Source organism: Oryza sativa, chromosome 2 (genome assembly GCF_034140825.1).
Source record: "Oryza sativa Japonica Group chromosome 2, ASM3414082v1".
NCBI lineage: Eukaryota > Viridiplantae > Streptophyta > Magnoliopsida > Poales > Poaceae > Oryza > Oryza sativa.
This window is the reverse complement of record NC_089036.1, coordinates 23667160-23806338: the sequence shown is the minus strand read 5'-3', so window position 1 is coordinate 23806338 and position 139179 is coordinate 23667160. Positions and strand designations below refer to the sequence as shown.

General features: G+C 47.3%; 11 protein-coding genes, 2 long non-coding RNA genes and 1 pseudogene across 27 annotated transcripts in view; 5 read left to right on the top strand and 9 right to left on the bottom strand.

The window, feature by feature from the left end:
• The window catches only part of LOC9271042 (uncharacterized), a 6596-nt gene extending 2309 nt beyond the window's left edge, over positions 1–4287 (bottom strand). The window contains exons 1-10 of the mRNA XM_015769691.3: positions 4035–4287; positions 3917–3945; positions 3158–3260; positions 2740–2911; positions 2154–2342; positions 1833–1993; positions 1014–1284; positions 413–627; positions 224–322; positions 1–144 (exon numbers count right to left, since the gene is read on the bottom strand). The exon at positions 1–144 is cut by the window's left edge and continues 365 nt beyond it. Coding sequence (XP_015625177.1) covers positions 1–144; positions 224–322; positions 413–627; positions 1014–1284; positions 1833–1993; positions 2154–2342; positions 2740–2911; positions 3158–3260; positions 3917–3945; positions 4035–4242 — 1591 coding nt within the window. The 5' untranslated portion in view covers positions 4243–4287. The remainder of the gene's footprint in view (positions 145–223; positions 323–412; positions 628–1013; positions 1285–1832; positions 1994–2153; positions 2343–2739; positions 2912–3157; positions 3261–3916; positions 3946–4034) is intronic.
• Positions 4288–36567: 32280 nt separating this feature from the next.
• LOC4329878 (uncharacterized) lies at positions 36568–37851 on the top strand. Its single transcript, XM_015769690.3, has one exon. It carries the CDS (start codon positions 36596–36598, stop codon positions 37727–37729), a length of 1134 nt encoding a protein of 377 aa, XP_015625176.1. The 5' UTR covers positions 36568–36595; the 3' UTR covers positions 37730–37851.
• Positions 37852–38347: 496 nt separating this feature from the next.
• LOC4329877 (probable protein phosphatase 2C 16) lies at positions 38348–45008 on the bottom strand. Of its 5 annotated transcripts, XM_066307182.1 has the most exons (13): positions 44969–45008; positions 44431–44531; positions 43993–44096; positions 41911–42037; positions 41753–41822; positions 41136–41241; positions 40942–41053; positions 40324–40446; positions 40038–40221; positions 39862–39938; positions 39712–39764; positions 39484–39538; positions 38348–39189 (listed from the first exon to the last, which is right to left on the bottom strand). In XM_066307182.1, the coding sequence occupies exons 4-13, from the start codon at positions 42019–42021 to the stop codon at positions 38515–38517; spliced, it is 1566 nt and encodes a 521-aa protein (XP_066163279.1). In that variant the 5' UTR covers positions 42022–42037; positions 43993–44096; positions 44431–44531; positions 44969–45008; the 3' UTR covers positions 38348–38514. The 5 variants fall into 5 exon arrangements, with proteins under 5 accessions (XP_066163279.1, XP_066163278.1, XP_066163280.1 ...); XM_066307181.1 differs by lacking the exons at positions 44431–44531; positions 44969–45008 and having other exon boundaries at positions 43993–44102; XM_066307183.1 differs by lacking the exons at positions 43993–44096; positions 44431–44531; positions 44969–45008 and adding an exon at positions 43900–43917.
• Positions 44159–51305, bottom strand: LOC4329876 (uncharacterized). Of its 2 annotated transcripts, XM_015769688.3 has the most exons (13): positions 51040–51305; positions 50904–50932; positions 49619–49721; positions 49197–49366; positions 48609–48799; positions 48301–48461; positions 47498–47753; positions 46881–47110; positions 46692–46790; positions 46103–46611; positions 45261–46018; positions 44969–45167; positions 44159–44531 (listed from the first exon to the last, which is right to left on the bottom strand). In XM_015769688.3, the coding sequence occupies exons 1-13, from the start codon at positions 51233–51235 to the stop codon at positions 44376–44378; spliced, it is 3057 nt and encodes a 1018-aa protein (XP_015625174.1). In that variant the 5' UTR covers positions 51236–51305; the 3' UTR covers positions 44159–44375. The 2 variants fall into 2 exon arrangements, with proteins under 2 accessions (XP_015625174.1, XP_015625173.1); XM_015769687.3 differs by lacking the exons at positions 44159–44531; positions 44969–45167; positions 45261–46018; ... (6 more) ...; positions 49197–49366; positions 49619–49721 and adding an exon at positions 50466–50777.
• Positions 51306–51903: 598 nt separating this feature from the next.
• LOC4329875 (trans-Golgi network-localized SYP41-interacting protein 1) lies at positions 51904–59067 on the bottom strand. The gene is made up of 8 exons (XM_015770327.3): positions 58773–59067; positions 58468–58668; positions 55250–58366; positions 53868–54711; positions 53101–53753; positions 52704–52848; positions 52545–52626; positions 51904–52323 (listed from the first exon to the last, which is right to left on the bottom strand). Exons 1-8 carry the CDS (start codon positions 58923–58925, stop codon positions 52221–52223), a joined length of 5298 nt encoding a protein of 1765 aa, XP_015625813.1. The 5' UTR covers positions 58926–59067; the 3' UTR covers positions 51904–52220.
• A 2465-nt stretch (positions 59068–61532) lies between these two features.
• Positions 61533–68742, top strand: LOC4329874 (B3 domain-containing protein Os02g0598200-like). Of its 2 annotated transcripts, none has more exons than NM_001401896.1 (7): positions 61533–61772; positions 62421–63660; positions 64538–66002; positions 66158–66274; positions 66370–66512; positions 68025–68352; positions 68450–68742. In NM_001401896.1, the coding sequence occupies exons 2-6, from the start codon at positions 62491–62493 to the stop codon at positions 68274–68276; spliced, it is 3147 nt and encodes a 1048-aa protein (NP_001388825.1). In that variant the 5' UTR covers positions 61533–61772; positions 62421–62490; the 3' UTR covers positions 68277–68352; positions 68450–68742. The 2 variants fall into 2 exon arrangements, with proteins under 2 accessions (NP_001388825.1, NP_001388826.1); NM_001401897.1 differs by having other exon boundaries at positions 61533–61776; positions 68450–68739.
• A 715-nt stretch (positions 68743–69457) lies between these two features.
• LOC136355076 (uncharacterized) lies at positions 69458–72358 on the top strand (annotated as a pseudogene).
• Positions 72359–76515: 4157 nt separating this feature from the next.
• LOC112937975 (uncharacterized) lies at positions 76516–77310 on the bottom strand. The gene is made up of 2 exons (XR_003241006.2): positions 77063–77310; positions 76516–76969 (listed from the first exon to the last, which is right to left on the bottom strand). It is a non-coding gene; the product is annotated as an uncharacterized lncRNA (long non-coding RNA).
• Positions 77311–79187: 1877 nt separating this feature from the next.
• LOC4329873 (very-long-chain 3-oxoacyl-CoA reductase 1) lies at positions 79188–82185 on the top strand. Its single transcript, XM_015770801.3, has 3 exons — positions 79188–79917; positions 80909–80978; positions 81691–82185. Exons 1-3 carry the CDS (start codon positions 79268–79270, stop codon positions 81946–81948), a joined length of 978 nt encoding a protein of 325 aa, XP_015626287.1. The 5' UTR covers positions 79188–79267; the 3' UTR covers positions 81949–82185.
• Positions 82186–82428: 243 nt separating this feature from the next.
• On the bottom strand, positions 82429–86647 carry LOC4329872 (uncharacterized membrane protein At3g27390). The gene is made up of 11 exons (XM_015770800.3): positions 86179–86647; positions 85932–86067; positions 85232–85340; positions 84936–85128; positions 84679–84815; positions 84055–84343; positions 83850–83956; positions 83629–83773; positions 83206–83404; positions 82883–83126; positions 82429–82803 (listed from the first exon to the last, which is right to left on the bottom strand). Exons 2-11 carry the CDS (start codon positions 86023–86025, stop codon positions 82563–82565), a joined length of 1758 nt encoding a protein of 585 aa, XP_015626286.1. The 5' UTR covers positions 86026–86067; positions 86179–86647; the 3' UTR covers positions 82429–82562.
• Positions 86648–90919: 4272 nt separating this feature from the next.
• Positions 90920–91740, bottom strand: LOC136355147 (uncharacterized). Its single transcript, XR_010739293.1, has 2 exons — positions 91636–91740; positions 90920–91466 (listed from the first exon to the last, which is right to left on the bottom strand). It is a non-coding gene; the product is annotated as an uncharacterized lncRNA (long non-coding RNA).
• Positions 91741–92981: 1241 nt separating this feature from the next.
• LOC4329871 (BAG family molecular chaperone regulator 1) lies at positions 92982–95060 on the bottom strand. Its single transcript, XM_015768785.3, has 2 exons — positions 94726–95060; positions 92982–93663 (listed from the first exon to the last, which is right to left on the bottom strand). Exons 1-2 carry the CDS (start codon positions 94997–94999, stop codon positions 93431–93433), a joined length of 507 nt encoding a protein of 168 aa, XP_015624271.1. The 5' UTR covers positions 95000–95060; the 3' UTR covers positions 92982–93430.
• An 8734-nt stretch (positions 95061–103794) lies between these two features.
• LOC107278342 (disease resistance protein RPP13) lies at positions 103795–114085 on the bottom strand. 7 transcript variants are annotated; one of them, XR_010739526.1, is made up of 5 exons: positions 113741–114085; positions 112016–113159; positions 109210–111034; positions 109026–109079; positions 103795–104238 (listed from the first exon to the last, which is right to left on the bottom strand). XR_010739526.1 is itself a non-coding variant. In XM_066307807.1 (4 exons), exons 1-4 carry the CDS (start codon positions 113764–113766, stop codon positions 104077–104079), a joined length of 3375 nt encoding a protein of 1124 aa, XP_066163904.1. In that variant the 5' UTR covers positions 113767–114085; the 3' UTR covers positions 103795–104076. The 7 variants fall into 7 exon arrangements, 5 of the variants coding, with proteins under 5 accessions (XP_066163904.1, XP_066163902.1, XP_066163905.1 ...); XM_066307807.1 differs by having other exon boundaries at positions 109026–111034; positions 112016–113193; XM_066307805.1 differs by having other exon boundaries at positions 109026–111034.
• Positions 114086–137365: 23280 nt separating this feature from the next.
• Positions 137366–139179, top strand: part of LOC4329868 (ultraviolet-B receptor UVR8) — a 3313-nt gene continuing 1499 nt past the window's right edge. Inside the window, exons 1-3 of one of the 3 annotated variants that reach the window (XM_066307705.1) lie at positions 137366–137474; positions 138479–138735; positions 138824–139161. In XM_066307705.1, coding sequence (XP_066163802.1) covers positions 137444–137474; positions 138479–138735; positions 138824–139161 — 626 coding nt within the window. In that variant the 5' untranslated portion in view covers positions 137366–137443. Of the gene's footprint in view, positions 137475–138226; positions 138736–138823; positions 139162–139179 lie in introns of all 3 variants that reach the window. The other 2 variants (XM_015771761.3, XM_015771763.3) reach the window with 2 other exon arrangements.

Below are 139179 nucleotides of genomic sequence, written 5' to 3'. Positions count from 1 at the left end.
ATAAAACCCCAAAGTCCCACTCAACATTCTCACAACAGTTATCATCAAGGTATAGAGGATTGTTTGGATCAACAACTTTAGAAAATGTCAATGCAATAGCACTGGCCATCTTCCGGATTAAATCAATTGGACTCTCTAACCTACCTACAGCAAAAGAGCATTCAGTATTACCATAATAATAATATGATAAGCTAATGCAGGGGGGGTGGGGGGGGATACTCACAGCTTACACCTTCAAGAATATTGTTCAATACATCTTTAGTTGTTTCTAATTCTCTTTTTGACATCTTCTCCAAACACAACCCAATTGCTGCAGTGATGTCTGAGTGTTGTTTAAGGGGAACAAGTCAAATGATAATTTGCAAATAAAAAGTGTGTAATGTAATACAGTTTTGAGTGCCTCAAAGGATACAAGCTTGTTGCTCCACTGAGTATGCCTGGACAAACTCTTTCTTGGACCAAACACTGACTAAAGTTTGCAGTGTACCAAGGAAGCTCGATGTCCTTTGCTTCTGTGTTTCTATGCCTGAATTTGGTGGCAATTCAAAGACAGCATAGTGAAGAATCCATCTCAGACAACATAGAGGGAATGTTTTCCAACGCAAAAATTTGTCAACAAACATTGCCCTGAAGAAAGCACAGAGAATTAAAGGATGAAAGAAAAGAAAAGAAAAGACACGTTGAAGATTATTTGATCAATCGCTGCATGCCAATTATACGCTGAATAGACACCCATAATATAAGCCCATGCTGAAAGTTAAGTAAACATACATGGCACCCTGTTTGTCGTTCATAGGAATGAAGTAACAAAGACATACAGGGTATCTGAAGACTATCATTCACCTTACCTAAAACATCCACTAACTGAAAAAAATAAACCTCAGAAGTACTTTTTCCTTCACAGATAAATGTAGCATGCCAGACACAGATGAACCAATGTGGATAAACTAAAAAACAAGCACGTCAAGTGTTGCATAGTATTAAAATGCGCACATGTACTATCTCATTCTCACCTCAAAACAGTTTTGTGCATGAAGCTCTGATTAAACAAAGTCCACAGAATCCAGTATGCCTCCTCATCGCTTGTATGTTGTGATGCAAGTTGGCGCAACATCTCTTCCGCCAACCTTTCAACAGAATGCTGGTCTCTAATAGCCTCAACCACATTAAACCAAAATTGGGAAACATGCTTGATCTTGTCAGGACTTATGGTTTTATGATCAGATTCCATACATCTCTTTAAGTGACTACGGATCCTAGGAATCAGCTCAGCAACTAAAATGCCTGAAAAGAGCAAGATATATTATCAGAAATACAACAAATAGTAGGGAAAAGGATGGCTACATAGATTACAAACAAGAAGTTGTTAATGACTAGAACAGTGTGCTAGGATGATCAGCCATGACATGAGGCACTGCTATCCTGGGTGACATCTCAAGCATTGCAGACCCCAAGTCTACTGTGATTGCCAAAAGTGAACACTGGATAAAAACCCAAAAACAGGCTACCTTAAATGTTTAAAATTTCAGCTGAAGGGACTATTAGTGGACCATCAGAGAAAACCAAATGTGTACCACTGTGTTGTATTAGTTTGCATAAGGATTAAAGATTATATGAGGACAAAAAAGGATCTGCTCCATCACCCTAGTAGCAGACCATCGCAAACATAAATGTTGAGTTGAATACACTATAATCCTACCAGACACAAATGCATTGCTAAACCATTACTGCACCAACTAGAACTGCCCCCATTAGTAAATAGAAATGTCTAAACAGATAAACTAACAGCACACTGCACACGTCAAGCTACATCCTGAAGGATGAATACTCACCAGTAGATCCACGACGGCTAACACGAGATATCACTTCACCCACGAAGAGGAACACAGAATTGGAGGCATCTAGTCCATTAGCATCTTCGCCAGCAGCCAACTCCATAGCCGCTTGTTCAGTTGCAACAAGAAGCTGATCGACAACACACTTGAAGAATGACCTTGGTTTCCATCAAGGACTTACAGTTTGGAGGAACAAACATAGTGCAAATAAATACATATTAGCTGAGAAAAAGCTAACAGAATAAAAGGAAAGGAAAAAAATAACAAAGATGTTTGTGTTTGTGTGTGTCGTGTTTGGGGCGGTGGGGGTGAGGATACGATGATGTCAGTGCAGGTGAAGCTCCCATTCTTGTTTTATCTGGAACAGATGCAAGTAGTTGAGCAACCCTTGAAATGAAAGCTGCTCTGCCTGGGTTCAAGTTGTCATCATCGTGCTTGCTGCTTACAGTAAACTCTGCAATAATCTGGCTGACCCCCTTATTCTCGACCAAACATAGAATTAACAGCCTGAAATGGGGGGAAATAATGACACACCAAGCTCAAAACATAGTTATCGGGTGAGAAAAAAGGAAGATACCAGATAGGAACAGACCCATGAATTTTCAGATGAAGTGTGCATGCTAGATTGTTTGATTTCCTAATGACTCGAGCATAAAATAGACTTAAGAATACAAAGCAGACGATTGGACAAATACATGATATTAGTACAGACCCATGTAGTCGAAGTGTTGAAACTTGAAATTTTGTCCTACAAGGTTTGGGTGTAATATTTGAAGTTTTGAACTCACAGGGAATTGTCAAAAAGAAGGATGTGCTATAGACTTATAGTAAAAGCAAACAAAGTTGGACCAATAAAAGATTCAGGTGTAAACTTAATAGAATTGATAGATTGTTCATGAATAACCTTTCAATATTTGAACACATAATGTTATGATCTTCCTTAGAGCCTCCTTTGTGAGACAAAGCAGGAACAAGAGCTTGAATGACTTCAGTTGGAGGTCCTTTGACAAAAAACGAATCATATATTTCCTTCCTTGCAGAGGCACGGATCTGACGTAACCACTTCAAGGCAACATCTGGACAACCAAAGTGTGAGAATGGGATTATAACTGAAGGAACTTTGCAACTGACCTAACTGTGATGAACAATCAAGAAGTTTTGAGTGTATAGTAATCAAATTGTAGAGATCGATAAACAATACAAATGAAGTATGACTTGTATGACTGGCAGATAACATTATAAGCAAACAGGAGAGTTGTACATGTAAAGAATATCAATGGTACAAAGTATATATGCAGTGATAGATTCAAGAGTAAACTTACGGCCAAGCAAAATCTTAGATATAGTAGGAAATGCTGGACCATGGTAAAAAGCATGCCTCCAAGATCCCCGTTCATCATTGCTGAGGCTTACGCCATTAATTATCTGAAAGTACAGAAAATAATTCTCCCTGTTACATCATGGCCTAAAAGGATGGAACTCCAATTGGCTATTTGGCTGAATCATATTGAAGGAAGCATGTGTCTTTGAATATCCATACTAATTTATCTCTCAAGCATGAAACATGATCTTCTGTATTCTGAATGCATTATCAAATGACACAGGTTTTACAAAATGTGTGCTGCTACAGCTCACCTAGCAAGGTCCTGCAATTCGATTACCCATTGTGTGACCAAAGTTATAGGTTTATCAACTGGAAAATTCTGTGGATGCTTATCAATCCAGTTTCGGAGTAATTCCTTCCAGAGATCAATTTCCTCAAATATATGCACCACAATTATGACATTACAGCGGCTGAAACATTGTCCACATAACCAATAGTTCACTATGATATCTTAATGCTCCATTTCTATTTTTTGTGGCAGAATTACTGCTCCATTTCGGCATACAGTCCTTTGTGATTGCAGGTCAAAACAAAAACTCAAGACTTCCCCATTTTTTTTATCACAGACCCCTTCCATGATTATTAGAAATCACACATCATTGTTTATGCCAGAACCAAAAATAGCAAATGATAAAACTACTAGTAATTTTTCTCAGATGGACGAAATAAAAGGCCTAAAATTAGCACAGAGCTTCACCTGGCTCCTGAAGGGTTCGTCCACGGTACCTACAAGAGAGGCCATCAGACACCCCAAGTGACGGCGAATGAGATAAATGGGAATAGGGAGCATGTCGGATTAGGATTCGGAGCCTCACCGGCTACGGCAGCGGAGTCGACGGGGAAGACGAGGGCGGCGACGGCGTGGATCGCGCGGACGACCTCGCCGGCGCTCGACGCGGCGGCGACCGCGTCGGCCGCCTCCGCCACCTTGTCCAGTGCTAGGTCTTCGAGGCGCGCGCCACCATGGCCGCCGCCCTGGGAGCCCGCAGCCCTCGCCGCGGAGCTGCTTGGGTTGCTCGCCATGGGAGGGTGAAGGGAAACACACGACGAACCTAAGAGAGAGCGCTTGAGAAGGGGAGGTTTTGGAGCAAGAGTAATTAGGGGGTTTTGTTTGGAGGAGAAATAACAGTTTTACCCGGCTTGACTGCCGTTGGCTAAGATAAAATTTTGGGGTATGTTTGAGAATATCAAAATTTGCAAATGAACTTTTGTTAGAGAAGATGTGTTTGAGATACCAAAAAAATAATTGAAGGAATTAAGAATGTCGAATGTCAATTGTACTTTTATTCATGATACCAGTAGTATATTACTCCTATTATTTCTAAGTTTTTTTATAAGGATAGAATTGGAGCTGCTAAGAGCAAGTTTAATAGTATAGCCAACTACTAGCTCTAAATCATCTATAGTCAATCTACTCCTTCCTTCCCAAATTGATTTTATACACCAAAACCAAGGATAATTTAAATCACATCAATCAATACAACATACACACATTCTCCCACCATGCATCGATTAAAACCTCATGCCACTTACACCATAGCATGCACACATTCTTCCATGCTGTATTAACTGTATTCTGCTGAAATCCGTGTCCATGCAGTTATATGATGATCAATTTAAGAATTTTTAGATTCTTTTACATGATGATCAATTTGGGAAGGATTGAGTAATAGTAATTCATACAATAGTTAACTAGAAACATATACCACACTATTAATATCTGGTCCCACATGTCATACTCACATTGCCTCTTGGAGTCCGTACTACAGCTGACTATAAATCTGTAGCCCACTGCACTTCTCTATCCTCTTTTATCTTTTTAAAATATGTCTATAGCTGGCTTAGAGCAGGTACAATAGCATACCATTAGTTAGCTATAAACATATTTTTATGAGATAAAAAATGAAAAAGAATAGCAGCGGGCTACAGATCTGTAGCCAGCTGCAGCACGGACTCCAAAACACAGTGTGTGTATGACTGGGGCCATATATTAATAGTATAGTAAGCAACTATTGTATGAATGAGCTATTAGATTGGCTATGGATGAATTGGAGCTAGTAGTGGACTATACTATTAAACTTACTCTTATAGTATGCTATTGTACCTGCTATAAAACTAACTTGCTTCTTTTCCTCGATACAGCAATTAACTAACTTTTCTCAGTAGTCGAATTATGCATCAAAAGCGGAAGGAGCGAGTATAACCAACTGCCAAATACGAAGCATGAGTGCATGATTCTCTATAAGATTCGAAAACAAGCTCGAACTTTCGAACGCTTTCATTACAACCAAGAAACATTTCGATTTCATATTATTGACATCATGTGACGGAGCGTGGGGCTCCTCACCGGGAGACCGCGCAGGTCCCCCTTTGCCGGTTCGGCCGGGGGCCCTGGGTGAGGTTCTAAGCTCCTAGTCTGTGGAATGTTCGCGAAAGTGGAAACACACAAGACACGGGTGATGTATACAGGTTCGGGCCGCTGAGAAGCGTAATACCCTACTCCTGTGTTCTGGTAGATCTGTGTACGAAGAAGCTACAAAGAGCTGGAGAACCAGAGAGCTCAAACTCTAGAAACCCCTTTCCTCCTTTTTGCCTCTCGTGGGATCTTCTCCTGGATCCTCCGGGAGTCTCCAATCTCTCCTCCCCTGGTCCTCTGGTCCGGATCCCCTCCCTAAGTGGGCAAGGTCCTCCTTTTATATCTCAAGGGGATACCACATGCACCACTTCTACCTATTTCTCTTTTTGGTGGGGACCCATCCTCTTTTCACTAAAACTTGGCTCGCCTTTCCTTCATAAATGGGCGGAGATTTGTAATGGTTGCCGTCCGAATGACCTTCTGATGGGACGGCCCATACCTACCTCCACTTTCGCCGGAAGCAGGTGCGACGTGGGAACATGGCTGTCTGCCGACGACATGACCAGTGTCAGACCGGTCACAAATCGGTCATTCTTGTCCACCACGCGTCAGTTTATCAATCTGCATGTTCACCCTTCTTCATACAATGTCTTGCTTGTAACGGTTGGGATGAAGCCTAGCATATATCTGACCGGGACCAACGTGTCATCTCCAGGAGCTAGCACGCTGGCTCCGGCTAGGGACAAGTGCCTGGAGGCTCTTATCCTGACGGGATGGGGCGAGGCGTGTGTCAGACCGCCTGTTGCCACCTAACCCACGATCTGACCGGTCTGTGACCGGTCACAGACCGGATAAACGAGCGCGCTGCACTGCGTTACATGCGGCGTGACGCGCTCGTTCAAACCGCAATAAATGCGGTTAGGTGAGCCCCGCCGTGCTCACCTAACCTATACACGCGGCGCAAAACCCACAAGGGGTCGGGGCGCCTCGGCCCTCGGGGCCGAAACGGGAGCGGTCCGATCCCTCGGGGAGACAAAGAGAGGGGCGGCCTCATCACCTTCGGGCCCGACCCCCCCGAGGGGGTCAGGCCACGTGGGTGATTGCTCCTGCCCAAACCTCTAGTCATGATACTCCCGGTCCCATGTCACCGACAGTAGCCCCCGGCGTTATGCCAGGGCGATCACCCTCCTCGAGGGAAGCGGTCGGGCGTGACGCCACTTACTTAGGCCTGGTGACAAGTGGGGCTGGTCTCTACAGTTGGGCAGAAACCCAACGGTCGCAAATCACGCACATCGGCAATGGTAACTCGACTGTCAATAATGAGCGGCCTCTTCAAGACTGCCACATTACTCGAGTAGCACACGAATCGGGACGAGCCGGTTCGTTTTGCCTGGAGATATGGTGATGGCACTTCGGTCGGCGAGTGCAATTAACGCGCGCACGATATGTTCCATCTCGACTGCCACAGCCGCATATTCACCTCATGCGCCGCAAGCGGGCGAATGGGATTAGTGGAAGCGTGGGCGCGAGAAACGAGGGAGCGAGATAGTGGGCGCGAGAAGCGAGGAGCCGGGCACAGCGTTGGCAAGGGTATAAAGACACCGAGGAAGAGATTTGCTTCCTTCCTCTCGCCATTATTCCCCTTGTCTTCGCCGCTTGCGCCCTAACTCCTTGTTTCCTGTGCCCTACCCTCGCCACACGCGCTCGCTCTCAAACATCTCTTCTTCCGGCGTCATGGCACGGGGCTCTGCTCCACTCGATGGTAGCGTGCTGCCGCTTTCCCGCATCGTGAGCGAGAGGCAGGCCGGGCTGCCGCGCCGCTTCCTGCCGGAATCTGCCACCGGCCAGGAGATAGTTACGCTGGGCGAGGGACGCCCGGCGCCACGCTACCCGGGGCGGACCGTTTTCTTCCTCCCTTTCGCAATGGCAGGGCTGGTTCCGCTATTTTCTTCTTTCTTCATGGATGTTCTGGAGTTTTACGATCTCCAGATGGCGCACCTCACCCCCAACGCGGTAATGACATTGGCCATCTTCGCGCACTTGTGCGAGATGTTCATCGGGGTGCGCCCATCCCTTCGGTTGTTCCGGTGGTTCTTCACCGTACAGCCGGTGTCGCCGCCGTCGGTGGTTGGTGGCTGCTACTTCCAGCCGCGGGGGCCGGTGCTGAACCGCTACATTCCTTGCGTCCTCCACAAGAAGTGGGATGACTGGAAGAGCGACTGGTTCTACACCCCCCTCGCCGACGAAGCGCGCCTCCGACTTCCGAACCAGCCCCCGGCGCAGGCCTCCAGCTGGCGGGCGCCGGTAGATCTGGGAGATGGCTACGACGCCGTCCTCGACCGCCTGGCGGGCCTGCGATCCCAGGGGCTCACAGGGGCCATGGTGTACGGCGACTACCTTCGTCGCCGGATCGCACCACTCCAGCGGCGCGCCCGGGGTGCCTGGGAGTACACCGGGTCCGAGGACTGTATGAGGACCCACCGGGGGGTCAAATGGGACTGGGTCCCTGAAGACTTCAAGGTAATGATCCAACGGGTGCTGAATCTCAGCTCCGCGGAGGCATCGCTCATCCCCCAAGGAGTCCTCCCCCTCTGCAGCGATCCAGATCGCGCCACCATCCTGACCATCATGAAGGCGGTCGGGGCCTCAGAGGAGCAGGCTCCTCGAGGCCATGATGGCGCGGGCGGGAGCTGCAGGGGAGAACAATCTACCCCAGGAGGGGGTCGTGCTTCCGGGCTCCGTGACGGGGGCTCGGGGGGCTGCCGCCCTGCCGACGCCCGAGGGAAGAGGAAGCAAGAGGGTTCCTCCTCCCCATCTCCTCCCCGAGGGGGCGGGGCGGCGCGTGTCAGCAGCAGGCGCCCGGAGGGGGCCGCGCCGACGCCGCAGCCCGAGGGGGAGCGGAAGAAGAAACGGCTTCGCAAGATGGGGGGACAGAACCATCCCGGGGAAACCTTATTTCCCCTCCAAGGTAGTCGTTTAACCGACCCCCTCGCAGGTTCGTCCCACGCCCATTGTGGCTGTATTCATTCTCCCAACGCGAGTTTTCACTCACCCATCTTGTTTGTCTTCTGGTCTTTCTTCTGTTTCAGCGAGATCTCGTCGCGTCCCTCCCGCCATTCCAAGTCCGGCCAGTCTGAGGCCGAGGATACGGCGACCGCGGAGGCCCGGAGGCGAGAATCTGACCGGCGAGAAGCCACGGATCGCCTACGGGAAGCCGAGGAGGCCGCCCGGGAGGCCGTCCGGGCTCGCCAGGCTGAAGAAGCCGCTCGGGAGGAAGCCAGACTTCGCCAAGCCGAGGCGGCGACAACTTCCGAGGCAGCTCGCGACGAGGCCGCGGGCACATCGCTTGGGCCCACTCCCTCGGGCAACACTCAGGACAAGCCAGGTCCGGGGGACGTCCCCGAGCCCGGCACGTCCATCGGCGGGCCGGGCCGCGCGGCATCCTCACCGAGGCGGCTCTCCCCCACGCCTTCCGTTGCCCCACTGAGCGCAGAGCCCCTTTTGCAGGCCTTGGCCGTCGCAAACACCACGGTGTTGGACGGGTTAAGTGCCCAGATGGAGGCCCTGCAAGCAGAGCGGGCGGAGCTCGACGCCGCATGGGCGCGCGTCGAAGAGGGGCGACACTCGGTGGAGGCCATGGTGGAGGTGAGCCGCAAGGCACACCGCCGGCATGCCTCAGAGCTCGAAGCCCGTCGGAAGGTGCTGGAGGAGATCGCCAGGGAGGTGGAGGAGGAGCGGGGGGCTGCCCTCATCGCCACTACCGTGATGAACGAGGCGCAGGACGACCTCCGCCTTCAATACGGGAGCTGGGAGGCGGAGCTAGGGAAGAAGCTCGACGCCGCCCGGGGGGTCCTTGACGCTGCCGCTGCCCGAGAACGGCGGGCGGCGGAGACCGAGGTGGCATCCCGGCGGCGCGAAGAAGCCCTTGAGGCCCGTGCCATGGCGCTGGAAGAGCGTGCCTGCGTCGTGGAGAGGGACCTGGCGGACCGCGAGGCCGCCGTTGCCATTCGGGAGGTCACACTGGCGGCGCACGAAGCCGCCTGTGCCGAAGAAGAATCCGCACTCCGCCTCCGCGAGGATGCGCTCACCGAGCGGGAGCGAGCCCTCGAGGAGGCCGAGGCCGCAGCGCAAAGGCTGGCGGAGAGCGCGTCCCTCCGCGAAGCTGCGCAAGAGGAACAAGCGCGTCGCAATCTGGAAGGTGCCCGCGCCGAGAGGGCCGCACTGAACCAACGGGCCGCTGAACTCGAGGCGCAGGCAAGGGAGCTGGATGCAAGGGCGCGTAGCGGTGGGGCGGCCACGGGCGACAGCGACTTAGCCGCCCGCCTCGCAGCTGCCGAACACACCATCGCGGATCTGCAGGGCGCGCTGAATTCGTCCACCGGGGAGGTCGAGGCCCTTCGTCTGGCAGGCGAGATAGGGCCCAGCATGCTTCGCGACGCCGTGTCCCGTTTAGACCGCGCCGGGCGGCAGGCGGGTCTCTGGGGCGGGCGGACTGCGAAGTACGCCGCCAACCAGGGGGGCCTCGCTCAGCGCCTCTCGGAGATGGCCGGGACTCTCCAACGGCTCCCCGAGGAGCTCGAGAGGACGATTAAGTCATCCTCGAGGGACCTTGCCCGAGGAGCGGTGGAGCTCGTACTGGCGAGTTACCAGGCCAGGGACCCCGACTTCTCCCCATGGATGGCGCTGGACGAGTTCCCTCCCGGGACTGAGGACGGCGCGCGCGCGCGGTTCCAGGACGCCGCCAACCATATCGTTCACAGCTTCGAGGGTTCGGCCCCTCGGCTCGCGTTCGCCCTCAGCTCCGACGAGGAGGGCGATGACGGCGGTGTGGGCGACAGTGGCGACGAGGCTGGCGACCCGGGTGCATCGGAGTGAGCCTCCAGGTCCCCGCCAATCTTTAAATAGTTTTTTCTTCTTTTCTTTCTTCCGAAGCCTTCGGGCCTCCTTTTTGTATAGATTAACTTACTCTGCAATCAAAATAAAGAAATTTCTGTGTCAATTTCATTTTACTGTGTGTATGAGAACGAGGATGATCTGTGCCATGGTCCTTTTGTGTCTTAGCTCGAACAAGGGCTCGTGCCCAGGTCCCAGTCCTCAAATGGCTCGGGTCGGGGCTAGTGCCTGGGGAGATCCACGTGTCGAGACTGGCCAGGCCGGGAGCGTGGTGACCGAGGGTTATGGGTGACCCGGTTGTGGGTTTTTGCCGATTCCCCCCCGGAGTTCACCACGCCCCGGGGCACGGCTCGGTTCTGGGCCCCTTTTGGCGATTTTAGCCGACTCGAGCCCCCGAGGGCAGGATCGAGCACGAGTGACCTATTTCAAGTCAAGATTCTTCAAAAGGAAACAACAGCACAGACACAGCCTTTAGGAAATCGAAAATGCTTTTATTGAAATACAGATAGAAGAGAAATAAGAATATGCATGTGTGGTAGCCCCCGGCCAACCCTGCACGCCCGAGGGGGGTACGGGGTTGGCCCGAGCCCGAAACCTGACACCCGAACCCTATTAGGGGTAGAAGCGACGAAGGTGTTCGATGTTCCACGGGTTAGGCAGCTCTGTGCCGTCGCCCGCGGCTAGCCGAACGGAGCCCGGCCGGGGGACGCCGATCACTCGATACGGACCCTCCCACATTGGTGAGAGCTTGCTCAATCCAGCACGCGTTTGGACGCGGCGTAGGACGAGGTCGTTGACGCAGAGTGATCGGGCCCGGATGCGGCGCTGATGGTAGCGCCGCAGGCTCTGCTGGTAGCGCGCGGCTCGGAGGGCCGCGCGCCGCCTTCGCTCCTCCAAGTAGTCGAGGTCATCTCTGCGAAGCTGATCTTGATCAGCCTCGCAGTACATGGTGGCCCGAGGGGACCTCAGGGTGAGCTCGGATGGGAGAACCGCTTCCGCGCCGTAGACGAGGAAGAAAGGCGTTTCCCCGGTTGCTCGGCTTGGTGTGGTTCGGTTCGCCCAGAGCACCGCTGGCAACTCCTCGATCCACGAATCGCCGTGCTTCTTGAGGATGTTGAAGGTCTTGGTTTTAAGGCCTCTGAGGATTTCCGCATTGGCGCGCTCCACTTGGCCATTGCTTCTGGGGTGGGCGGGGGAGGCGAAGCAGAGCTTGATGCCCATGTCTTCGCAGTGATCGCCGAAAAGTTCACTAGTGAATTGGGTGCCATTATCCGTAATAATACGGTTAGGCACCCCAAACCGGGCTGTAATGCCCTTAATGAACTTAAGTGCGGAGTGCTTATCGATCTTGACGACCGGATAAGCCTCGGGCCACTTAGTGAACTTGTCGATCGCGACATACAGATACTCAAACCCGCCCGGGGCCTGCCTAAACGGTTGTCACGACCGGAAATAACCCAACGGGCGTTCCTGACGTGCGTGCATTAATCCTTGTCCCAGGAGGCAAGGTACACCAAAAGCTGATACAATTCAGAGTTTAACAAGCGGAAGCGTAAATAGAATTATTACACGGGCAGCGAAGGCCCAGCACACAAAGACAAACGAAAAACAGCGGAAGACTAGGGCGACGACCACAGGCGCTTGACAGCAGGCACGAGCTAGACACCAAAGCCTTCATCTTCAAGGAACTCCTCTTCTGGACTTGGGAAAAATTGAGCAAGACTGAGTACATCCACCGTACTCAACAAGACACACCCACAAATGCAGAATAAATGCAAGGGAGTACAAGGGAATTATAATATAAAGGGTTAGGGTTGCAGTAAACAGCATTTAAAGACATTTAGTTGCTCAAGGCTATTTTGTAAACGCGATCCTAGCACTAAACAATATTATTAATCAAGGCCGTGAACCCACACGAACCTGCCTTAACCCAAGGCCTACGATGATTCAGACCGAACTGGCAACCCGACCCTGGGTCCCAGCTCGTCCCAAGCCAACCCAGGCCAACCATTCCACATTTTAGTTGTTAAGCGGGTTTTAAGAATTAAAACACTAACTTGGGTACATTGCTCGGCTTGCCCATAACCGAGGGCGCGGCTATTCGAATAGATTAAACTCTGATCAGAGGTGTACATCTTTACCCACAAGACACGTCTTTCTCACGTGTAACCACGTGCCACATACCACCACGGTATACAGACGGAAGACGTGACATAGTTTCCAACCCATCCTAGCCATAGACAAGAGTACCGACCCAATCCCGCCTACGGCCGGAACCTCCGGGACAGGCAGGCAGGACTGAGCCCCTAGCAGCAGGGCACCAACCCTCTGCCATGACATCTCGACTACCGGGCCGCAGCTCGTGTAGCCTTCATTTGCCCTGGAGAATGTCCATCGACCCCCGACTTCATCCATCTCCAATCCGTGTACTTTTGTTTATAACTAGACTGAGCCACAAACTAAGCCTTACCCACTAGACATGTGGAAGTACGGTAGTGCTTTGCAACAGAGGCCCGAAGACCGGTCCTTATATGGCCGAGGTGCTACTATCAAAACCATGCACCCCGAGCCCAGCCTAAAACCATTTTGGGGGCTTTTGAATAGAGGGAGCGGTGTGAATCCAATTCCACAATAAACCAACAATTCCAAAGTGCCCAGGTGATATGAATATTCCCAAAGTCTAAAGTTGTAAAACCACCTAATGTTACCTAATTAAATTGCGAAGCATCTACCTAAAATCATACTAGTGATACCACGAGTAGAGTGTCCACTAGTTGGGGTTTTGTTTAATCTAGGGTGAACAAGGTAATAATAACAATAGCAATAATAATAAGGTCATAACAAAGGTAAATAGGCATGGCTAAATAAAACAGTGATAACGCGGGAATTTAAATAAAGCGATAATGCAATAATTTAAATCAACATAAGTTTATAAACTGGGATTCAATATGATCAAGATGATGTGTCTTGCCTTGCTCGCTTTCCCAAACACCGTCTTCAACTTCCACGAAGAGCGGATCTTCCGAAGCTGCAGCGTCTACACGACCAACGGAAAAGAAAAGGCTCAAACACTAATAAATTCCACATAACAGCAGAAACAAAGCACAAAAATGGGTTCTTCACTTCTTAAGGAAAAATTAGAGACTTGAACGGTCCAATTCCGAGTTCAAATGGCCAAGTTATGGCCATTTGAAGTTTATATGCTCTTTAAATGGATATTTGCGAATTTCTTCATTTAAATTTTAATTTAAAAATCGAATTATTGCGTCAGCCGAGAGAGAGGGCGCGCGGACCGGGTCCACGGGAGTGGGGCCCACGCGTCAGCCTCTCGGTCCACGGTGGACCGGGAGCACGCGGCTGGCGGCGGTCGGCGCCGTGGGTCCCACGCGTCAGCCGCACCCGCGGGCGCGGGCGGCTGACGGCCGGGCCCCACCTGGCAGCCGCGGGAGGCGGCCGAAGGCGGCCTCGCCGGCACGGCCGACGGGAGGCGGCGCACCCGCTCCCCGATGGTCACCGCCGGCGACCACCGGCGCGGCGGAGCGGCGCCCGAGAGAGCGGAGAGAAGAGGGAAAGCGAACGGCGGTCCTCGGCTCACCCCGGGACGACGAGGGCGGCGGAAACGACGACCGAAGCGGCGAGAGGCGGCGGCGCGGTTCGGGATGACGAGGGCGACGGTGCTCCGGCGGTCGGCGGGCGAAACGGAGGAGCGGACGGGGTCGACGACGACGCGGCGAAGCCGATGGAGGTGGCGCCGAGTCGGGAGGAAGTCCGGAGCGACGACGGCGGCGAACCGAAGGTTGGCGGCGACGGCGGAGAGAGAGGAGGACGGCGCTAGCACGAATCCGACGGCGAGAGCGAGCGGCGAGCGGCGGAAACGGAGGAGAGAGGCACGGGGAGCAAATATATAGCGCCGAGAGGGGGAGAGCGCGGCCGGAGAGGGAGGAAACGGCCGCGGAGATCTCGGCTCCATTGAAGACACCGGCGACGATTGCGGGATTCAAATCGGACGAATCCGAGGGAGAGAGAGAGGGAAAAGAGGGGGAAACGGGAGAGGGAATCACGGGGAGTGATTTCCCCCTCTTTAATGCGCGCGGGGACGGCGGGATGCGGCGGAATCCGCGGCGGCGGCGGCGCTAGGGCACGGGCGGGCGGCGGCGCGGCGCGAGGAGGAAGATGACAGGCGGGACCCACCCGTCAGCGAGGGTGGCGGGCGGGCCCACCCGTCAGCGGCGCGCGCGCGGGGAGGAGCCGATGGGCCGCGGGGAGAGGAGAGAGGGGGGGGAGTTGGGCCGAGCCGGCCCAAGAAGGGAAAAGGGGAGGAAAAGGACTTCTTTTAGGGTTTTCTTTTTATAAACCTTTTCAACTTTGTTTATTTCTTCTCAATTATTATTTGTGCTCTGAAAATTCCACTAAAATTTATTTACACATTTTAGGCTTTTAGGAAATATATAAAAATCCTCCAAGCCTCATTTGACTTTTATCTTTGCACATTTTAATTGTTGGAGGCTTTCACATGAATTTTAATTATTCTCGGCACAATTTTGAGGATGAATTTTAGAGTCGTTTTGGGACGCGACAAACCTACCCCCCTTAAACGGAATCTCGACCCCGAGATTCGGAAGAACTGGCGAAGAGATCGGGATGGGCTGCCTTCAGCTCGTCTTCACGCTCCCAAGTAGCTTCTTCTTCGGCGTGGTTGCTCCACTGGACCTTGCAAAAACGGATTACCCGGTTCCTGGTCCTGCGCTCCATGGTGTCCAGGATTTTCACTGGCCTCTCCACGTAGGTCAAATCTTCGCGAACTTCAATTTGCTCTGAGTCGGCCTGCTCGGATGGCACTCGAAGACATTTCTTGAGTTGTGACACATGGAACACATCATGCACGTTGCCCAAGGAGGCGGGCAGCTCCAACTGGTAAGCGACTTCTCCGCGCCGAGCAATGATACGGAAAGGACCCACATACCGAGGTGCGAGCTTCCCTTTTGTCTGGAACCTATGTACTCCTCGCAATGGCGTGACCCGAAGGTACACAAAATCATCCACTGCGAATTCCAGGTCACGGCGACGGTTATCTGCATAACTTTTCTGCCGGGACTGGGCCACCTTTAGATTATCCCGAATGGTTCTAACTTTAGCTTCAGCTTCTCTCAGGATATCAGTCCCGAACACTTGGCTTTCTCCAACTTGGTCCCACAATAGCGGTGTCCGGCATTTGCGCCCGTACAACGCTTCATAAGGTGCCATTTGTATGCTGGCTTGATAACTGTTATTGTAGGAGAACTCGGCATAGGGGAGACTCTTATCCCAGGTCTTCCCGAAATCTAGGACACATGCGCGAAGCATATCTTCTAGGATCTGATTTAGACGCTCGGTCTATCCATCTGTCTGCGGGTGGTACGCGGTGCTGAAATTTAATCGGGTACCAAGCTCTTCTTGGAGCTTCTTCCAAAAGTGAGAGGTGAATTGGCTTCCCCTATCAGATACGATTTTCTTGGGAATACCATGGAGACTCACGATCCTAGCGAAGTAGAGCTCCGCTAGTTTGTTCCCTCCATAGGTGGTCTTCACAGGAATGAATCGAGCCACCTTGGTTAACCGATCCACAACTACCCATATAGAATCATATCCGCCTTGGGTTTTTGGAAGTCCGGTGATGAAATCCATCCCAATTTCATCCCATTTCCATTCTGGCACTTGGAGAGGTTGGAGGAGTCCGGCCGGTCGCTGGTGCTCTGCCTTGACACGCTGGCACACATCACACAGAGCCACGAACTCTGCAATTTCCCGCTTCATGCTAACCCACCAGTATTTCTCCTTCAAGTCTAAGTACATCTTGGTACTGCCAGGGTGGATTGAATAAGGACTTTCGTGAGCTTCCTGAAGTATCAGCTGTTTAAGTTCTCTGCTATCTGGAACGCATACCCGATTTCCGTTCCATAGGGTTCCGTGTTCATCCTCTGTGAAACCAGCGGCTTTACCCTGTTTCATATTCTTGAGGAGTCCATGCATGTCCGGATCATTCTTCTGAGCCTCACGGATTTGATCGAGCAAGGTAGGCTTGGCTTCCAACGCAGCCAAGAATCCACGACCAACTATGCTTAGGTTCAGGGCTTCCATTTGTTGACTAAGTTCGGGTGGAATGCCACGGACGTTAAGAGTGTTGCAATGACTCTTTCGACTTAGAGCGTCGGCAACCACGTTGGCCTTACCAGGATGATAGTGAATTCCCACATCATAATCCTTGATGAGTTCTAACCATCTCCTTTGCCGAAGATTCAGATCCGACTGGGTGAAGATGTATTTCAAGCTCTTATGATCGGTATATATTTCACAGCGATTCCCAATGAGATAGTGCCGCCAGATTTTTAGAGCATGAACCACAGCGGCTAACTCCAAATCATGGGTAGGGTAATTGCCTTCATGAGGCCGAAGCTGGCGAGAGGCATAGGCTACCACATGACCGTCCTGCATGAGCACGCACCCCAATCCTTGGCGCGAAGCGTCACAATACACCATGAAGTCCTTGCGAGTATCCGGCAAGATTAACACCGGCGAGGAAACCAGCTTTTCCTTGAGAGTTTGAAACGCCTTCTCGCATTGCGGGCTCCACACAAATTTCTCTTCTTTCTTCAACAACTGTGTCATGGGTCGAGCGATTTTGGAGAAGTTCTCGATGAACCTCCGGTAGTATCCTGCCAAACCTAAGAAACTGCGAATTTGAGTGACTGTCTTGGGTTGCTTCCAATCGGTGACGGCGGTCACTGTTTCGGGATCCACAGCAACTCCTTTAGCAGATATCACGTGCCCTAAGAATTTGACTTCGGACAACCAGAACTCACACTTGCTAAGCTTGGCATACAATTGATGTTCCCGCAACTTTCCCAACACCAGACGGAGATGGTGCTGATGGTCTTCTTCTGATTGTGAGTATATCAGAATGTCATCAATGAAAACCACAACAAACTTATCCAAGTATTCCATGAACACTTTGTTCATTAAGTTCATGAAGAAGGCAGGAGCATTGGTCAAGCCGAACGACATCACCGTGAATTCATACAGCCCGTATCGCGTGGTGAATGCAGTCTTCGGAATATCTTCCTCACGGATACGTAATTGGTGATATCCGGAACGAAGATCAATCTTGGAGAATACAGTGGCACCTTTAAGTTGATCGAACAGGTCATCGATCCGGGGAAGAGGGTACTTGTTTTTGATGGTGACTTCATTGAGAGCTCTGTAGTCGACGCACATCCTCTTCGTCTTGTCTTTCTTCTCTACAAAAATCACAGGAGCACCCCATGGGGAAGTACTCGGACGTATATACCCCTTTTCTTTCAACTCTTCCAACTGTTTCTTGACTTCGGCCAGTTCATTCGCTGCCATACGATAGGGTCGCTTGTACAGAGGAGTGGTTCCTGGAGCAAGATCTATCCGGAACTCAATCTCTCGCTTGGGCGGCATACCAGGTAGTTCTTCCGGAAACACGTCTCCGAACTCCCTGACTATGGGGATTTCTGACAGTCCTATCTGATGAAGTTCTGAACTTCTGACAGAGGCTGGGGGTGCAAAGAAAACAACCGGTTGTTCCGGCCCTCGGTACAGAGTGACAGTGCGTCTCGCGCAAACCACTACTCCTTGGAATTGAGCCAACCAATTCATCCCAAGGATCACATCCAACTTCTTGGTGTCTAGCAGAATCAGATCCGAGGGAAAAGGAATCCCCTGAATTTCTATAGGGACGGCAGGGCTATAATACTTTGCTGTCATAACCCCTCCAGGGGTGGTGATGAGCAGAGGGTTCCTAAGCCTTTCTACCCCCAACTGATTTCTCCCCACGAATGGCACAGATATAAACGAGTGGGAAGCTCCAGAGTCGAACAAAATGGTAGCAGGGATGGAATGAACGAGGAACGTACCAACGATGACGTCTGGAGTTGTCAGCACGTCCTCGGCCGTCACGTGATTCACACGACCCCGAATGACGTCCTTGCCACCGTTGTTGGAGCGGGGAGGCGCTTGGCCTTGCTGACGCCTTGGCTTCGGGCATTTATCCGCAAAGTGCCCGGGCTCAAAGCAGTTGAAGCACAGACGCTGCTGACCTTGAGCGTCCCTGTGGCCTTGACCAGGCTGCACGGCTGGCGTAGGAGGACGGGGCGCACGAGTCCCTTGTTGATTCTGCTGCTGCTGCGGCTGTGGGACGCGCACCACGAATTGAGGTCGAGGCGCGGAGCGAGGTTGCTGCTGCTGTTGTTGCTGCTGCGAGGAGGATCCCCCTGGATAGGGATTGGTGTAGCGGACCCTTTGGTTAGCACCCTGTTGATTGCGGAAATTCGCCAAGCGGCGCTTGTGCGACTCCAGTTCCTTGTGCTTGGCTTCCAAGCGGATGCTCTTGTCCACCAGACGTTGGAAATCCGGATAGTCCCCAGAGACTAGACGGACGGACAGCTCGGGGTCCATTCCTGCCAGGAACTTCTCTTGCTTCTCCTCATCTTCCCGCACATCCTCCGGAGCGTAACGGGCCAGGTTGTTGAACTCATGCAAATACTCCATCACGGAGCGGTTGCCTTGCTTCAACTCTCGGAATTCCCTTTTCTTGAGGGCCACGACTCCGGCGAGCACATGGGTTCTCCGGAAAGCGGCGGTGAAGCGAGCCCATGTAATAGGCTGTCCCTCTGGCTGCGTAGCTTGGAAGTGGTCCCACCATAGAGATGCGGGTCCCTGCAGCTGGTGGGCGGCGAAGATGACTTTCTCTTCATCACTGCACTGCACAGTGTCCAGCTTCTTCCCCACGGCATGCAACCAATCCAACGCATCCACGGGGTTGTTGGAGCTAGAGAAGGTAGGTGGGCGGATGCGGAGGAACTCGGCGAGTTTAGAGTGTTGGGGAGGTGGAGGTGGAGCATTCTGTTGTGGCGGATTTTGGAGGTGGTGGAGGAAAGTAGTCATCATGTTGGCTTGCTGGGCGAGGATTTGGGTGAGAATGGCGTTGGTGTCTGGTGGTGGTGGCGGAGGCGGAGGAGGAGGTGGAGGTGGGTTGCCCTGGTGGTTGTGGTTGCTGCCTTCAGGTTGATTGCCATCACCGGTAACAGCATTTCTCCTGGTCGTCACCATCTGAAAACCCCACACAGAACCAGCAAACAGAGAGAGAGAAGCTAACAATTAAAACTAACCACCCACGACTACCATAATTCTTAAATTTATTACTGCTATTAAATTGGTTCATTAAAGTTCAAGTTGCTTAGGCAAATAAAATAAGACAGGCTCCGACACAGTTATGCCACACACCGGCATAACCATGCCCCACACGACTCAACAAGAAGACAAACGAGGAAGAACACACGCGCAAGCCTACTAACTGCTCGTCTACTGCTGCGACGGGCCAGGGCGGAAGGTGAGCAACAGCGCATCCTCCGTGCTACCAACGCCGGAGGCTTCCCCCTCCTGGGGAACCACGGGCGCGGGCTCGGCACGAGGGGTCTCGACGAAGCAGGTCCACGCCAGGGACTGACGAACAAGCTCAGGCCTGGAGGTGCTCTTGCGGGCGGTGATCTTCTGGCTGCGGCAGACGCGGCGACGCTTGGGGCGGCAGACCTCTCCCTGGGCGATCTTGAGCTGATGCAGCTGCGCCTCCACCGCGTCGAGGTCCTTCTTGAGCTGCAGGTTCTCCTGCCGCAGCTCCAGGATCTTCATGTTGTTCTCGACCATACCGCGGCGCACCATCTGATGGAAGTCGATACGAGCCGCGTCGTACGCCTCCACCATGCGTGCCAGGTGCACGATGGTAGCGTCATCCTCCGAGCTAGCATCCCGGAAGGTGGCGAAGTCGCGGGCTCCTCCGCGACGAGGGTGGTAGCGGTAGGGCGAGTGCTGCAACTCGTCCGGGTAGCGCTGGTGAAGGGTGCCGATGGCGAGGAGGGCGGCGTTCTGGCAAGCGGCGGGGAAGGAATCTCCACCCGCGGTGACTGCCAGCGAAGTCCGCTCGGGAGAGCCAGAGAGGATCACTGCAGTGACCTCCCAACCAGCGTGGGGCTCTGCATCCTCACCCTCCTGCTCCGGGAGCGGCCTGGCCTGGTAATCCACTCCATGTGGATACCCCAAGACCACGCACATGCCCCGCAGCTCCAAGACGAAGCCAGTCATGTGCAAACCACGACGGGTGACGCTGCCGGCCATCTACAAACAAAAACAAAAAGAAAACAACATTTAAAAGATCAGATTTTGGCGATAAATGAAGCAGCAAGGCAGAGAGAGACTAGACAATTTTCACAAATAACCAAAGATTTTTATTTTTGAAAATATAGCTAAGGCTTGGGATCTACGGCTCGTCCTAGGGTCAAGGGTGGCTCTGATACCAACTTGTCACGACCGGAAATAACCCAACGGGCGTTCCTGACGTGCGTGCATTAATCCTTGTCCCAGGAGGCAAGGTACACCAAAAGCTGATACAATTCAGAGTTTAACAAGCGGAAGCGTAAATAGAATTATTACACGGGCAGCGAAGGCCCAGCACACAAAGACAAACGAAAAACAGCGGAAGACTAGGGCGACGACCACAGGCGCTTGACAGCAGGCACGAGCTAGACACCAAAGCCTTCATCTTCAAGGAACTCCTCTTCTGGACTTGGGAAAAATTGAGCAAGACTGAGTACATCCACCGTACTCAACAAGACACACCCACAAATGCAGAATAAATGCAAGGGAGTACAAGGGAATTATAATATAAAGGGTTAGGGTTGCAGTAAACAGCATTTAAAGACATTTAGTTGCTCAAGGCTATTTTGTAAACGCGATCCTAGCACTAAACAATATTATTAATCAAGGCCGTGAACCCACACGAACCTGCCTTAACCCAAGGCCTACGATGATTCAGACCGAACTGGCAACCCGACCCTGGGTCCCAGCTCGTCCCAAGCCAACCCAGGCCAACCATTCCACATTTTAGTTGTTAAGCGGGTTTTAAGAATTAAAACACTAACTTGGGTACATTGCTCGGCTTGCCCATAACCGAGGGCGCGGCTATTCGAATAGATTAAACTCTGATCAGAGGTGTACATCTTTACCCACAAGACACGTCTTTCTCACGTGTAACCACGTGCCACATACCACCACGGTATACAGACGGAAGACGTGACATAGTTTCCAACCCATCCTAGCCATAGACAAGAGTACCGACCCAATCCCGCCTACGGCCGGAACCTCCGGGACAGGCAGGCAGGACTGAGCCCCTAGCAGCAGGGCACCAACCCTCTGCCATGACATCTCGACTACCGGGCCGCAGCTCGTGTAGCCTTCATTTGCCCTGGAGAATGTCCATCGACCCCCGACTTCATCCATCTCCAATCCGTGTACTTTTGTTTATAACTAGACTGAGCCACAAACTAAGCCTTACCCACTAGACATGTGGAAGTACGGTAGTGCTTTGCAACAGAGGCCCGAAGACCGGTCCTTATATGGCCGAGGTGCTACTATCAAAACCATGCACCCCGAGCCCAGCCTAAAACCATTTTGGGGGCTTTTGAATAGAGGGAGCGGTGTGAATCCAATTCCACAATAAACCAACAATTCCAAAGTGCCCAGGTGATATGAATATTCCCAAAGTCTAAAGTTGTAAAACCACCTAATGTTACCTAATTAAATTGCGAAGCATCTACCTAAAATCATACTAGTGATACCACGAGTAGAGTGTCCACTAGTTGGGGTTTTGTTTAATCTAGGGTGAACAAGGTAATAATAACAATAGCAATAATAATAAGGTCATAACAAAGGTAAATAGGCATGGCTAAATAAAACAGTGATAACGCGGGAATTTAAATAAAGCGATAATGCAATAATTTAAATCAACATAAGTTTATAAACTGGGATTCAATATGATCAAGATGATGTGTCTTGCCTTGCTCGCTTTCCCAAACACCGTCTTCAACTTCCACGAAGAGCGGATCTTCCGAAGCTACAGCGTCTACACGACCAACGGAAAAGAAAAGGCTCAAACTGTCACGTCCTGATAAATTCATCCCAAAATAAAAATCATTTTCAAAAAGGAATAATAGAATTAATTAAAATTCGAAAAGAAATTGGCAAACCCTAAAATACGTACAAGAAAAATTCAAATGTGGCCCGGAGAATTTTTGTTAAATTCTCCTTGGTCTAAAAGGAGCCCTCAAATTTTAGTGGAATTTTCAGAGCACAAATAATAATTGAAAAGAAATAAACAAAGTTGAAAAGGTTTATAAAAAGAAAAATCCCTAAAAGTCTTTTTTCCCCCCCCCTTCCTTCTTGGGCCGGCTCGGCCCAGCCCCTCCCTCTCTCTCTCTTCCCCTCCGGCCCATCGGCTCCCCCGCGCGCGCGCGCCGCTGACAGGCGGGCCCGCCCGCCACTCTCGCTGACGGGTGGGACCCACCTGTCATCTCCCTCCTCGCGCCGCGTCCGCCGCTCGCCCGTGCCCTAGCGCCGCCGCCGCCGCGGATTCCGCCGCATCCCGCCGTCCCCGCGCGCCATAATGAGGGGGGAATCATTCCCCGCGATTCCCTCTCCCGTTTCCCCCTCTTTTCCCTCTCTCTCTCCCTCGGATTCGTCCGATTTGAATCCCGCAATCGTCGCCGGCGTCTTCAATGGAGCCGAGATCTCCGCGGCCGTTTCCTCCCTCTCCGGCCGCGCTCTCCCCCTCTCGGCGCTATATATTTGCTCCCCGTGCCTCCCTCCTCCGTTTCCGCCGTTCGCCGCTTGCTCTCGCCATCGGATTCGTGCTCGCGACGTCCACCTCTCTCTCCGCCGTCGCCGCCGACCTCCGGTTCGCCGCCGTCGTCGCTCCGGACTTCCTCCCGTCTCGGCGTCACCTCCATCGGCTTCGCCGCGTTGTCGCCGACCCCGTCCGCCCCTTCGCTTCGCCCGCCGACCGCCGGAGCTCCGTCGCCCTCGTCATCCCGAACCGCGCCGCCGCGTTCCTCCGCTCCGTTCGTCGTCTCCGCCGTCCTCGTGTCTCGGGGTGAGCCGTGGACCGTCCCTTTCGCTTCCCTCTCCTCTCCGCTCTCTCGGGCGCCGCTCCGCCGCGCCGGTGGTCGCCGGCGGTGACCATCGGGGCGCGGGCGCGCCGCCTCCCGTCGGCCGTGCCGGCGAGGCCGCCTTCGGGCGCGCCCCGCGGCTGCCAAGTGGGGCCCGGCCGTCAGCCGCCCGCGCCCGCGGGTGCGGCTGACGCGTGGGACCCACGGCGCCGGCCGCCGCCAGCCGCGTGCTCCCGGTCCACCGTGGACCGAGAGGCTGCCGTGTGGGCCCCACTCTCGTGGACCCGGTCCGCGCGCTCCTCTCCCCCGGCTGACGCAATAAATGCGTTTTTAATTAAAATTTAAATGAAGAAATTCGTAAATATCCATTTAAAGAGCATATAAACTTCAAATGGCCATATCTTGGCCATTTGAACTCGGAATTGGACCGTTCAAGTCTCTAATTTTTCCTTAAGAAGTCAAGAACCCATTTTTGTGCTTTGTTTCTGCTGTTATGTGGAGTTTATTAGAGTAAAAGCCTTTTCTTTTCCGTTGGTCGTGTAGACGCTGCAGCTTCGGAAGATCCGCTCTTCGTGGAAGTTGAAGCCGGTGTTTGGGAAAGCGAGCAAGGCAAGTCACATCATCTTTGAACATATTGAATCCAGTTTGTAAAATTATGTTGATTTAAATTATTGCATTATCGCTTTATTTAAATTCCCGCGTTATCACTGTTTTATTTAGCCATGCCTATTTACCTTTGTTATGACCATATTATTATTGTTATTGTTATTATTATTACCTTGTTCACCCTAGGCAAACAAAACCTCAACTAGTGGACTCTCTACTCATGACACCACTAGTTTAATTCTAGGTAGATGCTTCGCAATTTAATTAAGTAACATTAGGAGGTTTTCCAACTCTAGACTTTGGGAAATATTCATATCACCTGGACACTCTGGAATTGTTGGTTTATTGTGGAATTGGAATCACACCTCCCCCTCTATTCAAAAGTCCCCAAAATGGTTTTAGGCTGGGCTCGGGGTGCATGGTTTTGATGGTAGCACCTCGGCCATATAAGGACCGGTCTTCGGGCCTCTGTTGCAAAGCACTACCGTACTTCCACATGTCTAGTGGGTAAGGCTTAGTTTGTGGCTCAGTCTAGTCATAAACAAAAGTACACGGATTGGAGATGGATGAAGTCGGGGGTCGATGGACATTCTCCAGGGCAAATGAAGGCTACACGAGCTGCGGCCCGGTAGTCGAGATGTCATATGGCAGAGGGTTGGTGCCCTGCTGCTAGGGGCTCAGTCCTGCCTGCCTGTCCCGGGTGTTCCGGCCGTAGGCGGGATTGGGTCGGTACTCTTGTCTATGGCTAGGATGGGTTGGAAACTATGTCACGTCTTCCGTCTGTATACCGTGGTGGTATGTGGCACGTGGTTACACGTGAGGAAGATGTGTCTTGTGGGTAAAGATGTACACCTCTGATCAGAGTATAATCTATTCGAATAGCCGCGCCCTCGGTTATGGGCAAGCCGAGCAATGTACCCAAGTCAGTGTTTCAATTCTTAAAATTTGCTCAACAACTAAAATGTGGAATGGTTGGCCTGGGTTGGCTTGGGACGAGCTGGGACCCAGGGTCGGGTTGCCAGTTCGGTCTGAATCATCGTAGGCCTTGGGTTAAGGCAGGTTCGTGAGGGTTCACGGCCTTGTTTAATAATACTGTGTAGCTCTAGGATTGTCTTATAAAATGGCTTTGGGGCAACTAAGTGACTTTTAAATGCTGTTTACTGCAAAACTTAACCCCTATATTATTATCCCCTTGTACTCCCTTGCATTAATTATGCATCTCCGGTGTGGCTTGCTGAGTACTGTGGTTGTACTTATTCTTGCTCAATCTTTCCCCTCTTCAGTAAGAGAAGCTTTGGAGAAGATGTCTTAGGTGGAGTCCTGGCTTATACCCCAGTTGAGCGCCTGTGAAGATTGAGCCGTAGGCCCGCTAGTCCGCTGCTGTTTATTTTTGATTGTCAGGCCTTAAGTGCCTTTGTAATAATGTAAATATTATCGATATAATAAAGATGTGTCTTTTATACCATGTTTGTGTGGTGTACCCCGGCTTTTCCTGGGACGGGGATTAATACACTAGCGTTCGGGAAAAGGCAATTTTCCCGGTCGCGACACAAACACTAATAAATTCCACATAACAGCAGAAACAAAGCACAAAAATGGGTTCTTCACTTCTTAAGGAAAAATTAGAGACTTGAACGGTCCAATTCCGAGTTCAAATGGCCAAGTTATGGCCATTTGAAGTTTATATGCTCTTTAAATGGATATTTGCGAATTTCTTCATTTAAATTTTAATTTAAAAATCGAATTATTGCGTCAGCCGAGAGAGAGGGCGCGCGGACCGGGTCCACGGGAGTGGGGCCCACGCGTCAGCCTCTCGGTCCACGGTGGACCGGGAGCACGCGGCTGGCGGCGGTCGGCGCCGTGGGTCCCACAAGTCAGCCGCACCCGCGGGCGCGGGCGGCTGACGGCCGGGCCCCACCTGGCAGCCGCGGGAGGCGGCCGAAGGCGGCCTCGCCGGCACGGCCGACGGGAGGCGGCGCACCCGCTCCCCGATGGTCACCGCCGGCGACCACCGGCGCGGCGGAGCGGCGCCCGAGAGAGCGGAGAGAAGAGGGAAAGCGAACGGCGGTCCTCGGCTCACCCCGGGACGACGAGGGCGGCGGAAACGACGACCGAAGCGGCGAGAGGCGGCGGCGCGGTTCGGGATGACGAGGGCGACGGTGCTCCGGCAGTCGGCGGGCGAAACGGAGGAGCGGACGGGGTCGACGACGACGCGGCGAAGCCGATGGAGGTGGCGCCGAGTCGGGAGGAAGTCCGGAGTGACGACGGCGGCGAACCGAAGGTTGGCGGCGACGGCGGAGAGAGAGGAGGACGGCGCTAGCACGAATCCGACGGCGAGAGCGAGCGGCGAGCGGCGGAAACGGAGGAGAGAGGCACGGGGAGCAAATATATAGCGCCGAGAGGGGGAGAGCGCGGCCGGAGAGGGAGGAAACGGCCGCGGAGATCTCGGCTCCATTGAAGACACCGGCGACGATTGCGGGATTCAAATCGGACGAATCCGAGGGAGAGAGAGAGGGAAAAGAGGGGGAAACGGGAGAGGGAATCACGGGGAGTGATTTCCCCCTCTTTAATGCGCGCGGGGACGGCGGGATGCGGCGGAATCCGCGGCGGCGGCGGCGCTAGGGCACGGGCGGGCGGCGGCGCGGCGCGAGGAGGAAGATGACAGGCGGGACCCACCCGTCAGCGAGGGTGGCGGGCGGGCCCACCCGTCAGCGGCGCGCGCGCGGGGAGGAGCCGATGGGCCGCGGGGAGAGGAGAGAGGGGGGGGAGTTGGGCCGAGCCGGCCCAAGAAGGGAAAAGGGGAGGAAAAGGACTTCTTTTAGGGTTTTCTTTTTATAAACCTTTTCAACTTTGTTTATTTCTTCTCAATTATTATTTGTGCTCTGAAAATTCCACTAAAATTTATTTACACATTTTAGGCTTTTAGGAAATATACAAAAATCCTCCAAGCCTCATTTGACTTTTATCTTTGCACATTTTAATTGTTGGAGGCTTTCACATGAATTTTAATTATTCTCGGCACAATTTTGAGGATGAATTTTAGAGTCGTTTTGGGACGCGACAACGGTCCCAGGATATCGAGCCCCCAGACAGCAAATGGCCATGAAAGTGGTATGATCTGCAGGGCCTGGGCCGGTTGATGGATTTGCTTGGCGTGGAATTGACACGCTCTGCATCGCCGGACCAGGTCGACCGCATCATTGAGAGCTGTCGGCCAATAGAAACCTTGACGAAAGGCTTTGCCAACCAAGGTGCGCGAGGCGGAGTGGGCTCCGCATTCGCCTTCATGGATATCGGCAAGAAGCTCGACGCCTTGTTCCCGAGGAATGCACTTCAGGAGGATTCCGTTAGCCGCGCGCCGATAGAGGGTCCCTTCTACCAGCACGTAGCGTTTGGAGATGCGCTGGACGCGTTCACTCCCTTCGCGGTCCTCGGGTAGAGTCTTATCTGTGAGGTATGCTTGGATCTCAGCGATCCAAGCAATCAATCTAAGGGAGCTGGGAGCGCTCCCCTCGGGTCCCGAGGCCTGGACTCCGACGGGCCTCGGGGGCCGGTCAGGCGCGTCCGTCTCCCCTAAGGGGTCGGGTCGCGCCGACGGCTGGGCAAGCCTTTCTTCAAAGGCGCTCGGTGGGGTCTGGGCTCGCGAGGAAGCGAGCCGTGAGAGTTCGTCGGCAATCGTGTTATCCCGTCTGGGCACGTGCCGAAGCTCTATCCCGTCGAAATGGCGCTCCATACGCCGTACTTGGCGTACGTAAGCATCCATCTGCGGGTCAGAGCACCGGTACTCCATACAGACCTGGTTAACACCAGGAGGCGGCGGATCCCCAGTCCAGCTGCCACCCTAAGTCCCGCAAGGAGTCCCTCGTACTCTGCCATATTATTGGTCGCCCGAAAATCGAGGCGAACCAGGTATCTGAGGATTTCTCCGCTCGGCGAGGTCAACGTGACCCCCGCACCGGCGCCCTGAAGAGACAGGGAGCCGTCGAACTGCATCACCCAGCGGGCGGTGTGAGGCAGCTGCGAGGGGCCCGAGCTGGCCTCGGGGAGTGAGACGGGTTCGGGAGCCGGGGTCCACTCTGCCACAAAATCGGCGAGAGCTTGGCTCTTGATAGCGTGACGTGGTTCAAAGTGCAAATCGAACTCAGAAAGTTCAATTGCCCATTTCACCACCCGTCCTATACCCTCTCGATTATGCAAGATTTGGCCGAGGGGGTAAGACGTAACCACCGTGACCCGATGCGCCTGGAAATAATGGCGCAGTTTCCTCGAAGCCATCAGAATAGCATAAAGCATCTTCTGGGCCTGAGGGTATCGGGTCTTGGCGTCCCGGAGGGCCTCACTAACAAAGTAGACGGGCCGCTGCACCTTTCGGTGGGGCCGATCCTCTTCGCCAGGGGCCGCATCCCTGGGGCGCTCTTCGTCCAAGCGGCCTCGCGGGGCGCACTCGTCTTCTGTGCCGACGACCTCGGGGTCGGAGGACGACAGGCGCGGCCTTCCCACAGTGGCCTCGGGGCCGTCCTGGGGGTCGGGGGCTCCTGGCATCGTCGGACAAGCGGGCAAAGGGCCAACTCTGGTCGTCGGGGGCCTTAGGCCACCGTTCGGCTCGGGGGCCTCTTCTCCCTGCTCTCTCCCGGGTCGAGTCGGCACAGGGTTAACCTCGAGGTCAGAGGGCGATAGGTGCGGCCTTCCCGCAGTGGCCCCCGGGCCATCCTGGGGGTCGGGGGCACCTGGCACCGTCTGACAAGCGGGCAGAGGGCCAGCTCCGGTCGTCGGGGGCCTTGGGCCACCGTTCGGCTCGGGGGCCTCTCCTCCCTGCTCTCTCCCGGGCCAAGCCAGCACAGGGTGGGGATGCGCGGAATGAGGATTGTCCTCATCGCGCTCCACAACCAACGCCGCACTAACTACTTGCGGGGTCGCCGCTAAGTAGAGTAGCAAGGGTTCATCTGGCTCCGGGGCGATCAAAACTGGGGGAGAGCTGAGATACGCCTTCAACTGAGTGAGGGCACGTTCAGCTTCCTCCGTCCAAGTGAACGGCCCGGAGCGTTTGAGGAGCTTAAATAAGGGTAGCGCCTTCTCTCCCAGCCTCGATATGAACCGACTTAGGGCGGCCATGCAACCGGTGACGCATTGCACATCCCTAAGCTTGCTGGGGGCGCATCCGCTCTATAGCTCGTATCTTCTCGGGGTTGGCCTCGATGCCTCGGGCAGAGACCAAGAACCCGAGAAGCTTGCCCGCAGGTACACCGTACACGCACTTATCGGGGTTCAGCTTTATGCGGGCGGAGCGGAGACTCTCGAAAGTTTCCGCCAGATCTGAAAGTAAAGTTTCTTGGTCGCGCGTCTTCACAACCAAGTCATCGACATAAGCCTCAACATTACGTCCTATTTGGCTACCCAAAGAAATTCGAGTAGTACGTTGAAAAGTAGGACCTGCATTCTTTAACCCGAAGGGCATTGTCGTATAACAATAAGTTCCTATGGGGGTAATGAATGTAGTTTTTTCCTCATCCTCCCTAGCCATGCGAATCTGATGGTAACCAGAGTATGCATCTAGAAAACACAAAAGGTCGCACCCCGCTGTGGAGTCGACAATCTGATCTATGCGAGGCAGGGGGTAAGGGTCCTTAGGACATGCCTTGTTAAGGTCGGTGTAGTCGATGCACATCCGAAGTTTGCCATTCGCCTTGGGAACGACCACCGGGTTTGCCAGCCACTCCGGATGGATGACCTCGCGGATGAATCCGGCCTCCAGAAGTCGCGCCACCTCCTCGCGGATGAAGGCTTGACGTTCCGGGGCCTGCCGCCGCACTTTCTGCCGGATCGGCCTTGCGCCCGGCCGTACGGCGAGACGGTGCTCAATCACCTCCCTGGGGACCCCGGGCATATCCGCCGGTCTCCATGCGAAGACGTCAGCGTTTGCCCGCAGGAAGGAGACGAGCGCGTCTTCCTATTTGCCATCCAGAAGACCACCGATTCGTGTAGTCTTGGACGGGCCGTCACCCAGGGCAACCTCCTTGACCGGGACCTCGTCGCATGTGATCATCCGCTGCCTCGGGGCGGCGGGAACGGAGGTGCCAAGCCTCTCGTCGCCACCCTCGGGCTTGGACGCAGCGGCGAGGTGATCCGCGCGCTGCTCCATACAAGCAAGCGCGACTTTGAGGTCGCCATGGACAGAGATGGGGCCACCGGGGCCCGGCATCTTCATCTGAAGGTAAGCGTAATGGACCGCCGCCATGAACTTCACCAACGCGGGCCTCCCTAGGACCGCGTTGTAGGGCAGACTTAGGTCCGCCACATCGAAGTTTACCCGCTCCGTGCGGAAGTTGACGGATCCACCGAAGGTGACCGGTAGGTCGATATGACCTAACGGCCATGTGTGCCCCGGCGTCACACCGATAATCGGCTGGGACGGCCAGAGCACCATCCCCGGGGCCTTGATGGCGTCAAAGGCCGCGGGGGAAAGGATGTTGAGGGCTGCCCCCCCCCCCCCCCCCGTCTATGAGGACACGCCCCAACTTCACGTTGCAAACGGTGGGGGAAACCACCATCGCGATCTGTCCTCCCCGGGCAACACACGGTGGGTGGTCGGTCTGGTCGAAGGTGAGGGCAACCTCCGACCACCGCGCCCGACGCGTCGCCTCATGAGTGGGGGCCGCGGCCAGAAGCTCTCGCTTCATGGCCTTAAGGCTCCGGCGAGAAACGTGAGCACACGCTCCCCCATCGACAGTGGCAATGGTGGCCCCAGGCTCCTGAAAGCCTAGGTCATCATCGCCGCCATCGATGTCCTCGACGGGGGCCTTCTGCTTGGCCTCACTTCGCCGATTGCCGGAGGGTACCGCCGGGGACTTACCCTCTCGGCGCTCCTGCCTCCTCTCCTCCTCCCACTTTCTCGTCCGCTCAGCCAAACTTTTGACTGCGCGGCAGTCCGCGAGGTCGTGGAGGGAGGTGTTGTGGACGATGCACCACTTGCCGGTTGGGCGCTCCCTGCTGGGAGCGCCGGCCTCCTTCTTTTTGTCGCTCGCAGGCCTCCCCTTTCGGGTGGCCCGCGAAGCGCCCTCGACAGCGAGGACATGACCCTCGTCGTCGGAATGGGCCGACCTCTTCTTCCTCCTCCTGTCACGTCGCCCTGTCTGAGCAGCGGACCCGGGGGCGGCCGAAGTTGCCACACCGGAACCGGAGGGGTTCCAGGTCCAGGCCTCCTCCTTACGAGCCACTCGGTCCGCGAGCTGAAAAAGCTCCGCGGTAGTCTGGGGCTCCTTGGAGGCGATCTTTTCGAGCATGCGGTTGTGCCGCACACCCCCCTGAACGCGTAGATCACCGCGTGTGCAGGGATGCATGGTATGGTGTTGCGGACTTGACAGAACCGCTGAATGTATGAGCGAAGTGACTCATCATCCCTTCGCTGTACTGCGTGTAAGTCCGCTTCTTCACCTGGGCGCGGATATGTGCCTTGAAAGTTCATGGTAAACTGTTGGCACAAATCCTCCCAAGAGTGGACCGACGCGGGTGGCAAGTTCATTAGCCAACCCCGCGCCTGTCCCTTCAGGGCCATGGGAAAGAAATTCGCCATGACCCTGTCATCACCCCCGGCGGCCTCGATCCCGGTCGTGTAGACCTGGAGAAACTCGGCGGGGTTGACGCTCCCGTCATATTTTTCGGCGATGGTGGGCCGGAACCTTGGGGGCCAACGGACGTTCCGAAGGCTCGCTACAAAGGCTCTACAGCCGACACCACCAACCGGGGGCACGGAGGGCTGATCCCCGCGTCCGTGTTGAGGTGACACTCCGGACGAGGAGGCACCCTCCGTTGCGTGGGTAGCACGTCGACCATTACGCCGGCGCTCGATACCGATGCGGGCATCTGGCCCCCCACGCTGATCTTCCCGGGTCAGAGGTGCTGACGAGGGAGTGGCAGCCGAACGGCGAGCAACAGCCGCCGCTCGCCGCGCCCTCCGCCTTGACGACACGGAGCCGGTGGTAGCAGCGCCAGAGGTCTTGGTGGCGGAGGACCGCCCACCAACACCTAGGTGCTGCCGTGCCGTCATGACCAAGTTGGCTACGTCATCCAGCCAACGTTGGGCTGGAGACTCCGGGTCAGGGACGACGGGCGGGTGACGTAGGAGCGCGCCCGCAGCTTGGAGCGCGCCCTGGGGCGTGCTACCGTCGCCGTAGACGAGGAGGCGACGCTCCCCATCTCGGCGCCCTTCTCCATCACCCGTGGATGTCGAAGTCGCGGATCCTTCGACCCTCTCGAGCGCCTCCTCCCGCCTAGGACTTTGGCGTGGAGGGGGCGGTGGAGTACGAGCTCGACGGCGTGGGTTCGGCTCCCCGTCGTCACCGCTAACACTCGGAGAGAGCTTGTGCGCTTTTGCTTGTTTAGCCATTGGGCTGAACAGGAAAAGCTTGGCGCACACGAAAGAGTATGAGAGCTTAGAAAAACACACGCAGAACCCCCTACCTGGCGCGTCAGATGACGGAGCGTGGGGCTCCTCACCGGGAGACCGCGCAGGTCCCCCTTTGCCGGTTCGGCCGAGGGCCCTGGGTGAGGTTCTAAGCTCCTAGTCTGTGGAATGTTCGCGAAAGTGGAAACACACAAGACACGGGCAATGTATACAGGTTCGGGCCGCTGAGAAGCGTAATACCCTACTCCTGTGTTCTGGTAGATCTGTGTACGAAGAAGCTACAAAGAGCTGGAGAACCAGAGAGCTCAAACTCTAGAAACCCCTTTCCTCCTTTTTGCCTCTCGTGGGATCTTCTCCTGGATCCTCCGGGAGTCTCCAATCTCTCCTCCCCTGGTCCTCTGGTCCGGATCCCCTCCCTAAGTGGGCAAGGTCCTCCTTTTATATCTCAAGGGGATACCACATGCACCACTTCTACCTATTTCTCTTTTTGGTGGGGACCCATCCTCTTTTCACTAAAACTTGGCTCGCCTTTCCTTCATAAATGGGCGGAGATTTGTAATGGTTGCCGTCCGAATGACCTTCTGATGGGACGGCCCATACCTACCTCCACTTTCGCCGGAAGCAGGTGCGACGTGGGAACATGGCTGTCTGCCGACGACATGACCAGTGTCAGACCGGTCACAAATCGGTCATTCTTGTCCACCACGCGTCAGTTTATCAATCTGCATGTTCACCCTTCTTCATACAATGTCTTGCTTGTAACGGTTGGGATGAAGCCTAGCATATATCTGACCGGGACCAACGTGTCATCTCCAGGAGCTAGCACGCTGGCTCCGGCTAGGGACAAGTGCCTGGAGGCTCTTATCCTGACGGGATGGGGCGAGGCGTGTGTCAGACCGCCTGTTGCCACCTAACCCACGATCTGACCGGTCTGTGACCGGTCACAGACCGGATAAACGAGCGCGCTGCACTGCGTTACATGCGGCGTGACGCGCTCGTTCAAACCGCAATAAATGCGGTTAGGTGAGCCCCGCCGTGCTCACCTAACCTATACACGCGGCGCAAAACCCACAAGGGGTCGGGGCGCCTCGGCCCTCGGGGCCGAAACGGGAGCGGTCCGATCCCTCGGGGAGACAAAGAGAGGGGCGGCCTCATCACCTTCGGGCCCGACCCCCCCGAGGGGGTCAGGCCACGTGGGTGATTGCTCCTGCCCAAACCTCTAGTCATGATACTCCCGGTCCCATGTCACCGACATCATGCTTCCCGAAGAAACCATGATGAATTTATCATGGTTACAACAGAAACATCCACATCTACATAATGGTAGTACTAGTATTGTTCTATTCTGCACGTATTACATTCTGTGTGCGGAACTCAACACGTACTGCTCGAGTACAATTTCTGAGCAGAGGACAGGGAAATGAAAAGAATGCCTACCAGGTATAGTTAAGTTAAGGGTGTGTTTAGTTCACGTCAAAATTGGAAGTTTGGTTGAAATTGAAACGATATGACGGAAAAGTTGTAAGTTTGTGTGTGTAGGAACGTTTTGATGTGATGAAAAAGTTGAAAGTTTGAAGAAAAAGTTTAGAACTAAACAAGGGTTAAGAAGAAATAAAATAAAACTATGAATATATCTGCTAGTATTGTACAGTTATGCTACGAGATGTTGAATTCAAATCTCACATACTATTATTTTTTTTTACTTAGTATGCATCTTTACTACATGTTGTTTCAATTGGTACTAATTAAACATCAAAAAGTTTAGTCTCGATTACTAGTCTCGAACAGGTATTAAAGATCGTTTCTCGTGCATGAGCAATAAAAACTGATATAACAAGAGGAAGCTCCACGAGAAAAGCAAAGAAGACGGAAAGAGAATCTCATATCACCTGTGCCATGGATTGATGTCACAAAATCGCCGTTGTTCGCTCTGAATCGCCCGTTGACAACCTGATTTATCGATCAGGGCTGTCGAGAGGGATTTATATGCGAGCTCAACATTGTTTCGATTTTCCGATTACCGCGGACGGAAATTTGTCCACCGCGTGTGGATCCGGTAACGGGCTTCATCGGGGCTTGCTTCGATGGACGGTCAATAGGAGCGGGAGTATGTACTCCCTAGGAGTACCCATTTTCATATATATACTGTACTCGAAAAATTGGCTTTGAGTTGAACCTGACTCTTATTTTGTTCTTCTGGATTTTAATATTTTGTAAACTATTTTCTCAAAGATAATTTACCAAGTTGAGCTATCATTCATAGCAAGATCTCTCGCTGCAACACCCAGGGTCCTTTTAGAGAAAATTGCAATATTGGGACAACAAACATTAGGGCTTCGCTGTCTTGACACTCCGAGTGGATGACAAATGGGTCCATATGTGTCTATGAAATATGTGTCCAGTATCATTATAGCAAAGGTCAATGTTTGCAGTGTCATTATTGCAAATCTCCCGTCATTTTTACCCCGTTTCATAGAAAAATATTATATCTTATGAAATTAAATCTTATAAAATTAATAGACGAGATATAGCTACATTGGTGTACATCTTTAATGCATGCCATCCAATTTTAGATTACCATATTACTTTCGAACGAATGGAGTAAGAAATGCTCATCTGGTTGGCATCAATATTTTAGGCGACTGGTGATATGGAAGATGTTCTCCGGGGTTGATTACAGCCGTAGTTCCTCGTTCCATGTCGTAGACACACAGCGCTTTCCCATTGAACCCCGAGTAGTAGATACAGTTCCCTCTCAAGCCTGTTGTCCGTGCATCAAGTGACGCTCCAAAACAGCCTATCTGAACGAAGAACACTCTGCCACCTAGCGAATCCACCTTCACCCACGCTGATCTTTGCTCCTGCGTCGTCGCCATGCTCAGCCTGTAAACGCCAACACCAGCGACAATCCGATCACATCCAATCGGGTGAGAGAAGAGAATGGAGTGCAGCTCCCCGTTCGATTCCACAAAGATGCTGGTACGTTTCATGTACACCGCCGGCCTCCTGTCGTCGTCGTCTACGGCGGTCACGGTGAACGCCGGCTCCAGTGAGAACTCGAGGACGGCGACATGGTCGATGAGATCGGTGTAGAACTCGCCGTCCATCGCCGTGAGCTGGCGTAACGCCAGGATGACGATGCCGCGGTGCTCGTGGTGAGGCGGCCCAGGCTGGAGGTACTGGTGCTGATGCCTCTTCACCCAGTGGTTGTCGCCGGGGCGGCAATACCAGAGCACCGTGTCGGCGTGGTCGATGACGAGCACGACGCAGCTGGCCGGGTCCATGGGACCGCAGCACGAGAGGAGGCACCTCCGGCGATGGCTGCTGCCTTCGGCGGCGAGGACGGTGCCGTCGTGGTCGGGGGGCAGCCCGACACGGCGGCCGGTGAAAGGGTCCCACAGGAAAGTGCACGGCGAGCCGCGGCGCGCCATGAGCAGCCAGCCCTGCGCCGTGGTCCACCACCGGTGGCCTCTCATCATGTCGTCGACGCCGCCGTCGCCCACCCTCCTTGGCAGCAGTGCTCTCGCCGGCACGCTGTACAGGGACGTGGCGTCGCCGTGGCCGAACAGAAGCAGAGGAGCAAGCTTGGGATCCAGTACTGCTGCAGATGCATCGCCTGCCTCCTCCATGATTTTGATGGCCGACTGTCCCACAGGTAGGATACGGCCGGTCAATTGAAAACGAACGAATTTGGCGGTGCTTTATAAACGAGGAGAGGCTTTGAGCAGTGCAATTACTGGCATATAGGAAAGAGAAGCGAAGAAATCTGCACGCCTACGACCTACGATTACTAGTACCAATTAGGACATGAATTCCTACACGACATCAAAATTCAAACAAATTATAGTACTAGTACTTTGGGCCGGTAAATCAGTAAAAGGAAACAGTAATCTGGGCCGGGGATAAAGAGGGATCACCACATATGCATCTATGGAGATTGGATAGCAACCAACAAAAACCAACCGTGCCGGGTATACAAACTACAAGCAGAAGCGGAAGCCGACCTATATATGAGTCCGGAGGAAACACGTCAAGAAAGCAGAGCTCCGTAGCAGCACAAAACGCAGCGCGCCAAGCAGGCCATTGCGGTGCACGAACCCTCGAGATTCGCCAAGCAGATAGATGGAGGCCACTGCGACGGCGGCGCAGGGACTACGGGACTGGTCGTCTCTCCCGTTGGACATGCTCGTGCTCGTCCTGGATCGGCTCGGGTGGTCGACCCACCCGAGCTTCGCATTGACGTGCCGGCACTGGCGCTCCGCCGTGTCGCCCTTCTACCCGGCGTGGATCACGCCTCTCCTCCTGAGCGCCGCCGACATCGGCGTCACGAACGTCAGGTACTACAGCCCCTACTACCACAGGTGTTTCGAGATCGCCGACACGCTCCTCAAGGTGCCCAAAATTGCGGCTAGGATCTGCTGCTCCAGTGGACAACACCTCACGCTGTGTCTACCTAGATTGATCCTCCAAGCCGATCTCGTAGCCGGCACCATGTATGAGCTGCCAGAGATGCCTTTCTATTCATTCGAGTTTATTGTCTACGATGAGCACGCGCGGAGGATGTATTGCGTCAACACGACGTACGCGCTACAGCTCGCCCGTGCGACCCAACAAGACGACGGCGAGTGGGGGCCCTGGGAATTAACGGACTTTGACGTGGAAGGACCGCAACTTCTGGCGGCGCCGATCAGCAACCCGGTGCTCCATGGTGGTTTGTTGTATGTTCTTGGTGAAGACGGGAAGATGGCGGTGTATGATCCATGCAACCACGACAATAATTTTACAGTTCCCGATAAACCTAAGGGCTTTGGAATCAAACACCAAGTTGATAGCCACCTGTTTGAGTCCGACCAAGGCGCGCTCATGGCTGTCCTCGTCGGCTACAGTGGTGCGCCTATCCATGTCGTCAAGCTCAACGAAGAGACGATGGAGTGGGAGAAGATGCGGTCATTGGAAGGACATGCGTTGTTCACCGGGACATACACGACAATGTTGAGGAAGACTAAGCTTAGATTGATGCAAAACAAGGTGTTCCTCCCGAGGCTGTATGACTGGCCTGAGACTATCCATGTCGACATTGTTACACGTGATGGCGAAACAGCATTTGTACCAAAGTCATCCAGTTCGTCTAACACCAAGGAGATCACCTCGGACATAAATATTTGGTTCTACGAGTTTGGGCAGCAAGACGCAAGAGAGTTTTGGGGATCGGAGAGAGTAGATTATAGTATTTGGGTTGATTTTAGTACTAATTGACACAAATTGACGTTGTTAGCTCTTATATTTTCATATAGTGAATCATCTCACAATGAAGTTACTCTTCTTTCAGGCCAAAATCAAAATCGACGCAAATGAAATTTGATATAATATTTCTTTGTTGGTTGAAACATGGCGCTATTAATATTATGCACTCAGCCAATGCAATTTTTGCATGAATTGATATTGATATTTGTGCACAGTAATTTATGAGGATTTAAGGGAATAATAAAATTATAGGCTTGGATGATTTTCTCGGAAAATTTGAATTTTTTTGGGAGGGAAGGATTTAGGGTTTGGGTGATTCACAAGGATTTAGGCAAGTTTTGAATTTCAAAATTCGAACCTTGGGATTTGTAATGGAACTTTGGGATGAAGTTTTTGGGATATCAAGGAGAGACCCACCGAGATCTTTTGGCACACTTAAGTCCTTGAGGATACAGAAAGATCTAAAATTTTTGCAATTAGGATTTCGTTTTATACAAAATAAGTTAGAAAAATAATTCATTCGACTGTGAGTTGCTGAAGATATGGTGGTGTTATCGGAAGACTTGACCGAATAGCCATCACTGCTAAATGGTGGCATGGATCTACTTAATCCACAAATAGACTTTCCCATTAAACCAACCATATGACTGATTACTCCCTTCATTTCACCAACATCCATTATCCAATGCATGAATCGATTTAAAACCAAAACGTATCACATAGAGCTAGAAGAATGAGGAAAACTTCACCAAAAGCAAAGTAGTTAACGTACAGGTGCAAGTAGTTAACGTACAGTATCAATGATACTGGTTGGTGACGTTGGCTTTCATCATATACTTGGTTATCTTCTTCTTCGCCTTCTTGTCTTCCGACTCACACGTCTTAGCGTGAGCCAGAAGTGGGTTTCTCGCCCTGGCCGAAGAAGGTTCAAGAAGAATCTTCTTGTAGCCTTTTCCGCAGATCCAACACTTCTTTGGGTCGAATTCCTCCTGCTGACGCACGGCCACCTGATGGCCCGTTGCAGTGGCATCGAGGGCGACCTCGTCGGACTCGATGACTGCGCCGAGAGAAGGTTTGGGAGCGCCGTCGTCAGCGTCGGCATTGGCGCTGGAGTTGGGATCGACCTTGTCGTCGGCTGCGACAGTGCCAGTGGGATCGACCTCATCCGTGACGGTGTTGTTGGCGCTGGGAGTGGGGACGAGCTCGCCGCTCTCAGCCCTGGCACTGCCGCTGGTGTCAGCCGTGGCGCTGGAGTCGGCCATGACGCCCTCGTCGCTTGTGTCGCTGGCACCAGCCGGCGCAGCACTGGTGCTGGCAATGTTAGAGACGGCAGTGCCAAATCCAGCGGGATCCACCAGCTGGTACTGGAAGGCGCCGGGCTTGAACTGAACCAGGATGACGGTAGTGTTCTCGCCCGATGCCAAGCCGAACTCAACAACCTCCTCACAGATGACACGCAGCTCTGCACCCTCCTGCATAGCAATATTAATTGGTCACAGCATTATTGGTAACAGCAGTTTTAACAGCGAAAGAATCGAAGTCAAAGCAGATGGCAGTTTGTCAGCCAGGCATGCATATTCAGTGCTAAACTAACAAATGGTTTTGTGAGGTTTAGGGCTTACACAGTTTTTTTTTAAAAGAAAAGAGAAAATCAGGATATTTACATTGCTTGATTGAAGTCATTTCCTAGAACAGATAGCATGATTAACACCACTAAGATATCTTGTCCTGCCAAGAAGACAAACTGAGGGAAAGAAAAGACTCACCACCGATAAACGGTCATGTATGTAAGAAACCACGTCCGCACTGTCCACGCAAGACCTGCAGGGGGAAAATATACAGTAGTCAATGCAATTAGTATGGAACTATGAGTGAAACTATATATGAACCAAATAGGAGGAAAAAAAAAAAAGAGAATGCCAATGAGTACTGGTGACATAAAAATGATCCAATAGTTATTGACAGGTATTTTTTGCTGAAGAGTTACCACTTACCAGAGACCTTGACTTGCAATAACAAGAAACTCCATGTCATCAGTTATGTCATCCTGACATTGAAAGGGCAATTTTCCATCAGATCCCAACCCGGCAAAACTGAACTTCATATTCTACCAAACGGACCTATTTACACTTAGTTACACTTACAGCGAGGATGTCCGGATCACATACCAGCATTTGTTTTTCACGATCTAAATCTTTGTTCTTCTTGAAAGCAAAGTCACCTGAAATGTAAGTAGGTAAAACGCCAATCACAGTGTAATGTGCTTCTTTTTGTGCTATTACATGCAATCAATGAAAAACAGATCCAGACAAGACTATACCAATTGATCTTGAGATTGTTACACCTCCCCCAAAATCACCGAGGACCCATTGTTCCTTGACTACATAATTCCCCATTACTTGTTCACACCTAAGTCCAAGAGATCTCCCTCCTGCATTTTGAACTCTCTCTCTTTCAGACTCAGTTCTTGTGCATGGTTTGTGATCGAAGGATAAATCAATAGCCTATTGACAAAATGGAAACAAGCACAAATGTTAGGCACCACAATGAACGAGCTTGCAAATTAGGTATTAACCAGAAATTCAATAGGGAAACAATCACTATACCAGGCCACCCTGTCTTGAGAGTACGCAACGAGAATCACCAACATGTCCAACAATCATTTGGTTACCTCTGATGACAACCACACATGCTGTGCTCCCTTCATACGCTGGCCCAGTATATGTCGCCTGGGAAAACAACAACCAAACTGAAGTATATAACACAGAATCACAACATTGTTAGAAGGAAAAGGCTACCAAAAAATAGCTCAAGAAAGCCAACAGGTATAGAAAAACATTTCTGAAAACCAAACCAATGTATGAAAGAAATAACCATCGAAGGGATATCGCAAACAATACCTCAATTTGGATAGCATAGTATGATAAGAACCAAGGTGCAATGAGAACTTAAGAACCTGTTGGCCTCCAACTCAGTAAACCAGCCAATTGATATGTAACTAATTGAACCTTTTTTAATAGGAGCAATTAGTCGAGATTAGGGTTAAACATATCTCCTCCAACTCCAAAGTACATCACAAGAAAGAACAACAGTCTCGATATCAAACACATTCTTCCATTTCCTTTTTCATAGATACAATATGCACACTGTCCAACAAATACAATTTTGAGTAACTTCTTCACGATATGAATATTTGAGGATGCTAGGGGTTAAAAGATTACTACCTGTGGGAAAGGCTTAGCACAGACACCAGCCTTGAGAAAATACATACATCCATTATCATGAGGAATAACTAACTCTCTCCAAGCATCGGACTGTTGCAGGTTCTCATCCATGCTGCAGCAATCACACGAACAATGATATCCCACATTTCCAAGTGCAGCTATAAACAAAATTATGTAAAGTAGGCCAAAATAACCTTAAAAACACATTGTCCAGTGCATTAATCAGATCGTTGTGATAGTCTTCATGATTGCATAGCTCAATGTGAAATTGTTTTGCGCAATACAATGCTACTTCAGCTCCTGAGATAGAAAAAAACAATTCAGTATGGCGTCTCGCTCAATACGATGGATCAAGATTACTTCTATTGCATAGAAGCTTATAAATCAAAACACTGTTGTGAACATTAGTAGCAGAACAACACTTGAATAGGCATCATTAAAAAAAAACTAACCTGTTAATCTGTAATTATCCTCTAAATTATCATCACCATTTATATTACTAGTAACTCATATTCATGCAGTGTTTTATCTCTCATGAATTAAAATTTCTTTTTATGTAGTTCATGTTATCCTTGCAAGCATGCCACACGAATGTGATTACTGATTAGCTAACTTGTTCATTATCCATAACTGTAGCATCATATTTATTTGAAAATTGACAGGTAAATGTTTCAACATATACCACAAAGTTTTCAAAACATGCGCAGAGATAAACAAAGTGATACACACAGACAAACATAGCATGACATAACAGTTACGCCAACAATTTGGAGGGTTTGAAATTAAAAAAAAAATGAGAATGAAAGCAAACCTCCATGGCCATCATAAACACCAAAGAAAGACGTGGACGTGGCATCATCAAGATTTAGAATAGCTGCATGCTAGAGAATATAGAGGGCATATGTCAGTCACAGTATTTTGCAGAACTGTCCCTTTTTTTTTCATACAAAAGGCTGCAAGTTTACTCACAGCATCTTCCATTTTCTCACCCCATCCTTGCATAGACGACACAACATACTTAATTCTGTCATTCTCTTCTTCAAAAGTGAACTTCGATTCTACAGGAAGGCTGTTACCCATAGCGGAACTTGCTTTGCTGAAAATTTAACATGAATACAAATATAAAATAACATTATTAACAAAAACGGGGAAAGACACTTAAACAATAATACAGATCAATTAAATGCCAGAAAGCTAGGTTACATATGAAATAAAGTGAAGTAGAATCATCAAACTTGATATGGCACTACTTATCTAGCTCAAAGCACAGGGTGTAATTGGTGCTTTCATTCAGGGCCCTTAAATGCTTAAATGCATTTTTGAGATATATAACATGGAAGTATCAATCTTCAGTTGCAGTGCTGCATTATTTTACACCTAAATCTTATTTTATTACTGCGAACAAAATACACACAAGGTTTTCTACAAACGCGATATAAGCTTTACTGACACATATCATAACACCAAATTTCAAAGTGAGATAAGAAGAGGAAACGAGCGCATAAAGTGTACTGTACAAGAATGATCGATTTCCTTTAGATATGGCACTGCTTCGGCGAATCAAAACTTAAACAATTGCAAACAGAGAATGAAGAACAGAAGAAAAAAAGCAAGAACAACCTAACAGTACAGTACGGCACCGAACGCCATCACAGAGAAGTGAAAAACAGGTTACAGACAAAAAATGCACAATATCTCGGTAAGGGAGAAGGAAGCCAAATCAAGATTCAAGAGATGGAAGTTTCTTTGATAGGTAAAGAATCAGAAGATTTACAAGTAATTCAATGGAGCGACACATGCAGAAATCATTGAACGAAAAAATAGCATCGAGTAAACAAAGCCACAATAGGACAGAGAGTTCTTTCGAGGCAGAAAACAGAGAGACGTGTAGAGAAGAAGCATCCTGCATATTGCATCAGGAGCAGCGAAATGAACAGAAGAAGGCATCTAGCTAATACAAATTCAGAAACTGGCACTTCCGCAGCATACCAAAACAGAACAAACTGAAAAGAGAAACGAATTGATGTGGTTTAATTTCTCGAGCTTGCACTGGTAGAAATAGAGAAACGGAAGGCAAGATCAAGACCAAATAGAGAAACGGAAGGCAAGATCAAGACTAACATGTTCCGAGGAGAGGCGAACGAGATCACCATGAAGCTTCCGTGCTCTTCAACCTCCTCCAAGAAACTCACACACCCAACTTCAAAAGCATCAAGCAACAACAACACGGGAAAGGGAAGCCAAGAACAGGAGGAAAAAAATGATCACGGCCAGGTAAAATCTTAGCAAATTTCGGATTCCGAAACGCCTTAAAATTCGAGAAGAGAACGAGGCGCCGTTCTACTTGATCAATACGTAAGGAAGACGGGCAGATTGCATCAGGAACAGCAAAAAGAATAAGAAGAGGGCATTTGGTTTATACAAATTCAGAAACTGACACCTCCGCAACACACCAACTGCAAAACAGGAGCCAAAAAAAAAAACAAAGCAGAGAAGAGAAACGAATTCATGGCGTCTAACTTCTCGCGCACGCATTGGTCGCGCCAGGAACCGTCAAGATCAACGTGCTCCGATGGGAGAGAGGCGAACGGAGACCAACCATGAAGCTTCGGTGCTCGTCGACCTCCTCATCCAACTCCGAGAAAACCACGCCTCAAATGCATCAAGCAACAACATCACGGGTACGGGAAGCGAAGAACACGAAAAAAGAGGACCAGACCGCGGTAAACAGGAACCAACCAAGACGCAGGGTGCTGCTCGATTCAGCGAAGACAAGAACGAGAGAAACCGCGACACCAAACACTCCAAGCAAACAAACACCACCACCAATGGAGCAAGATCGAAGAAGAGTAGGGAGAAGAATCTCACGGCGCTTTCGGAGAAGAAGTAGGGTTTAGGGATGGAGGCGGCGGATGAAACCACAGAGGAGAGGAGGATGAAGTGGGAGAGAGATCTCACCTCTCACCTTTGCCGCTGCTCTTGAGACGCGAGAGAGAGAGAGATGCGGAAAAGTGGTTGTGCTGCGAAGCGCAAAAAGTTGTGCTTAAATACCTGGACCGGACGAATCTCCTCCGTCGGATCGTCCCTCGCGGCTGATCCAACGCTCGAGGAGTGGCCCCATCCTGTGGCTGGTGGTCCCCACGGATACCTCGCCCCTGCATGACTCGTCCAATTCTCTTTTACTCATCATCATCAACTATTAGTCAGTTCATCAATCTGGGTACAATTTTCATCAATTCTCTTTAATCTGGATCAGGACAACTTCCATACAATCTCCACACGAATCGACAAAAATTCTAGCATTTTCAAATCCCAGATTAAAAAACCCTGTAATATGACAATATCAAGCCTAATCAGAATTAGCTGACCTGGAATTTCTAATATTACATGGCAAGATAATATATGCTTATTTACAACTTAATCTAGTACATCGATCACATCATGTTGGCAAATGGTATGATGATGTTATCAAGCTTAGAAGGTAGCGACCTGCTGCTGCTGCTGCTGGCCTTGCTGTGATCCGCCGATTCCAGTGCTCGTGATGTCTGAAGGGCCATCTCAGAATGAAGCCGCAGGCAGGTCATAGCCATCTTGAAGACAAACATGCCAATGGGAGGAGTTAGATGACAGTGTGAAAAGTTACTGAGTTTCCAGCTTATACTGAATTGGTCTCTTTTAAGTAAAAACTGGTTTCCAGCTTATAAGTAAAAATATGTCCTGTTTTTCGTTACAAATTGCTGAAAAGAGCTGGGTCACTGAATTTGTATACTGAAGGAATGAGAGAAATGAGTAGGTTACAGAAAACTAAAGCATATAAGGGTAGGTTACTGAAATGATTAGGCGATGCAGACAAACTTTGATACAAAACCAGCATAACTGTACTCCTTTGTTCGTCAAAAAATGACCTATTATTATTGTGTGTGGTTTTAAGAAACAAATGTCATCCTATTATACCATAATTGCTCTCTACGTCGACGAACAAAACACGAACAAGTGATCGATAACAGATATAGACCAGAGTACTTACTGATGTGCATTCTGTATCAGGATCTGTTTCTGCAACATGAAGAGCCCATGTGCGTATCCATTCCAAACCAGTAGAAACATCCTGATTTCCTTCTATAAGAGATGATGCAACATACGACGGATGCAGCGCTATCAGTATGCAAGAAGCTGCAAACAACACAGACCTCCTGACGTATGCTTCGGGATGTTGCGAAACAGCCCTGCAGAAACAAAATCCAATGTCAAAATCGTACCACTTGGTTATAACTAAGAAAGTCTTTAACACGGAAATGCTTGTTTTAGGCTTGGCATACCTAGATCTGATCATATCAAGAAGAGCTGGGGCAACAGCTGATGCTTCTGGATGCATTGCCATGCACTTCATACAGACACCAAGCATGTATATCAATTTACCTAGGACAACAAAGTCCCGATTGAGCAAGTCAACACCATGTGATCTTTTATCATATCCTTGCATAACAGGGAGCATAAAAGCAGCAGCATATAAAGGAAATCTGTTTTTTGACCACTCTGTCTGCAAATCTTTAGCTTTTCCAAGACCCCATTTACGAGATTTTCCTGATTTAACTTGACCAGATCTAGATGGAACTTCTCTTTCATACCGGTGTGACCAATTCAGAAGTGTTCCTGATTCTGAGACTTCCCTCCAAGGACCTGCACCAGCAGGTCCCTGATCACTAGGAACTAGCCAAGAGGGAGAGGTGTCGGATATCAAGTTTCCATGCCGCAGCTCTCTCCTTACAATTTTAGTTTCCGCAAGCTCCTGTGCGGCCTCAGTCATAACATCAATAATCAAAATGCGCTGACTTACATCCACGCTTGATGAGTACAGCAACTTGGTGAGAACATCTAATGGTTCAAATGTGCAGGTTACCAGCAAGGCAACTAATGCCTTCTGTCTCTTTTCTTCAGCAGAATCTTCCTCTCCTTCCATTGCCACGTCAGAACATCGAACATGCACAAGTGCTCTAACAAGATCACCTGAGTTGTGGCGTAGTTCATCAGGTGATGCTCTCACAAGCTTTTCGGCAGAACTCAGAGCGTTTTCAACCTTGGGTAAAAAAAAAGGGAGGATGATCAGAATTTTACAATAATTTGCTCTGGAAAGTACAGGTAGCACTAGATAGAAACTTACACCGTCTGGATCATCAGGTTTTCGTAGTGCAGCAGCAAGATCTTTTAATTGGGTGAATTTCTTCTGCAAATCTGAGTCATCGTCTGACAGATCATATGGCTCCAGGGATGAATCACTGGAGGCATCAATGTTCATTATTTCCTCATCACATTCTTCCTCTCCGAAATGCCCATTCACAGCAGAACCAGACGTTTCACAAGAATCTAGTGATTTGATCTCAATGATTTTTGCCCTGTTCTCTGAAGTATCATGTTTAATAGCCTTTGCCCTTCTCTCACCAGCATGTTTCTTGTTCTCAGGCAAAGATGGTTTCAGTTTGCTTATAAGTTCTACATCCTTTGAAGGGGCTGTGATTTCCTTCGGAGATAAAACCCCAAAGTCCCACTCAACATTCTCACAACAGTTATCATCAAGGTATAGAGGATTGTTTGGATCAACAACTTTAGAAAATGTCAATGCAATAGCACTGGCCATCTTCCGGATTAAATCAATTGGACTCTCTAACCTACCTACAGCAAAAGAGCATTCAGTATTACCATAATAATAATATGATAAGCTAATGCAGGGGGGGTGGGGGGGGGATACTCACAGCTTACACCTTCAAGAATATTGTTCAATACATCTTTAGTTGTTTCTAATTCTCTTTTTGACATCTTCTCCAAACACAACCCAATTGCTGCAGTGATGTCTGAGTGTTGTTTAAGGGGAACAAGTCAAATGATAATTTGCAAATAAAAAGTGTGTAATGTAATACAGTTTTGAGTGCCTCAAAGGATACAAGCTTGTTGCTCCACTGAGTATGCCTGGACAAACTCTTTCTTGGACCAAACACTGACTAAAGTTTGCAGTGTACCAAGGAAGCTCGATGTCCTTTGCTTCTGTGTTTCTATGCCTGAATTTGGTGGCAATTCAAAGACAGCATAGTGAAGAATCCATCTCAGACAACATAGAGGGAATGTTTTCCAACGCAAAAATTTGTCAACAAACATTGCCCTGAAGAAAGCACAGAGAATTAAAGGATGAAAGAAAAGAAAAGAAAAGACACGTTGAAGATTATTTGATCAATCGCTGCATGCCAATTATACGCTGAATAGACACCCATAATATAAGCCCATGCTGAAAGTTAAGTAAACATACATGGCACCCTGTTTGTCGTTCATAGGAATGAAGTAACAAAGACATACAGGGTATCTGAAGACTATCATTCACCTTACCTAAAACATCCACTAACTGAAAAAAATAAACCTCAGAAGTACTTTTTCCTTCACAGATAAATGTAGCATGCCAGACACAGATGAACCAATGTGGATAAACTAAAAAACAAGCACGTCAAGTGTTGCATAGTATTAAAATGCGCACATGTACTATCTCATTCTCACCTCAAAAACAGTTTTGTGCATGAAGCTCTGATTAAACAAAGTCCACAGAATCCAGTATGCCTCCTCATCGCTTGTATGTTGTGATGCAAGTTGGCGCAACATCTCTTCCGCCAACCTTTCAACAGAATGCTGGTCTCTAATAGCCTCAACCACATTAAACCAAAATTGGGAAACATGCTTGATCTTGTCAGGACTTATGGTTTTATGATCAGATTCCATACATCTCTTTAAGTGACTACGGATCCTAGGAATCAGCTCAGCACCTAAAATGCCTGAAAAGAGCAAGATATATTATCAGAAATACAACAAATAGTAGGGAAAAGGATGGCTACATAGATTACAAACAAGAAGTTGTTAATGACTAGAACAGTGTGCTAGGATGATCAGCCATGACATGAGGCACTGCTATCCTGGGTGACATCTCAAGCATTGCAGACCCCAAGTCTACTGTGATTGCCAAAAGTGAACACTGGATAAAAACCCAAAAACAGGCTACCTTAAATGTTTAAAATTTCAGCTGAAGGGACTATTAGTGGACCATCAGAGAAAACCAAATGTGTACCACTGTGTTGAATTAGTTTGCATAAGGATTAAGGATTATATGAGGACAAAAAAGGATAAGCTCCATCACCCTAGAGCAGACCATCGCAAACATAAATGTTGAGTTGAATACACTATAATCCTACCAGACACAAATGCATTGCAAAACCATTCCTGCACCAACTAGAACTGCCCCCATCAGTAGATAGAAATGTCAAAGCAGATAAACTAATAGCACACTGCACACGTCAAGCTACATCCTGAAGGATGAATACTCACCAGTAGATCCACGACGGCTAGCACGAGATATCACTTCACCCACGAAGAGGAACACAGAATTAGAGGGATCTAGCCCATTAGCATCTTCGTCAGCAGCCAACTCCATAGCCGCTTGTTCAGTTGCAACAAGAAGCTGATCGACAGCACACTTGAAGAATGACCTTGGTTTCCATCAAGGAATTACAGTTTGGAGGAACAAACATAGTGCAAATAAATACGTATTAGCTGAGAAAAAGCTAACAAAATAAAAGGAAAGGAAAAAAAATTAACAAAGATGTTTGTGTTTGGAGCAGTGGGGGTGAGGACACGATGATGTCAGTGCAGGTGAAGCTCCCATTCTTGTTTTATCTGGAACAGACGCAAGTAGTTGAGCAACCCTTGAAATCAAAGCTGCTCTGCCTGGGTTCAAGTTGTGATCATCGTGCTTGCTGCTTACAGTAAACTCTGCAATAATCTGGCTGACCCCCTTATTCTCGACAAAACATAGAATTAACAGCCTGAAATGTGGGAAAATAATGACAAACTAAGCTCAAATATGGTTATCAGGTGAGAAAAAAAAAGGAAGATACCAGATAGGAACAGGCCCATGAATTTTCAGATGAAGTGTGCATGCTAGATTGTTTGATTCCTAATGACTCGAGCATAAAATAGACTTAAGAATACAAAGCAGACTATTGGGCAAATACATGATATTAGTACAGACCCATGCAGTCGAAGTGTTGAAACTTGAAAATTTGTCCTACAAGGTTTGGGTATAATATTTGAAGTTGTGAACTCACAGGGAGTTGTCAAAAAGAAGGATGTGCTATAGACTTATAGGAAAAGCAAACAAAGTTGGACCAATAAAAGATTCAGGTGTAATGAAATAGAATTGATAGATTGTTCATTAATAAGCTTTCAATGTTTGAACATATAATGTTATGATCTTCCTTAGAGCCTACTTTATGAGACAAAGCAGGAACAAGAGCTTGAATGACTTCAGTTGGAGATCCTTTGACAAAAAAGGAATCACAGATTTCCTTCCTTGCACAGGCACGAATCTGATGTAACCACTTCAAGGCAACATCTGGACAACCAAAGTGTGAGAATGGGATTATAACTGAAGGAACTTTGCAAATGGCCTAACTGTGATGAACAATCAAGAAGTTTTAAGCGTATAGTAATCAAATTGTAGAGATTGGTAAACAATACAAATGAAGTATGACTTGTAGAGATTGTAGCTGGCAGATAACATTATAAGCAAACGGGAGAGTTGTACATGAAAAAAATATCAATGGTACAAGTATGTTTGCAGTGACAAATTCAAGAGTAAACTTACGGCCAAGCAAAATCTTAGATAGAGTAGGAAACGCTGGACCATGGCAAAAAGCATGCCTCCAAGATCCCCGTTCATCACTGCTGAGGCTTACACCATTAATAATCTGAAAGTACAGAAAATAATTCTCCCTGTTACATCATGGCCTAAAAGGATGGAACTCCAATTGGCTATTTGGCTGAATCATATTGAAGGAAGCATGTGTCTTTGAATATCCATACTAATTTATCTCTCAAGCATGAAACTTGATCCTCTGTATTCTGAATGAATTATCAAATGACACAGGTTTTACAAAATGTACTCCCTCCATACTCGTAAAGGAAGTCGTTTAGGACAGCGACACGGTCTCCAAAACACAACTTTAACTTCTTGTTTCTATAAAAATATTTATTGAAAAGTGATATATGTATACTTTTATGAAAGTATTTTTCAAGACAAATATATTCATATAATTTTTACATTTTCAAACTCAACAACTTGAGAGTTATTCATGATTTATATTCCCAAGGTTTGACTTAAACATTGTCCTAAACGACTTCCTTTGTGAGTATGGAGGGAGTATGCTGCTACAGCTCACCTAGCAAGGTCCTGCAATTTGATTACCCATTGTGTGACCATTATTAAAGCTATAGGTTTATCAATTTGATGCTTATCAATTGGAAAATTTTGTGGATGCTTATCAATCCAGTTTCGGAGTAATTCCTTCCAGAGATCAATTTCCTCAAATATATGCACCGCAATTATGACAATACAGTGGCTGAAATATTGTCCATGTAACCAATAGTGTTCACTATGATACCTTAATGCTCCATTTCGGCATACAGTCCTAAGTGATTGCAAGTCAAAACAAAAACTCAAGACCTCCTTTTTTTTTATCACAGACCCCTTCCATGATTTTTTTTTTTTGAGACAGAGAGCGGAGACCCTCCCATTTCATTAACGAAATGATAAGATTCTTACAAAAGGTTCAGAGCAAGTAAAGAAACTAAACATCACACAAGCCCATGGGGCCTGACCCAAAACATGACAGCCATGTTAACTACAGCAGCTCAAAGATGAAAATAAACCGAAGACATTCAGCAAAACAGCCAGCATTCAACACCCCAAACGCCTGACTTGTGGATTCCATCCATGACTTGCATTGTAGAGATCACCGGCTACCCTTCCATGATTATTAGCAATCACACATCATTGTTTGCGCCAGAACCAAAAATAGCAATGATAAAACTACAAGTCATTTTTCTCAGATGCACGAAATAAAAGGCCTAGAATTAGCACAGAGCTTCACCTGGCTCCTGAAGGGTTCGTCCACGGTACCTACAGGAGAGCACACGCGGACAAGAGAGGCCATCAGACACCCCAAGTGACAGCGAATGAGATAAAGGGGAATAGGGGGCATGTCGGATTAGGATTCGGAGCCTCACCGGCTACGGTAGCGGAGTCGACGGGGAAGACGATGGCCGCGACGGCGTGGATCGCGCGGACGACCTCGCCGGCGCTCGACGCGGCGGCGACCGCGTCGGCCGCCTCCGCCACCTTGTCCAGTGCTAGGTCTTCGAGGCGCGCGCCACCATGGTCGCCGCCGCCGCCCGCCGCGGAGCTGCTTGGGTTGCTCGCCATGGGAAGGGGGGGGGGCGGGGGAAGGGAAACACAGGACGAACCTACGAGAGAGCGCTTGAGAAGGGTGGAGGTTTTGGAGCAAGAGTAATTAGGGGGGTTTTGTTTGGAGGTGAAATTACAGTTTTGCCCGCCTTGGCTGCCGTTGGTTAAGATAAAAATTTGGGGGTATGTTTGAGAATATCAAATTTTCAAATGAACTTTTATTAGAGAAGATGTGTTAGAGAATATAAAAAAAAATTGAAGGAATTAAAATGTCGAATTTCAATTGTACTTTTTAGAGAACATGCTACCGGTAGTATACTATTGACCCTCACTCCCGTTTAGCAATTTAAAAAACGTGCGCGTGGAAAACAAGAGATGTGAGTTAGGAAAGTAGTGCGCGTGGAAAACGAGATATGTGAGTTAGGAAAGTGGAGATGAGAACTCAGCCTAAGCTTTTTTTTTTTGTAAGGTTAGAATTGATGTCATTAAATTTTGCATATTTCTTTTCTTCGATACAGCAATTAACTAACTTTTCTCAGTTTTGACTTTTGACAAATCCCAAAGATAGGACATAAAGTAGTCGAATTATGCATCAAAAGCGGATGAAGCGAGTATAGCCAACTGCCAAGTACTCCTACGGAGCATGATATGATTCGAAAATAAGCTCAAACTTTCGAACGCTTTCATTACAACCAAGAAACATTTCAATTTCATATTATTCCCATCATGCTTCCCGAAGAAACCATGATGAATTTATCATGGTTACAACAGAAACATCCACTTCTACAGCGTAACAAAGAATGGTACTAGTATTGTTCTATTCTGCACGTATTACATTCTGTGTGCGGAACTCAACACGTACTGCTCGAGTACAATTTCAGAGCAGAGGGCAGGGAAATGAAAAGAATGCCATATGTACCAGGTATAGTTAAGTTAAGAAGAAAGAAAATAAAACTGTGAATATATCTGCTAGTATTGTACAATTATGCTACGAGGGCAATGGTCACAAGATGCTGCCTATCAACCATAGGTGCAAGAAGAGCCAATACACCATGAGCCCTAGCCTTGCACGAGGCCGGTTCATCAGAATTTGGCTCCCTGAGACCCTACAGAAAAAAATACAGGGCAGTTAGACTACAGAAAAATACAGCGTGGTTAGACTAAAGGCAAATAAAATATTAAAACGTGTAGAAAAGTACGAGCTACGAACTCGTAGGAAGCACTACTCTACTCCCAGAAGACGATCATAATTGTCAACACGACGAAAAAATCAACATAATCCCATCAGTGTTTGACAGCATTGTCTGTTGAAGTGTAAGCTGCTTACCAGATGCCATCAACCCTATCAGCAATCTGTTTTCCTTGTGCTGGAATCATGCCGGATGTATGCAGTGATTTAAATACACGCCCTTCAATACAGCAAATACAGCACTGTCAATGACACATTAAAAATGATTATTTAAACAACACAAAAGGATGCTGTTACCTTTGTCGTCAGAATCTTGTGCAGTAATTAGTCGTTCCGACTCTCGGCCAATATTCAGAACAAGATGGTCAGATGAGCCTTTTCGCATTAGTCTAGAATGCGCAGCCGTAGGGACAGATGAAATTGATGCCTTCCCCGCTGGTCCCTGCAGAGAAGTGGACTCTATTGTTACAACCAAAGCATAGATGGAATATTCATACATCTTCACGAGATGTGCTGGCATGTGTAGTATCAGAAACAAAAAAAAAATGCATGTATAAGATTTGTGGCCAGGGAAATCACACGAAAGAACAGTAATACTACTATCTAATAATATTAGGAGTGTAAATGGCATATGCTAAAAAGGTAATGGAGCAAAAGAAAAGAATTGACAAGATAATAGACAGACAAGGTTTACCAAATCTTCAGCATCAGATATCTCTGAACCAACTGCTGAGGAAGATGCTTCAAATGCTCTATCCATATTAGCCTCTGGTTGCACAAGCCGAGCATGATGCAAGTCATCAAACATCTTAACTTTTGTTGACAACTCATCAATTGCCTTTTCCCTGACCTGCAGCTTTGCTCCCAGTTCCTGTATTACAGACTTGGCATTCCCAGATTCCACATTTGAGGCAATTATTAGTTTTTCCAGCTTTGATAAGAGTGCTTGTGTGCTTGTAGGCTTGTTATCTTCTAGTGCTTCTTTTCCTCCAAGATATCCTAATCGCTGAATCATTCGTTCCATACTAACTGTTATCTCAAGTAGTTCACTACTCTTTGATTCCAGCTCCCTGCGGTTTGAGTCACTATTTCTGGATGCCTCCTTTAGCTGCTCCATTTCACGAGTATGGGATTCAAGATTTAAATGTAAATCTTCATTTTCATATCTCAAGGTATCTACTTCGTGCCGAAGTGCATAAACTTCATCAATGAGACTGAAGAGCTTTTCAATAGGACTAGAGGACATAGCCAATTCTCTCTGCAAATGTGACTCAGCAGATGATGTTAACTTATTTATTTTCTCAACAAGCGCTTCCAATTGATCCTTTGAAATAACCTCAGTCATACCTGAATATTTTACAGAGGACGAGAGTTAGGACAAGAATAAAACAAGTAAATAGGTTCTAAGTAGGAAATTGTCAATAAAGAATGTCCCGTTGGCAGTTGCATAAGAGAAATTACCTCTCTCTGTTGTATTTTGTGCGTGCTCTAATGACAGCAACTCTATCTCTTTTGCCTTCAACATATTCCCCCTTTCCTGGTACTCTTGGATCTTTATTTCCATTCCTTTGCGCTCATCCTTTAATGTTTCAAGATCTTTCTCCAGCACACATACTCTTTTTACATACAGCTCATGCTCCTGCAAAGAAGTTTCAGCAGCTGATTCAGTTTGTTTCAGCCTCATTTTTAACTCATCTAACATGGTGAACACTGCCTCTTTCATATTAGATAACTTTTCTGACTCCAACTTCAGTCTGTTTACAGTAGATACTAAAGCATCTGAAACCTTAGTGTAATCACTAGCATCCACATCCTTCAAAACAGATGAAGATCCTTCAACTTTTGATACAATGCTGGAGTTTCCTGTTGCCAATTCTATTGCATAGCCTAGTTCAAGAAGATCATCAGAAATGGTTTCAATCTGTTGGTAGCAATAAATACAATTTGATGACATTGCCCTCAACTCTTTCTGTAGAGAAAGCAATTCGGATTCTTGAGCTCTATTATGAGTGTCCTTGTTTTGCAATTCATTCCTCAAGGTGTCATGCTCTTCTAGAGTATGAGCAACTTTGCTACTTGCCAACTGCAAAGAGTGATGAACCAGCGTGATATTTTCATCCATGTAACCTGACAAGTCTTTAAAAATCTCAGACAGGTATTCAGCTTGGTTGCTCAACTGTTCAACAACAGTAGAGAAGGACAAAGCACCATCAACATTCCTTTTTCTGATTTTGCTGCTTGCCATTCTTTCAGTAACAAAGTTATCGTAGTCTGGGAAAGAGAGAAGCATTCCCGATTCTGAATCCTGCTTATGAACATATGAAATGGTCAGATTATGTTTGACATGATTAAGCCAAGTCAATCGGCACAATTTGAGATATATAAAGTGTAAGTCAGGTAAAAACATTTTTTGGTTCCCTCGCTGAAATATCTAAAAGTTTAAAAAACAGAAAGCCTGCAAGTCTCAAGTCATTTTACCGCCGTATCCATTGTTAGGAATTAGGAAACAGTTACAAACACAATAATTGTTCTGGAGTTACAAGATCAACAGATCCATAACACGAGAACTGCATTGCGTACATGTATAATGGAGTAACTGTTATGATTAGAAGAAGAATTTAGCTAGATTGATTGGTGGTAAGATGGAGTCAGTACCAAGGTCCTAACTTTATACTAAAACTTCAGAAAGCTGTGTATTACAATAGAAAACATAAACACACTGAAAAGCACAAACGCTAAAATCATAAATCATTTAAACAAAGAGTCATACAATTGAGTGCGTGTGTGTGTGTTGGGGGGTGGGGGGAGGGGGCATTGAGGCCAGGAGAGGAGGGGCACTTTACCTCCATTGTTGGGTCAATCTGAAAACCCTTTGCAGCAAGCTGTTCACGCATACTCCTCACAATAAGGGCCATTTCTCTCAAGGTACTGACCTTCTTTCCAAATTCTTCAGTCATTAATGATAAGAGGCTGTTATCCATTACAAGTGTACTAAGTTTCTCAAGGTAAACATCATGTTCAGTTGAATGACTTTGTAAGTTTCCATGACTTCTGTCCAACTCTTCCAAACATTTGGCAAGCTTAGCATTAAGAGCACTAGTTTCTGTTTCATGCTTGGCATCAGCTTCCTTCTTTTCAGCATCAAGAACAGAAATATTCACTCTAGCCTGTGACAATGCATCTTGTAGTGAGTTAATCGTTACATTGGCATCTTCGAATTTGCTGGCATAAATAGCCAGTTCCTCATTTGTTTTCTCCAACTCCTCTTCTACAGCAGCAGTATGCAATTGCATCTGCCGCTTTTCTTCAGAAATAGAAGAGATATACTCCTTTGAATTACTCAATTCATCTTCCAATACCTTTAGGCTGGAAAGGGCATCAGCAAGCTGGCTAGCTTGTGAGGTAACTTGTTCATTTACTTTGTGTAGCTCATTCTCCACAGAGCTCTTAGTAACTTGTGATTCCTTGATATATTGGGCAATCTGACCTATTTTGTCGATAGGATCCTCACATGGGCTATCGAAAGGAAGAGAAATGCTTGATATCAATTCAACTAGAGCACCCGAAGAAACTTTGGCTTCTGCCAACATGCTTTCCACTTTTCCCTTTTCGTCAATAAGGGAAATAATGTCCAACTGCAACTTTTGAGAGTGTGTGACCTGAGAAGACAGATGCTCAACTTGCTCTCTGAGATCCGTAATGGCAGATTCTCTTGATGCTATCTCATATTTTAGATTCTCCATTTCCATGTATGTTGCATCAATGTCTTGTTTTAGCTTATCTGTTTCAGAGTTCTTTTCATTCAATGTATGTTTTAAATTCTCTATTTCAGAGTTATTCTCATCAAGAGCATGCTTTAACTTATCTACCTCAGAGTTTTTCACATCCAAAGCTTGTTTTATGTTCTCTGATTCAGAGTTCAGTTCATCCCAAGCTTGTTTTAGCTTCTCTAAAACAGAGTTGTTTCCATCAAGAGTTTGTTTCAAGTTTTCTAATTCAGCATTCTTTTCATCCAGAGCATGTTTTAGCTTCTCTATGTCAGATTTCTTCTCATCTAGGACTTGCTTGAGTCCTTCACGTTCCTGTACCAAACCCTTGCCCTTTTTAACAGCCATTGACAATTTCTCCCTAAGCAAAGATGATTTTTCCTCCACCCGTTCAAGCTCTTTCTGTAATGAGTCCTTTTCATTTTTCAGTGCGTCAGTTTCCTGTACCATTCTTTGTAATTCACCAGATAGCCTCATCATCTCAGATCTATCAGCCTTGTCTTCTTCAAGAATTATTTTACATAATGTTAATTCCTGATCTAGGGTATAAACTTGTGTTTGAAGCTTCTCGAAACTTTCACACTCAACAGGAGAGGACTTTGCTCTTCCTTGGATGTTGGCGAGGCACTGTTCAACTAATTTGCCACCGTCCAGGATTTCATGGTCTTCCAATTGGACATCAGAAACCTCTGCAAATGCCTTCACAAGCTCAGTATACCGCGACGAGACAACAGACAATTGATCACTAGCAGCATGGTACAGGGACATCAATTCAGCATGTTCATTTGCAAGTATGTCCTTTTCCTGCTTCTCTTCAAGTAGAGCTATTGTCAAGCGGTCAACTTCCTCATGCATTGAATTCAACTTGGATTCATGTGAAGCCAGTTTGTGCAGCATAGCAGAGGACTCATCCTGCATCCGTGCTGCATCCTCTTTAGCCTGGTACAGTGAATTGAGAAGCCAATGGATTTGTGAATCGAGCTCACCAGTTAAGACTGCATGTGGAAGGTCAGTTGAGGCTAGGATATCTTTAACTTTCCGATGCTCTGAGAAGATCATGTCAGCAATTTTCTTTTGCTCAACCAGCCATTCCAATCTGTCAGCCATCTCCAAGGAAAGCAGATCCTCTGGAAATGATGCTTCTGACATTACCCCTTCAATGCGTTGAAGAATCACATCCTTTACTGAAAGGGAAGTCTGAACAGAAGTAAGTGCAGTGTTTTCTTCAGTCAGTTGCTCAACAGCAGCCTTAGCGGCTTCCCATGCATTATATGTTTCTCGAAGCTCATCCAAACATTGCTCATGTTCATTCGACTTTTCATCCAGCAAAATCTTGAGTTCCTCAACTCTGCTCTCAGCTGCTTGCATGGCATCTGACTTCTGCTGCAACTCTGTCATGCACCCATCAAGCTGAGCTGTCTTTTCTGCCAATGCCTGCTTCAAGGAATCACGATGCTGCACCAACGACTTGCCCTTTGTAACAGCCATGCTGAGCTTTTCTTTAGTTGTCGATAATTTATGCTCCACCTGTTCGAACTCTGCTTTTGCCTTTTTTGCTTCAGCATTCACTACATCCAGAGCAGCTTTCACACTCTGAAGCTCTTCAGCAAGATTCTTGTTTTCTTCCCCAAAAGTGTTCACCTTCTGCAGGAAATCTGCTTTATTCCTCTTGCTGTTAACCAGTTCTTCCGAAACAATACCTAAGATGGTAGCATGATCGCATTGCCCTGTAGCCCCAAAATCAGGCTGTACCTCTGCTAGAACCTGCTCAAGTTGTTCAATATCCAGTAAGATTTGTCGATGCCTCTCTGCCAGCAATGAAGTCTTCCTTTCAACAAGAGATATCCCCTCTTCATCAGCACCCTCACTGCTGACGTCATATTGCCCAACCACAGCATCAACAGAAGCAACAATTCTCCCAATAGCTTGTTCTGACCCTTCCCTCGACACCTCAACCTCCGCAGACCTACCGCGTAAGCTCTCGATCTCCTGCTCCCTCGCACGCACCACTGAGTTCAGTTCAAGTACAAGTCTCGAGCAATCGTCAAGCATCGAGTGCAGCGGCGTCAGCGATCCCGACGCCCTCTCATCAGAGTCCTCCGCCGGCAACGATCCCGAAGCATCTTCCCCCACAAGCTCACGCAGCATCCCTCGGAGCGCCACAGCCTCCCGTGCAAACACCTCCCTCTCTTCCTGAACCAAATTCATTCATTCCACGTCCGCATTATTACAAACTATTAGCTATATCGCATCAACTATTGACTGGGTAGATGAGGCAAAAAGCGAAGCGACACCTTGTACTTCCGGCACTCGGCGGCTAAGCTCGACTCGTCGGGGAAATCGATGACAGCGATAGATTCGTCGAGGGAGCGGGCGGAGCGGGAGCCACCGAGGTCGTCCGGCGCGTCCTCGAAGGTCTCTCCGCTGGTGGCGTCGTCGGCGGGCATGTTGACGAGGACGCCGCCGTCGGGGTCGGCACCGGGGCTCCGCGCTTCCTACACGCAGCAGCAGAAGCTTCCATAAGCCGTCCTCCTCACGCGAAGCCAGGTACCATGACAAAAGGACGGCCGAGACGGCGGCGGCGGCGGCGGGGGAATACCTGGGAGGGGAGCTCGACGAGGACGCCGTCGCTGCTGCCGCCCTCGTCGGACTGTACCCGGACGCGCGGCGGGGAGCGGCGGAGCGCGGAGGAAGAGGCGGACGACGAGGAGGAGGACTTGGGGGAGGAGTCGGAGTCGGAGTGGTCGCCCATCGCGGCGGCCACGGCGGCGGCGGGCGGCGCTGGATCTGGGCCCGGGGGGGGGGGTGGGATCCGATCAGGCCATCGCCGAGGAGGAAGAAAGAAAAATTTGGGGGGATGTTTGGTCCGGTGGAGACGATGGCGTGTGGGCCCCGATCCCCAGGGTGCATGGAGGTGGAGGTGGAGTAGCAGAGCGGCGAAGGCTTGGAGGAGACTGTGCTTACGAGTGGGACCCAGGACTCAGTGGGAGATGGGAGGGTGACATGTCACCTTGCCGCATTTGTCAGCTGGTCGGACCCCACGTGGCGGAGTGTGTTAACCGGGCTCCCGGGAGATCGCGTGTACTTCTTCGTGTCGGGCCCCCGGTGGTGGATTTTCGCCGACCCGTTGACCAGTGTAAACGTTTCGGTTGCTAGTATTCAATCTGTAAATAAAATAAATTCTAACTGTATATTTATCAATAGAATTTGAGTGTTTAGACTGAGGGAGTAAATGATAGGAGTATCGTAGGAAAGTAAGCGTCTGTTTGGAGAGCTTCTACTATGGCCCTCTTTGTTTAGGTTTATAAGCCAACTTATAAGCCGAAAAGTCTAAGACTAAACAAACAAGCGGCTTTTTCGTTTGTCTTTTTTGAAGCCATAAGCCACTCTAACACTATTAAGCCAAAAGCTAGGTTGGAGAAGCTTTTTTGGCTTATGTGAGGTAGATGTATGACTCCACCATTAAACTTAGGATATTAAATCCACCGGCTTATAAATCATATAAGCTAATAAGCTGACTTAAAAGTCTAAGCCAATAAGCTTAAGCCTAAACAGAGAGGGTCTATATCTTCTCCCAGAATCAAAAGCCTCCAATCAGTTTAGGTCTTTTTTGGGGAGCTTATCCCAGCTGCAGCTTTTCCCAAAAGATGCTTCTGCTAGAAGCTGCCTCAAACAATCCACAGTTTCTGAGAATCTGTAATTACATATTCTAAAAAATGAACTAAGAAGCCAGAAGCTGGGTTTCAAAGCTTTTCCAGATTCTCAGAAGTTGGCTACCAAACAGCTGCTTCTCAGAATCTAAAGCTCCCCAAACAGGCCCTAGATTTTGGTTCAGATTCTGAGAAGTTGTAGTTGTAAAATACTATATAAAATGAACTAGAAGTCAGAAGCTGGGAAACCCCACTTTTCTAAATTCTTAGAAGCTAGCTACCAACCAGATGCTTCTCATAATGTTAAGCTCCCCAAATATGCCCTAAATCTTTTTTATAAATTTTAATGAGCCATAGCCTAAATGATAACTTTGAACAACAAAACTAGATAGGAAAAATTGCAAAAAAAAAACATCCATAAGTTATTTGAAAGTTTTACATTCTATCCCATAAATTATTCTTTTCAAGTGTCAACCAACCTACTTAGTTTTATTTAAAAACCATCATAGTATTCATATGTTTAATCGAATCAACATGTGTTTCATAAAGTGTGAGCTGTCAAGGTGGCTTTTACTGAAACTAAATCATTTCAGAGTATAGTCTTGATATTTTTTTTAATATTCCACAAATAAAATTGTTGAGGAGAGTTTAAACATTATCGTACTGAGTTTTGTTGTATGAAAAAAAAAGCTCAAACAAATATAGAAAATAAATATAATGCAAACACTTGGACAAAATTGATTGTTTTGATTTACCACCCCAAGATAGCCAATGCGCACGTGCTTAATTGAATCAATTTAATAATACTATATTAGGGATAACGGGTTGTTTCGATTAAACACGTACGCATCGGGGGTGGTATTTACAACAAAACTAAGTTGAGGGTATTGCAAAAAAAATGATTTATGAGGTAGAATGTTAAATTTTATGTGACTTATGGGATTGTTTTTTAATTTTTTCCACCTATATATGAAAATGGAGGTCCCTCGACTATTAAAACTAATAGATTTTATCCCTTTGAACGGTACGAACGATGGTTTTATCCATTGTGACGTTGAGTGAGCCGGCTACTGATCTTGAACGAATTCAAGGAGGGGACAACTTCTATAGGATGAAACATCAATATTAATTGAACTACAATTTCTCAAAGAATAAGAAAAAAATAAAACAAAAGCTTTTGTCATAAAAGCTATAGGAAAATTTCAAAACAAAAGAAGAAAAAATTATACTCCCTCCGTCCCATAATACAAGGGATTTTGAGTTTTTGTTTGCACTGTTTAACCACTCGTCTTATTTAAAAATTTTTTAGAATTATTATTTATTTTTTTACTTACTTTATTATCTAAATTACTTTAAACACAACTTTTCTTTTTTTATATTTGCATAAATTTTTTAATAAGACGAAGGTATTTTTATAGGGGGCTAACCACTCACAAGAAAAAGAAAATCATAATTTTTGGATGGTCACTTGCCAAGTTTCCATGGTTGGTCAAGCGCCATTATAACACTTTATGGCGCGTAACAGTTTCCGAGGCATGGGTCCCACCGCCCACCCCCGGAGGCTCGAGCAGTCGAGCAGCGTTCCCTATCTCGCAACATCGCATCACGTTCGTCCGATCCCCTAGCGTGGCCACCGATCCGCCCGTCCCTGCTCTGGGCTTGCCGCCTTTTTCCTTCTCCCACGACGACCCACCCCAAGAGGCCCAGACGGGAGACGGCTTGCCGCCTCTTCTCCTTCCCGCTCCGCGCCATCCACCTCCCCCTCCTCTCCCTCCCCTCCGCCGCCGCCTGGCAGCTTCCGCATCGGGGGGAAGCGCGGTAGCAGCGCTGGTCTGTCCAACTCGAGGTGGTGTTATCCCCAAGATCGAGAAGGTGCATTTGGGGTGGTGTTTCCGCTCGGAGATGGTCAGAGGGACATCGACCCGGCAATACTGTTTCTAGAACCAAATGTAGGTAAAGTTCAAGCTCTGCTCTTGTGAGTTGTGGCTAGAAGATGATTACAAGGCCCTGTTTAGATCTCACCCTAAAATTTTTCACCCTGTCACATTGAAGGTTTAAACACATATATGAAGTATTAAATATAGGCTAAAAAAATAACTAATTGTATAGACTGCGACTAATTTGCGAGATGAATCTTTTAAGCCTAATTGCTCTATGATTTGACAATGTGGTACTACAGTAAACATTTGCTAATGACGGATTAATTAGGCTTAATAAATTCGTCTCGCGGTTTACCGATGAATTCTGTAATTAGTTTTTTTTATTAGTGTCTGAACACCCTATATAATACCCGATGTGACACGCCAAAACTTTACACCCCTGGATCTAAACACCCCCTAAGTTTATTTCCTTCTATGCTACTCCATCTGTTGCAAAATGTAAGGAGTGAAATTAATGAGAGAGATGAATAAAATGAGGGATGACTGAGACGAGGAAGTAGGTTGAGAGGTTATTATTACATTTTGGGGGTGAACTTGAGCAGTATCGCACATTGAGTTCGGGTGACGCTTTTTTCTGTTGCTTCCTGTCAATAATGTAGCCTCATTTTTGTTTTTACTGCTGATTTGATGCTTTCTTTGGTCCGCTGTTTGTTCCAGGTGATTGGAGAGATTCATCAGTGATTGCTTTAGACTAGACTGTACTGGGGATTTATTGGTGTTTATAAGGATGGATGGTGCTGTTCGAGGGCAGGGATGCGTGGGGAGGCTCAGGAGCTTCAACAAAACGAAAAAGAAGAACCGGAACTGCAGTGATGACATGCGAAATGGTGATGACGAAGAGAAGAAGTACAGTCATCACGACATGAAGAACAACTTGCGAAATGATGCCAACGAAGAGAAGAGGAAGAGCAGCGATGACATGCGAGATGGTGATTTCGAAGAGAAGAAGAAGTGCAGTCGTCACGACATGAAGAAGAACTTGCGAAATGATGCCAACGAAGAGAAGAGGAAGAGCAGCGATGACATGCGAGATGGTGATGACGAAGAGAAGAAGTGCAGTCGTCAAGACATGAAGAAGAACCTGCGAAATGATGCCGACGAAGAGAAGAGGAAGAGCAGTGATGACATGCGAGATGGTGATGACGAAGAGAAGAAGAAGCGCAGTCGTCATGACATGAAGAAGAACTCGCGAAATGATGCCGATGAAGAGAAGAGGAAGAGGAAGAGGAAGTGCAGTGATGACCTGAAGAAGAGTGTGGTAAACGATGCCAGCAAAGAGGCGACGTCACACAGTGACTGGAGAAAGAATAGGAAGGCTGGAAGCGATGCTGAGCAAAGGGGGAAGAAGTTGTTGAATGGCGACAAGAAGGCTAAGAGTAGGAAGGTGACCACTCCATTCTTTGAAAAGATGCGGAAAATAAAAATGCAGCGCACGAGCAACCAGAATGGTGAGAAGAATATGAAGAGTGACGGTGACAGCTATAAGAAGACAGTGCCGCTCTCAGTCAACAAGGGTAAGATGGAGAAAGATGGAACGAACAAGAGGACTTTGTCTAATACACTTGTTGCAAAGGAGAGGAAAATGCGACCTAGTGACAGTATGGAGATGAAGATGAAGAAAAAGAAGCGGGATGCATCATTCGTTCAACCTGATGAGAGGACAGCTCAGACATTTAGCACTAAAAACAAGGAAAAGAAGAGGAAGGCGCCATCTACACCATTGAAGAGGGAGCAGAAGGAGCGAGTGGCTAGCAGTGACAATAAAAAGGAGACGAAGAAGGCTTGTATTGTTGCTATAGGAAATGAGAAAAAAAATTGTAGGGATGGCAAGAAGAAGAAAAGGAAAGCAGCCTTCGCATTCTTCAAATTTGTGCGCGACGAGTTCGAGGAATTACTGGTGTGTGCAGATTTCTAATTCCTACACATACTTGATTATGTCTGTTGCTCATAAGCTCTTCTTTAATTAGCTATCCATGACCTTGAGACTTTTATTTGTGCTTGAAACTTGGAAGGTACTTGGAAATTAATATCATCTAATATTATCGGTCATTGGTTAATTTAAAGGTGACCATATGCTGTATTCTTCTTTCTACAATCCTGCCTGCCATTGACAACCAGGACTAAATCAACTACACAGAGGAATGATGAAGAGGCCTTGTACGAACAGAGTCAGTTTCAATTTGACCTTGTAAATTATTCAGTTACATCCTTTTTACCATTCTTGAAAAGGAGCCAAGAGCAAGAGGTGCCAGAGTTTATAACATCGTGTGGAGGTTTTCTCTCATCTTTGGAGACTTATGTACCTCTCCAGCTCTCCTTGGAGTGGTACCTCTTGTAACCTTCGGAGAATCAGAAAAAAACCCAATGAATGTATGGCCTGTTCTCCGTAGTGCATCGTTATGGTGCTGTAGTAGCCTTTTGCTGCCATTGACATGGCCATTAAGCAACTAGTCATCTTTCTTGTTGCGACCATAATGATAAAAAAATATTTTGGCCGAAAGGATCAGATAAGCAGTTATGTTTTCTTTTTCTCTCTGTTTACATGGATGCATGAAGTATCCAACTTTCTGTCTTATTTTTAAGTTGGCACCTGCCTCGCTGCTTAAATATCTCTCCATAGCTCTCAAGCACCCTAAAAAGTCTCCGTAATTTCAGCTCTGTTTTTTCTTGTTCATTTTAGTGTCTTTTTTGTCATTGTTTTTTCTTCTTGTACTGTACCATGATGATTATCCTTAAATATTATATGCACATAATGTTGATTTATTCTTGTGCAGTTCATACCACCAGCAGTTGCACCCAGCCTTAAGGATTTAATTGATCGCCATGTATATCTTGAAGACTCAGAGGGGAAGTGTTCAAAGATCAGGCTATCGGTGGTGGATGGTTCCCTAGCTTTTTATGAGGGATGGAACAGTTTCGTTTCAGAACATTGTATTAAGTGGGGTGAATTTCTATTATTTGAGTACACACCAGAATCAACATTTTCTGTGCGGGTGTTTGGTATTGATTCTTGTGAAAGACTACATTTCAGTGTCAAAAGCGGAGGAAAAGGTGCTGTGAAGAAAAGGAAAGAAAGGCATACATTATCTGATGATTTGATATCACATTATAATGGTCAGTATCAGGACTCTGAAGACATACACGATGGCCCCAATGTTTCTGGTGAATCTCCTAGGAGCAAAGAGCCCAAAATAACAGTTGATGCTGAGATTGGTACCAGGAATCTAGTTGCTAAATCTATAAATGCAGCTTCCGAAACACAAGACTCTGAAAGAGTTGAAAGTGGGATTGGATATGGATCCTTAGGGGCACTAGGTAATAAGGTTAGAAATTTAAGCAATGGGGAGTGTGATACAAGGAGTGACTCTGTGTTCTGTATCCAAGAAAAAACAAGAAGATCTGAGGTTATTATAATAAGTGATGAAGCTTATTCAACACAAGTAGACGAGGATACCATGAAGCAAACAGCACCAAGTGAAGCTTCAGAAATACATCATGTGACTATCAATACACAAAAAGACCTTGAAAGAGTTGTAGATGGTGTTTGTTGTGAATCCTCAGTAGCACTAAACAATAAGATGGGAAATTTGATCCTTGGAGAGCCCAAAAACAAGAATATTTCACCAGCATGTAGCACAGAAAAAACAAATGGATCTGAAATAACTCCAACCACCGGTGTAATTCCTTTAACACAAGAAAATATTGATACGGTGAAGTTAAATACACTTTCTTGCTTCGAGGAAGACAGAAGCACAACAAGAGAATCTGAACTTGCTGCTGCTATTCCAACAACATCAGAAACTCATGATTCAGATAAAGATTTAGGACAGAAACATCAAAGGAATTCCGTTCAAGTAAATTCTATCATAGCTGTTGATAAATATCCTAATGATAGTGAGATGAATATTAGTGGAAATATTTTCAGAATATATGAAGCTCCAGCGGGTACTCGGTGCTTGGAGAAGTGGAAAAGGGGTATTGTGAACGGTCGAGCAGCTCTTGATGACATTGGACAGGTTAGACCTGAAAAAACACAAAAAGCTGGAGAGAAGTTAGTTGGTAATTGTGGTGCAATGGGAGAAAGTCCAGTTGATCTACGGATAGAGTCTGATGTTACTGATACCTGCCTCAAACCAATTCTCAACATACCTATTGAAGAACTCTCGATTCTTGATAGCGTATCAATATCCAAATGCGGACGTAGCAGGACAGAGGTCAACCATTTGTTCAATCAAAAAGGTGGAAGGGTGCTACTTCTCATAATACCTATGATGTCTGAAAGCCTGAAACTATTTTTATTTCTCAAAAGCCTGAAACTAACATTTACAAAGTTAGCTTGTTTAGTTTGAATATAATTTTTATTTACAGCGTGTACTGAATTGTCTATTTGGTAGGAGCTACTGTTCAACTGCAAACAAAAAAGGAGCCATTGAAACCAACTGGTAGCAGCGGAAATAGAAAGGGGGACAAAATTGCAGTGTCTGTCAACCGTGTATTTGCTCATCAATCAGGTGAACTTACCTAGTTTATTTCATTGTAAAATTAAGGAGAGGCTGACCAATTTCATTTTGTGTTTCTTGTTGGGCACTCAAATTCACCCATGCAGAACTTCAGATCCCCCAGCAGGAAAATGGAAATTTTACCAGTTGTGTAACCCCAGTGGCTCTGCTGCCTGCTAAGGCTGAACTCCTGGATCTGGATGATCATTCCCTTCAATTCTGCATCCCTTCTACCATTCAGAAATGGCTTGTGAGTTGTTTGTATCCCATGGACAATTTCTTTTGCAGCTCGTTAGTATTTTATTAAAACAAGGGCAGAATAATCCATCATATCTGCTTTCATGGAATCAAGGGATAGAAAAAGAGGACTTTTACGGTACTCCCTCCATTCCAAAATATAAGGCATAACCACTCATAACTCAAAGACCAAGAAATAATTATTATCATCTTGTAGTTTGGATCATCCTAATAAATACAATGCATGCATCCAATAGAATTAGAAAACATGAGAGTGGATGATTTAAAAAAGTAATAATTTAATGGAGAAGATGCTATAGTTAATTGCCTACATGTATGCATGCCTTATATTATAGAACATTTAACAAAAGTGGTTGTGCCTTATATTTTGGAATGGAGGGAGTACATTGTACTGCAAGTATATACTAGCAGTATATAGAAAAAATGCCACACCAAGAGTGAAAAATAAGGACTTGCACTTTTGGATTGCGATGGATCTACCCATCTGCAACGTAAGGTGTCGTGGTCCGAGTCCATGACGAGCAAACACCGCTGGAGGATAGCTGGGTGGTGTTGGCTGCTAGCCGCTAGGTATGAAGGGAGGACTTAGGTTGGGATGAAGAACATTGAGTCAATATTAAAGAGTCGTATAAGTTGTACAGTTGTATTTTCAGAAATAGGTGCAAGAGTTATATAAGGAGTAGAGTTCTACTTTCAAATACAAACATGAATTATTAAAATATTATCTAGCAGTGCAAAAAACCATAGAAATATAGTTTTATAAAATACTGCTAAACAATTACTCCCTCCGTCCCATAATATAGCAACCTAGTACCGGATGGGACATTTTATAGTACAATGAATCTGGACAGGAGGATGTCTAGATTCATTGTACTATGAAATGTCACATCTGGTACTAGGTTCCTCCTGTCCAGATTCATTGTACTATGAAATGTCACATCCGGTACTAGGTTGCTATATTATGGGACAGAGGAAGTAATAAGTTAATTGCCAAGATGCAATCTTAGTGGCCATGTCAGCAGAAACCCAATCATATATCTCTAGATTGTAATGCGCCACCTTATGCAATTCGTGAAGGTTTTCAGCTACAGTGTTGTGCAATGGATGCAATTTGTTGAGTTCATGCTGATTGCAGTGAGGGCGGTGTGTTTGGATTGGAAACATCTGTTTATTATCTAGGCCACATAAAAAAGCATCACTCCAGAATAGCTCATTGCTGGTTATGATTGTATTGTTGAGGCTTGAATTCGTGTGTTTTCTATTTGTCTTAATTCGTTTTAGGCCGCTGTAAAAGATACCCCTCTACTAGTATCACAGTAGGTCAGTAGCTACTTGTTCTTGGGCATACTCATCAATCTACTAAGATCACAATAAGGAATTGATGCAGCATAAAACTTTAGTTTTGACTTACACTTGCCTATAATAACGCTATAAAGCTCCTGACACTGTTGATGAGTATGGCAAGCCCATTGACAACTGCTCTTTCTTTGCTGTCTTTGTTCAGGAGTTGCCCAAATCGCTTCCAATCACTTGTCGGCAAAAAGGAAGGTATGACCGGAACGTCGTAATCCTCAAGGATCCCATGAGGAGGCTATGGCCGGTCTTCTACCATGACAAACCGGTCTTCGTAGGCTTCACCGCGGGCTGGAAACCTTTTGCTGCAGCAAACAACCTCCAGGCTGGGGATGTCTGCAAGTTTGTGAAAGAGATGGACGAAGATGAGCTTGCGTTCCAGGTTTATATCACAAGAAAGTGATGGCAAGTGCTCTAGCTGGGTGCACCATCTTCAGTAGAACATGGCTGCTCTGCTCCCTCTGTAAATATAATCTTAGGTTGGTTTGCTTTTATGCAATGTTCTTGCTGCCATATTTTTCGTTTTATCCATCAGGGAAATTCTTGCAGCTCACATGTTCACATGACTCTGTGCAGGCATCAGGAACTATGGCTTTTCTTTTGGTTGCAACGACAACAATGTGCTGGCTGGCCACCAGGTTGTGTGAAAGCCGCGGTTCTAGGCGCCCTCCACTACTGACGAGATGATGGTTCTTTTTGGGTTGGCTGTTGTGCTGCATACTTGTCCTGACCAATTGGTGTAATGTATATATATAGCCTTGCCGTCCAAGACGACAAGCTGACAATATTGTGGACTTCAACAATGCAAAGGTCAAGGCATTGAACTTGTGTTGAATACTTGAATAAGATGTTGGCACTTTGGAACCAGACTCCCTTCCCTTTTTTTACCTGTAGACAAGACACCACGGTCTAATAACTGGCTGGTCTAACTGAGTCCACGGTCTCGCAACCAAGGTTCACCAAACCATTTTGGGTGGGGTTATCATCACACTACAGTTTAGCAGTTATCGTGGTAACCGCGTTGTTACCGTGAAAACCGTGTGATTAACACGAGGTATTCCGTAGTTTTAAAAACCGAGAAAATTACCGCACAAGATAACTACGAGAACTGCACGAAAACCGTACGGTAAACCCCTCGCAACGTTAGGCGTTGGCCGATGCCGTATTGCCGTCGGATCGGTGTTCGGGTCGTCGAACCACCGATGGCGGCGACGGACGCAGCGATCGATCGGCACAGGCGAGAGCCCGAGAGCTCCCGTTCTCCCGGCGCCGCGGCAGCTAGTGACACCCGTATCTCATGGGATGGGATTACTGGCGTGCTTCGCGCACGCAGGTGGCAACCCGGGAAAAGTTGGCTTCCCCGGTGGGGGTTCGCTCGCTCGATCGGTCGGGGCAGTCAAGTGCTGGCGGAATAAAGGAGGATTGGTTTGTTAGATGGATCTCCCTCCCCTTGAGCCCAACGGCTCAAGGGGGCCTTGACCCGCGCCCTGATCGGGGGCGCCCAGCCCAATGGCTGGTGGGCCCCGTCACACTGTGCCATATAAAGAGGGGTGGAGGACGGGACGGCATAACGACACAAGGAACGAGGTTCGTCGCCGTCGCCGCCACTCCACCCCATAAACCCTAACCGATCGAGGGGGCGCAGCCAGTGACGGGAAGACTCCACCGCCGCGCCACGACCTCGCCGGGATCCCCTACGACCACCACTGCCGCGCAGCACCGTCGCCGTCACGACCGCCATCGCCGCCGCCGCCCACGTCAAGCAGAGCGACGACAACGACGATGGCTGGGACTTCCTCTTCATCCAACGCGTCAACCGGTCACATCCCTAAACCCTTTCCCTTATTCTCTATTGTTGTTCAATCATCCATCGCAAATAGAACCACCCGACTAGATCTAAACCTAGGTGATCCAATAGGAAACACTAACAATGGTATCAGAGCCATCCTAGCGTTTATTTTTGGTTCGGGGATAGACATCCACAGAGAAGAAAGAAATCCAAAGCAAAGAAAAGCAAACGATCCAACGTATCGAAAAGATCGAAACCCTAACCCTAATCTTACCTCGTCGCCGGCCGTCGTTGACGCCGGCCACGGAGGGGGAGAGGGGCAAAGAGGCACCGCCGAGGAGCCACTCGACAGCCGCGCGCGCACCCGCGGGTGAACGCGCGCGCCGGCGAGGGGGCCCGCGGCGGCGCCACCATCTCCGTCGTCGCCGGTCTCTCACTCTTCACTCGCGTGGAGGGGTGAGACGGTGGGGGGGAGAAGAGAAAAGAATAGAGGGCGTGGCGGCGCGAGGGCGTCGGCCATGGCGCGGCGGCGCGAAGGCTGCCGGCGTCGGCGACGCCGCTCGGCACGGCGCACGCCCGCAAGAGAAAGAAGGAGGGGGCGCCGCGGCACAACCGCTCGACGGCAGCGCACTCACCCTCGAGTGAGTGCGCGCACCGGCGATGGGGAGTGCGACGGCGCCGCCGTGTCGCCGTGCCGCCGCCGGCGCTGTGCTAGGGTTTCGGCGACGGCGACGCCGCTCCGTGCAACCGCAAGAGAAAGAAGAGAAGAGGAGCTAGGGTTTCGGCGCCGGCGGCCGGGGGCGGTTTTGTTTGCCCGATCCGCCCGCGCGACCGTCCGATCGAAACCCTAGCGATCGGACGGCCGACGGCGGCCGGGCCGAAAGCGGCCCAAGTGGGGAGCGCGCGGCGGCGGCTTTCCCGGCCCAGGCCCAGGTTGCGGCCTGGGGGAGGGGAGGGGGCGCTCGCCCGCGCGCAAGGTGGCCATGGGCCGACCGGCAAAGGCCGGAAAAGTTCACTTTAGGTCCCTCCGAAGGAAGCATTTTCAATATGTTTAATGATTGTGCTTATTTCTAAGCAATTTGAACCAACGTGAAAATTGTTTAGAGAATAGATAAATGTGAGAAATGCTTCTGAACATGTATTTTGTATATTTTCATGCAAATTACAAAAGAATTTTGAATTGTTTTTACATGTTTTACCTCTGTTTAAATTTGAACCAACGGGAGAATTTTTACAGAGAGTAAACAACAGAGTTTTGTTATTGTTTATATGAATTGTATATAGATCTTCCGCTGCAAATAGATGAAATTGATGAAAATTAGTGTTTCTAAAATTAAATTTCGAACCAACGGGAGATTTTAATTTTAGGAACATTAATTATGTGCTATGATGTTGTAATTTTTCTGACCAACGTTGATAATTGCAATGTTATAGTTATGGCTTTATGTGTTATGTCTATTTTCTGCCCAACGGTGATGTAGACTTAATACATAATAATTTTAATGTTAATTTTGTTCTCACAATACATGATTATCTCAGGTGGCTACTCCTTGATGGGTTACATTAAAGATATTCCGACCCTGAAAGGAGATAACTACGAAGAATGGAAAAGAGAACTCGACCTTGCTTTTATCTTGGGAGAGGTGGACTGGGTGTTGACTACCCCATGTCCTATAGAACCTGCTGAAATTTTCAGAGGTGAAAAAGAGTCAGATGCTGAATGACAAAAGAGAGAGAGGGACAATGCTTCCCTCATCATGTCGTATGACATTGAGCATGCGAAATGGTCCTTAGCCAACAAGAATTGTTTGGCTGCGGTAAAGAACACGATTGAGCCAACCATATTGGGCTCAATCCCAGAGTATGACACTGTCTCTAAGTACCTCGAAAGTATAAAGAGCCAGTTTAGTGGTTCTTCAAAGTTTTATGCGACACAGCTGATAAATCAGCTTGTTACAGAGAGGTACCATGGAGGTGGTGTAAAAGACCACATTCTTAGGATGAGCAACATGGCTTCCAAATTGAAGCAAAAAGATTTGGGCATCTCAGATGACTTTCTGGTCCATCTGGTTTTGTCCTCATTGCCAAAGAACTTTGACAACCTTGTTGTCAACTACAAAATAAGTACAGAGAATTGGAATATTGAAGAGCTCATCTCTAATTGTGTGCAAGAGGAGGAAAGACACAAAGAGACCAATGGTGACTCCATTAACCTTGTCAAAGATAACAAGGAAAAGAGCCACAGGTCACCCTCCTCAAAAGAAAAACAGCCTCAGCATCTGCCTCAGAAACAACAGTTTACAGTTGAGACAAGATCAGTGTCTACACTGCAAGAAGACAAGACATTCCAAGAAAGATCGTCCTGACTTCCTGACAGTGATCATGGCAAAGAAAGGTGAGAACATTATTACATTTGTAAAGAATCTCATTATGATTGGTTATTCTAGATCCACATGGTGGATTGATTCTGGAGCAACTATTCATGTGTGTAATTGTTTAAAGGGATTCCGTTCAATGAGGACTACGCAAAGAAGTGAAAGATCCATTAGAGTTGCCAATGGAGTTGAAGCAAAAGTTGAGGCTGTTGGAGATCTTCGCCTAGAACTCGCGAATGGCTTCACACTTTTACTTCCAGACGTTTTTATGTCCCTTCTTTGCAAAGAAACTTGATAATAAGTGTATCCAAATTGGATTCTGATATATTTGAAATGGCAAATGTGAACTATGGTATAATAATGAATGTATTGGTCTTGTGTTGCAAGATCAGCTTTATTTGTTATCTCTTTCTGAGAATGTGAATGTTGTGTCCTCGTTGACAAAAGAAAAGAAAGCGAACTCTTGATGTCTCATCGAAATTATGGCACTGTTGTTTAGGCCATATTTCGAGGGGGAGAATTGAGAGACTGGTTAAGAATGTAATTCTTCCTCCATTGGAGTTCTCAGTTTTAGAACAATGCATACAATGTATAGATTGCATCGGTGCCCAAAACACCATATGAGCTATGGATCCTCCATGTGTGGGGGAGTCCTGCAAAGGATAAAGTATTTAACCCAAAACAGTAAGCTGCCATTTTATTGGCTATTCTGAAAGATCAAAAGGTCATCATTTCTACTGTCCAAACAGTTATACAAAGTTTGTAGAAACGAGACACGCCGTCTTCTTGGAAGACGAAATGATTAGGGGGAGCTCGGTAGTTCGAGAAATTGATCTTGAGGAGAGGCGGGTGTCTGTACCCGCTCCGTTGACTCAGGAACCTTTCTTCTCTCTACCTGCTAATGTTGTGCCAGCAATGCATGCCGTTGCGGTACCAACACCTGTTGTTATCTCTCCTGTGGCAACAATGAATGAAAGTGAGGAACCTGTTCTACAGGATTCAACAGAAATTATTGCCACATCAGAGGAGGAGCTGAAACAGCCTCAAACAGATAATGTGCCAGAATAGGAGGCCCCTAGAAGGCCTGAAAGAGTCGCATATGGAGGATGATCCCATCTCATATGAAGAGGCCATGAGAAGCCATGAAAGATGAAATGAAATCAATGAAATTAAATGATGTCTGGGATTTAGAAGAAATTCCTAAAGGAGCCAAAACAGTAGGCTGTAAATGGGTCTACAAAATCAAATATGACTCCAGAGGGAATATAGAAAAGTTTAAAGTGCGACTTGTGGCAACAGTTTTCACGCAAAGAAAAGAGATTACAATGAGACATTTTCTCCAGTCTCTTGTAAAGATTCCTTCATGATTATAATGGCACTAGTGGCACATTATGATTTGGAATTACATCAGATGGATGTAAAAACGGAATTTCTAAATGGTGATTTGAAGAAAAAAAGTATACATGGCACAACCGAAAGGTTTCGTCATGAAATGAAACGAAAATATGGGATGCCGTATAAAGAGATCCATTTATGGGTTAAAGCAAAGCTTCGAGACAATGCTACTTGAAGTTTGATGGAACAATAAAGAAATTTGGGTTTTCAAGAGAATGTAGAGGACAACTGTATTGATTCAAAGTTAAGAATGGGAGACTCATTTTCCTAATTCTGTATGTAGATGACGTTCTACTGGCTAGTAGTGATGTCAATCTACTGCAGGAAATAAAGAAATTCTTGTCCTCAAACTTTGACATGAAAGACCTCGGTGAGGCTTCATATGTTTTGGGCATAGAGATTCACCGAAATAGAACAAAGTATGCATTGGGATTTTCTCAAAAGGCATATATATATAGAAAATGTGTTGAAGAAATTCAATATGTACAGATGCAGTGCTACACCTGCTCCTATAGTCAAAGGCGAAAAGTATGGGGCATCGCAATGTCCCAGAAATCAGTATGAGCTCAATAAAATGAAAACAAAGCCATATGCGTCAACTGTAGGAAGCCTACAGTACGCGCAAGTGTGCACACGACCTGACTTGGCATTTGTTACCGGGTTATTTGGCAGATTTCAAAGTAATCCAGGCCTAGAGCACTGGAAATTGGTATAGAAAGTCTTGCGTGATTGCAAGGAACAAAAGGCCTCATGATGTCTTACAGAAAAGCAGAATCGCTCCACATAGTGGGGTATTCGAATTCTGACTTTGCAAAAGATAATACAAAGTTAACATCGGGATACATGTTTACCCTGACAGTAGGAGCTATTTCATGGAAAAGCTCAAAACAGACTACCACTGCAGGGTCTACCATGTATGCCGAGTTTATAGCATGCCATGAGGCTACGGGGCAGGTGAACTGGCTAATGAAGTTCATACCCGGTTTTAAAGGTGGTTGATAGTATTGAGAAACCACTAAAGTTATACTGCGATAAAGAACCCACAGTAATGTACTCTCACAACAATTAGTCAAGTGGTGCTGCCAAACACATTGACATAAAGTACTATGTTGTGAAAGACAAAGTCCGGGATCAAACAATCAGTCTCGAGCACATAAGAACAGAAAGGATGCTCGCGGATCCGCTCATGAAAGGCCTACCTCCCAACATGTTCAAGGAACATGTAGCATGCATGGGTTTTAAGGGAAGCCTTATGAATCCTGGACTATAGGGCCCAAAAGTTAAAGTATCTGTTTCTGAATAGAGATGTGTATAGTGGCTGTCGAATCCATCGGTAATTAACCGTGACGATGAAACATGCTCTATATGTAAATCTGTGATGGAATAGAAAAAGCTAAAGGAAATAGTGAGATCAAGGGGGAGAATGTTAGATGGATCTCCCTCCCCTTGAGCCCAACGGCTCAAGGGGGCCTTGACCCGCGCCCTGATCGGGGGCGCCCAGCCCAATGGCTGGTGGGCCCCGTCACACTGTGCCATATAAAGAGGGGTGGAGGACGGGACGGCATAACGACACAAGGAACGAGGTTCGTCGCCGTCGCCGCCACTCCACCCCATAAACCCTAACCGATCGAGGGGGCGCAGCCAGTGACGGGAAGACTCCACCGCCGCGCCACGACCTCGCCGGGATCCCCTACGACCACCACTGCCGCGCAGCACCGTCGCCGTCACGACCGCCATCGCCGCCGCCGCCCACGTCAAGCAGAGCGACGACAACGACGATGGCTGGGACTTCCTCTTCATCCAACGCGTCAACCGGTCACATCCCTAAACCCTTTCCCTTATTCTCTATTGTTGTTCAATCATCCATCGCAAATAGAACCACCCGACTAGATCTAAACCTAGGTGATCCAATAGGAAACACTAACATGGTTGGGATTGATCGATCTGTCTGTTCCATATTCCGCCTGCCGTCTGTGACCGCGATGAGCCGATGACGCCTTCCTCCTTCAGCTCACTTCAGTTTCAGCTCGCCAAACCCCAACCGCTCCAAGCCCAATCCGTCTTGTCCCCTTCGCACTTGCCAATGCGCTCCCCGTGCAGTGCACCACGCACGCCATGGACCGGTTTGTAACTTTGGTTGCAACCGCTGATCCTGACTCCCAACCGTACGGTTTACAACACCGAACAGTTATCGGACAATTATCACTTGCAGTAACCTTTTCAGTTTTCGAAATCACGGTATAACCGTATGGTTTTTTTTAACTACTCGATTACCGTGGTAACTGTCAAACCGTGAGACGACGGTAACTCATTACTTTTTTCTTTTTTAAGATCTAGAAAGAATATCTTTTACCCCGTTCAAATACTCTATAAATAGGTTTAAATTTTGGATACTTGTGGCATGCTTTTCAAACTGCTAAACGGTGCGTTTCGTGTGAAAACTTTCTATATGAAAGTTGCTCTAAAATATCAGATTAATCCATTTTTCAAGTTTGTAATAATTAAAACTCAATTAATCACACATTATTACAACCTCGTTTTACGTGAAACACTTAATTTTCATCTTCAGCAGATTCAAAGACCAAATTCCTGAATTTTCATGGTTCCTTATGTAATATGTGGTGAATACTAAATAGTCTGATGTGTCTTTTCTTCTTTTAATTTGTAAAGTAGTAACTGTGCTGGATAAGAGTTTAGTCTAGTTTAGTTTTAGATGTAGGTGCACCAAACTGGTAAGTGGTTTAGTGCATACGTAGTTCAGTAGACGCATTTTATCATGCTTAAAGAGTGTGGTCAAACAATATAAAGCTCATGGCTCTGCTTTTGTGGTTAACTCGTGGTGGTGTCATGCTATCCCATGCTTCTATCCAATGTAAAGATTGCCGTTATCCATTGACATTAGACAACATTTCTCTTACAACATTTCTATTTTATAGGATGTATTTTACAATGTATCCAATGTAAAATACATTGTTCATCCTATAACAATTAACGGAGGATCGCTAGCAGAATCCTAATAACGATGGTATTTGTAATACAAAGTTACTTGTACGATGACATTGCATGAAATTCACACTTGTCGATGGCTTAGAATTAGGTGTCTGTCAATGATACTCCCTTTTTTCTTAAATTTTCTCTTATAAATATTCTCCCGATTAAACTAAAAGACACACACAATACTCGCAATCGCATCCACACCCACGGATGTGTCTCTTATCATATGGAGATCCAGAAATCCCTAACTAGAAAAATCATTTCAAAAATCAGGTGCGTTTCAGCTCGCAAATATGCCCAACATTCGCAGGAAATAGAATTCAAGCTGACGGAGGAGGAACGAGATCCTCTGACGTAGAAGCCTCTACGTCAGAGGGACGTTCAAGGCGGGATCACCGTGCGTAGCGCATCCGACGGCACCAATCATTCGTAGTGCCAGTCCGTTCTCCATCTTCAACCCAGAAGACCATTCAGTCGTCGCCGCCGACGCTGAGGGCATAGGTGACGCTTCCGCCTGCTTGGTCTCATCGCCGAGGGCGCCGCCTGCGAGGTCCAACAACCCGCCATGCTAGTCACTCTTCAACATGGTCGGCAAGAAAGTGAAGTTTCCACAAATGATGTTGATGAGTTACACACCTACACAGGGAATGAATCGACGGCTGCTTCATGCCTGATGCAGAAGCCAGACGCACACACAAGTGTTGATGAACCTGCAATCTGTAGAGCAGTCCGGAGTGGCCATGGCCAGGCAGATGGCGGACTGCGGTGCCCAAACAGCGGCGGCAAGAGAGACGCTGCAGCCGACAGCGTGATGAATGGCGACAAGAGAGGAGTAGCAGCTGGTGACGCGGTGGACGGTGGCGAGCAAGTAGCGGCACCCGGCATCGCCGATATTTCCCCCTCACGAGTGAACAAGTGCAGCTGCAAATGAGGACCACATTGCGCTATTCATCAGGAGCGTTGGATGCTTGGGGGATGGTGGATCGAAGAGCTACTGCCCTCTGACGTAGTTTTCCCAACGTCAGAGGATCCGGTTCCGACGAGGGAGTAATAGATCCATGACTCTAACCGCCATATATACCACCCTGTGCTTTTCTGTGTACTTACCTACTATACTTTATTATAAAACTTTATTCTTTCATTGTATTTAAATCGAATAACTTCACAATTTATTTACTCTATCCGTTTCATATTATAAGTCGTATAACTTTTTTTCATAATCACATTTTATTAAGTTTGACCAAGTTTACAGAAAAATTTAGCAACATCTAAAATATCAAATTAATTTTATTAAGAGGGCAGCTACCCTACGGGATTCTGTTGCAACGTGGTAGTCACGGGATAACTAAATCCCCCGACATATTTTTTTTTGACCGAGGACCACACTGTCCACGCGATTCCACCCCAGCCAAAACCCGGCTCGGTATCACGCGCCTCCGCGTGCGAAACCTCGCCGGCGGCGCTGCCGCCGTGACTACTCCGAGCAGGAGTGCTCCTTCCTCCAACCAGCTAGAACCCTGCTTTGCACGCAATACCTCGCTGGCGCCGCCTGCAACTACTCCTAGGAAGACTTCCCCCCAGCCAGAGCAGGAGAGGAGGACTTTGGTTGCGACAGCAAATAGGAGACAAGGATCGAGTCTAGGTAAGGCAGAAGACAAGAGAACACGTGTCGTGCTTGATACTTGATACCTCGCAACCAGCCATGATACCTGATGCCTTACAGGTGCTCGGTACTAGGTCTGATACTTGATACCTTGCAGGTACCAGGTCTGATACCTATGGGTACTAGCCATGATACCATAGGTACTAAGTATGGTACCTACTGGTACCATGTCTGATACCTGGATATCAAACATGATACCTACATGTACCAAAGTATCATGATACCACTAAAGTATCACGGCAATAAAGAACCAAAAATCATATGTTTATCAAGAGAGAGTTGAATAAAATTAATAAAGGAAATCAATACCATGAATAAGTCATCATAGCTGTAGAATCACCCATAGAACATGTAGAACCCAAAATCAAACACAGAACAAGACAACACCTGAGCTTGGAGGTCGCGAGCCTAGATCTGGGTGTACAGATCACAAAGAGGTCTCTTGTCCTTGATGACGGTGACCTCGTCGACGATGGCCACCTCCTGAAATGTGGTGAGCAGCTCCGCCTCCATCATGTGCTTGGGCACCTACCCCACGAACAGCTTCACGATCTTCTCCTCTACTCCGCCCATGCCTCCACCAGCAGCAATGGCGGCGGCGGTGATGGCAGCTTCCTCCACGCTCGACGCGCCACCCTGCAAGGCCAGTTGCCGCCGTTGCCTCCGTGCTCCATGAGGGTGCTAGTCAGAAGGAGAGAGAGGGAGAGAGGAGATGGAAGGGAAAGTGATGAGAGGATAAGGTTGAATAGATGGTGTGAGGAGTGAGAGTTAGAAATTTAGTGGCAGTAGTTATCCTGTGCCTATGGAATACTGTTAAGTGGTTTTTCTATTTAATTAATTAACATTAAATTTGATAATATGTTTATTTTGTGTTAAAAATACTACTATATTTTTCTATAAACTTGATCAAATTTTAAAAAGTTTGAGAAAAAAATAAACGATTTAATATGAAATAGATGGAGTAGCCTCTTTTTGGGTCTTTCACCAACTCAAAGCCAGCGTGCAACGGTATTCCAGCAGATCACCCTGGATGGTGCACCGGTTCCACCAACCCCACGTTCCCAGCTAATATAGCTCTGACCGCTTCCGCACCGCGCCGGATCGAACTCATCAGCATCAGCACATCTCTCTTCTCCGCTCCCCCCGAAATCCTCGCGCGAGCCGCCGCCAGCCACGCCATGGCCGGCACGTGCGCGCACGCCGAGTTCTTCCGCGCGCAGCCGGCGTGGGCGCTGGCGCTGGCGGGCGTCGGCCTCCTCGCCGCCGCCCGCGCCGCGCTCCGCCTCGCGCTCTGGCTCTACGCCGCGTTCCTCCGCCCGGGGAAGCCCCTGCGCCGCCGCTACGGCGCCTGGGCGGTCGTCACGGGCGCCACCGACGGCATCGGCCGCGCCATGGCGTTCCGCCTCGCCGCCTCGGGGCTCGGCCTCGTCCTCGTCGGCCGGAGCCCCGACAAGCTGGCCTCGGTCTCCGAGGAGATCAGGGGGAGGTACCCCAGGGTGGAGGTGCGGACGTTCGTGCTCGACTTCGCCGCCGACGGCCTCGCCGCCGGGGTGGAGGGGCTCAGGGAGGCCATCCGTGGGCTCGAGGTGGGCGTGCTCGTCAACAACGCCGGTGTCTCGTACCCGTACGCCCGCTACCTCCACGAGGTGGACGAGGAGCTCATGCGCACCCTGATCCGGGTCAACGTCGAGGGCCTCACGCGGGTCACGCACGCCGTGCTCCCGGCCATGGTGGAGAGGAAGCGCGGCGCCATCGTCAACATCGGCTCCGGCTCCTCCTCCGTCATGCCGTCCGATCCGCTCTACTCCGTCTACGCCGCCACCAAAGCGTGAGCTCTCCCTCGTGTTCTTGTATCCCCTAATTGCAAGTTCACAACCACTTTGCTAGTTTGCTCTGTGTTCTGAAGTATAGTTAAGTTTAGATGCGGTGCTTTAATTTATCTGAATGTTCCTGATGATAGATGGCGGTAGTGCAAATACTTGTTACTTCACTACTTGATTTTCCAACCTATTAGGAAGATTTTGGGGTTTGAATAGGGAAACCGAGCGCTTTTGGTGTGAGCTGTTAGTTTTGAAATTCTGATGTCACACCCGTATCAGATTCTGGTGCCAATCCAGAAGTAGCTGGAGACTGGAATAGTACATCATTTAGTGCCTTTTTAGCTTGTGATATGCCGAAGTTGTGGTCAGATCTGTTGTGAAATCAGTCAGCGGTCTGTTAGTGAATTAGAAGAATGTGAATTGCTTATTTTTAACATGCCATAGTATATTAATAAAATCACTTGCAGTTGTTTCTGACGGGTTTGTTACAGTAACTAGATGCTTTGAAAACTGGAGTACCTGGTGGGTCTATTCTCATGGGATATGGCTCATCTTGAGTCCAAGACCAAGAAATATTGCAGCACACTAGCACAATCATGTAGGAGTAAAAAATATGCTAGCAAACCACGCGCACGTATGAACAGTTGGATCATTTCTCCCTTTTTTCTGTGCGTAAATCTTGGCATTATGCAGAGGTACATAGCGGGGAAAGATGAATAAAGTCACCATTTCTCCTCATGTATATTTTTTTAGTTGAAGCTGTTTCTGTATAAACTTGTGTACTCTCTACAACTTAATGCAAGTTTGCCCATTTCCATGCAAATTGAACACATTAACATGTATTACTAGCATATATATTCCTACAATTTCATAGGAATTGTTAATTCTGCTGGAGAGAACAGTGATGCTCTCTCTCTCTCTCTCTCTCTCTCTCTCTTCATTTCAATCTACCTATGTTAGCTAACATAGGACTGAGACTAATAAATTTTTGTTTCTCAGTTACGTTGACCAATTCTCAAGATGCCTTTATGTTGAGTACAAGAGCAAGGGTATTGATGTGCAATGCCAGGTAATTACTAGTTTCTGTTTCTCAAAGTATCTCTCCATTATGCGGTTCTTGCAAGCTCAACATCTGATTTTCCTTGTATTAGAACGTTTGGTTATCTAAGACTATAACCTTTTATGGCCATAATCACCTAAGTGCTTGTTTGGTTTTTCCTACATATCTCTTGTCAGCAACTGAAATTTCAAACAAAAAACAGAATACACCACTTGTCTTAATCGGTCTCCTGTATATATTATGGTAGAAGCTTTATACAATATGTTCTCTAAATTAACTAGAGTGTTTCTGAAGTTGGTAAGACTGCTAAGGATAAATCATTGCATAATGCACATAGATGCAACCAAATGCCGACAAAGGCTTTCTCAAATAAAACCATTATTTTCTCATCATCTACTTTATTTTTTAAGATCGTTTCTTTTTTTTTTTACTGATTACTGAGCTGTCCCTACTTTTAACCTTATCTGTCATGTGAAAATTTAGTTATCTAAAATGCCCCTTCCTGATTCAAAAAGAAAATAGATTATTAGATAAATTGCATATGTAAATGAGAAACAAAGAGCACCTCAGTAGTGTGAAGTCTCCTGAGTGTACTTGGTGGTCCAACAAAAAAAAGAAAGAAAGAAACATCTGAATAATTTCCCTGCCTGTTGTTACTATAGATACTGTTCTTTCTTCTATATGAACTGTTGCACACTTAAATGACTTGTGATCTGTTCAGGTGCCCTTGTATGTGGCAACAAAGATGGCCTCTATCAGGAAATCCTCGTTCTTTGTCCCATCCGCGGACACCTACGCCCGTGCTGCCATTCGTCACATAGGCTATGAGCCGAGGTGCACACCGTACTGGCCACACTCTGTAATGTGGTTCCTGATCTCCATTCTCCCCGAGTCACTCATTGACAGCATTCGCCTGGGAATGTGCATCAAGATCCGCAAGAAGGGGCAAGCCAAAGATGCTAAGAAGAAAGCGCAGTGATGCTTCAGATTAGTCATTCTTGTTTGAGATTTTACTGTTTCCTGAGCATGTTGGACAAGTACGTGGCTCCGCTGTACAACTTCATAGATACATTACATTCCCAGTGTTTAGATCGTGAGTTATATTCCTTCCACTGATTATGAAACATGAACCTGTAGTCCTTGATTTCCTACTGTAACGCCAGATTTCAAAGAACTGAAATTAACTCGAAAAATTTGAGTATGCCTTTCAGAATTATTCTCTCTCTTTTTCCCGTATTGTTGGGGATACAGCTTCTTCTTGAGATGGCGTTCCTTTCAAGCAGACAGGGTCTATCCAGAATTCCAGATTCTACTCATTCCAGGAACAAGTCCAAAGTAGAGATTAAGCACAATGAATATGCAAAGGCATACTACTACTAATCTACTTGCCAGGTGGCATCGTATTTGGGGGCACCGATTATTCTAAGATGTGTGGGCTTGATTCCAAAAACACAGAATCTTGCAACATCCATTTCATTCAAGAGTGGTTAGAATTAGTTCATACACCGGTCTAAACAGTTCTGTACAAATCAAGACAGCTAAAGTAGCTCTAGAAAGACGACGAAGAAATTCTGTCTGAACTTTCTGGAGATGTTAGGGATCAATTGTCAACTGCGCCTCCCGATCATCACCACGGTTGCTCGTCCTCTTCCCCATGGATCTCTGGCTGAGCATTCGGCTGATGCCGCTTCTCAGTTTCTGCATCTGGGACACACTGCCAGATTGGCTGCCACCCATTGTCCTCTCGAGCTCTTCCGAGAGTGATCTGACAAGGTCGTCGAAACGACGCTTGGCCGTTGGGTACCTTGATATCGACCTTGTGATTCCTTGCAATCTTGCATAGGATTAAAAACAGATTAGAAAAAAAAGAACTTTAGTTGGTAAAAAACAGGAAGGGTGATGAACAGAAGTACCTCCGGGAAAGTGCGTCGATTTCAGCTTGTTTTCGCTCATTCAGTGATGATGGCAGATGAGGAACAACCTCTTTGAGGCGCTTCGGATCACTGGTCAGCAGCACTCGCTTCTTGAGGTATGCTTCTTCCTCTTCTGTAAAATTCTGGGCTTTTATTTGCTCTTTGATGACCATCAGAGGATCAAAGAACCAATCAAAGATTGTGTTCTTAGGCCTGTTATCAGATGTTATTTCAGAACCATCACCTGCATAATATTTCAAAAGGTGAGTCAAGCAAAGTCATAGCACCTGTTTTCGAATATGAAAAACTATTTTATTACTTACTTAAAATTAGGCCATCAGAATTAGCTTTTGCAGATCTAATGAGTGCGTGAAGAATAACATATGCCGGCAAACCAACATTAAGTACTCCAATCCCGATTTTTCCTGACTTTGTTTCTTCAATGTCTTTTGGTGTTATCACTCCTTCAGCAACCAGAACCTCTCCACGGTGCTTACACTCCTCAAACAGGTGATCTAGCAACTAAATCATAATATCAATCAGATATTTTTTTTTTCATTCAAAAAATCAATCAGACAGATTTGCACGAGTCTAAAGCAGACTTTCATGGGATGTGCAAATGAGAAGTGAAAATGGGACGATCGAGCAGGATAGTGTAATCTCTAGAAGTCTGAACAGGTGTTGCCCCTCCTAATATAGTAGAATGATTCAACAAAATCTGCCAATTTTAGCCTAGAAGAGATCACCTTAAATGGATTGAACTCATCAAAGCTGCCCTTAAACGATGTAACACGTGATGGAGCTTTCTTCCCGTCTTGCTTGTCCTTAAATGAGGCAGGCCTTGATAATGAACCACCCTCTGTCGAAGCTTCATTTTTCCGGTATTTAAACCTAGTAATAGAATGTTAGAGTTAGCTTGTATCATTCAGACAAGGAGGATTCAAAACATAAAGAGCATCGTGCATACCTGGGAAAGCAGGATCCTGGTGCCATGTCAAGCACATCATTTGTATATTCATCAAAGATGGCCACTGATGATATTACATAATTTAGTCCCATGATAAGCGAGGATTCCTGGCACAGAGACATGGTTAGGCTTCATGAATTCACCTCAGACAGATCAATTTATACTAGAAGTGAAAAAAAAATATTCACGGTCAGCAAGTGGCTACCTGATAAACCACAACAGCAGCAAAAGCACCTAAAGGAATACTGGAGATGATGGAGGCTAGAAAAGCTCCAAAAACAGCAAATGGCCACAGAAGAATAGCAAGACCAGCAAATGGCACACAAGCTGTCTCCAGGAAAGGTCCTTCCCTGCCGACTAAGTCTTCGATCAGCCGCTTCCATCCTTTGAAAAGCATCACAGGGAACTTGTAGAAGGCAATTAGTGTGAACATTATTCCATCCACTAGAAATCCACACGCAGCAGCGAATAATGCACCAGGAATGTCAAGCACTCTGGGAGATGTAGAAGTATTATTTGACTTTGTTATATGGAATTCTTCAAGAAAATAAGATCAAGGCGGGCATTCAGAAATAAATATAAACAGCACCAATTTTGAAATTGTAGCGTGGTGAAGTTAAATTTATGAGGGAAAACTCCCACATATCATTGTAAATTAAGGTTTCAGTTCAAAATCTATTGCAAACCTTAATTATTCATGCATGTAAGAACAAAGGTCCCAGATAGCAAAAACAATAACTGAATTCATGAGAAGGTTGCACTGTTAGAATCTTAGATGAAGATTCCATGTCCTGACAATAAAATGCAACCTTGAAAGGAGAAAACAAACCTTATTTCATATGGCTCTCCTCCAGGAGGTGCATGAAAACGAAGGTCATCCATTATTGAAAAATATGAATGCAATAATAAATCTTTCAGGTCCCTAACTACTGTACAGCTTCCTGTTATAGTACTCCATGTTCCATCCTGCATTTCAAGTTGCATATACCGATGTAGAACTTGAGAAGTTATTTTTTCGAAGGAATAAATCTTTAGAAGTAAGAACAAGGAAAATGCCAGAGTAAATCAACGAAAAGGAAAATGTACCACAAAACAGTGGTATAGTGGTCTTTCTTTTCCTTCTCCAACTGCATCAAATGTGGCCATTACTGGAGCGAGAAAACCATACACCACACCAATTAGGACACTTCCCACGATCCCGACAATGAGCCATAAGACTAAAATCACAGATGCGGCGACAAGAAGAAGCAGCTTTACAACAGGCCCGACAAGCTTGGATCTGCTTTCCGAAAAAAAGATGACAAGCATATATAAGTACAGTTTTCATAATTATGTGGTAATTCTCTTTGGAACGGATCTGTACTGAGTTGTGAATCCTAAACCTGATGATGCAGTAGTATGTCCAGATCACATGCATAGGCCATAAGCCAAGAACGAGTGCAGAGATTCCGATCATCATGATAAGCCATGCCCATGGGAAGAGCAAAGCACCTGCATAGGCAAAATTAACACGTAGGGAGGAATTGCAAGTCAGAATCTGAGGTTCAAAAATGGGAACATGGGACGGCAAAAATTACTAAGTAGTATTTGATCATATGCTGAAAAGGCATTTAAGTTCGTACAACGATTTTGCATTCTGGAATTTACAGATACCTAGTACCGTACTTCAATTCCCCTTTTGCAATGGACAGTTGCAATCAGTCTAAATGAAGTGCAAGTGACGAACTCCAGCTGAACCAGAACAAAAAAAAAAAGAGAGGCTAAAATCCAAAAAACTTTAACTAATCAGCCAAAAAAGAAGGAAAAAGGAAAACAATGACATCCTCTGAGCGATTCCAATTCCAACCCACTCAACCAAACTACCCTAATGCAAGGAAAATGCAAATGGGTCACCCAGAGAGATCTTCGGCTTGCCATTCTGATCAAAAACTAACAAATGCGCCACAATTCCACAGTACATAATTACAGAGACACTGCTATGTGAAGTTCTCCTCTAATACTCTCATGACAATACTTTCTTAGCACAAACAAACAGAAGCAACCAAACAAGATGAACCAATACAACCAGTGTTTTCTCTTCACCTTTGATGATCCCCAGGAGGAGAAGGCCAAGGAAGAAAGGCAGGAACTTGAAGAAGCTCCAGGCAGATGCCCGAATCCCAGACGGCGGCTCCATCGACAACCTTCCGCCCAATCTCTTCCTCAACGCCGATCAACCCTGCCCAACCCAATCACGGCAAAATCAACAATGAGTAAACCGAAAATCTCTCCAGGAAACGGATAGAAAAAAAAAAGCAGTCAAGCAGCAAGAATTTTCCAAGAAACTCACCGCTCACCAGAGCGTCGTCAAGTCTCAAAGTCCAAACCAGAGAGAGACGCGAAACCCTGGAGCCCCAAGAAAACGAAAGGCTCACGAACTGCCAAGATAATTGAAAATTAAAACCGGACGAAGTGGGGGCTAGTGGTGGTTGCGGTTTGGCAAGAACAGCCGCGCCCTGGAGATCGGCGTCGCGTGGCTAGGATGGGCCGCTAACTAATCAAAATTACCAACACGCACGCACACACCCATCGAAAGCAAAGAAAAGCCTCCTAATTGATATTATACTAATCAAGAAACAGAAAAGGCAGGGGCGGAGAGAGCTGTCTGCTTCGCTGCCCGCCGAATCTGGTGCCCGCGAGCAGAGCAGGCTTAGGGAGGAAGGCAACCGGAGCAGAGCAGCTCGCTTTGCTGGCGGAGAAGTGGGGGTCGCGGCGGCGGCGGCAGCGGCAGCGAGGCAGCGCGAAGCTGGGAGTTTGGCAGGGAAGGGGAGGGAAGGAAGGGATGGTCCCGACCGGATGCGTCGCGTGGTGCTGGATTTTTCACATTTTGGTCCTTTTGAAAAACTTATTTCGCAAGTAGACCCTTAGAAAAACTTATCCGAAAAATGGTCCTTTTTGGGGCGCCAGAGTGGCTGGCGCCGTCGTTCAACAGGACGGCGCCAGCCTCTTTGGCGCCGTCCCCCTGCCAATGTGGCGGGGTGATGCTGAGGTGGCTAGGGGGAGTGCGCCAGAGTGGCTGGCGCCCCCCCCCCCCCCCCGAAATTTTTTATTTTTGTTTTATTTGTTTGATATTTTTTTTCATGCTTAGGAACACACAAGAACCAACCATAGAAAAATTGAACTCAAATGGACGTAATATGTGACATGTAGAATTTTTCCTCTCCTCTCTTCTCTCCGAACTAGTGCAGAGGAGAGAGATGTGCAACTTTTTTATTTTTATTTTATTTTTTTGATATTTTTTTCACACTTAGGAACTCACAGGAACCAACCATGTAAAAAATAAACTCAAACGGACGAAATATGTGGCATGTGGAATTTTCCAAAGCTCCACCGAAAAACTTCTCTCCTCGAAAACACAATCTTGCAAACGGAATTTGGGGGATTTAATATCGCCGAACCCGGCAAAGCGGGGAGAATTGGATGTAACTTTTTCTGTAGATGTCTGTGCATATATTATTTTCCTGATTTCGAGTCCGTATAAGAAAGTTACGCCTATTTAAATAGATGACATATTTTGTCCGTTTCGGTAGAGTTTTGGAAAATTCTACATGTCACATATTTTGTCCGTTTGAGTTTATTTTTTATACGGTTGGTTCCTATGTTCTCCTAAGTGTGAAAAAAATATCAAAAAAATGAAATAAAAATAAAAAAATTGCATGTCTATGTACTGTTTAACTTATATATGTCATTTCATATGATTATATTTTGAATTAGATTAAGTAATTTCATATAGTGGTAGAGTGCATTATGTTTAACATGCTAATCAAAGGGTTTTACTAAAGGAGTTATGGTCTAATTTTAGTGAAGGTGCAAAGTAGACTAAGTGGTATGCTAGATATTTTCAGACTTAGCTAAGTGGTAGTTCGAGTTTAAATTTTTTTTGTGGTTGGTTGTATCGTGATCCTGAGTGTGAAAAAACATCCGAAAAAATAAAATAAAAATGACACCGTTGCAACTCCATACAGAGAAACAGAAATGGAGGCGGCGGCGCCAGCCATGCTGGCGCCCTCCTCCCTGGGGCGGCGCCAGCTGCTCCTCCTACCACGTCGGTTCGCGTGCGCCACGGTGGCAGGAGGACGGCGCCAGAGAGGCTGGCGCCGTCCCGTTGGATGACGGCGCCAGCCACTCCGGCGCCCCAAAAAGGACCATTTCTAGGATAAGTTTTTTTAGGGGTCTATTTGCGAAATAAATTTTTTAAAAGGACCAAAATATGAAAAATCCAGTCGCGTGGTGACCGGAGCACATGCCATCCGAATTCTGGACTGCGAGAAGAGAGGCCACAGTGGACAGGGGAAAGAAGACAAAGATGTCAATAGCCTCGTTTGCAAAAACCGTTGTGCAGGGAAGCACCGGAAGCTTTCGCGATTTGGATCCCGACCAGGTTTACCAAATTATCTGGAGCCAGATCACCTAGAGTTAAGTATAACTCTACCGGGTGGAGTTGGTCAAATCTGTGCCATTCGGCATACTTCAAGGGCTAGGATTAAGCCACATTAATTTATACTTAAAAACCAGTAACTGACCATGCAACAAATAATCTTGCATCAACAGCTTGTCACGAGATCATTTTTACCGTATAATTAGCACAAAAAATTCAAGATTCATCTATTATTTAAAAAATCATACACATTAATATTGATATGGTTTGCTATTTGCATATATGTGAAAGCACTATGTTGATATACACTGACTGCCGCTTTAGAGTTGATCGACTATATCTGTTGTTTGGGGAATAACAAAACGTTGTTCTGTTACATTTTTTTTTGGGGGTGAGAACTTAATCAAATCGCTATTATTGAGCAAACACATGAAAAAACTAAGTCATAACCATTAATTAATTTAAGGAGTTATTTATTAGGTGAAATTTCCTTCAAAAAAAATTTATTAGGTTAAATTGATGAGGAATGATCTCAGCCGTAGGAAACAATGGATAGCACAGATTTGGCCAACTCCACCCGGTAGAGTTATACTTAACTCCAGGGGATCCAGACCCTTGCCAGTACCACCCACGATTTAGCAGTTACCCTGGTAACCACATGGTTATCATAAAAACTATGTAATTATTATGAGGTATACCGTGGCTTTGAAAACTGAAAAGGATACCGCACGTGATAACCGTGATAATCGCACGGTTTGATAAACCCTAGACATTTCATGAGATTCGGGTATTGCTATTTGTGTACTCACACTTGATGGGAGGATTCCTAATCATCAGTTTCAATGAACTATACATCTATTTCCTTATTAGAGTGTCCATATAGCACCTGACATGTTTCTTAATCGAAATTAGTTGGCTTTTTTTAATTATGTTATCAACCCTTAAGAGCTCTCGTATAATATGATATCAAATACATATATTGTGTAGTTTATTTGCTACATCCTAATTCAAAATAATAATATTAGCAACTCGTATATACTAAAATTACAAATAACTATAGTGTACTAACATTGTCATTGCAACGTGAATTTTATTTTAGCTATACAACCAACACCTGCTGCTTGCTTAGTTAGTAAAGAGTTGACAGTGGTACACAAGATCAATTTCCCACACCACGAGCACAGTCAACCGGTTAGATAACTTTAATTTTATGTAAAGCGGTCCGCACTAGCATGAGGCCATGTTTGGTTGGAGGGACTAAAGTTTCAGTCCCTTTTAGTCCCTAAAGTCTCAAACAGGAGGGACTAAAAATGACTTAAAGTACATTAGTCCATTAGTTCCTATGGTAGGAGCTTATTGGGACTAAAATAGCTCCTTTCCACCCACTGCCCCCACACATAGGCATGGTGCATCTCTCTTTACATGCTTTTAGGGTAGCATGGCCATTATACAGTGTAATTAATGACCTTCCCTTTTAGTCCCTATATCCAAACAGCCGTGGACTAGCGTCTGTGATTCATGGATCTCCGATCGGGAAGTGTTTAGTCCTAGGACTTATTTTAGTCCTAGGAATAAAGGATCTAAACACCCCCTGAATCTTGATGAAATCCTTATCAACCGGTAGGGCTATGGTACCTAGATTATTCCTCTCACACGAGAAGAGAACACGAGAAGAGAACAAAAGTGTATACGATATATTATACAAATATATGCCTATTTAATGTGATAGCGTACCAATATGTATTTTGGATAACAACCATACATCAGTGGAGGACAATAGCAGAGAGCAACAAACTAATGGTGGGAGTACGGTGGCAGAGGGCCAGAGCATGGGGCAACGAACTAGTGGTGGGAGGATGACGCAACAAAATGGTGGTGGGAGGATGAGAGCAACAAATTATCAACGAAGAACAACATTGGTGGTGTAGTAGCATCGACAGAGTATGGATTGGAGCAATGAATTGGTGGTGGGAGGACAACATTGATGTCGGTGGTGTAAGGATTAAAGTACGGAGGGATGTATTACGGGGCAATGAACTGGTGGTAGGAGGACAATGTTGGTGTCAGTGGCATAAGGATCGAAATGTGTAGGGGTGGAGCTTGGGGCAGTAGATTGGGGTAGAAAGACAAGATCAACAAACTGGCACGATGGGAGATCACGCAATGATTGAAGTGCAAAGGTTCAAAAGCAAGGGGCGATGATTTGGCGTCCGACGACTCCCTAGGGTTGTAGATTTTTGGGAGAAAAGGATTGAAGTGGAGAGGGGTGGATCTGGGGGGGGGGATGAAATAGCGATGACAAGACGGGGGATAATGAAATAGTGATGGGAGGATGGGGGACAATGAAATGGCAGTGGAACGTATAAGGATTGAAGTGTATAGGGTGCAGAATAATAGGCAACAAATCAACAATGGGAGGACGACATGACGTTGGTGGCGTAGGGATTGAAGTTACCAACATGAAAATGGCACCACTGCCAACAACGTCCCGAGGGTTGGAGAGTGAGAGAGATGACAGTGAATTTTCAATAGCATATAAGAAAACCAATGAATTTTCAATTTCATATAACTAATTTTTCTTACTATTAAAGTTGAAAAAAAAGTGTTTAAGGTGTAATGTAAGGTGACTTCAATACAAATCAGCTCAATATTTTCATGTAATTTTTGCTGGATGGTACATTATGATAACTGATAGGCGTAAGGTGATACGGTGATACAAACACGTCAATACGGCACAGTTGGTACGTACCACAGTGCTATCAGTTTAGTATTAGTCAATGAGAGTGAAAAATTCTAACCTGACTGACGGGCCGTAACTGGGCCTCTCAGGTCCGACCCGAATTAATGCAACGAGAGAGAAACCAGCCTCGCGCGGACGCACACAACAGCCGCAGATTTTGACGGCGGCTGCGGCGGGGAGCCCGCCACCGACCGCCCGTGATCGCCGGCCACCGCAACGCTGCAGACCTGCAGTACCACCTCTCCCTCCACGCGCGCTCGTACGCTGATTCGACGGGACACACAGGACGCGAGGACCCGCGAATCGCACGCGCGCGCGCGCGACTATTCCACGTTGATACCAGCACGCGAGATCGGCGAGCAATCAATCCGCAGATGTGGCAGATGTGGTGTGGATAGAAGCATGGCTTCCCATGGAGTCATGGACCATGAGTGAGTGGTAGTGGACTTGCTTCCTCTTGCTGATGATGATGGGGATTGGAGAAAGGAAAGAGGCATGAGCTTTTTTCCCCCCTTTGATGAGAGAATCAGAGAATATTACTAGGTCAACTTTTGCATCAACAAGACTAGATTGGGAATCTGGGGGTAGGCATCGATGCATGCAGTTAAGATAGAGCGAAAAATTCTCACCTTTTTGGCGCCAAAACGCAGCCTAATTCATCGTCCTTTCGTAGCTTTATTTATGTACTACTCCACTATACAACACAAGTACTGCCCAGTGCAGGAATGGCCGGGGAATGCTTATCCTCTTGGCTGTTTGACAAAACTGAAGTGCTGAACAGTTCTCTGAACTGTCAAGTGTACATCCAGAAGCAATTGGCCTTTGCATGAGGTAGTTCTATGAATGCTGCATTCCTTGTCTCCAAGAATACTTATGTAAATTTCGCATCTTACTAGTAATTGTGGCTGTTTTTCACTGCCCTTTTATTCAGAAGCTTTCAGGCAGGTTTACCATTTTGCGAAATTTTATGAACTTGTCATTTCACCCACTTTTCAGGAAATCTTATGAACTTGGTATTTGAGAATGTTGGCTGTTTTTGACATTCCCTTTGTTCCTACATTTGGATCTGCGAGGATCAATTTAATTAGCAATTGCCCTGGTCTTAGCGTGAGAAGTGAAATACTTGAGAATTAAAACAGCTTATAAATGAAGTAGGCCATGCCCTGGTCTTTGCACTTGCTTTCTTCTGAAGCCTAGTGACCTTTCTTTTTTAGTGTTTCAGTGTCAATGCTGTCAATTCAAACATGAAAGAGATAAGCGAAAGCTTTATTCCAGTGCAGATGTTGGTTGTTGATGTCTGTAAATGGGGAACATCTCGGTGACTATTTTGTACTCACTGACAGCCCAATCTGAAATCTTTAAGGGCTCATTCCTTTCAAAAGATTTCCAAAGGATTATTGTAGTAATTGAAACCTCATGGTTTTTTTCTTTGTGCATTATTTGTTTCATAGTAACAGATCCTACGGAATATGTAAGGATTGTATCCTTATAATCTTGTTCCATAAAAAAAACTTCTAAGGATTAGAGTGCATGTGTCATCCTAATAATTTACTTCTTTTAATCCTATGTTTTGGAAATCCTATGAACCAAATAAGCCCTAAGCACAAGGCGAGTACTGCTATACGTACGACCCAGTTATACAACTCACATACAACTAGAGATATGCAACCATGTATCAATCAAAGGAGAGTATATTCATATGTATTGCAGCCGTTTGCAATCGTTGATGTAGTTCATTCATACGTGAGTTGGACAGTTAGGTCGTATACGTAGCAATTTCCGCACAAGACAACTTAGCACATTGTCTCAAAACTCTCAATGGCACAACCGCACAATATTTTCCATTATCACCTAAAGATTTTCCATATCACCAATGTTCCGTTTCTTCAACCTGAAGCATCATTCATGGCTCTTTCTCCATACAAACAACATCGCAATCAAAATCATGAGGAATCCGACAGAAGGCAGGAACAACGAAACGAACACACACATTCAGTTTCCATTCAAGAAAACACAAAATACATCGTCTTTAGCCCCCATTTCCTGTCCATAACCTATGTAGGAATGGGAAAAAGACCAGAGCACAGTACCAGGGACCATAGGAGCCCAGCACCAAAGCTTAGCATCACATCACATCACAACCACCATGGCTGGACACTTGCAACTAACTAACCCATCATTAAACAACTCACACACTCTCATACACTCTCATGTTGAGGGACCCTTTGCCCTACCATGGAGTGGCACCACTGACAGTAAACTAAAGAGAGGAGGGGGTGAACAGCACCAACCCCCCACCTATTCCGGATATAATAAAACCTTCCAGAAATTGAGATGTCGATCGACTAAAATTGTAGTACAACTTATTAATAGTACTCTAATAGTTAGCGTGGTAACAGAACAGGGGTCACGGCCAACTAACCCTTAGACTTGGATAAAAGGCTGGCACGGGCTCTGCATGACCCGGGCTGCTGCGAGGGCAGCCCGGACCTTCATGTCCTTAAGGGCAGGGTCCTCGAGGAGGAGGACCTTGTCCTTGTCCCTCACCCCAACCATGTGGAGGTGATCGGTATCCTCCCTTTCCTTGCCCCTAAACAGCAGCCTCTGCTCCCTGGGCTCTAGCCCTGTCACCATGGACAACCTCACCTTCAGCTCACCTGCAATATAAGATGCAGAATATTGTTGTTACATATACAGAACATTAAATTCAGGCTTGGGCTTCATTTATAATAGTAGATTGTTTGCTTGCTTGGAAATAAAAAGGAAATTGTAGCAGGAAGTTTTGCAATTTTGTCTGCCTCCAAGCCATGTTATTATTGTCAGGCACCGGCAGATGCATACAATACATATATGAGCATGTGCTGGCAGTGCCGGTAGCAGCCATAAATTTCTTTAGCGTGTATGACTTTTTACAAGTAAAAGTCCATTCTGTACAGTTATGGAGCAGTAGTGGTACACTGCTATTCTTTTTTTCAATTAAAGCAAGCAACCCTCCTAGTTGTCAAGTTAACAAAAATGTTGGCATTGCCCAAGTGCAAAAGGAAGAAGGTCACATTTTGGCTTGTCTAGGATATGCAGGTGAAATGATGGAACAGTCAAGACCAAAGGTAGTTTAACCTTGCTAATTGTGTCTTTATGAACACCTGGTGAGCCATTATCTGACTAGAACAATCTTGAAAAGCATTTTAGTTTTGCAAGGAAAATGTGAAGCAAAAGAGTGCTACTACTAACTGAACCGATATTTACTTCACACCAAACTGGCAAAGTGTGTGGGGGAGGTGTGATGGGTTCTTAACTGCAACCAATGACCCACCTACTACCAAACAAAAAATAGTGGAATTTCCCTAAAAAATTGATGAAATTTTCTTCCTCTCTTTCTTTTACACTTCTTTGCCCCCCAGCTTTTAGCTGTAAACTAATAGACCTTACTCTAGGATTCAAATGCATGGCAAAGCATCTGAGCTGATGAAAAGGAGTGCAGTGATTCAGTCCTGAACTTTATCGTTCTTGCAAAAAGATTGTGCATTGGTGATGAGGTTCCCAAAGAAAACCATGACCAAAACAAGTTCCAAGAACATTCTCTAAAGTTCAAAAAAAAAAGAGAGATAGAAACCAACATGAACATTTCCTCACATCAGCCCAAACAATACCAAAGTAAGCAAACAAAAATATTCAGTTTCCCTCAAGAGAGAAACAAAGACTGAGAACTCTGAACTCACCGAATGTGGAGGTCGCAGCAATGGACACGTCGTGCCAGGCGAAGCCAGTGGACACCCTCACCAAGATCACCTCCTCGCCGCCTCTCCCCTCCCTCTTCTGCACCAGCATCCCTCCCGGCCTCACCTCCCACCCTATCTCCCCCGCGCCGCCGCCGCCGCCGCCGGCGGCCACCGCATTGCCATGGCCGCCGCCGCCGCCACCGACACAAGCAGTCGCCTTCGACGAGGAGCAGCTCCTCTTGAACAGCCTCTTGGAGTACCTCAGCTTGATCATGGCTTCTCACTTGTACACAACTCTGAAGTCTGAAAATGGTGAAGGCTGGCTAAGTGGTGACAGTGCCAAGGAGGCTTGTGCGCTGTATATATAGGCAGGTTTCAGAATGGGACTTTGGAAGCGTGCGTCTGCTTAAAGAGTCCAACGACGCATGCTGCAATCTCTGCAAAGTCCAAAGTCCAAAATGGGACCCAATTAAAAAATATAAGGGCCCGTGTTACAGAACTATTCCTTCCGTTTTTTTAATAGATGACATCGTTAACTTTTGATCATTTGTTTGATCATTCGTCTTATATAGGAATTTATAAATATGCAAATATCTTTAACCATAAAGCAAGTTATAACAAAATAAGTGAACGTAATTTTCTGAATAAGACAAATAGTTAAATGTATGTGCAAAAGTTAATGACAACATCTATTAAACATTATGAGGAGTACCACTCCTACAGTACTGTAGTACTAACCAATCAATCAATAAAATTAATTAATGTTGAGATGTTTTTCGAGCTGCATGGAAAGAGCAAGTTTGGGGGTTGCACATGGGAGGTTGGCGCCAAAAAATGATGAGCTTTTGATGATAGGACTTGGAGGGAAAGAAGAAGAACATGATAATTGGGGTGGTCGGTTAGCGAGCCCATAAGCGTCTCAATTAGATTATTGCCATGATGATAGTAGAATGGTTGGGCAACATGCACAGGTAGCTTAATTAGTTAGTTCATGGCCTATGGTTGCTTGCCGTCTTGCTGAACACAAAGGGGGGAGATGATGATTTGTGAGACCGGCTTCGTACGTGTGCACGGTGTGCATGTTTTCTTGAGTAGCTCTAAAGGTATGTGTTTATGATCTCCATTGTTTGTGGCTTTAGAGGGGTGGTTAAGGTGGCCTTGTGGGGCTTAATTTAAGATCTTTGTGTTGGTATTTTTCAGTCCCATATATGGATTATTATGGAGCTTGCCATCTCCTACGAAAGCTTAGGCTTGATTATTTTCAGATTATTAATCGAATTATTCAAAAGAATTATTTATCTCGAATTTATTAAAAAAAACTTTATTATACTACATTACGTAGATCACTTGTTTTAATTTACTTTAAGTTTATTTATAAAAATGTTTAGTTAATCTCTATAATTTAAATAGATAATCTGTAGCAATAATCACTCAATAATCTGAGCTTTAAGTTGATAAGAGAGAATGGACGATAACAAGGGCAAACTAACAATTCAAGAAATCACTCTGTACCGTCTTAATCGCCAATATCCGACAACGACAAACAAGATCGATCGATGGAATGGATGACGATCTCGATGTATGATTGATCATGCATCCATGATTCCATCTGCAGCTAGTTGTTACTATAATTATATTAGTGTCTAGTATTTCTTAATCGTGAGAACCTTCCTGCGCTGCAGCCATCGGCGTCGCGCCATGTTGCACTGCAGAACGTGCTCCGACGCGAGCATTTTGGGGGTTGGAATCTCCATTATTTTTGAGCTAATCGATCGGCTAATCTCGGCCACATGCAGGCTCGAATCGGATTTGGATTCTCCCCGGGCCGGCCGCGCATGGCTAGCTCCGACGATCCAGCTGAAATTAATTTAATCAACCCATTGATCGCGTGTTGGATTCATGCTCTCCAAACTATCCTAGCACTGTTTTGTGTCAGATCACGCCAGCCATGAGCCATACATACTGTTACCGCTGCATGGGCATGCACGCACGGCTGCAGGCGATAAATGCCAATCGTGCCAAACTGGCGGTATTAGGCCATTCACAGTGTATATAGGTGGCATTCAGTTCCAACCTATCACGTCCAAAGATTTTATGCCTCGTATGTTTCTCCCGTGACCAAATAAAGAATGGGAAACTAAAATGGATCACCGTTCCTCGTCAGGTTTTTGTCAGGAGTGGAGAGAAAATCTTCGGGAGGGGAGAGACGATGACCGGAATAGGGAGGGGCATACCGGGATTTTTGTCACCGCCCAATCTGTGTCGCCGACCTACGCCGCTGCCGCTAAGACCCCCGCCAACCATCGCCACTGGCAGATCCGTTGGGGAGAGGGAGGGGAGAGGCGTCCGCTTCCATCGACCTACCACCGCCTCCGCATCTTCTCCTAAGAGGTGCCGGCCGGCAGTGGGAGGGGAGAGGGGAGGGGAGGGGAGGGGAGGGAGGGCGGTGCCAACGTTGATTTCCCCTTGTAGCCACCGGCCAACCACCAAATCCGCACCACCGGAGAGGAGGTCGAGGTTGCCCACCACTAGATCCACATTGGCGAGCTCCACTCCACGCTGGCCGGAGGATGAGGAGGGGCGCGGTGGCCGGAGGAGGAGGGGAGGGGGAGGCTTGATCCGCAGCCAGATCTGTCGCCGCTTGGGCCGCCCGGCGCCGTCGCTTATCAGGAAGGCGCGATAGCAGGAGGAGGAAGGGGGAGGCGCGATGGCCGGAGGAGGGGGAGGGGAGGCGTGGCACTGGGAGGACAAGGGAGAGAGAAAAAAAATACTTTTTTATTTGTGTGGACCCCACTTGAGACTAGGTACCACTGTGAAACTTGTGTTAAACATTATTCTTAGGTGTTCTTGAGCCTATGTGACGCATGAGGTTCAGCAAAATGTGTTGTCGCACTGCTAATGCCCTTAGTGATACAAGTGTTTGGGAGGTCTCAGTTTCCGCAGATGGATTGGCAAGCAAAACATGATCTAGAATGATATTTTGATGAAAGCATGTATACAGAGCTAGATTTTCTAGACAGTAGTAGAGCTAGAAAATTTTTAAACCCCAAGCAAATCTAACTAAGACAAGTACTCCCTCCGATTCGAAATGTTTGACACCGTTGACTTTTTAGCACATGTTTAACCGTTCGTCTTATTCAAAAACTTTTGTGAAATATTTAAAATTATATGCCTACATAAAAATATATTTAACAATGAATCAAATGATAGGAAAAGAATCAATAATTACTTAAATTTTTTGAATAAGACGAACGGTCAAACATGTGCTAAAAAGTCAATGGTGTCAAACATTTCGAAACGGAGGGAGTACAGTTCTATATTATATCATATTTTACTTCATGTTCACTGCCACGAGTGCCCGGGGTCGCCCGGCGGTGGGCGGTGGCTCCGCCACTGCTTCTAGAGCATCTCATCCGGCCGCTATCCGAAGAAGGAAAAACAGGCAAAAAAAAGTTTTTTTTTAAAAAATGTATCGGCAAGGAGATTACCGGCTTACACCAACTTCCGCGCCGGCCGTGGCCGGCTGTAGTACTGCACACCGTGGCCACGCGGGCGGGCGGCGCGCGCAGCACCAGCAGGTTGGATGCCGGCCGGACTAGGCCGGTCGCCACTCACTGCGCCAGCGAAGCGGCACGTTGTCCTCTCCTCTCAGGCTTTCGCTGCGTCGGCGCCGCGCCGTCCGTCTCCCGTCTCCCCCGCGCGCGCGAGACTGCCCCGTCAACGCAGCCACCACCCACCCGTCCGTGTGATCCATGACCCGCGCGCGGGGCGCGGTACACCGATCCGTCGTGGGCCGGCATGGATTGCAGCGGGATTCCGCGGGAATAAGATCACTTTGACTCTCTCAACTGACTATCGAATCTAAATCATATCTCTCAACCGCAATACCAGAAATCTTGACTACTCAAACTTACAAAACCGGTGCAATTTGACTCCCTGGGCGGTTTTAGGAGGCGGTTTTGCTGACGTGGCGCCACGTGGTGCCTACGTGGCAATATTGACCGAGTCTTCGTTCCACGTGATGATGACGTGGCATCTACGTAGCGGTAGAATTAAAAAATATGAGTGGGACCCATTAGTCATTCACACAAGAAAAAAAGTTGGCCTACATGTCAGTCCTCCTTCTTCCTCCTCCCTCTCTCCCTTCTCTCTCTCTCCCCTTCTTCCCTTCGGCCAGTGGCGCCTCTCTCTTTCTCTCCCCCTCTTCCCTTTGGCCGGCGGTGGAAGCGAGCGGCGGCCTAGCTTCGGCCGGCGGTGAGAGCAAGCGGCAGCGGCGCGCAAGTGAGGCCCGGAGTAGCGACGGCAGGATAGGCGAGTGAGCGGCGGCGGCGCGCAAGTGAGGGGAGCGACGGGAGGACTCGGCGGAGGAGGCCGAGCGGGAGCTCCGGCCGCGTTCTCACCCTGCTTCACGACGGCATCGAAGGCGACGCTGCCCTTGGCGTCGACAGTGAGCGCGAGGATCTTCGAGCCGCCCTTCTCGTCCCGTCGGCCCATGCCGAGCGGGTACTGCGCGACGTGGATCTCCGGGAAGGCCCCGCCGTCGCTGAAGTCCTCCAGCCGCCGCGGCACGAACCCGCCACGGCGGCACGGGCTTGGTGGGGCCCGAAGACTTTGCTGCCGCCGCCGCGTCTGACTGCGCCGACTCCCCGCCATACCACTCTGGGCCTTGCGTGCCGCCTCTGCTCGCTCTCGCCACCCGCCGCCGGCCGAAGGGAAGAGGGGGAGAGAAAGAGAGAGGTGCCACCGGCCGAAGGGAAGAATGGGACAGAAAGAGAGAGAAGGGAGAGAGAGGAGGAAGGACTGATATGTGGGCCCCACATGTCAGTGGGCCCACTTTTTTTCTTGTGTGAATGACTAATGGGTCCCATGCATATTTTTTAATTCTACCGCCACGTAGGTGCCACGTCATCGCCACGTGGAACGAAGACTCGGTCAATATTGCCACGTAGGCACCACGTGGTGCCACGTCAGCAAAACCGCCTCCTAAAACCGCCCAGGGAGTCAAATTGCACCGGTTTTGTAAGTTTGGGGAGTCAAGATTTCTGGTATTGCGGTTGAGGGATACGATTTAGATTCGGTGGTCAATTGAGGGAGTCAAAGTGATCTTATTCCGATTCCGCGCGCTGCCCAACCACGTCGCTTCTGGGCCTCGCGCGCGTGAGATTTCGGGCAAAACACGCGATGTGGGCTGCGCGTGAGATTTTCGGGGTCCAACAACATCAGCTTATCGTGGCCTCGTGGGACGGCACGGAGCGCGGCAGCGGAGGCCGCACGATCCACGCCGTTTCGGCCTCCCACGCGCACGCGCTGCGGCCTCGGACTCGGACTAGGCCTCTCGCGCGTGGCCGCGTGGGATTTGGGCCACACACTATGCGGCTGCCAGTGGATTTTTGGGCCATCAGCCATCGACCCATCGTTGCGTTTGCTGCTGCTCTTGTGTCAGCCCATTTCACCCCCTCTCTATATTACGAGGTTTAAAATGAAGTTGTGAAGCTGCTTAAGCCTATGTTATATTTAGGGTTTGTTTGTTAAAGCTCTAACTCCTATATTTAGCTACAAGAGTTGTGTTTAGAGTGGAGTTGTGGAGTAGTATAAATCCAGCTTCACCTTTCTAGTTCATTTGTGAGAGCACTTCACCCATCTCCTCTCCTATTTTAGGTAGAGCTGAAATTGTTTAGCTGCCGCTCCACCACCCCCGCCTCTCTCCTCTCTCCGCCCAAGTGGGCCATCGGAAATCAGGTGGCGGACGATGCCCATGACTCCAACCAGATCTGAGGTGATGCGATGACGGCGAGGTGGCGTCGCCGGCCAGATCCGACACCCTCCCGTCTGGATCCGACGGTGGCAGTGGCGAGGCGGCAGGGCACAGCTGCGTAGAGGCGGCGCGGGAACACCCAGATCCGGCCCCCTCTGCCCGGATCTGGCCTCCCCAACGCGGGTAGCCAACCCTTGAGCTGGTGATGGCGTGGAGGCGACGGACGTTTGGAGGTGGAAGGGCATGATGGTGAGGCGCCGTCGCAGGGAGGACGGTGTAAACGACGGCTGAGATGGGAGGAACCAGGCTGGTGGCGGTGGTAGGCGGGCACGGTGGCACTAGGAGGCGTGCCCCACGGCGACGGGGTTGTGGGTGTCCGGTGCTGCAAGCAGACAGTGGTGCGTGAGTGGCGGCAGTGGAAGGTCGACAGGGGCCGCGAAAGGCCGGCGCGGACAATGTTGTGGTGCGAGCATGGCATGGCTGGTGCACAACGGTGGTGAGCCTGCCCGTTGCGGAGAACACGGGTAGCCTGGTCAAGGCAGTAACGACAGTAGCGCATGAAGGGGGGTTGAAGCGTGCGGCAAGTTTCTTTCTAGGCGTTAGTCCTTTCGCGCCGGCGGCTTGCCGCCGTAAGATGGCCACGCTGGACGGGCTAGTGCGGGGGAGAGGGGATCAATTCTTCTCTCTCACCCTTCCCCTCTCCAATCCAACCACGTGGAAGAAGTTGAAGCGTGTCGTAGGTTTAGACTCTACTTTGGCTGTGTCTTTTGGAGGGTTGGGAACCTCCCCCCTTCGCACGTAAAACGGAGCGATGAATTAAAGCATGATTAATTAAATATTAGCTTAAAAATTGAAAAATAGATTAATATGATTTTTTACAACAAATTTTGTATAGAAACTATTTTTTTTATAAAAAATACCGTTTAGCAGCTTGAGAAGCGTGCCTGTGAAAAAGGAAAGAGGTGAGTTTGGGAACCTTGAGGGAAGAACACACATTTGATGACCGGCTGGCGGCAAGGTGTTGGTGTGGTGGCTGTGCGTGAGGGGAATAGCTAGTGGTTCTGCTGAATCTGACATGCACTCTTTGGCGCGGGAGAGTAGGAACTATGGGCAAAGATCTTAGCCTTCGGACGGGCAACAATGACGCCTGCAGGCGCTGATTTTCCCTTGGGACGTTGTTACGTTTTCTCTCCTCTCCCAATGTGTTATTAAGGTGAAAAATCAAGTCCTAGTTCTCTAGGACGAGCGGCGGTAGAGCTTTTTGTGTTGTTTCCTCTTTGGAGGTGTTGTTTACAGGTGTTGTGTGTCTATTTCGTTTTTAGCACTAGAATAAAACATAGACGTGTGGTGCGGTTGTTTTTTTTTCCTTTTCCTAACTATAGTATGCCAAGACTATAAACTTTTTTCTTGCCATATCATTAAAAATATCGCATTACCTCATACCGGTTGTTAAAAAAAAAGAAATTCGAACGCTTCAGAACCAGTCCTAATCCACCCGATTTATCAATAAAAATCGACTGATTGGGAGGTTGGGATAGTCGAGTCGATCGCATCTGTAGTTCTGTTGCATCTGGATTCTCTGGAAATAGATGCATGGAACGAACGAATGATGCTGACGTGCATCTACATAACGGCGAGGACCTTCCTCTTCCTCCTCTCTTTTCTCCAAGGCGATCACCGGACCCGGACACCTCCCACCCCAATCCGGTTCCCCGAGGTGGGGATTGCTAATCCGCGCAGACGGCCGGATTAGCAAGTCGCGCGCATTTCCGAGTCCGTAGCTTCTCACGCTCCTTTTTTTTTTTGGTTTTCCGCTTCTTTTTTCTCGTCGCACGTGCAGGTTAAGCGCGTGGGCTATTACGATCACACGTCATTAACGCTAATAACAGTGCTAAGCTTATGAATTAATCTAATTGTAGATTTTATTATCAAAATAATATATAAATAGTTAAGTTGAAAAGTTTCAGCGATACAATGAACATTTTAAAATTTGTGATAGAAAGTTTTCAAAAAATTGTCTTGAAAGTTAAATTTTCGAGTTGACAGTTTTAAAATTCGAGTTTGAGGTTGGAAATTTTTATATTTGAGTTAAAAGTTTTCTAGTTTCGACTTAAAAGTTTTCAAAATTTGAGTTGAAAGTTTTCAAATTTTGGGTTGAAAGTTTTCAAATTCGAGTTGATCAAATTTGAAAACTTTCAGCCAAAATTCGAAAAAATTTTAACACAAAATTTAAAACTTTTAAGTCAAAATAAAAAATTTTCAATTCTACATTTGTAAAGAGGTGTGTGAAAGATTGAAAAAAAAAACAGAAAGAAACAGTGAAAAAAACGCGTCTAAGATCAAAAAAAAAAAGTGTGAAAAAGAAAAATAAAAGGGCCCGGGAGAGGCGACAACTGGCGCGTATGCTCCGAGGTTGGCTGCCCCTTCCACCACCGCCGTTGTGGAGACGAGGAAACCCTCGTCGCCTGTGCGCTCACCTCCGCTCCAACCGAGTTTGTCGGAGGAGGTTGCAGGGGGAAAAAAGAGAAAATACTGCCGTTACGGGATGTTGCAACTTACAACCCCGTAATTTGGGGGCAGTTGCAACGGGCAGGGTTTCCCAAACTGCCCTGGCCGGGGTTACCGTGCCCCGGCGGTAAGCACGATTACCGTGGTATATGTGAAAAATCGTACGAAACCGTGCAAAATTTATCAAAAATTTAAATTATTTTTTAAATTTATTTGAATTTAAGAAGGTTACCGCGGTATTTATATTACCTACCCCGCGGTAAGCCCGGTAACCGCGCGATTACCGGCGGTAAGGGAAACCCTGGCAACGGGTGACACGGGGAAGATCCTGACAGTAGAACGCGCGTGATGAGATCGGACGGCTCCGCGGGCACCCCATTTTTTTCCGTCCGATCGGCCGCACGGATCCAATCGTTTTGGCATCCTTTTTGACCCGCTCATTTGCTCTGTAGCTCATTTAGGACTTTTCATGTGCCTCAACCGAATTGGTGAATTTGGAGGGAGGGTAACTGTTAATTCTTTTAGGTATGAATAAAAACCCGGCGGATGCACTGTACTTTCTCCATTTCATATTGCAAGTCACTTTTCATAACCAATTTAATTTTGACTAATTAAGCATTAAAAAAACATAGTAGAATTTTTATCACAAAACAAACATATTATGAAAATATATTTAATGAAACTAATTTGATGTTTTAGATGTTGCTAAATTTTTTATAAACTTGATCAAACTTAATAAAATTTGACTTGAGAAAATTAAAACTTATATAATATCAAACAAAGAAGAGAGAGTACAGTTCTATGCATGGTCACAAGCAGGGTTTCACAATTCCGATGAAAACCGGTCGAGTTCCGCGAAATTTCGACGTTTCGACGCGGCTCAAAATTAAGTTTCGATTGGAATTTCGAAGGTTAAACAGTAGATTTGGTCGAAATTCAGTCGAAATTTATCCGAAACCGATCAAAATTTATCAAAAAACATGATACCGATGAGGCTCGAAATTTAGTGGTCAACCGGTAATATAAACCCTCACAAGACAAATCTCTATCAGATACAAACAACTGTTGCAGAACACTTCTCGACGGGTTCATCGCCCCATCCGTGACGACTCACCAAGTTCGAGCATCGCAAAACAGTCTACATATTCATCTTCATCGCATGGATTTCTGTAATCACGGACGTCAGTTCTGTCAATGTCTGCTGTGTCCTCTTGCTTCTTAGTACTCATCAACTTACCATCAAAATAAATCTGGAGATAGTAACCACGATAAACTTTAATTAGTACTCTCTCCGGTTCATTATTTATAGACGCTTTAGACAAGAGTTTAGATACCAATGAGTAATTAATTAGAGTGACTATTTCCTGTTGTACTCATATTAAATACATCTATGTGGCTAGCTTAATGTGTTTTGCATGCATGAAGGGGAATAAATTAGTCCAAACTGATCACACCAAAACCAAAACTTAAACGCTATTTTTTTTTCATTCAAACAGTCAAGTCTCTGACGTCAACTAATAACGAACCGGAGGGAGTAATAAATAGTAATGGACTATGTGTAAAAGACTATGACTACCTTACTCAAAAGTTGCAATAAGTTTGCGATTTTGCTATATCTCACTCGAAAGATTTTTTCTTATCTATCACTCGATTTTCTCTCTCAATTTTACATTGCATTTTCTTGTAAGTTACAGTGTAATTTATGAAACTTACACTGTAACTTTGGTAAGTTACACTGTAATTTTTGAATCTTCGCACGCAAATTTTAAATTTTGTATTGGATTTGATTTTTTTCTTGAGGATATGGTAATTTAGTGTCTATTATGGTGTTTCTTAATTGTCTTTTGCTTTTTATTATATCTATCGGATTTTAATCCAAAGATTAAAAATCTGTGTGATACGATTATAAAAATCTTTCGAAAGATGTATAGGCACTCCCTAACTTTGTATCAATCTAAAATCTGCCATGTAGAGAAGTCCATGAGACCTTTAGAGTCAATAAGAGCAAAAGAGGAATTCTAATTCTAAAATTTCTAAATAAGATAATTACTCTTCGGTTACTAAATCACCAGTAGAGAGTCGTACGTATGTTGGGTCATTAGCCTTTTTTGCAACAAGAAAACAACTCGTAATCTCATGCCCGACAAGGCAAAACCCCAACAGCTTGGCAGGATGTCCGAATACCGAATCCAATAATTGTGCATGCAGTGTGACATTGTGATGTAACTTTTTCTTTAACTAGGAAGGTCGCGCATGTATAACATAACATGTTGTGTTTCGGAAACCTATATAACTGGAATATAAACCAGATGATACCTGCCATGCTTTAAAAGTACTATTTCTTCACAACTTTTCTTTATTAGCATCGCTCAGTAATTTTTTTCAAACTATTTGGTAGCTTGAAATTATTTAGTATTTAATTCATGCCTACAAGAAATCATTTATAATGCTTCTTTTGGTCTAGGAAGAAGGTTGGCATCTTATTTATTTATTTATGAAAAGAATAATAAAATAAGTCAACTTACCATATCCATTATAGACTACTATATATTATCTTATAATAAAAAACATTTATACTATCTCAACAATACTAAATGATAAGAGTATTTCCTAAATTTAAAATAAAAATCACTTTTCTATTGTCACCTCTTCTTATGATGATTATATTGTTTTATTGGATACTTATTATCATTATTATTGTTTTTGAAAGCTAAGAGTCTATAATAGATCAAACTACATCATACCGTTACAATAAGATTAATACATTATTAGTTAACTACAAAAATCATCTATATTATTTAGATGACTATCCATGTCTCGCTTATTTCCAAATATATGTCTAAATATTCTAAAAATACCTTTTCTATCAATTAATAGGCTAACAACGTTAAATCAGATAAACATATTCATGTATTGGGTGAAGCCAACCGCGGGCACCGAGGTTTTCTTCCATGCTACCTTGAAATATGGGTTTCTCATAGCCATGTCATTCTAGACCAGCGTGGAGCATAATTTTAATGCCTAATTAATTATAGGTGCCCTCATAGAGAATTGCCTCCTGAAATAGGAAGTTGAGCTCTATTGCTAAAGGCATCCTCTCATTGGGACTACCTCAGCCCGCCATATGTATGCCTCTGCTTTACTTATGATTGCGTAGAATGCTCTACTATCATGCATGGTGCCCTTCAGAAAAGTACAAAGAGAAGACGAAGGTGACGAAAATAATTTGTTTTTATGTTATGAGTTGTTTTATGGTATAGAGTAGACATAGTTTGTTTATTGTGTTCATTAATATTACTCAAATTTTAATTCTATAGAAACAATATCCTTTTTAAAAAATGACCGAGGTTGATCAATGGATATTACTGATAAATATATTTAAAGAGAGATACCACACTAATAATCTCTAAGATTAACCCCTGGTTTGCCTTTAACACTTGTTGTTCTAGACAAATTTACTAGGTTCAAAATTTTGTTTATTTTCTGAAACTTATTTACTATAGCTTATTCATTATTGGAGTGCACTTACAGTCACGTCAGAATTTCTCCACTATTAGAAAATATATCATGAGTACTTTAATGTCAATGTTACTGAATTGTTCATTTGTTGCCAATACTGTCTTGGCAAAGAAAACAAATTTACATATATGACCATAATTATCATGATGTATTAAGGGGTTGTATTATAGTGGCTAGAAATATTTTTGATATTATTTTTCATATCTACATAGAATGTATGCTTCTGGTTTTTTTGACCATGTATGCTTTTGACTTCATATCTACACCAGTCAAATAGTTTTGAAAAATAAACAAAATTAAATTAGATATACTTCAAAAAAGATGATTAAATTCTACTGTTTTTAGTTTACATACGTATATTCAAATTAGTGTTGTATATTTGTTAGGTGATATTGTGCACCATAAATTATGATGTAAAATTATTTAAAAGTTATTGTGTCTATAATTATTACATGTCGACACCATGTGTTGTGATGTATTTAGCCCTACAAATAACCATTATAATCCGTTCATAGTTCATTTAGTGATAAAAATTTTGTGATATATAATTTCAAGTAAGGACATTTAAAGGCCATTAATTTGATATTTTATCTTTGATGTAGTTTAACTCAGTATAATTTATCTTTGATATAGTTCAACTGTGTTTGATTATAGACTAATATTACCTTTAAATCATAGAAAATTTTAGTTTTAAAGACCGCTTACTTTTCTAAATAATACTATGTGCGTATGTATCATTTTCCGTTTGGAATGTATTTTTTTTAGCTTTTTTCTGTTGAATTCTACATACGTAGATGGGCTATTAGGATAGGGATATTTAATGGCCTAAAATAATATGTTTACCAATTTAATGTATGTGAAGTACTCGTAATGATTTTGAATGTATGACACTATTAAATTTTGATATGACATTTGACCATTTGTATTAAAAAATATATAAATGATATTTGTTTTATCATTACTTGTTTTATCATAAAAAATCTATAATCCCAATTTATATTTTTACATATTTATACAATTTTTTAATAAGATGGATGGTCAACTTATAGGAAAATAAAGAGGAAGTAATATATTTTAGCTTCCTCTAACCTGGAATATCCCAATTCAAAGTTGAATTTTCTTTTCCAATCATATTAAGGAAAATATGTAGTGACTTGGACAAATCTCATGCGTTCATTTTCGGATGCATTGGCAGTTTTTAAGGTTTCATCTACGTATGTAGTTTGTAAAGTATATTTTTCCATCATACTATAAGTATGTTGTTTTGGGTTTTTTGCTTTGGGCTGTATCATTTTTCCCAGTGAACTGTACGTATGTGGCGAACTTGATGTACATACGTATTTTCTCACGTACATTTTTCCTGGTGAACTTTATGAATGTACGCATTTTCTCTTGTACGTGGACGGTGATTAGAATGGAAATATTATATTTTAATTTTTCTAAAAGTAAAATTTAATCTAATGATCTAAAATAATGGATCCATCAATTTAAGTAAAAATAAAGATGACATATTATTTTTTCTCCGAATATCTACAATTTTCTCTAATTCATTAGAGCATCATATGGTGGTGTAGGAGGGTTTGTAGAGTATCACGTGACGGCTTTGGAGCGTTGAATATCTATGATTTTCTCTAATTCATTAGAGCATTATGTGGTGACGTAGGAGCGTTTACAGACGTGATGTCTTGGGAGTGTTGGTAGGAAGTTTAATATATTTTTTTAGGATATTAATAGGTAGATTATAATCTATTGGTTATAATGTTTGATTTTTTTTAATCATCATAAATTTTAAATTTTGGTAGGTAGAAAATTAAAAGATGGAAATAATGGTATAGGATAGGAGACGGAGGAGGGGATGGATGGACAGATGGATGTACGTACGTACCTACGTGATGGGGAGAGGAGGAGGAGGCCCAGGAGGTGGTGGGGTTATGGATAGATTTTTTGATTTTGATCTAATGGTAAAGAATAATAGGTCCACCGTATTGAAAATTAAGGGTAGGATGTTTTGCTTTTTTATCAGAATTTCTTTGATTTCTCTAATTTATTAGAGCGCCAAGTGGTGATTTAGGAACGTTTGTAGGAAGTTTAATGGACTTTTAGTATATAATAGATATATAGAGGAACATGAAATGTAGTATATGGCAAATTAAAATTAATATATAGCCGAGTGACATCTCATACATTACATCATAGAAGTAAGAACAAAGTTCACCTGAAGCCCTACAAGGCTACAACTAGGAGTTAGGACACAGCTACATTTATTGGGGATCCATGCATTAGGCGTACTTTGTCATACAAATTCATAGAAGGTATTGGAGTGGTTGCAAAAAACCGTTACAGCATAGTAGTTTTTATATTTGTATGTACTTTTTGAGAACTTAATTACAATAAGATGCCCTGGTTTGTTTCAAAATATACGATACTTAAAATAGAAAAATTCAGGCGCCTAATGTTCCGCATTACCAAACAAGTATAGTAATTGTACTTATTTGCAGAGAATGTTATAAGCGTTTACCTTGTTTTTTATGCCATTCTCTGAGATCCAGCTGTCGCTGTTTCTGCACCATCTCTGCAGTGCATCATTATCATTAATTTCCAATTTCTCCAAGGCACTAAGCTTTTGTACAAATGCCGGCAAATATACCAGATTCAAACAACCAGTAATAATTAATTCATGTAGCAATGACAGACTGACCAACCATTTTGATAGTTTCGTCATGCTATCGCAGCCATCTATCCGCAGTGATCGGAGTGTCGTCAGGTACCCAATGCTCTTTGGCAATTCGTAAAACCAACAGTGTGTAAGTTCCAACACCTGAAGATCAGGAAGGAACTGAAGCAGTTTCCAGTCATTGGGCAGCAGGCGGCAGCTTCTAATATGCATTTTCGATAGTACCAAAGACGATGACGAGCCTGTGTGATAGAAATCTGCTATAATTTGATCGCTTGCTTCTATTCTCCATTCAAGAGCTCTAGGAAGGCATGGATTTAACCTTAAAATAGGACACTGAGAAATTTCCAGCTTGTGAAGACTGGGGAACATGAATTCACCATTAGCCGATACTTTGGTGATCCACTCATTTAGGTTATCCATCTTTACCAATGTAAATTCCCTCAATTTCCTGAATGCTCCATTACCACCACAAATTTCTCCTCCCAGTTTCCTGAGGCTAAGGATTCTCCTAAGAATCAACAGTTCCAGATGTTGTAATTGACCAAATGGTGGTAAATATTCACACCTTGGTAAATCTACCATCTCAATTCGGACTAGATAAGGCAGACGTGATGCCAAGTTCATCATCCAGCTAGCAAATGATGTCGCCATGTAGCCTTGTATCTGGAGAACTTTTAGAGTGTCAGGAGGTTGTAACTTCCGCAGCAAATCTTCATCCTCCACAAAACGCTCAGCTGCAGGAGTCCATGCCAATGCCAATTTTGATAGTGCTGATTTATACGTCAAGTTTACAACATCCACTTCTCCGATACTTGTTACATTCTCAAGGCATTCAATTTCTAGCTCAGCAGGATGTACAGATTGAAGCCGCGAAATATTGCTACACATGCCAAAAGCTGCTCTTTGAACAATAAACTTGGGCAATGCTAGCATATCATTCTTGAACTGAGACTCCCTCACACGCTTCTCTAACCAGGGTGAGCATCCTTGTATTAGCAGAAATTTGAGGCTGGTGATCTCACAAATGCTTTTCGGAAATATCTCTATCCATTGACATCCTGAGATATCTAAAGTGTGGAGATCTTTTAGACCCCTAATTGTTTCAGGTAGGTGGATGAGACTTGAGCAACGAGACAGGTTTAAGTACTGTAGCTTTGTAAGGCAGCACACAGCATTGATGTCAACCATTAAATTTAATGATAAACAGCGTGACAAGTTTAGATACTGGAGTTCACCTAGCCTATGAAAAGACTTGGGCAAACTATGAAGATCATAACAATTTGCTAGGTTCAAATGCAAGAGATTTGTCAGGTCACCGAATGAGTTTGGCAATGAACAAAGGTTACTACAACCAGATAGGTCCAGGTGTAGCAAGCATCTCAGTTTGTTCACTGATGTTGGCAATGTTGAAATGTTCAAAGACCCATTTATGTTCAAATAAATAAGTTTTGAAAGTTTCATAACATGCTTGGGAATTGTTTTATGTTGCATGCCAGTAGCACTAAGGAACTTCAATTGCTTCAATTTCCCAATAGATGAAGGTAATTTTCCACAAGAACACTTACTTATGTCCAAGACACGCAAAGATTTTGTAAATAAGGGTAGCTGAATTCCATCACAGTTGAAAAAACGCATAGCTCTTAATTTAGTAGATGAATAGGAGAACTTTGTTTGCCCGACACAATTGATTAGTAATGCATACCGACAATTGCCTTCTCCAGAGTTGTATTCCTTTCCATTATCCATTAGAAGTAGCTCATCACCCATAACACATCTAGCAAGATCATGCATCAAATCATGCATGCTGAGTACCATAGAACACTTAGCATCCTCCCGTAGTCCCGTGTAATCTAAAATTCGTACATTGAAATGTTTAAATTAGTCCAGGATGACCCTGAAAGTACACCTATTCAATAGAAAGAGGGCCTGAATTTTAATTCAATAGAAGAAAAAGGATTAGACTACTAAACTTATATGAGCAATTTTAGGGTGCTCCACTTAGCTGCTATGAGGTAAGATGAGTATTAAATCCGAACCATCCATTGATCAAGGGTAATTGCCATGCATGCACTTTGCCTAGTATGGCAGATTTTTATTATGTTAATTAAGAAACTTTTCTAAGCACATTTAGTTCATCCTCCCATGTATTCAAGGAAATCAGATGTCCTTTTGGCTTAATATAACATTTCATGGTACACAAAATCACAAATACTCATATAAATTTATAAATATTTCTTCTGTACAATCTATGTAAATAGAAATATAGATCAATATTTGAAAACTGATATATGTTCTCTGTATGCGGTATTAAACATGTTAACTTTTTTTATAACAAAATCATGGAATCAATGCGTGCATCCTTTTTTTTTTGTGCGCCATGGATAGCCACAATTATACGTTTAAGCATTACTGCTAATGCCCAATGTCCAGATTCATGCATATCACATAAAAGTAACACACTTAGACCAAAATTAAATCATGAATGATAAGAAAACATTGCATTGCTCTATTATTCAAATGACAGTGGCTATGTGTGTTTTCTTACTTATGATACTGTCAAAAAAGACTATACTACCCTTGGCATGATAAGTGCTAACCAATTACTCCTTCCTAGATGGCAATCTTAAGAGAACTTTTATGGTGTTTTACCCTTTTTGGGATGCAAACACCATAAAAGTCATGTAATCTTAACTGTTGGAATTCATGGAATGGATGCCCCAAAATAAGTTGGGTGAACATTAAAATTTTCCAACTTACATCTCTTGAATATTTTAAGGTTTATATGTAAATCAACTAAAGAGATTTATATGTAAGTTGGAAAATTCGCTCACCAGGGACAAGACTTGAATATTGAAGAAAGGACATTCCCAATAGCTCGCTTACATACTGTTCTCCTATCTTTTCAAGCGATATGTGCTTATTAGGTCTTTCTTGAATGAAACCAAGCGATATCCACTGTTGAATTAGATCATCACTATAAATCTCACAACCTTTAGGAAATGTTGAACAATAAGAAAAGCAAATCTTCAAATAAGGAGGCATCTGGTAATAACTAAGCTTCAGCGATGGCAGCACAACATCTTCTGGAGATGATCCATCCCATACATCACTATCTCTCACATTTTTCCATTCTTCAACATCTTTGGTGCGCAAGATGAATCCGAGAGACTGGGCTGCCAATGGAACTCCTTTGCACTTCTTTGAAATCTCCCATCCTATCTCTTCCAACACATTTTTATCACCTCCTTGAAAAGTACAACTAGACAGGATAGCACTCTGCCTAAACAATGTCCAGCAATGGTCATCAGACAATGGCTTCAGCTTGTATGGTGCAACTGTACATATCTTCCTTGCAACTTCTTCATTCCGTGTTGTGACAACGATCCTAAGCCTGCTTTCTGCCTTAAAGCTGCTTAGCATCAATGTTAACTCACCCAACTGGAAACAGCTGTTCTCCCATAAATCATCCAAAATAATCAGGCAACTTTTACCATCCAATATCTCTTCAAGACAGTTACTTATTGACTGTAGATCATCTAAACAGTCACTCTGTCCTTTGATTTGTGAAATTATACTTCTGCCAATCGTTTTTAAATCAAAATTTGGAGATACATAAATCCATACACGCAAATCAAAAGTTTGTGTTCGATCATCATTGAAAACCAATTTAGCTAGTGTGGTCTTACCAATACCTCCAAATCCAAAAATTGGAATTACCAGCAAATTTTCAATGTTGTCCGATTCTAACAATGCTAATATTTCCTCCTTCTCTTTGTTTCTTCCAACAACAGCTGACTTATTGATCTTTGATGTTGTTTCCCTCTTGCTGATCTCTTCCCGTTCCAGATCCCTAGGGTAGGTATCTAGAGTGAATCCATAGTGTGTTCGTTCTGCTGCTATCTCTGTTAACCTTACCCTCATATTCTTCAACCTTTTGCCCATAAATAACTTGGCCACCGAGCTAGAGAATGTTGTCTGTTGAACGTTTGTAGAAAACATAATGAAACGACTGTCCCAACATAAAGAAGTACTACCTCAGTTTCAGGTTATAAGACTTTGCATTGCCCACATTCATATAGATGTTAATGAATCTAGGCACACATATATGTCTAGATTCATTAACATATATATGAATGTGGGTAATGCTATAAAGTCTTATAATATGATTATATGAAACGGAGGAAGTAGAAAGGAAAAACTTGCTCTTGAACATGACTGTAACAGTACAAAGGCAAATGAGCAGTTGCCCCATTGGAACACGCTGCAAAACCTCTATTTGCTTGTTGGGCACTATAAACCAGTTAGGCCTTATTCGGTTAACCCCATGAGAGAGGGATTGGAGGGGATTTATTCCACACCTATTATGGTGTGGAATTATTCCCCATCAATCCCCTCCAATCCTCTTCAATCCCCTCTAAACCGAACAAAGCCTTAGGGAATCTAGCTGAGACTACTAAATATTGTCCTAAATGTCAAATCTTTTTTGACGGGAGGAGCATAGATAAGCATAAAACTGAAGTGAAGGACGACATCCTAGCGGGAGGACACTTTTTTACCTCCGATAACTTGGCTTCGAATTCATCGAGCATGTCGGAGATGTCGTAGGCCGCGTTCTTGAGCCTCTTCAGCCAGAGGCTGGCGCCTTCGTCACTCACGGAGCGCCTCTCGGCATCCCTGAGCACCGCTTGAAGCATACCCAGGGTGCTCTTGATGCTCTCCAGATCTTGCTTCAGGTTCCATCGCATCACGATCTGTTCCCCGACGGCGGAGCCAAGCTTTCCCAGCACCTCCTTCAGCACGGCGGACACGAGCGCCTCCCCGACTCCACCAGCCATCCTTGCTGTTGCTGCAACTGCAGTCTGGCTGAATTGCGGAGAGCGGTAGTGGGTGTGTGTGTGTGTAGGAGCGGGTTTCCAACGCTGGATAAAGTAGACCACGGAGGAATAGTCTGGAATCCGCGTTACTCTAGAATCCGCGTTATTGATCGACATTTTCTCTTGGAACTAACCTGCCGCCTGCGCGTAGACTCATTAGGCGGAACAGCGGAAAATGTTCTTTTTCCTTTCCAGAACACGCACGGTCCAGATTGGTCATTATCAGGATCTTTAGGCTGGTTTGGTTTGAGACCTAAATTAGACTTATCAATATTTGATAATTTTAATATAGTGTTTAATATCTATTTGGTTTGAAGCTAAGTTTTTCATGCCTAAGAAAATAGGCCATTTTAATAGTGAACTTAGCCTATTTTGGCTTCAATCCAAGCACAACTTTGCCTTATCAAAATTAGTCATACCAAAATTTGACACTGACAAAATTTAGTAAGTCCTATTTAGGCCACAAACCAAACCAGCCCATTGTTTTTTAGGCTGTGTCCATTGTTTTTCGCTCGCACGCTTTTCAAACGGCTAAACAATATTTTTTTTATATAAATATTTTATACGAAAGTTACATTAAAAATTACATTTTCATTTTTTTAAAAAAATTAGTAAATACTTAATCAATCATATTTTGTCGCTCCTTTTGGCCCGGCGGGAGTATGATCATAAGTCTAAGTATGATCATGAATCGCATCTTAGTATCAAAATACTACGAGATTTTCTTTTTTAGTTTAATTTAATATTTATATTAAATATATGCAGCCAGCCTACTAAAAATAAAGTAATAATAATAAGATATCACATAAAAAAGATATTTCCAAGAGAAAACCGCCTAACAGTGCTAATAGTTTTATTTAACATTGATTTTGAAGATACATAAACATAAATATATTCATATTGTTTTGATTTCTAAATTTAATACGTTAAAAAAGCTAAGTGGAGGAGAGAGAAAGCATGAGAGAGAAGAAAGCCATCAACTAATAATAAGTCCAATAACATATTATAAATAGCTATAAACATCCATGGAGAAGAGAAATGAAAAACACGTTACATATGTGAGCCAAGTACTAATGGTGCAATTTATATTTATATAAAACTATTATACAAATATGCTATTAGGTTGACAGCAGATGATATATCAATTTTAGAGCTAACGGTTGACTGTAATATTAAACTTTTCAAAATAGTTGATAGTGGTGCATGGGCGACGAGGCTCTCTCGTTCCAGGGTAATTGAGAGAGACAGTACCTCTTTTTCGCGCGCAGGCTTCACAAACTACTAAATGGTACGTTTTTAGAAAGAAAAATTCTATAGCAAAGTTGTTTTAAAAAATCATATTGATTTATTTTTAAAATTTAAAATAGTTAATACTTAATTAATCATGTGTTGATGACTCATATCGTTTTAGGTATTTCTCCACCTTCTATTTTCCCTCCTTTCAAACACTCCCGACCACAAAAACAATGTGCACTGATCCGTCGTGGGCCGGCACGGATTGCCGCAGGATCCCACGCCGCTTCGGGCTCCCACGCGCACGCGCTGCGGCCTCGGACTTGGACTTGGCCTCTCCCGCGTGTCCGGGTCGGATTTGGGCCACACACGTTGTAGCTGCGAGTGGATTTTTGGGCCTTCAGCCATCGACCCGTCGTTGAGTTTGCTGCTGCTCTTGGGCCAGTCCGCCTATTTCATCGAATTTTTTTTCATTTTTAATTTTTTTTAATATTTACATAAATAATTTATCGTTGGAAAAATTTACAAAAATAGACTTTGCTGCCCTCCACTAGGATGGCAAGCTGACGTGGCAAACAGGGGAGGGACAGGCGATGACGGCGGATCGAAATTTTTTTTTCATTAAACCCTTGCCGCCCACTGCTAGGGTGGAAAGGGGCCGGCCTGGGCTGGCTTTTTTGCATGGAGGCCCCTTGCCGCCCAGCCCTCCCTCCTCATTCCTCCCATCACCTCCACTCTAAAAAAGAAGGGGGAGGAGAAGAGAAGAAGAGGCGAAGCTCTGTCGGTTCGAGACTCCGATTTCATGTAATATTCATAGATGCATTATATTTTTGACTATTGAGTTAACTACTGTGTATTTTTTAAAACTTTGTTTGAATAAATGCATTATATTTTCTAGGGTTTTAGTTGTATTAATCTAGAACTGCGTATTGCTAGATATCGGTAACTGCGTAGATCTACTAGTTTTAAATATACACTTTACCATTACATTAGCATACATAACAAGATATTACGTTTGTCAGTGATATGGGACCGGGAGTATCGTGACCTGAGGCTTGAGGCAGACACAATCGCCCACGTGGCCTGGCACCTTCGGGGACGTCGGGCCCGAGGGTGAGGTGTCCGCTCTCCTCCTGATTTCCCCGAGGGGGGTCGGGTTACTCCTGCCCCGGCCCCGAGGGCCGAGGCACCCCGACCCCTTGAGGAGGTTTGCGCCACATATATGGGATAGGTGAACACGGCAGTGCTCACCTAACCACATTTATTGCAGTCTGGTCAAGCGTGTCACGCTGCATGCAGCGCAGTGCAGCGCGTTCCTTTATCCGGTCTGTGACCAGTCACAGACCGGTCAGATCACGGGTTAGGTGGCGACTGGCGGTCTGACGCACGCCTTGCCCCATCCCGTCAAGACGAAAGCCTCTAGGCACTCGTCTCAAGCCGGAGCTAGCGTGTTATCTCTTAGAGATGGCACGTTAGCCCTGGTTAGATTTATACCAGGCTTCATCCCAACCATTACAGGCAAGATGCTACATGAAGAAGGGCAAACATGCATGTTTGCCCAGCTGACACGTGGTGGACAAGGATGACTGATTTGTGACCGGTCAGACACTGGTCGCGTCATCAACAGACAGCCATAATCCCACGTCGCACCTGTTTCCGGCGGAAGTGGGGGTAGGTATGGGCCGTCCCGTCAGAAGGGCACTCGGACAGCAACCGTACCGATCTCCGTCCATTTATGAAGAGAAGAAAAGTCCAGTTTGGAAAGGGAGAGGTGCATGTGGTATCCCCTTGAGATATAAAAGGAGGACCTTGCCCACTTAGAAAGGGGAAAAAAAACGGATCTTGGACTTTTGGAGCGGGGAAGGGCTGGTTCATACTTTGTAACTTGTTCATACACAGATCCACCAAAAACACAGGAGTAGGGTATTACGCTTCCGGGCGGCCTGAACCTGTATACATCGCCCGTGTCTCGCGTTCCTTCCTGGCTCGCGATCTTTCCACATACCGAGAGAGCTTGGGATTTCACCCTAAGCCCCCGGCCGAACCGGCAAAGGGGGGCCAGAGCGGTCTCCCGGTGAGGAGCCACGAGCTCCGTCATCTGGCGCGCCAGGTAGGGGGCTCAGCGTGTGTTTTCTGAGCTCTCGCACTCTTCCGTGTGCGCCAAGTTTTTCTTGTTCAGCCTAATGGCCGAGCAAGCAAAGGCGCACGACCTCTCTCCGAGTGTGAGCGGCGACGACGGGGAGCCAAACCCACGCCGTCGAGCTCGTACTCCCCCACCTCCTCCACACCAAAGTCCTAAGCAGGGGGAGGCGCTCGAGAGGGTCGAAAAATCCGCAGCATCACCAGTCGCGGGTGATGCAGGAGAACGGCGAGATGGGGAGCGTCGCCTACTCGTCTACTGCGACGGCAGCACGCCTCAGGGCGCGCTTCAGGCTGCTGGCGCGCTCCTACGTCACCCGCCCGTCGTCCCTGACCCGGAGTCTCCAGCCCAGCGATGGCTGGACGATGTGGCCAACTTGGTCATGACGGCACAGCAGCGCCTGGGTGCTGGTGGACGGTCCGCCACCACCAGGACCTCCGGCGCCGCCACCACCGGCTCCGTGTCGTCAAGGCGGAGGGCGCGGCGAGCGGCGGCTGTTGCACGCCATTCGGCTGCCACTCCCTCGTCGGCGCCTCCGACTCGGGAGGATCAGCATGGAGAGCCGGATGCCCGCTTCGACATCGAGCGCCGGCGTAATAGCCGGCGTACTCCCCGCGCAACGGAGGGCGCCTCTTCGTCCAGAGTGTCACCTCGACATGGACGTGAGGACCAGCCCTCCGTGCCCCCGGTTGGTGGTGTCGGCTGTAGAGCCTTTGTGGCGAGTCTTCGGAATGTCCGTTGGCCCCCAAGGTTCCGGCCCACCATCACCGAGAAGTATGATGGCAGCGTCAACCCCACCGAGTTTCTCCAGGTCTATACGACCGGGATTGAGGCCGCTGGGGGTGACGACAGGGTCATGGCGAATTTCTTTCCCATGGCCCTGAAAGGACAGGCGCGGGGTTGGCTAATGAACCTGCCTCCCGCGTCGGTCCACTCCTGGGAAGATTTGTGCCAACAGTTCACCATGAACTTTCAAGGCACTTATCCGCGCCCAGGTGAAGAAGCGGACTTGCACGCAGTACAGCGAGGGGATGATGAGTCACTTCGCTCGTACATTCAGCGGTTCTGCCAAGTCCGCAATACCATACCATGCATCCCTGCACACGCGGTGATCTACGCGTTCAGGGGGGGTGTGCGGCACAACCGCATGCTCGAAAAGATCGCTTCCAAAGAGCCCCAGACTACCGCGGAGCTTTTTCAGCTCGCGGACCGAGTGGCTCGTAAGGAGGAAGCGTGGACCTGGAACCCCTCCGGTTCCGGTGTGGCAGCTTCGGCCGCCCCCGGGTCCACCGCTCAGATAGGGCGGCGTGACAGGAGGAGGAAGAAGAGGTCGGTCCATTCCGGCGACGAGGGTCATGTCCTCGCCGTCGAGGGCGCTTCGCGGGCCACCCGAAAGGGGAGGCCTGCGAGCGACAAAGAGAAAAAGGCTGGTGCTCCCAGCAGGGAGCGCCCGGCCGGCAAGTGGTGCTCCGTCCACAACACCTCCCTCCACGATCTCGCGGATTGCCGCGCAGTCAAAAGCTTGGCTGAGCGGACGAGGAAGTGGGAGGAGGACAGGAGGCAGGAACGCCGTGAGGGCAAGTCTCCGGCGGTTCCTTCCGGCAATCGGCGAAAAGAGGCCAAGCAGAAGGCCCCCGCCGAGGACATCGATGATGGCGATGATGACCTAGGTTTCCAAGAGCCTGGGGCCACCATTGCCACCGTCGATGGGGGAGCGTGTGCTCACGTTTCTCGCCGGAGCTTCAAGGCTATGAAGCGAGAGCTTCTGGCCGCGGCCCCTACTCATGAGGCGACGCGTCGGGCGCGGTGGTCGGAGGTTGCCCTCACCTTTGACCAGACCGACCACCCACCGTGCGTTGCCCGGGGAGGGCAGATTGCGATGGTGGTTTCCCCCACCATCTGCAACGTGAAGTTGGGGCGTGTCCTCATAGATGGAGGAGCGGCCCTCAACATCCTTTCCCCCGCGGCTTTTGATGCCATCAAGGCCCCGGGGATGGTGCTCCAGCCGTCCCAACCGATTATCGGTGTGACGCCGGGGCACACATGGCCGTTAGGTCACATCGACCTACCGGTCACCTTTGGTGGATCAGCCAACTTCCGCACGGAGCGGGTGAACTTCGATGTGGCGGACCTCAGTCTGCCCTACAACGCGGTCCTGGGGAGGCCCGCGTTGGTGAAGTTCATGGCGGCGGTCCACTACGCCTACCTCCAGATGAAGATGCCGGGCCCCGGTGGCCCCATCTCTGTCCATGGCGACCTGAAAGTCGCGCTCGCCTGCATGGAGCAGCGCGCGGACCACCTCGCTGCTGCGTCCAAGCCCGAGGGTGGTGACGAGAGGCTTGGCACCTCCGCCCCCACCGCCCCGAGGCAGCGGATTGTCACATGCGACGAGGTCCCGGTCAAGGAGGTTGCCCTGGGCGACGGCCCATCCAAGACCACACGGATCGGTGGTCTTCTGGATGGCAAATAGGAAGACGCGCTCGTCTCCTTCCTGCGGGCAAACGCTGACGTCTTCGCATGGAGACCGGCGGATATGCCTGGGGTCCCCAGGGAGGTGATTGAGCACCGTCTCGCCGTGCGGCCGGGCGCAAGGCCGGTCCGGCAGAAAGTGCGGCGGCAGGCCCCGGAACGTCAAGCCTTCATCCGCGAGGAAGTGGCGAGGCTTCTGGAGGCCGGATTCATCCGTGAAGTCATCCATCCGGAGTGGCTGGCGAACCCGGTGGTCGTTCCCAAGGCGAACGGCAAGCTTCGGATGTGCATCGACTACACCGACCTTAACAAGGCATGTCCTAAGGACCCTTACCCCCTGCCTCGCATAGATCAGATTGTCGACTCCACCGCGGGGTGCGACCTTTTGTGTTTTCTAGATGCATACTCTGGTTACCATCAGATTCGCATGGCTAGGGAGGATGAGGAAAAAACTGCGTTCATTACCCCCGTAGGAACCTATTGTTATACATCAATGCCCTTCGGGTTAAAGAATGCAGGTCCTACTTTTCAACGTACTACTCGAATTTCTTTGGGTAGCCAAATAGGGCGTAATGTTGAGGCTTATGTCGATGACTTGGTTGTAAAAACGCGCAACCAAGAGACTTTACTCTCAGATCTAGCGGAAACTTTTGAGAGTCTCCGCTCCGCCCGCATAAAACTGAACCCCGATAAGTGCGTGTTTGGTGTACCTGCGGGCAAGCTTCTCGGGTTCTTGGTCTCTGCCCGAGGCATCGAGGCTAACCCCGAGAAGATACGAGCTATAGAGCGGATGCGCCCCCCCAGCAAACTTAGGGATGTGCAATGCGTCACTGGTTGCATGGCCGCCCTAAGTCGTTTCATATCTAGGCTGGGAGAGAAGGCGCTACCCTTATTTAAGCTCCTCAAACGCTCCGGGCCGTTTACTTGGACGGAAGAAGCTGAAAATGCCCTCGCCCAGTTGAAGGCGTATCTCAGCTCTCCTCCGGTTCTAGTCGCCCCGGAGCCAAATGAGCCCCTGCTACTTTACTTAGCGGCGACCCCCCAAGTAGTTAGCGCAGCGTTGGTTGTGGAGCGCGATGAGGACAATCCTCATTCCGCGCACCCCCACCCTGTGCTGACTTGGCCCGGGAGCAAGCAGGGAGGAGAGGTCCCCGAGTCGAACGGTGGCCTAAGGCCCCCGACGACCGGAGTCGGCCCCTTGCCCGCTTGTCAGACGGTGCTGGGTGCCCCCGACCCTCAGGAAGGCCCCGAGGCCACTGCGGGAAGGCCGCACCTATCACCCTTTGACCCCGAGGCTAACCCTGTGCTGACTCGACCCGGGAGGAAGCAGGGAGAAGAGGCCCCCGAGCCGAACGGTGGCCTAAGGCCCCTGACGACCGGAGTTGGCCTTTTGCCCGCTTGTCCGACGACGCCAGGAGCCCCCGACCCCCAGGACGGCCCCGAGGCCACTGTGGGAAGGCCGCCCCTGTCATCCTCCGACCCCGAGGTCATCGGCACAGAAGACGAGTGCGCCCCGAGAGGCCACTTGGACGAAGAACGCCCCGGGAATACGGCCCCTAGCAAAGAGGATCGGCCCCGCCGAAAGGTGCAGCGGCCTGTCTACTTTGTTAGTGAGGCCCTCCGGGACGCCAAGACCCGATACCCTCAGGCCCAGAAGATGCTTTACGCTATTCTGATGGCCTCAAAGAAAACGCGCCATTATTTCCAGGCGCACCGGGTCACCGTGGTTACGTCTTACCCCCTCGGTCAAATCTTGCATAATCGAGAGGGTACAGGACGGGTGGTTAAATGGGCAATCGAGCTTTCTGAGTTCGATTTGCACTTTGAACCACGCCACGCTATCAAGAGCCAGGCCCTCGCCGACTTTGTGGCAGAGTGGACCCCGGCTCCCGAGACCGTCTCGATCCCTGAGACCAGCACGGACCCCTCGCAGCTGTCTCACACAGCCCACTGGGTGATGCAGTTTGACGGCTCCCTATCTCTTCAGGGCGCCGGTGCGGGGGTTACGTTGACCTCTCCGAGCGGAGACGTCCTCAGATACTTGGTCCGCCTCGACTTTCGAGCGACCAATAATATGGCAGAGTACGAGGGACTCCTTGCCGGACTCAGAGTGGCAGCTGGACTGGGGATCCGCCGCCTCCTGGTATTAGGCGACTCCCAGCTGGTCGTTAACCAAGTCTGTAAGGAGTACCGGTGCTCTGATCCGCAGATGGACGCCTACGTGCGCCAAGTACGGCGCATGGAGCGCCATTTTGACGGGATAGAGCTTCGGCACGTGCCCAGACGGGATAACATGATTGCCGACGAACTCTCACGGCTCGCGTCCTCGCGAGCCCAGACCCCACCGGGCGCCTTTGAAGAAAGGCTTACCCAGCCGTCGGCGCGACCCAACCCCTTAGGGGAGACGGATGCGCTTGACCGGCCCCCGAGGCCCGTCGGAGTCCAGGCCTCGGGACCCGAAGGGAGCGCTCCAAGCTCCCTTAGATTGATTGCTTGGATCTCTGAGATCCAAGCATACCTCACAGATAAGACTCTACCTAAGGACCGCGAAGGGAGTGAACGCGTCCAACGCATTTCCAAACGCTACGTGCTGGTAGAAGGGACCCTCTATCGGCGCGCGGCTAACGGAATCCTCCTGAAGTGCATTCCTCAGGAACAAGGCGTTGAGCTTCTTGCCGATATCCATGAAGGCGAGTGCGGAGCCCATTCCGCCTCGCGCACCTTGGTTGGCAAGGCCTTTCGTCAAGGATTCTATTGGCCGACAGCTCTCAATGATGCAGTCGATCTGGTCCGGCGATGCAGAGCGTGTCAGTTTCACGCCAAGCAAATCCATCAGCCGGCCCAGGCCCTACAGATCATACCACTTTCATGGCCATTTGTTGTCTGGGGGCTCGATATCCTGGGACCGTTTAAGCGGGCCCCGGGCGGGTTTGAGTATCTGTATGTAGCGATCGACAAGTTCACTAAGTGGCCCGAGGCTTATCCGGTCGTCAAGATCGATAAGCACTCTGCACTTAAATTTATTAAGGGCATCACGGCCCGTTTTGGAGTGCCTAACCGTATTATTACGGATAATGGCACCCAATTCACTAGTGAACTCTTCGGCGACTACTGCGAAGACATGGGCATCAAGCTCTGCTTCGCCTCACCTGCCCACCCCAGAAGCAATGGCCAAGTGGAACGCGCCAATGCAGAAATCCTCAAAGGCCTTAAAACCAAGACCTTCAATATTCTCAAGAAGCACGGCGATTCTTGGATCGAGGAGTTGCCAGCGGTGCTCTGGGCAAACCGAACCACACCAAGCCGAGCAACCGGGGAAACGCCTTTCTTCCTCGTCTACGGCGCAGAAGCGGTTCTCCCATCCGAGCTCACCCTGAGGTCTCCTCGGGCCACCATGTACTGCGAAGCTGATCAAGATCAGCTTCGTAGAGATGACCTCGACTACTTGGAAGAGCGAAGGCGGCGCGCGGCCCTCCGAGCCGCGCGCTACCAGCAGAGCCTGCGGCGCTACCATCAGCGCCACGTCCGGGCCTGATCACTCTGCGTCGACGACCTCGTCTTACGCCGCGTCCAAACGCGTGCTGGATTGAGCAAGCTCTCACCGATGTGGGAGGGTCCGTATCGAGTGATCGGTGTCCCCCGGCCGGGCTCCATACGGCTGGCCACGGGCGACGGCACGGAGCTGCCTAACCCGTGGAACATCGAACACCTTCGTCGCTTCTACCCCTGAGGGGGGGGTCGGGTGTCAGGTTTCGGGCTCGGGCCAACCCCGCACCCCCCTCGGGTGTGCAGGGTTGGCCGGGGGCTACCACACATGCACATTCTCATTTCTCTTATTTCAGCATTTCAATAAAAGCAGTTTCAATTTCCTAAAGGCTGTGTCTATGTCGTTTTTTTCTTTTGAAGAATCTTGACTTGAAATAAGGTCACTCGTGCTCAACCTTGCCCTCGGGGGCTCGGTTCGGTCAGCTAAAATCGCCAAACGGGGCCCAGAACCGAGCCGTGCCCCGGGGCGTGGTGAACTCCGGGGGGGGGGGGAATCGGCAAAAACCCACAATCGGGTCACCCATAACCCTCGGTCACCACGTTCCCGGCCTGGCCAGTCTCGACATGTGGATCTCCCCAGGCACTAGCCCCGACCCGAGCCATTTGAGGACTGGGACTTGAGCACGAGCCCTTAAATCAAGCTAAGACGCAAAAGGGCCACGGCACAGATCATCCTCATCTCATACGCATAGCAAAAAAAAATTGACACAAAGAATTTTTTCATCATTTTTGATTGCAGATTAAGTTGATCTATACAAAAAAGAGGCATGAAGGCCTTAGAAGAAAGAAAAAGAAAAAACTGGAGATTGGCGGGGGCCTGGGGGCTCATTCCGTTGCGCCCGGGTCGCCGGCCTCGTCGTCACCGTCGTCTGCACCGCTGGCGTCGCCCTCCTCGTCGGAGTTGGGGGCGAACGCGAGCCGAGGGGCCGAGCCCTCGAAGCTGTGGACGATGTGGTCGGCGGCATCCCGGACCCGCGCGCGCGCGTCGTCCTCGGTCCCGGGAGGGAACTCATCCAGCGCCATCCATGGAGAGAAGTTGGGGTCCCTGGCCTGGTAACTCGCTAGTACGAGTTCGACCGCTCCTTGGGCGAGGTCCCTCGAGGATGACTTGACGGTCTTCTCGAGCTCCTCGGGGAGTTGTTGGAGAGCCCAGGCCATCTTCGTGAGGTGCGGAGCGAGGCCTTCCAGATTGGTGGAGTGCGTCATTGTCTGGCCTTTCCAGAGGCCCGCTTGCCGACCGGCGCGATCCAGACGGGAGACCGCATCCCAAAGCATGCCGGGCCCTATCTCGCCCGCCAAGCGGAGGGCCTCGGCTTCCCCGGCGGATGAGTCTAGGGCGCGCTGCATGTCCGCGACGGTGTGTTCGGCAGCTGCGAGGCGGGCGGCTAAGTCGCTTTCGCCCGCAGCCGCCCCACCGATGCGCGCCCTCGCGTCCAGCTCTTTTTCCCGCGCCTCGAGGTCAGCAGCCCGCTGCTCCAGTGCGGCTCTCTCGGCGCGGACGCATTCCAGATTGCGGCGCGCCTGCTCCTCCTGCGCTGCCTCGCGGAGGGACAGGCTGTCCGCCAGCCGTTGCGCCGCGGCCTCGGCCTCCTGGAGAGCTCGCTCCCGCTCAGCGATTGCGTCCTCGCGGAGGCGGAGCGCGGACTCCTCTTCGGCGCAGGCGGCCTCGTGCACCGCCAGTGTTGCCTCCCGGATAGCAGCGGCGGCCTCGCGGTCCGCCAAGCTCCTCTCCACGGCGCCGGCGTGTTCTTCCAGCGCCATGGCACGGGCCTCAAGGGCCTCTTCGCGCCGCCGGGACGCCGCTTCGATCTCCGTTGCCCGCCGCTCTCGGGCAGCGGCGGTGTCAAGGACCCCTTGGGCGGCGTCGAGCTTTTTCTTTAGCTCCGCCTCCCAGCTCCCGTGTTGAAGGTGGAGGCTGTCCTGCGCCTCGATCATCGCGGTGGTGGCGATGAGGGCGGCCTCCCGCTCCTCCTCCACCTCTCGGGCGATCTCCGCCAGTGCCGCTTTGCGGGCTTCAAGCTCCGAGACGTGACGGCGGTGAGCCTTACGGCCCACCTCCACCATGACATCCACCGAGCGCCGCCCCTCCTCGACACGCGCCCATGCGGCCTCGAGCTCTGCTCGTTCCGCTTGCAAGGCCTCCACCTGGGCGTTGAACCCATCTAGCACCGCGGTGTTTGCGGCGGTCAAGGCTTGCAGAAGGGGCTCGGCGCTCAGCGGGGCGACAGAAGACGAGGAGAAGAGCCGCCTTGGAGAGAATGCGACGCGGCTCGGCCCGCCGGAGGACGCGCTGGGCTCGGGGATGTCCCCCGGACCCGTTTGGTCTTGGACGTCGCCCGGGGAAGTGGGCCTAGGCGATGCGCCCGCGGCCTCGTCGCGAGCCGCCCCGGAGGCTGTCGCCTGAGCGTCGCCCGAGGGAGTGGGCCCAAGCGACGCGCCAGCAGCCTTCTCGTGGGCTGCCTCGGAAGACGCCATCGCCTCAGCCTGGCGAGCCCGGGCGGCCTCCTCCTTAGCGGCTTCTTCGGCTTGGCGAGCCCGGGCGGCCTCCTCCCGAGCGGTATCCTCTGCATGGCGAACCCGAGCGGCCTCCCGGGCGGCCTCTTCAGCTTCCCGAAGGCGATCTGCGGCCTCTCACCGGTCAGATTCTCGCCTCCGTTCCTCTGCGGCCGCCGGATCTTCGGCCTCGGACTGGCCGGATTTGGGATGGCGGGAGGAACGCGACGGGACATCGCTGAAGCAGAAGAAAAAACCAGAAGACAAACAAGATGGGTAAGAGAAAACTTGCTTTTGGGATAGAAGAAAGACGGTCGCAATGAGAGTGGGACGAACCTGCGAGGGGGTCGGTTAAATGACCACCTTGGAGGGGAAATTAGGTTTCCCCGGGATGGTTCCGTCTCCCCCATCTTGCGGAGCCGCTTCTTCTTGCGCTCCCCCTCGGGCTGCGATGTCGGCGCGGCCCCCTCCGGGCGCCGACTGCTGGCACGCACCGCCCCGCCCCCTCGGGGAGGAGATGGGGAAGGTGTTCCTCCCAGCTTCCTCTTCCCCTAGGCGTCGGCAGGGCGGCTGCTCCCCGAGCCCCCGACGCGGGGCCCAAAAGCACGACCCCCTCCTGGGGTAGATTGTTCCCCCCGGCGGCTCTCGCCCGCGCCGTCGTGGCCCTTAGGAGTTTCCTCCTCTGAGGCCCCGACCCCCATCATAATGGTCAGAATGGAGGCGCGGTCGGGATCGCTGCAGAGGGGGAGGATTCCTTGAGGAATGAGGGACGCCTCCACGGAGCTGAGATTCAGCACCCTTTGGACCACGATCTTGAAGTCCTCGGGAGCCCAATCCCATCTGACTCCCTGGTGGGTCCGCATGTAGTCTTCAGACCCGGTGTACTCCCAGGCGCCCCGGGCGCGCCGCTGAAGCGGCGCAATCCGGCGACGGAGGTAGTCGCCGTACACCATGGCCCCTGTGAGCCCCTGGGATCGCAGGCCCGCCAGGCGGTCGAGGACGGCGTCATAATCATCCCCCAGATCTACCGGCGCCCGCCAGCTGGAGACCTGCGCCGGGGGCTGGCTTGGAAGTCGGAGGCGCGCTTCGTTGGCGAGGGGGGTGTAGAACCAGTCGCTCTTCCAGTCGTCCCACTTCTTGCGGAGGGCGCAGGGGATGTAGCGGTTCAACACCGGCCCCCGCGGCTGGAAGTAGCAGCCACCAACCACCGACGGCGGCGACACCGACTGCACGGTGAAGAACCACCGGAACAGCCGAAGAGATGGGCGCACCCCAATGAACATCTCGCACAGATGCGCGAAGATGGCCAATGTCATCACCGCATTGGGGGTGAGGTGCGCCATCTGGAGATCGTAGAACTCCAGAACATCCATAAAGAAAGAAGAAAATGGCGGAACCAGCCCCGCCATTGCGAAGGGGAGGAAGAAGACGGACCGCCCCGGGTAGTCTGGTGCCGGGCGTCCCTCGCCCAGCATCACTATCTCCCGGCCGGTGGCAGATTCCGGCATGAAGTGGCGCGGCAGCCCGGCATGCCTCTCGCTCACGATGCGGGAAGGCGGAAGTACGCTACCGTCGAGCAGAGCGGAACCCCGTGCCATGGCGCCGGAGGAAGGGATGATTGAGAACGAGCGCGTGTGGCGAAGGTAAGGTGCAGCAGAGAAAGAGTTAGGGCTCAAGCGGCGAAGGCAAGGGGAATAATGGCGAAAGGAAGGGAGCAAATCTTTTCCTCGGTATCTTTATACCCTTGCCATCGATGAGCCCGGCTCCTCGTTTCTCGCGCCCACTATTTCGCTCCCTCGTTTCTCACTATCTCGCTCCCTTGTTTCTCGTGCCCACGCTTCCACTAATCCCATTCGCCCGCTTGCGGCGCATGAGGTGGATATGCGGTTGTGGCAGTCGAGGCAGATCGTATCGTGCGCGCGTTAATTACGCTCGCCGATCGAAGCGACGTTGCCATATCTCCAGGCGAAGCAAATCGGCTCGCCCAGATTCGTGCGCTGCTCAAGTGATGTGGCAGTCTTGAAGAGACCGCCCATTATTGACAGCCAAGATTACCATTACCGATGTGCATGATTTGAGACCGTTGGGTTTCTGCCCAACCATGGAGACCGGTCCCACCTGTCACCAGGCTTTAGGAGTGGCGTCACGCCCGACCGCTTCCCTTGAGAAGGGCGATCGCCCTGGCATAACGCCGGGGGCTACTGTCGGTGATATGGGACCGGGAGTATCGTGACCTGAGGCTTGAGGCAGACACAATCACCCACGTGGCCTGGCACCTTCGGGGACGTCGGGCCCGAGGGTGAGGTGTCCGCTCTCCTCCTGATTTCCCCGAGGGGGGTCGGGTTACTCCTGCCCCGGCCCCGAGGGCCGAGGCACCCCGACCCCTTGAGGAGGTTTGCGCCACATATATGGGATAGGTGAACACGGTAGTGCTCACCTAACCACATTTATTGCAGTCTGGTCAAGCGTGTCACGCTGCATGCAGCGCAGTGCAGCGCGTTCCTTTATCCGGTCTGTGACCAGTCACAGACCGGTCAGATCACGGGTTAGGTGGCGACTGGCGGTCTGACGCACGCCTTGCCCCATCCCGTCAAGACGAAAGCCTCTAGGCACTCGTCTCAAGCCGGAGCTAGCGTGTTATCTCTTAGAGATGGCACGTTAGCCCTGGTTAGATTTATACCAGGCTTCATCCCAACCATTACAGGCAAGATGCTACATGAAGAAGGGCAAACATGCATGTTTGCCCAGCTGACACGTGGTGGACAAGGATGACTGATTTGTGACCGGTCTGACACTGGTCGCGTCATCAACAGACAGCCATAATCCCACGTCGCACCTGTTTCCGGCGGAAGTGGGGGTAAGTATGGGCCGTCCCGTCAGAAGGGCACTCGGACAGCAACCGTACCGATCTCCGTCCATTTATGAAGAGAAGAAAAGTCCAGTTTGGAAAGGGAGAGGTGCATGTGGTATCCCCTTGAGATATAAAAGGAGGACCTTGCCCACTTAGAAAGGGGAAAAAAAAAACGGATCTTGGACTTTTGGAGCGGGGAAGGGCTGGTTCATACTTTGTAACTTGTTCATACACAGATCCACCAAAAACACAGGAGTAGGGTATTACGCTTCCGGGCGGCCTGAACCTGTATACATCGCCCGTGTCTCGCGTTCCTTCCTGGCTCGCGATCTTTCCACATACCGAGAGAGCTTGGGATTTCACCCTAAGCCCCCGGCCGAACCGGCAAAGGGGGGCCAGAGCGGTCTCCCGGTGAGGAGCCACGAGCTCCGTCAACGTTGTAGGCGTTTATTACATGAACGAATGATCTAGTTATTTCGTTGACAGATATGTCCAACAAACATACATTTCAAGTTTACCATGGCCCAGGAAACGTCCGTTACGGGCCGACTAGGGTAGATTTGTCAGAATTTATTGTAACACCAAGGGGAATTGATAGACCGGCTGAGAGGAGTGTACCTTCTATAAAAGGATGGTTGATGAGGGGCTTGAGAGTTGATCCACAGACAAATGACATAACAATCTATATTGTAGTAAGTCGGGCAACTGAGAGTTTTTATTGGGAACTAATGCCAGTTCGAAACTCTCGAATGTGGAGATGGTATGTGGAGAATGCATTGCAACGCGGGTGGCCTCTAGCTATGGTTCCGTTTGTTCACCTGAAGGATCCAAGTGCGCAGATGAACATGGATGATAGCGAGGGACCAAGTGCTGAAGTGAAGGAGACTTCCGTGGAAGAGGTCAACGCACCAGAGGAAGGTGGCGTAGTAGCTCCAGTGGGCATTCAACCTAGTGGAGTGGCTGACGAGGAGGAGACTATCAGTGGCATTGTGGATGAAATGGAGAGAGAGGATTCTGACAACGAGCGTGTAGAGGAAGATGATTCGTCAGATGATGAGGATCCCGATATTAATCCAGCCGAATGGGCTAGTGAGGATTTTTCTGGTCTGGTCATCTCTGAAGAGGATAGTGTGAGATGGGAGCACAAAGAAAATGAGGTTATTCAGGGAGCGATTTATACTAGAGCAGAAGATATGAAGGAGGCGGTAAAGCATTTTGCAGTGTCACTTCATAGAGAGTTTTGTATTGCCAAGTCCAACCGGTCGCAATATGAAGTTAGGTGTGTTAAGGAAAAAGATGAGTGTCCCTGGAGAGTGCACGCTTATAAGGGAAAATGGAAGGATTACTGGACAGTGTCAGTCATTACCAAGCATACATGTTTTCTACCTGGTGTTCAGAAATACCACAAGAACATTACATGTGCATTTGTTGCATCTGAGATGTATGTGCATGTCATCGATAATCTGACATATGAACCAAAGTCAATAATCCGACATATCAAAGAGACATTCAAGTATACTATTAGCTATGCCAAGGTGTGGAGGGCCAAACAGAAAATAATAGAGATGAGATTTAGAACTTACGAAACCTCGTATGGCAATTTGCCACGCTTGCTTGGTGTTATCCAACAAAGAAACCCTGGGAGCTCTTACACAGTGAAGAAATTCCCCTCAATTGAACATCCTGGCAAAAGTGTGCTGCAAAGGACGTTCTTAGCTCTACATGCATGCAAGATGGCATTCGTGTACTATCCTCCTGTTCTCTGCATTGATGGGACATTCTTGACTGGAAAGTATCAGGGCCAAATACTAACAGCAATTGGGGTAGATGGGAACAATCAGTTATTGCCCTTGGCATTTGCTTTTGTTGAGAGTGAGAATACCGACAGCTGGTACTGGTTCCTGAAACTAGTTAAAACAGAAGTTGTTGTATGAGGCCCAATGTGTGCCTGATACATGACAGGCACGCCGGCATGCTGCGAGCGATAGAAGAGTTACAGTTTGGGAGTATGGATCGAGGATACCCTGGTGAGTGGGAAGATGTACAGAGTAGGTAGTGCATGCGTCATATGAGAGCTAATTTCTTCAAGCAATTCAAGAACAAGGAGCTCATGAACATGTTCAAGAGGCTATGCAATCAGAACCAAGAGAAAAAAATTCAATGAGCTTTGGAAGAGATTAGATGAGTTGGCAGCCAAATGCAGTGATCAGCGTGCGGCGGGGCCAGCACCCGCCGTTCCTGACCCTCCTCAAACTCTTGGACCTCTCCCAACGGATAGTCCAACATTGGTTAGAAGAACTGGAGTGGAGATTCGGAAATTTTCTCAGTGGATTCTGCATGAACCAAAAGAGAAATGGGCCAAGGCTTATGACACAGGTGGTGCTAGATATGGGATAATGGCAACAAATTTGGCAGAAGTTTACAACTGGGTGATGCGCGGTGTCCGTGGACTCCCACTAGTTGGTATAGTGGAGTTCATTTTACATGGGACATGTAGGTATTTTAGGGATCGGTTCCAGGCAGTTCTTCCCTATATGCCGAACAACAACATTTTATTCGGAACTTTCATGCAGAAAAAGCTAGAGGAGTGGCGTAAAAAGGCCATGAAACATCGAGCTCTAGTGCAAGGTACCCAACAGCACAGGTTTGAGATACTCTGTCAAGATAAGGCAGGCACGGGTATATACCGCAAGAGAGTGAAGCAGGAATGTGTTCTCAAAGCCGACGGCACATGTCATTGCTCATGTGCAAAGCCGAAGCTGCTCCACAGGCCATGCACCCATGTCATTGCTGCGGCATCGGAGTGTGGCATACCAGATGGAGTATATGTGTCACAGTACTCAGTAAGCAAGCAATATATCATACATGGAGTGGAGAGATTTATGGCTTCAGCATAGCTGGGGAGTTCACAGAGACTAACGATCAAGTAATCAATATTCCTGACCCATCGAAGCTCCGAGGTAAGGCTGGAAGGAGGAAGACTCGTCGCATCCGCAACGATATGGACGAGTCGGAGGCAGGCAGGGTGAAGCGCTGCAGCAAATGAGATGAACGTGGGCACACCTACAAGCATTGTCCTAAAGACAAGGAAAATCCAAGTACGGCGGAGGCAGGACTATCAGGATCAGCAGCAGATAGAGCTCGCCCTACGGGTGAAGGCACTACCTCAACTTGACCCCGTCCTATACATCGTTGTGCCACGTTCGGCTACGTGGTGTAGTTCTTGTGTTATATGTTGGCATGTGGCTTTGCTTGTAATTTGGTTCGAACTTATCGATGTGTTTATGTTTCGTCGTGTAATGTCAGACTTCGGCATGTAATGTCTTTAGGTCGCATGATGTAATGTCAGACTTCGGCATGTAATGTCTTTAGGTCTCGTGATGTAATGTCAAACTTCAGCATGTAATGTCTTTAGTTCTCGCTATGTAATGTTAGACTTCGGCATGTAATATTATGTTCTGTTATATTATTGAACTCTACTTATATGTTAAATCGCACCCCGCCTTCCACGAGTAGGCCTCTTGTTGTGCCCCCCCATAGGTACTTAAAAAAAACCACACTACATCGACAATCAATTTACATGCATTTTATGTCTTAGCTTACAAGGGTCTCGTTGTCGATGTGTAGGTTTCGCCCAATTCACTACGACACAGGCCACCCACTTCTCCCAGGCTACAGGGTCAGCGTCTCAGGCAGTTGCATCGACCTCGCACTCTGCACAGTTCTGGCAGTACACCGGGACTTCGTCACAGGCAGCCGACACGTCGAGTCGGGGTCCACCACTGGACCATGCCGGGACCTCGTCGAAGTACAGGGTGGCTTCCGCCTTGCTCTTCGACATGTGCGACTTCGACTTCCAGGTCACGACAGAGGACGTCATCGGCCCCTCACAGCTGGGAGGCGCACCGCCGGTGCAGACGCAGGACTAGTCGCCCTCCACTCCGCGGCTAGACACTCGTGCTACCCGTGTTGTGCCACTGGATCGTTTCACGTACTCCCAGGACCACGTGCGAGAACAGGCCCGGAGGACCAAGCTTGGTTGCGGCGCGGGGCAGAGCCAGTAGAGTAGACTTCTCTTTGTTTATTTACTTTACATGCTAGTACTGTATGCTTGTATAATGAATACGTTGTTGTTATTCGGGTTTCGCATCACTAAACTTCGCTGTTACTTTTTACGAAAGCATGATACCTTTCGGCACATGCACGACTACTTTCTGTCGCACCGATGCAACCTCCTTTATTCGCGTGCGATACGACTGCGGAATGGCTGACCCACCATGGCCCGCATACGTCCAATCTTACTTTCGGCGCCAATCAGGTGTACCTACCATGGTCCGCAACGTTGACATGTCAAGGATATCACTGCGATTTTTGGTGCCTATATAAGTCGCCATAACGAGCGATGCCTCACAATCTTTCATAACTCAGTCACATTCAGTACTCTCTTCCTCATTAGCTTCATTATAAATCCCACTAGCTTTCGTCAATGGCTAGACGCCTGGGCGTTAAGGATCCGAACTGGCGTAGCGATCCTTGTGTATACCTACTACCACCTTAGTGCTAGCGGCCTCTCTGCCTATGCGGTGACCGATGCCAACTAATGGCTTCGAGGAATCCTGATATTCGAGGAAGGCGCTTTTTTAGGTGCCCTAACTATGACCGTGAGGTATTTTATTATCTGTATATGCTTATTCATTCTGTATGGGCAAATGTTTTATTCTTCATAATACTACTCTATTCGTCAGACCCGCACTACGGCTTGCGGATACATCGAGTGGGTCGATACAGAAAATCCAGTTCTCGACCTAACCACTTGTTTACAAGAAGGACGCTGGTATTTCGCATCCAAAAGTACTAAGCAATACTTGCAGAGAAAAGCAGCTTACGAACGACAATGTCGTGAACAACAGTGCGACTGGCGGGTGCTAACTACGGCACTCCCTCCATGGAAAGCCCGTCCAAGATACAGATGCGGTGATCGTTATCAGGTTCTTCGTTCCATAAAGCCTACGACTTTGGGTCGAAGGTTCTTTGTTTATCCAAATATTCTTGACGACGATTTCATGGTAAGAATATTTTGATTATAATGAATGCTTATTTTCTCACAACATTTACTAACTTTGTTCGCTTCACATCTATTCGTTTCTCACAAGAACCACCAAGGAGATGTCAATACAGAGAATGGATAGACAGTTCTAACTCCACCTAGCCGTGCGGTGTAGCTTGAACTACCAGAGGAATATAGGATTACTAAAGCGCGGTTTGAGAGAGGAGAGAGATTCTCACATAGGGGTTAGCTATTATCGGACAACTTGCCATATTGAAATTTGTAATGTCATGCTTCCTTGTCCCATTACTATATCGTCGTTGTGTTCAACTCTTGCACTACCTCCCTCCTAGTTCGAATCTAATATTATCTATGTAACCGCAATGGAACCAGATGTATCATGTTCAAATTCTACTACTATATCTTCATGTTACATAATTCTCCTTGTTTAAGTGTATATAATGTTTCTATGACCGAGACTGCGATAGGCCTATATCAATTTCGTACACTAATACGTCGAATAAGTTACAGATTAATATCTTACTTAACAGATGAAATTGCGAAACAACAAACTTCAATATATTTTTAAAACATTATTAACAAGTTTTACCAATAAATAATTATTTAATTATTATGAACATAGCAGAGAAAAAGCATTTGGCTGATAGATTTTGCATCTAGGCCCCTTGCCGCCCTTTTAAGTTGCATCAATCAAGACACCATGCCCAAATTAAAACACCATACCAATTATACCCTTAGCATGCACACATTCTCCCTTGCTACATTAAATATATTCCAATGAAATTCGTGTCCATGCAGTTATATGATGATTAATTTGAGAAAATTTAGATTTATTTATATGATGATCAATTTGAGAAATTTTGGATTTAATTATATGATGATCAATTTGAGAACAAGGGAGTACTAGGTTTAAAGTGGAGTTGTGGAGCTGTGGAGCTGCCCAATTTGGTAGGGCTTCAACTCCTAAATTTAACTCCAAAAGTTTGGTATCCTAAATTTAACTCCAGAAGTTTGGTACTCTGGTTAGCTCCACCTCTCTACTTCATTTTAACATAGCACTCTAGCCAGCTCCACTCCGTTTTTTGTTGGAGTTGAAACCGTTTAGTTGGACTACAGCTCTAGGAGAGATGGAGATGGAGCTAGAGTTGTGTCAAATGGTGGATCGATCGGGTTTTTTTTTCACCACTTTCTTTTTTTTTTTTTGGCACCATATAGTTTTTTTTGGGTAAGTTTATGTACCTAAAGTTTATAAATTCAAAGTTTACATACCTAAAATTTATAAGTTAAAAGTTTATATACCCGATTCAAATTCAAAATCAGATTTAAATTTTTTTATATAGAATATTTCTATACATAAAGTTTGTAAGTACGAAGTTTACGGTATATATTTATAAGTATAAAGTCTATGCACATAGATATACTTTTATGGGTATTCGAGATTTTTTTTCTATTTTTTTTATTTTCTTCCTAACTTGTTTTTCTTTTTTGAAATTTATGATGCAGTTGGAAGGGAAGAAGGGGGACTAGCGTGTGTTAGGGGTAGGGACATGGGGCGATTGCTGTGGGCGATCACCAGCTCATTAGCCCTTATCTCTTTAATTTATTTTGTGAGTACATTTTAGCCAGCTCCATATTTTTTATGTGAAATTGAAGCTGGAGCTATGCTGAATGGGTTCTTCATGGAATTTGGACGGCTAGTTGGTTATTTGGTTTGGGTTAATGTGGCTTGCCATTTCGCAGTCAAGTTGCGATCGATGCGCATGCATTAGGCAGGTGAGGGTGCTGACGCCGGCGAGCACTCCGTGCCGGTGCCGTCGCGGATTATCCTAAAGCTCAGGTGTAGACCTGCACGACACATATTGCTCGGATCCATTTGCGCCTTTTGCTGGGCGAAAGCAACATGGAGGATGCATGGAGCTGTATTCTTTTTTGTTATTTGGACAGGTTGTGCCAACCAAGTAAGATGTCATCATCAGACCATTATAATAAGTGTGGTTAATTAGTAGCGAGGGCACTGGCATTTCGTTGTAGATCAGATCAGGCGTCCGACGCGCACTGATGAAGGTCACGGCGACGGACCGACGGTGTTCGGGATTTTAGTCCCAATCTTTCACGGTACAACACAGCAGCCCGACTGTATATGTGGTTATATATCTCCGTAAATAAATTAAGCAAATGGTTGAGCTGAAAGAACAGGAAGACGTGTTAAGGTATGAAAAATGTTATGATGTTAATACCTTAAAAGAGATACCAGGCCACGTATATTTTTTTATGATATGAAGAAAAGAGAAATAGACGAGGGAAGATTGTCGATTGTTGGTTAACAGGCGATCAATTTCCAATTATGAATTGTTCAAATAGTTAATTGAAAGGCCATATTTAATTGCCAAAATTTTATTTTAGATCACCCGTAAACCAACACTTTGGACCTGTTGATTCTGCCATTGTTGCATTTTAGACCATCCCAAACAACTTATTAAGCACATGTCGACGGCTTTAAATAAATAGGCGAACTTTCCCATCTATGTGCATGCCATATTTTTCCTAGATCAGAGATTTGACATGGATGAATAGAGAGTTGGATCATCCAAAGTCCAAAATGGTAAAATGGCAAATTATTTGTCGAAGATGAAAAGATTGATTCAAGAATAGTCCAAACTAAAATATTGGCAATAATAGATGGTCTAAATTGTAGTTCACTCTTATTCAAATTTATTTGAGATAGACAAATAAAGAAATTGTCAATGAGTTGTCTAGACGTCGCCAAGGTATAACATAGAAATATTATAAATAGCTATCGTGTACTACCTCCGTCCCAAAAAACTCAATTCTAGATTTGAACCTGAAGATTCATGTGTCCAGGTTCAAATTCAGAATTGTTTTTTTTTTTCGGAGGGAGTAAGTTACTCATGCCTATATTGTCATTCTTGCTTTATGGTGATTTTTTTCCCTTTCTTTCAACTTACCAGTTTTGTGTGTGATCAAATTACACTAAATTGGTCGCGTGCATCACACCTGTCCTATATGCTTCGAGCATATACATTAGGGGTGTGTTTGGATAATGGTAAATAAGGGATGGGATTGAGATTGAGAAATGAACGAAGGGTTAGGATTAAATGAAAGAGGGAGAATGAACGGTTAGGATTCAAAGATGGGTAGGAAATCATTTCCCTTTCCCATTTGCCATACACTGTCTAGGTCTTATTTAAAACCCATTTACAATGTAAAAAATATATGAAATTTCTATGACCCTACATGAAATTCTTACGCTTCAAATCCAAGTCCTAATCCACCCGATTTTTCAACAAAAATCAACTGCTTTGGGAAGTTGGGATACCCGACTCGAGTCGAGTCGATCGCATCTGTAGTTCCGTTGCATCTGGATTCTCTGGAAACAGAAGCATATGGAACGGAACGGAACGAAACGAAAGACGCTGACGTGGCGCCCGCTGACGTGCGTCTATATAACGGCGAGGAGCTTCCTCTTCCTCCTCTCTTTTCTCCTCCAAGGTGACCACCTCCTCCCCACCGCCCCCCACATCCGGTTCCCCGAGGTTGCAGCCTCTGCAGCCTTGCGAGGATCAGATGAACCCATCGTCACCAGACGAATTCTCCAGTACGAACGATCGGACACTGAATCTTTGCTCAATTCCGTGCTGTTTTGATTCCTTTACTGGCAGCTGAGCCGGCCCTCAATCTGGATTTTCCCGGAGGATTTTTGGGGGATTTTTTTTTCTTTTTTGTGGGGATAAGGAGTTCAGGGGTGAGGGGGAATCTGGTGGAATTGGATCGGTTTTTCTGATCTTGTTGAGCCGATCTGTGTGGGATAGGAAAGGTTGCTTTTTGTTGTTGTTCTTGGGTTCTTGGTTTGATAGGAGTTGGGGGGATTCGGATGCTGTAATGGGGGAATTTGAGGCGGCGGATTTGGGAGATTTTGTGATGCGCGCGGGGATCGGGGATGGTGGAACTGTAGACTGTGTGGCCACGATCATCGGATCATGGATCGATCCTCTTGTTTCCGCTTCGCTCTTCTTCTCATCTGTTGATCGTGTCGGAGATGAGCGGAGAGAAAGATCATTGTGGTGGAGACTGATCTGTGCGTTGATCTTGCTTTGGTGGCATGATCCGGGGTCAATCCATGGATTTGTCTTGTGCGTGCTAGTCTCATCTGCAGTTCATTCTGATGGCATTCTTTTTGTGGGGGCAAAGGCTTTGCTAATTTACTACTGAATGAAAATTTTTATTTTTTATGTGTTGTTTGTGTTGTTTCTGCTATTAACTGTTTTTAGTAGTATTGAGTTCCACTGTAAGATGGTTCCTGATCTAACAAGGGTTCATGTGTGTTGTTGTTTTTGGATTGAGGTTCAGGCTTTCTCCTGTCCATGCGCTATCTGACGAATATGTCACTCTGTCTACTGCAGAACACAGCTTAGAAATACTGAACTGCCAACATGATCGAATAATTCAATGCTTCCTTTAATTTAACCTCCATTGCAAATGATTTGCTTATTAGTGATGCCGGGGTTTGCACTATAATGTGAAGTAGTAGTAATTTGCCTCTCTTCTTTTATTCTTGTCAGACTGAGTACTCTGCTCCCATAATCCTATTTATCCACACAGCGAGGGGCACTGCAAGAAGCATGCAGTGCCCAATGGACGCAGCTGCAAGTGGAACTTCGCCTGTGATGCAGTTCCATGGCATTGTTGATGAGCCACCCTCCCATTCATCTCCGCTGCACACGGCGCTGGAACGTTCGCAGCGCCATTGCTATGGTCATGAAACCCCAGGAGAATTCCCCCTTGCTGTGAGCCCCTCCATTGTGCTACATGTGCTCTCCACCTGCGAGCTAGATCCTAAAGATCTCGCTGCACTGGAGGCAAGTTCTACAGCTATGCTCTCTCTGTCTCAATGCTTTAGCAGGAGCTGCTGCTACTGATGAGCTTCTCATATGTCTGTCGTTTCAGGCTACATGTACATTCTTCAGTAAACCTGCAAATTTCGAGCCAAACTTTGCTCTATCGCTTCCAGAGGTTGCGGCATTTGATATGTGCCATAAAAGACCCATGGTTAAGCTAATGGCACAGCAGGAACGGGAGCAACTGAAGCAGAGGTGTGGTGGATCTTGGAAGCTTGTTTTCAAGTATATTGTGGCTAGAGAAAGGAATTACTCTCGGATTGTCGCCGGGCCGGGCCATAGTATTGTTGTCACCACAAAGGGAGATGCATACTCATTTGGGGCTAATTGCTGGGGCCAGCTTGGCCTTGGGGATACTGAAGATCGGTTCAAGCCATGCCTTATTAGGTAATGTGTTGATATTGA

Coding starts and splice junctions, on each gene's coding strand:
- LOC4329878 (XM_015769690.3), top strand. CDS start 36,596: ATGGAGGCCACTGCGACGGCGGCGCAGGGACTACGGGACTGGTCGTCT.
- LOC4329875 (XM_015770327.3), bottom strand. CDS start 58,925: ATGGGCGACCACTCCGACTCCGACTCCTCCCCCAAGTCCTCCTCCTCG. Junction 58,669..58,772: donor TCGTCGAGCTCCCCTCCCAG/GTATTCCCCCGC, acceptor TGCTGCGTGTAG/GAAGCGCGGAGCCCCGGTGC. Junction 58,367..58,467: donor CCGAGTGCCGGAAGTACAAG/GTGTCGCTTCGC, acceptor AATTTGGTTCAG/GAAGAGAGGGAGGTGTTTGC.
- LOC4329877 (XM_066307181.1), bottom strand. CDS start 44,102: ATGCAGGGGCGAGGTATCCGTGGGGACCACCAGCCACAGGATGGGGCC. Junction 41,242..41,752: donor TGTTTATGATGGCCATGGAG/GTTTGCTTTCAT, acceptor TTTCTATCTCAG/GAGCTGAAGTAGCATTGTAT. Junction 39,539..39,711: donor ATTGCAAGTCAAGGTCTCTG/GTAAGTGGTAAC, acceptor TTCCCCCTGCAG/GTCTTGCGTGGACAGTGCGG.
- LOC4329871 (XM_015768785.3), bottom strand. CDS start 94,999: ATGATCAAGCTGAGGTACTCCAAGAGGCTGTTCAAGAGGAGCTGCTCC. Junction 93,664..94,725: donor TGCTGCGACCTCCACATTCG/GTGAGTTCAGAG, acceptor CTTATATTGCAG/GTGAGCTGAAGGTGAGGTTG.
- LOC4329876 (XM_015769688.3), bottom strand. CDS start 51,235: ATGGCGAGCAACCCAAGCAGCTCCGCGGCGGGCGGCGGCGGCGACCAT. Junction 48,800..49,196: donor TTATATGTTCAAACATTGAA/AGCTTATTAATG, acceptor TTCCCACATTTC/AGGCTGTTAATTCTATGTTT. Junction 47,754..48,300: donor TAGCCGTCGTGGATCTACTG/GTGAGTATTCAT, acceptor TGCTCTTTTCAG/GCATTTTAGGTGCTGAGCTG.
- LOC4329872 (XM_015770800.3), bottom strand. CDS start 86,025: ATGGAGCCGCCGTCTGGGATTCGGGCATCTGCCTGGAGCTTCTTCAAG. Junction 83,405..83,628: donor ATGAGTTCAATCCATTTAAG/GTGATCTCTTCT, acceptor ATTATGATTTAG/TTGCTAGATCACCTGTTTGA. Junction 83,127..83,205: donor TTCTGATGGCCTAATTTTAA/GTAAGTAATAAA, acceptor AATATTATGCAG/GTGATGGTTCTGAAATAACA.
- LOC4329874 (NM_001401896.1), top strand. CDS start 62,491: ATGGATGGTGCTGTTCGAGGGCAGGGATGCGTGGGGAGGCTCAGGAGC. Junction 66,003..66,157: donor CCATTTGTTCAATCAAAAAG/GTGGAAGGGTGC, acceptor TCTATTTGGTAG/GAGCTACTGTTCAACTGCAA. Junction 66,513..68,024: donor CTACCATTCAGAAATGGCTT/GTGAGTTGTTTG, acceptor GTCTTTGTTCAG/GAGTTGCCCAAATCGCTTCC.
- LOC107278342 (XM_066307805.1), bottom strand. CDS start 114,019: ATGGCTGGTGGAGTCGGGGAGGCGCTCGTGTCCGCCGTGCTGAAGGAG. Junction 113,160..113,740: donor TCGAAGCCAAGTTATCGGAG/GTAAAAAAGTGT, acceptor AACGTTCAACAG/ACAACATTCTCTAGCTCGGT. Junction 104,239..109,025: donor AGAATGGCATAAAAAACAAG/GTAAACGCTTAT, acceptor TACTATCTCCAG/ATTTATTTTGATGGTAAGTT.
- LOC4329873 (XM_015770801.3), top strand. CDS start 79,268: ATGGCCGGCACGTGCGCGCACGCCGAGTTCTTCCGCGCGCAGCCGGCG. Junction 79,918..80,908: donor GTCTACGCCGCCACCAAAGC/GTGAGCTCTCCC, acceptor TTTGTTTCTCAG/TTACGTTGACCAATTCTCAA. Junction 80,979..81,690: donor GTATTGATGTGCAATGCCAG/GTAATTACTAGT, acceptor TGATCTGTTCAG/GTGCCCTTGTATGTGGCAAC.